This window comes from Arachis stenosperma, chromosome 7, assembly GCF_014773155.1.
Source record: "Arachis stenosperma cultivar V10309 chromosome 7, arast.V10309.gnm1.PFL2, whole genome shotgun sequence".
Lineage (NCBI taxonomy): Eukaryota > Viridiplantae > Streptophyta > Magnoliopsida > Fabales > Fabaceae > Arachis > Arachis stenosperma.
The window spans coordinates 32240065-32384243 of NC_080383.1; the positions used below are offsets into that span (position 1 = coordinate 32240065).

General features: G+C 33.2%; 7 protein-coding genes, 1 non-coding gene and 1 pseudogene across 10 annotated transcripts; 2 read left to right on the top strand and 7 right to left on the bottom strand.

Moving 5' to 3' along the window:
- Nucleotides 1–5068: 5068 nt before the first annotated feature.
- On the bottom strand, nt 5069–10052 carry LOC130940501 (laccase-4-like). Its single transcript, XM_057868640.1, has 6 exons — nt 9842–10052; nt 8049–8200; nt 7710–7954; nt 7488–7616; nt 6112–7035; nt 5069–5590 (listed from the first exon to the last, which is right to left on the bottom strand). The coding sequence occupies exons 1-6, from the start codon at nt 9938–9940 to the stop codon at nt 5460–5462; spliced, it is 1680 nt and encodes a 559-aa protein (XP_057724623.1). The 5' UTR covers nt 9941–10052; the 3' UTR covers nt 5069–5459.
- Nucleotides 10053–18916: 8864 nt separating this feature from the next.
- On the bottom strand, nt 18917–22924 carry LOC130941916 (protein NRT1/ PTR FAMILY 8.2-like). Its single transcript, XM_057870556.1, has 6 exons — nt 22851–22924; nt 22650–22723; nt 22244–22387; nt 21931–22148; nt 20353–20903; nt 18917–20052 (listed from the first exon to the last, which is right to left on the bottom strand). Exons 3-6 carry the CDS (start codon nt 22356–22358, stop codon nt 19224–19226), a joined length of 1713 nt encoding a protein of 570 aa, XP_057726539.1. The 5' UTR covers nt 22359–22387; nt 22650–22723; nt 22851–22924; the 3' UTR covers nt 18917–19223.
- Nucleotides 22925–58451: 35527 nt separating this feature from the next.
- On the top strand, nt 58452–59733 carry LOC130940617 (uncharacterized; annotated as a pseudogene).
- Nucleotides 59734–65474: 5741 nt separating this feature from the next.
- LOC130939669 (serine/threonine-protein phosphatase 7 long form homolog) lies at nt 65475–66466 on the bottom strand. Its single transcript, XM_057867758.1, has 2 exons — nt 66404–66466; nt 65475–66188 (listed from the first exon to the last, which is right to left on the bottom strand). Exons 1-2 carry the CDS (start codon nt 66464–66466, stop codon nt 65475–65477), a joined length of 777 nt encoding a protein of 258 aa, XP_057723741.1.
- An 801-nt stretch (nt 66467–67267) lies between these two features.
- LOC130940318 (uncharacterized) lies at nt 67268–70075 on the top strand. Of its 3 annotated transcripts, none has more exons than XM_057868428.1 (3): nt 67463–67868; nt 69057–69103; nt 69456–70075. In XM_057868428.1, exons 2-3 carry the CDS (start codon nt 69064–69066, stop codon nt 69893–69895), a joined length of 480 nt encoding a protein of 159 aa, XP_057724411.1. In that variant the 5' UTR covers nt 67463–67868; nt 69057–69063; the 3' UTR covers nt 69896–70075. The 3 variants fall into 3 exon arrangements, 2 of the variants coding, with proteins under 2 accessions (XP_057724411.1, XP_057724410.1); XM_057868427.1 differs by having other exon boundaries at nt 67481–67868; nt 68979–69103; XR_009070278.1 differs by lacking the exon at nt 69057–69103 and having other exon boundaries at nt 67268–67868; nt 69456–69693.
- Nucleotides 70076–70776: 701 nt separating this feature from the next.
- On the bottom strand, nt 70777–72958 carry LOC130941900 (protein OCTOPUS-like). Its single transcript, XM_057870538.1, has one exon. It carries the CDS (start codon nt 72865–72867, stop codon nt 71137–71139), a length of 1731 nt encoding a protein of 576 aa, XP_057726521.1. The 5' UTR covers nt 72868–72958; the 3' UTR covers nt 70777–71136.
- Nucleotides 72959–92239: 19281 nt separating this feature from the next.
- LOC130939670 (uncharacterized) lies at nt 92240–93854 on the bottom strand. The gene is made up of 4 exons (XM_057867759.1): nt 93540–93854; nt 93355–93464; nt 92463–92757; nt 92240–92386 (listed from the first exon to the last, which is right to left on the bottom strand). The coding sequence occupies exons 1-4, from the start codon at nt 93852–93854 to the stop codon at nt 92240–92242; spliced, it is 867 nt and encodes a 288-aa protein (XP_057723742.1).
- A 4997-nt stretch (nt 93855–98851) lies between these two features.
- Nucleotides 98852–100072, bottom strand: LOC130939671 (transcriptional corepressor SEUSS-like). The gene has a single exon (XM_057867760.1). It carries the CDS (start codon nt 100070–100072, stop codon nt 98852–98854), a length of 1221 nt encoding a protein of 406 aa, XP_057723743.1.
- Nucleotides 100073–141981: 41909 nt separating this feature from the next.
- LOC130942637 (small nucleolar RNA R71) lies at nt 141982–142085 on the bottom strand. The gene has a single exon (XR_009071202.1). It is a non-coding gene; the product is annotated as a small nucleolar RNA R71 (small nucleolar RNA).
- Nucleotides 142086–144179: the final 2094 nt, after the last annotated feature.

Below are 144179 nucleotides of genomic sequence, written 5' to 3' on the forward strand. Positions count from 1 at the left end.
CCATACAAATGTTATTCTTTTCAGATACATTCTTTCTAGTATCTCTTCTGCCTTTGGATCCTTGACCTTTACAATATTCCCCATCATATTGCAAATGCTTCTTGCTGTTTCTACACTTATAAACTCCTGATGAAGCCCAACTTACACCCACATCTCCATGTAATCATGTTTAACCTCAAAAATGGACTTTTCTTGTGTCCATAGCTGTAGATTGAGTAGTTGTCCTCGTATGCTACATGGCCTTCTTTCAATATTTACATATATCTCCTTTTGATTTTAATACTTACTAGAATTTTATTTTTCTCTACTTCAGATATTGATACCCCCTTTGAGTTTTCTCATATTCCGAACAATGTGTTCTTGATGGTTTTAAAGGCCAGTTCTTTATCACTAATAACCTTACCAACAAGATTGATGTAATTTGCTTTGAACTCTCCTTTCTAAAGAGAAAAATTCTCTTCAAGAGAAATTAGGCCTTGTTAACTATCATTGTTAATATGGACTAAACTAAGAAAAATTTTGATTTTGAGGTCTTATGAATGCAACTATTTTGTTTGGATATATTCACGTATCAAAAAACAGGTGTTCAAACTTAAGTTATTCACAATGAAAATGAAAAGTAGCCAAACATCTAAAAGAAAAAATAAATAAAAACATAGGATGCGTTTGATTTGTATTTTTATTTTCTGTTTTTATTTTTAGTATTTTTTTTTTTTGAAATTTTGTATAAGAAAAAGAGAAAACAGTAAAAACAATAAAATCCTGTTTTCTGTTTTTATTTCGTATTTTCTCTTTTTCTTCACAAAATTCTAAAAATAGAAAATATTAAAAATAAAAACAGAAAATAAAATGCAAACCAAAACACTTATGGTTTTCTTTTGAAAGTGTGTTTAAACATCTGTTGCATTTATTTGGATTGTTAAACCTTTATTCAATTATGAAAAGGATAAAGTATTATTTGATCCCCAACCGTTGGGTCAAATCTTAATTTGGTCCTTAACGTTTTAAATGCTTTATTTCAATCCCAAAAAGTTTTAAACATTCTATTTTAGTTCTAAAAAATTTTAAATGGGTTCAATATTATCCCACTGTTAAATCTAACACAAACAATTAGCATATTTAATAGTCAATAACTTTTGATTTTAGCACATAAGTAACATTAACTCACCAACGATCACCAACGAAAAACTTTTTCTTTGATTTTGAAACGTTAATGGGTGATTGATGAAATTTGGAATTTTTTATACAAGAAGAAAATCGAGAAGAAAAATTTTTATAAGAAGGTTTTGGTTATATTTCTCTAATATAAGGAAGAAGATATGACTTAACAATAACACTGTTAATATTCACATCATTCATTTCGTTAACTATTCGTATAAATTTCACGGTATGACAATATTGAACATATTTAAAATTTTTTGGGACAAAAATAGAATGTTTAAAATATTAAGGACCAAATTAAAACTTAGTTCAAACTTCGAGTATCAAAATAGTACTTTACTCTATCGAAAAATAGAAAAGATCAGAGTTTCTCTTCTAGTTGTTGTTAAATTCATCTTTCTCGCCTCTTTCCTTTTTGTAACCATACTTTGAGGATCATTGCTCAATCATCACTCATTAGTTTTAGCATAATTTTCTCCCTTGTTATTAACGGGTGTAAACAAGGTCGAGTTTTAAAGGAATTTAGTTCAAAGAAAAATTAATTTCGTTTGAGTTAATGTTTGTATTCATTATATTGGGATGCATGTCGTAATACACTCGATTTAATCCCTATAATGGTCCCTGAGATTCACGCAATTACCCAAAATGGTCCTCGAGATATAAAATTATATTCTCCATAGTGGTCTTGTAGATAAAGCTCCAAGCACCATAGTGGTCCCTATGTCATTTTCGGTGCTGAGTCAGCCATCGAAGTGCTTATGTAGTCATCCTTTGCCATGATGGATAGTTCCAACCCTTAGATAATGTGGATTCATTTCAATTTGGACCCAATTTGGTCCCTTCCCAAATTTATAACCCTAATCCCAAAAGTACAGAGCATGTCTTCTGTGTTTTTCATCTACTTCCTTATCTGTTACTTTCTTCTTCACCTTCTTCCTCATCTCTCTCTTTCTTCTTCGATATTGATCTCATCAAAATCAGAGCCAGATAAGGTTGTAAAGAGCTCGTGCAAACTCTTAGAATCCCGCGCTCCTACTCCTCCTATCCTTCCAACCTCATCCTTCTCTTCTTAGATATGTCGAATGCAGTAGCACCGCAACCAACCACGATGTATATTTTAGTTTGTGCTTCACCGCTTCTGTGGATCTGCACTTGAACCTCTCTTCTGTGCTACACTACTACTACTTATTACTACTCTTGGACTCTACATTTACCTGTTCTTACTTGGTATCAATTTATCTATATTATTTTAATTTAAATTTCAACTAGAACAATGTTGTTCAAAACTTGTTCTTAATTAACATTAATTAGCACAATATTTTTACCAAAAATGATGAATGCAACTCTTCTAAGCTACATTTTTTCTCACTCAAAAGCGTTTTAAGCGGATTTAGAGGCTTGAAATCCCAGAATTTGATCAAACAAAGCTTTGAGAACATGGAGAGCTTGGATAAGGTTATTGCTGCAATTATAGTTGGTGGACTCACCAAAGGTACTTTTTTTTGGAGATTTTCGATATTGATAAAAGTTAGAGTCTTTATTGAGGAAGAAGATGAAGAAGAAAGAAAGATATGAGGATGAAAAATGCAAAAAAAGATGCTCTGTACTTTTGGAATTAGGGTTATAAATTGGGAGAAGGACCAAATTAGGTCCAAATTAGAATGAATCCACATCATCGATCTAGCCATTAGGACTGTCCAGCGTGGCAACGGATGGCCACATCAGCACTCCGACGACTGACTTAGCGCTAAAAATGACACAGGAATCACTATGGTACTTGGAGCTTTATCTAGAGGACTATTATTAAAAATTTTAGATCTCAAGAACCATTTTAAGTAATAGCGTGAATTTTAAGGACTATTATAAAGATTTACTCTAATACACTCTAAATCATTCTTCTCCTCTATCTAATTAGTTTTATTTTTTATTATATCGATATCCCTAATTCATGTAATATCAATTCAACGTTGTTTCATTGATTTTAGAAGTTAACATAAATGGTTTCTTGAAAATCAAAATACAAATCCCTTAATTTTTTTCTAATTTTAATGATATATAATATCTAACCATATTTGTTGCAGAATTAAAATTAATATGAATTTTAATAGAGTGTTTCTGAAGTTTTAGATTTGACGTGAAATAAAACGATTTTAAATTTTACGTCATATTATAACTGATTAATGAAATAAGATCGATCTTATTTTAAAAAGAAGATTTTATTTATAGAAAATTAATTAAATTTTATTATTTTTTATACAATTTAATATTAAAATCAAATATTAAAGTGATAAATTTTATAATTTAGTCTCAAATTACTATTTATAATACATGATCTTACAAATATTGATGTGATATTTGTAATACCCAAAGTAAATTGAACTAAAATTGAATATTGAAGATCCTCTAAACTAAAATGGCTGGACTGATACTCCAGGCGTTTAAGTGTTAATTATAGGATAATGATTGGATGAACCCAAATGCAGTTTCAAAATTGTGGGTAAGTATTAATTATAAGATGGACTTTCTGTCTTTTTTTTTTTTTTTTCCCTTGAGAAGGTGTTTTGTTGTGTATACAAAAGAATGCTTATTTTGCAAAGGTAGGCCATATAAACATCCAAGTGAAGACTCTCTTCTCGACAAGTTAGGCCATTTCAACTAATTCAAGCCCAACAAATACAAAAACAACATAAAATATGAAAACGAGATCAATATCTCGTTTTGTACATCTTTATGTCCCTTGATCATTTTACATTAACAATAATGTTGTTGATTTGTATCCTCAGCTATTGCATATAGTTATTGTCATATCTTATCTGTACTAAGTAGGTTAACCTGAAAACATACAATGCTTGAAGATGAAATAACAATAATCCACCTAACTAAGGTGACATCTATAAATCTAATGAGATATAAACCATTAATAATAATAATAATAATAATAATAATAATAATAATAATAATAATAATAATATAAAGAAGATAGAATTTAACAATTGATTTTTAATTAGCCTCTACAAATCCTATTGAATATTTTCTTCAAGTTCTCACGTATGTTTTCTTAATGTAATGTTTATGATATTTAATAAAATTTTCAAGAAATATACATGTATTAATTACTAGAGTAAAGTACTAAATTGATCCCTTATATTTGTGCGTAATTCTGTTTTAGTCCTTAAGATTTAAAGTGTCCTATTTGAATCCAAAAAAGTTTCATTTAGCATCAATTTAGTTCCACAGTGAGGTCAAAGTTAAATAATTAACGAAATATTCTACATAACAATAGTACAAGAATAAAATCGATAATCTAGAGAACAAGTATAAGTTCCAGAGGCACAAAATTAACCGTTGATGCATCAATACATTTATTTATTATTTTTCTTATAATATAAATAAAATATTTTCTATAGAACTAAAGAGAATGATAAATAAATGTATTGATGCATCAACGGTTGATTTTGTACTTCTGGAGTTGATACTTGTTCTTCAGATTATCAATTTTGTCTTCTACGGTTATTATGTAGGACATTTCGTTAATTATTTAATTTTAACCCCACTGAGGGACTAAATTAATACTAAATGAAACTTTTTTAAATTCAAATAGGATACTTTAAACTTTAAGGACCAAAACAGAATTACGTCTAAACATAAGGGCTAATTTAGTACTTTACCCTAATTACTATTTACAATCATGCTTTTTGGGTCCTTTTTGTATTCAAGTGTTAGATATGGAGCCAATATTAACTTATAATATCTTTAATATATTCTAATATGCTCTATTCAATAAATGAAATATGAAGTGTAAAAGATTATCCTCCCATATTTTAAAATTCTTTAGAGTCCGACGAGCATTGTATGTGTAAGAAAAATTATATTTGAACTACATTCTTGTATATATAATTACATTACATGAAATCAAATTAAATCATTCAAGAAGCAGAAATATGAGAAGTACATACAAATCATAGCACAAAAAAATGAATAAATGAAGGGAAAGAAAACAGAGGAAGTAATTAAAAGCATGTTAATTAGTCTTATATATGTTGCTAACTTGCTATTAGCAACTTATGTTTTATCCCTTTGACTCAATAATGCAAGAGAATTATCCTTGATGATTCCCTTTGTACATTTCCCCTTATCCCTCCGCAGGCAAAAGCTTTTTATATCCAGTAAAAATTTATTTATAGTTGTCTTTATATAAAATTAATAGTTAAAAATTGTTATACAACAACTTAATCAAATTTATATGTAGACAACTGTATATAAATTTTCACCGTTATATATAACCACTGCAACTCTTCTTAGCACTTGGGTAGGTTACTTGGAGGAGGAAGTAAAGATTCATTTGGTCCTTTACCATTGTCAACCACAAAGGCCATCTTCAATCCCCATGTTGTATGAACTTCCAAATGACAGTGCATAAACCAAACACCTAACAAAAATAAATAATATAAATAACATCAAATATCTTATATATTAAGAAATTGGTCCAGTAACAGATGCTAGCATAAGAAAATTGGTAATTTTTTAACCAATGATTCAGATTAAATCAAGAGTTTTATGAATTTTTAAATTAGTGAAATTGATAGAAAATTCAGAGTCACAAATAAAATAAAGATGACAATACTTTTAGATGGTGGTTGCATTGGATAAATACTATTTCAAAAAAAAAATACTGTTTCAATTTTTCTCAGTCAACATCAAGTAATTTTTTTAAACAATTTAAATTATAAATCTTAAAGTTTTAATCTCAAATCCAAAATCTTAAATTCTATATCCTAAATTCTGAATTTTTCAAAAACAAAAAATAAAAAAATAATTTTATCATAAAAAACCAATTAATATTGCCTACTCAAAAATTAGTTTTTCTAATGGAAATATTTGACCCGAGAGACAAACCAAGTATCCATTAATTTTTCTAAAAAATAAAAATGAAAAATTGATAGATTTTACCTGGATTATCAGCCCTGAACCTTATAGCGGCCCAGCCACCAGATGGAACACTAACAGTGTTTCTCTCCACAGGATCAACAAGGTTAAACTTTTTAGCATCCCTTTTGGCATTGAAATTCCCCTTTCCACTACCTACAACAAAGAAATTGAATCCATGGAGATGAATAGGATGGTTCTCCGGCGTTATCATTCCGGTATCTTGCAACACTATCTGAACCGTTTCGTTGTAAGCAAGTCTGTACACCCTCGTCCCTCTATCAGTCCTCAAATTCGCCGGCTGTTTCTTGCCCGTGAAGTCATACACCACCGGAGGCTTCGCCGGGAAATCGTCACTGAAGACGCCGCCTATACTAAAGAAATGTGCGTTTAGAAGAGAAATTCTTGGCATAAGAAAGGTTACATTGTTGATGGCAGCAACTACTCTGCTTCCGTTGACGCAAGTGGCGCACGGGTTCACCCCGAGGCTAACGGTGAAGAACAATGAGTGATCAAGCTCCAATGGCACTCTTGCAGGGTATTTCTTGGAGTTCAAGCTTCTTAGCGAGTCGACGAAATTCGTGGCGACTGGTGTGGCATTTTTGGCGGGAAGAGAAGCCAGGGTGGTTATGGTGGAACCTAATGAGCTGCTGTAGTGTAACATCGCAGTGGCGGTTATGTTGTCCACTGCGATTGGAGAGTCCATGAACGGTGATGCTGCTACCATGTACTTGCCGGCCGCTCGATTCGCCTTTAACAGAACGTTTGTGGTTTGGCCAGGTGCTATGACTATGGTGTCTGTCTTCAATGGTTTTGTGTACACGGCGTCCACCTCCACCACCGTGAGTTTGTGCCCTGCAACCTTGAAGAACAGCTCTTCATTCAGTGCAGCATTGATGATTCTTAGTAAGTATGTTCTTCCAGCTTCAACTTGGATCTTGAATCCTCCTATTCACACAACGCATTAATTACTTTTTTTATACAATCAATCATTACATCAAACTTAAATTTACTAATGGCTTGTTTATTGTAATTTATGAATTTTAGTGTATATCTAACATCAATCATGCTACCTATACACAAAAATCATCTACCAAATCAGTCACCATATGAAATATAATGCTAGGTGATCATTATAATTTATTGTGTTTTTGTTATTACTTAATAATCAACTGAATTCCTTTAGTCTAGTGTTCCAATAATATACTTTATCTCATACTTTTAAATTTAATGGTTAACTGATAGTTAAACACAATAAATTCTGATAACTTTTTAACATTTCTCTTAAAGAAAAGTTAAATAACATATATTTATACACAAATGTATAATCATTGATTTGAAGGCTAATTTTTTGTATGCGGTTTTTTTTTTTTTTTCTAACATATGTCAATGTGTTTCACCTTGTGAAGCACAATGCTGAATAGGTCCTGAATGGCCATTTATTGTGTGGGCATCTGAAACATTTGGAGCCAATCCAGATTTCAAAGCTTGGTTAATTACAGCTTCAGTATCTGATTTCCACCATTCACCTGAATCAAATTGAAACATTTTTTAGATTTATATTTGACTATATAACATGGTTTCAAATTAAAGTAGTTTACATGAAGAGGTTAGAAACTAACTCAATACTATAACTTGTTCCATATGAGGTCTTGGAAAAGGGTAAGGAACTCCAAGCTTGGGCAGAATAACAATGGCACCATGGACAGTGGCCCTAAGCCATAAGATATGTGCATGCCACCAAAGGGTACCTCTCTGCCCTGTGAGGGTAAAATTGTAAACATAAACATGGCCTGGTTGAATCGGACACTGGGTTATGTAAGCCGGCCCATCGGCCCAACCAGTCCTCAACTGCCTCACCCCATGCCTATTTAATTTCAATAAATTATTTTTCAAAACAAATTAATTAATAACAATAAAAAAAAAATTGAGAGTAGATTAAATAGTTATGTTAGACCTACCAATGGATGCTAACATTGTATTTGACATGGTTAACAACTTTAACCAAAACAGTGTCCTCTTCCCTAGCATAGATTGTGGGGCCTGGGAATTTCCCATTTATGGTTACTATGGGCTTTGTGGAACACAATCTTGTTGCATTCTTCATCACCACCTGAATAAAATAAAATTAGTGTGATTGCAATTGCTAACTTTGACGAATAAAATGTGTAACTGCAACTACCAAACTCGAAGAGTAGTTTGATGAGTGCCTTGCATTGCTCAAACAATAGTGCTACTTATTAGCAACTTGCTGTTCGATAAAGATATGAATTATCATGTCATATTTTTTAGCGGTTCAAATAGGGGGATCTAACATTTTTTTAATTTATAATAAAGTGATTAACCAGCAAAAAATTCCAATTGGAACGAATTGGAAGAAAGAAAATGTTTTGCATTTCAAGGGGATCTTGGTAGATTTAAAAATTCTGATTGAAGCAACTAATAAAATGTATCGCCAATGAAATTTTAACTAAAAAATATACAGAGAAGAATGAATAATATTACAGAGGATTCACTCCAACTATAAAAGCTCTGTTTTTACCCAAGTTTATGCTTAGAAATATGCAACCCTTGTTTCTGCTTAAATATGTAGAACATTATTAAGCTAGACTAAACACATAGACCCTTGTTTGTTAATTAAAAAAAACGTCCTCGATGCCTATCTAATATCTATGCACCGTAGTTTTGAGAATCGAACTAAATTTATTAGTTCAATCGAATTAATTGAAAATCAATAATTTACATAAAAAATTAGTTGATAACGAACCGATTAAAGAACCAAAAACATCGGTCAAAGAATTGATTAGCGGATCGACCGATACATTTTTTGTAATTAACTGATCTAAAATAATTAAAAAACTTTTTCTAAAAAAATATTTTATATATATATATTATTTTATTATATCTCGTTTAATTCCAATTAAATTTTAATTGAATTTTTATATTTTTAATTCTACCCGTTTAATCAAGCGTTCAATTTTTAAAACATAATGAATGCTATGATGACATTGTGTCTAATTTATTAAAAAAGACAAATAAATAATATTTAATAAATTTTAAATATTTTATTTTTATTTTATACATTTTATTTTTTACTTATAAAAATAAGTTAAATAATTTAGACAGCGTAATAAAGCCACCACCATAGAATTCACCTTAAAACATTTGCTATTCATGACTTTTTACGAGTATTAATGTGAAACATTATTAAAATGCATTTCAAAGGACAACTTATGTGATAATTATGATCTACAGACATATATAACACTTACGTTCTTTGATGCAGCAATAAATACTTTTAGATAAGACATTATTTGCATGGAAAAGTGGTTATAGTTGATAGTATTTATTTGATGGGTAATGCTAAGTAGACAAAAGAAAAAAATAACTATAATTTATTTTATTTAGCATTATTAATTGTTGCAACAATTAATAAATACTAAATAAGACAAGTTAGGACTGTTTTTTGCTGATTTTCTTTAGTTACCAAACATTTCCATTATTTGATAAATAGATTTAGATTATTTTCATCATATGCATGCAATTTTCATTTTCAAGACAGAGCAAGTAATAAAATATTATATTTAAGAGAGCAAAAATGCATGCTATTCTAATTTGAAACATCGTGTATGGTTTCTTCTGTATCTCATATTTTTTCAAGTGTCATGAACTTAACAAACTTGATTCTATATTAATGCTTAATTAACATGACATGATAATTCAGCTGAGAATTAATGTAATGCAATGGACCTACATTGAACTTGTAGTGGCGAACCATGGCTTCAGCCGATAGAGGAAGAAGCATGCAAGCCGCCACGATCAGCGCTATGGTTCGAACCCAGATCACCTCCATGATGATGAAGACCCCTTTCGAAATTAATTTAACAAAAAAAAAGTTATTTAAGATGGCTAGCTAGGTTCTCCTTTGATGACTAGTTAGTAGTTATGCTCTTAGAATGCACAATGCAAAAATGGAGAATGAGGGACAACCTTATAAAGAGAAAAAATCTCAGTTACAATGTCATTTTAAATAGTTGGTTGAATACTAATTTAATACATTCTTATAAGTACAAATAATTAATATATATATATATATATATATATATATATATATATATATATATATATATATATATATATGTGACAAATTGTACACCCAAGATATAGATAACAAAAAGAAGATGGCCAGAAAGTTGTATTGTTTTATTTCTTGTGTATTACACAAAGTAGTTACCCATCAACTAAGTCACTTTTTTGAAGCTAAGATACAGTTGGATTTTGAAATTCTATGTTATGCTTATACTTTTCTATATATTAATTTCCATTTATAATGGACTAGGTGGTCACATCAGATGTTATATATGCTGCTGGGTTTGGTCTAACCATATTGTGTAAAGTACAACAATTCCTAGCTAACGGACTCATATTGGCTTAATGGATATACAGTTTTCTACCTGATTTTTAAGTCAAGGAGATGACATAATATGTTCCTCCCAACGGATTAACAAAGATTTTCTACAAAGTCTTATTGGAATATACTTGTAAGGAAATTGGAACTCATTTATCTTGTTTTGTGATAAATTACTTTTATAACTCAGTTAGAATTCAAATAATTTGTTATTTTAATTTGTAGAACCAGCAGGACGTATTTAAGATTAATTGTGTCAACTATCTTTAACACAAAAAGTAAATTTTCTTATATATACTCTACATTTTGAAAAGTAATTTTCTTAGACTCTTCAAGGGATATGCTAATTTAATTTACTCCTTTCATTATACCTATGTCAAGTTAATAGCTAGAATTTCTAATAAGTAATAATAACATTGACAAATGTTTGTCGTCCCATCAAAATAAAAATAAATATGGCTAGTTAGAGCATGGGTTAGTAATAAGTCATGAATGATCCATATTTCAAAATTCAAAATGAAATAGTTTCATCAACTCTTGTTATAATAATATGTATCGACTCTTGTTGTGGATGGTTTTCTCGAAAATGATATAGGGATATTTTTTTGTGTTGTTGTGTTATTTTATTTTATTGTCTGATTGTTGTATTTGATTGGTTCTATTTGCTCCATTTTAATGTGTTAAGTTCTTTATTTAAAAAAAAACATACATAAAAGCCAAATACCAAAAATAAAAAACAAAACATGCAAAAACGGCCTATGCTGTATTTAAGCATTCTGAAAATTGTGCTTTATCCTTAAAAAGAATAAACAGTCAAAATCAGCGCCAATTTTTGAACACGTGTACAAAAATATCATTTATTTTTATTAACAACAAAAAATACTTTTAAATTTTTAAAAAATGTGACAAAAATATCTAATATTAAATATATATTTTTAAAAATATTTTAAAAATTAAATTTTGATGAATTTTTTATAAATATAAAAAAATAAGATATTTTATTTTTGAGATTTGGTGATGTTACTATAATTAAATTTTTTGTGATTTTTTTGTTAATGACTAAAATTATTTTTAAAATTAAAAAAATATATATAAAAATCAAATTTTTATCCAATTTTTTTATGTACTTTTTAAATAGTTATTTAAATATTTTTACAAAATTTTGAATTAAATGCATAAATAAGTTACTAAATATAAAAATTATTTGTCATTTATAAAAAATTAAAACTCATTTTTATTATTTTTATCTTATTTTATAATATTTTGAGAATATTTTTATCGTTATAAAAAGTGAGAAATATTTTTATCATTAGCGTTTTCAAAAATTAGAAACGATTTTAGTAGTTTACCGCCTTACAAATAATGAGCGGTGCCAAACTCATCTAACATTGTTTCTAAATTAAAAAAAAAATCTCAACTAATGTTTCATTGATTGAAAATAAATAGATAACATAATATTTTTAGCAAATACATATAATATTACATAATCCCTCTTATTCTTATTGGATAGCCAGTTTAACTTTTTAGTACATTTATTAAGAATTCACGTGTTTTACAATTGTTATAAAAAATAAAAAAAAAAGGTTAAAATAACTATCTGAAAAGAATCAACAATGAGAATATATAACATCTATCACATAAACATGGGATCATTATTTGTTCAATGGGATGATTGAAGAGGGTACGAATGAAGAAAATAGTGGAGATGGTGGGTAGGGTGACATGTGAACTGCGACACAATGCAAGAAAGTGCTTAATTGCTTGGGATGTTGATTATGTTAGCCCAACAAATATTTATTGTTGAAGAATGGTTTTCATGAATTGTTGGCAGTGCCAGATTATTATTATTTAATATATTTATGATTAGACCAAACAGAAGTTTCTTTTCTCAAAGCAAAGATTTTGAGGAGTTGGTGGCAGTTCATCTCATTAAACTTTTTTATGTTCATGCTGACCGCTGTTCCATTCATATAATTAATTAATTAATTGCGTATGTGCACATTTTTTTTCTATCCCCTGCCTGCCGCCTTTCTAACTCAACAACTCATCCCTGTTACCTTCTAATCCCCTAACTAAGTTAACAAATGTATATGTACATAAATAAAGAAATAAATAAATAAATAAATAATATTCATGTTAAGTTTTGAAATAATATATGCTATTTTTGAAGCTTCTAATGGAGCTAGTAAAGGTAGAGATCCTAAGAGGTACTACTTGAATTGCATTTTAATTGTGCTCTGCCGTGTTGTACTACGAATATTCAATCTTGATTTTTTTTATTTAAATAAACTAAACAAAAAAAACAAAACAAAAAAATTGTTTAAAAGGAGAGACAGTCTTATTTAAGATTATTCTTAAATTCTTTTTAAGAAAAAGAAAACTCCACTTGATAAAGTTGTAATTTCATTGCCATCTTTGTTATGGTATCTATCATCGTATTTGTATCTCTTATAATCAAACGAAAGTCAACCCACCAATTCCAATATATGATATATTGATATCCCTTATTCTGAACACAAACCGATCAATAAACTCAAATCATATTGGTGATTAGTAACAAGATTAAACGCTTCCATATTGTTAGAATATAATTAGGATCAATTAGCATTATTTAACATATTTGAATATTTATTATAAGATATTACGTCTTTATTATTTTTATTTTTTAGCACTTATAAATACTCTTCTATATTGTATCATTCTACACAACTTAAATACCCACAAACCTTTTTCCTATTACTCTCTCTCTCCTTTCTGACATGATATCCTACTTGAAGATGATAAGTTGATTTTCTTCTGCTGAAAGCACCGTACCTTTCATACTTTTCTTCGGTGCTATTTTTTTTTCTCTTTTTGTCAATACTTTGATACTTTTCTGACCTCACCGATTAGCTCATCCACTACTTACTTACTTTCATGAAGACACCATATGTTTTTCGTCGCCTTCCGATAGTTTGTCATCTCTTCGCACTTTGTCACTTTTCAGCCATTTTTCGGCAGTTCGCCATCTTTTCAACAGTTTTTCGACAGTTGGCCACTCTTGCGGAAGTTCCATCTACATCCTCTTCCGGCAGTTCTGTCTGCGTTCCCTTCTAGCAGTTTTGTTTGTGCTTCCTTCCGGCAGTTTCGTCTGCGTTTTCTTGTGACAATTCTGTCTGCGCTTCCTTGTGGCAGTTCTATCTGCGCTTCCTTCCGTCAGTTCCGTCTGTGCTTTCTTCCGGCAGTTCGTCTGCACTTCCTTCCGGCAGTTCCGTCTGTACCCGTTCTATCAGTTTATATATTTTTTTTCTATTTAGTTATTTCAAATAAATTCCAAACTCAAGTTGCCACTTGAGTTTGAGGGGGGGGTGTTAGAGTATAATTAGGATCAATTAGAATTATTTAACATATCTGAATATTTATTATAGGATATTACGTCTTTATTATTTTGATTTTTTTAGCACTTATAAATACCCTTCTATATTGTATCATTCTACACAACTTAAATACCCACAAACCTTTTTCCTATTGCTCCCTCTCCCCTTTCTAACACATAATTCGTTTCACAAATAAAATTTCGTTGACCCTCATTCCAAGTTAAGAGATAGATATCCTCTCTAAATAGCAAATAAATCTCCTTGAATAATATTATTATTCCCAATCATTCACAAACACTCTATTTACCAACTCTCATTACAATCTCTAATAACGCAAGCAAAATTAATACTATTACCAGAATAACTAGCATCACTTACACTAAAAATACTTATTAGTTCTGCCAAAAGAATAAAAAATAAATACTTATTGGGGAGAGCATGTAATTAAGGAATCATAAATATATAATTGCACAACGAAAATATTTGTTAATAAAAAAATATTAGTTAAAAATTGTCAAAACTTATCCTTTTTTGAAGTAAAAAGAGTTCAACATAATAAGGTGGAGCGAAGAAAACATGTAAAAGTGCATAACGCCAACTTACATCTCAAAGAACCTAACAACCCCTAGTTATCTTCGGCATTGCCATCAATAATCAAGGGGTTCACCTCTGAACCAGTCATCGAAGAAACTAAAGGACCTATTTATAATTTCCACCATACTTGAGGTTTTATTTGTGAAAATTTTGACATTTCTTTCCTGTCAAATTGTCCAAATAACAACAAAGAATCTAATGAACCATTGCTTTTTCTCAGCCTTTCTTGCTGAAGCAGCTGTCCAACTTTCAAAGTGTTGCTTTAGTGAGCCTGGCATCGTCCAACTCCTCCCTAGAGCAAACAGCCAAGCACCCCACACCTGCCAAGAGAGCTCACAACCAATAAACAAATGAAAGATAGACTCTACATACTTATCACATAACACACACATATGATCATTTTCGTCAATAGCACCAAATCTACACAGTCTATCCTTAGTATTCACCCTTCCAACTAATACAAAACAAGCAAACAACTCAATCTTTGGTGGGACGATGCCTTGCCAAATAGCATTAGTGAAGCTATAGCTTGTGATATCTTCCTGGAGAGCTTCTGATTGCAACACCTGCACAAAAGAGTTAATTGAAAAAATATCTTATCTATCAAATTTTCAGACCACTCTATCCTCTCTCTCTCTCTCAAATGTGAGCATAACTGATTGTAAACTCTCATAAAGGTGGTTTACTAGCTCTAGCTCTCATTGGAATAATTCTCTCCTCCATTGGAAACTCCAAATCCACTCTAACCTATCCCAAAACCCACAATCCCCTATAACAGATCCTCTAAGGTTTGAGACCGAGAAAAATCTTAGAAACATATCTTTCAACACCCCATTAGGTAACCAGCTATTCTCCTAAAATTGGGTTGTTTTGCCATTCTCGACCTCCATAGACAAGCCTCCGATCATCTTCTCTCTCACATACGGCTTCCTGATCTGTAATTAGCAAATATCCTTCCATGGACCCCCTATCGTAGGTATAGGCTAGCCACTCAACATCTCAGAAGGAATCATATTATTACAGAAGCAAACAACTTTCTTCCATAGAGGAAAGTCCTCTTTTGAAAACCTCTACCACCACTTAAACAGTAGGGCTTCATTCCGAACCACTGCATCACCAACTCCCAGACCACCTGCATTTTTTGGGGCCATAACCAATTCCCATTTCACTAACGGCATCCCGTACCTCCCATCCTCTTTACTCCACAAGAACCGTCTTTGCAAGAAAATTAACTTCTCCACCACTTCCTTGGGCATCTTATATAAGCTGAGGTAGTAGATAGACAGGCTATTAAGAACGGACTTGATGAGCACCAGCTTTCCCGCCTTATTGAGAGTCTTTACTTTTCACAGACATAGCTTCTCTTATACTTTGTCAATCACTGGCTTCCATGTCTTAACCAACTTTGGATTTGCTCCCAGAGAAATGCCAGGTATCTGACTGGTAATGATGCCTCCTTACAGCCCAATAGCAAACACATCTTTCGCGTCCAACGCTGTTCACAATTAACTGGAATAAAGCTAGACTTCTCAAAGTTAATACTCAACCTGAACATAAACTCAAAACAATGCTACAGCCGTTTGTAGTTTCTAATGGTTTTCTCCTCAGTAGGACAAAACAGGACAGTATCATTCGCAAACTGCAAGTAGGACAACTCAATGTTATCTCACCCTACCAACAGCAAAGAGATACGGCCATTCCTCACCGTCTACCCAATCATTCTGTGGAGAACATCAACCACTAACACGAATAGAAAAGGAGACAGTGGGTCGCCTTGTCTAAGACCCCTTTCCATGTTGAAGGGCTTAGAGGGGTACCCATTATAAGAATCGACATAGAAGCAGAGCAGACACACTTTTTTATCCAGTTTCTCCACCTTAATCCAAACCCCATCTTGTGTAACATAATATCCACAAATCTTCACTTCATCCTATTATAAGCCTTTTGAAAGTCTAGTTTAATAATCGCTGAGCTCTTTCGATCTTTCTTGTCTTTAACCAATGTACAGTTTCATAGGCAATCAAAACATTATCATGTATTTTTCGACTCTTTACAAAAACACTCTGAATTTTTTTAATACATTCTACAACAAATAAATGTTAAATGAAACAAATTTGAGCTTATTATTTTTTGTTTCCTAACATTATTGATTACATAAATTAATTAATATAAGTTAATTAATGAATCACTAATTAAACCAAGATTCCCATGGAGATGCTATTGGTTCCATAAGATAACATTATCAAAGAGGATTCTTTGTGCCAAATAGGATTTTAGGACAGTTAATGTACGTTTATTTAAGATGTTAGCTACTTATTAGATGATTAGATCTTATAATAAAAAGTCTTCACTTCATACATTTTGCATATAGCAAATACAAATTTATTATTTCATCAAATTGATAGATAATTTTGTATATGACAATATTCTACAAGTAATCTTGATACTCCACAGTATAATTTATACTAATATTTTTAAGATTTTAAAATGCTTTTATTTAATTATTATTAATTTAATAAATTATAAATTATTTAGATAATATATTTTAACCCATTTCAGTTAACAAGTAAATTCATGATAAATCATGCAACGAAAATGGTTATTGCATTAGTCTATGATAAACCATAGAACATATATATTTCTAGAGATATTTATTGATATACTCTGATCTTCCGATGGCTATGAATTCTTTTTACAGTGAAAAATGTTGCGCTAACCATGAGAACCCAAAATCAAAGAACTTTCTTTTAACAAAAAAAAAAAACAACCGACAAAAATAATAAAGAATCACTTGAAACAGATCCTCATGGAAATTCAAAACCCAACTACAAGTTCTTTTCCTCCATTGAATCCAAACCAACAATGAAAACTATTTTAAAGCCATGGAAATTGAAAAAAACATTGTTTTGAGTTCTTGTGTGAGTTATGTTTGGGGTTGAAGAAGGAGAAGAAAAAGAAGAAAACGAGGTTGTTTTCGTTCATGTAGAGATGGACAAATTAAATAAGACCTTGTTCAATATTAGCCCTCTAGGTTGGTACTTAACAGTCAACTCATTAAGTTAACGCGATTGGTAATCAAATTTCGTGACCAGGTGATAATGAAAATAGGTTGATACTTAACGGGCAACTCATCAAATTAACATGATTAGTAAGCAAATTTTGTTGCTAGATGACGGTGAAAATGTCAAAGTCGCATTATCTTACGGAAATTAGAATGGGAGACAGAAGTGAAACTTTTTTTAAATAAAAAAGTGACATTGTCGCTAGTAAAAAAGACAAGAATAAAATTAGTCATGCACTCATGATTTTGGTGTCTTTGTACCAATTGGATAACTATGTCTTTTTTAATGCTTATCTTGCTTTTTTTTTTTTTTCTCTTATGAGTAATGTTACGTGTACATACTAAAATCGGTTACTAAAATCAGTTATTAAAATCAATCATCAGTATAAAATATATGTTGAAATATAAATATACATTGAAAATAAATTAAACTATACATATATTTATATATAAATATATTAGTGGTTGATTTTAGTGACTAATTTTAGGGTACAAATAGTATTTTTATTTTTTTATGCTACGTGTACTGTGTACATATTATTTGAACTTGATGTTTAATTATTTGGAGCATGAGTGCGTGTGTGGAGTTATCAGACTAAATTGGAACAAACAAATAGAGCTTATAGAATAATATGTGATTTAATTTTTATAATGCAATTCCTTTTTTTATTATAATAACTGAGGTGATGAGTTTGATGGTTGTTTTCTTAGGAATACAGAATACATATGATATGGAATATCTAAACATATAAATTTTAAATTCTTATAAGATATAAGAATATGTAATATATATAAAATATAAAGTATTTTTTAGATAAATTATAGTAGTATTTTTATATTTTATTAATATTAAAAGATAAATTAAATTTTTAAATTTTAATATTTTTTTTAATTATATAAAAAATTTAAAATATTTATTATTTTAATAAATAATAATATATATTATTTTTAAATTCATTTTAAGAATATATGTTAATACGTATTAGTATTTAGGTGTGTTCAAACGTGTTCAAAAATTTTTTTTATTTTTTATTAAGACACAGTTGAACATAGAAGATATGCGTGTAGAATAAGTATCGGTCAGTATCATATTTAAAATGTGTTTGAGATACGACAACTCAACAAAATATCCGTATTTCACAAATAATCAAATGGCCGCAAGGTATGTTCCACAAATATGTTTACTCCTTTTGAAAAATTAGTACTACAATATCTTGAAACTAGGATGTCACCATGCTTATTAAGAAAAAAAATTAGAACTCAGAGCTGATTTAATTGTTAACTCTTTTTATTTTTTATTTTTCTCATAAATAGCTTCTAACTGCACAAATCACATTGGCGACTTAAGATTCTTAGATTCTATAAAGGGAATAGGCATGCTTATGAGAAAAATATTACATTTAAGGGAAACACAACAATGCTTGTAAGCAACAAAATAATAACAAAAAGGACTTTCCAAATTTTGAAGGATTTGAGGCTTGATCACAGACTATTATTGTAGATAACGATTTTGACCACATTTGATAATGTGTAATACAAAGTGACTTTGTGGCAAGGTGGAGAGTCGTTACAGTGCACTTGTGTTTACGTCAAGTTGATAATGACTAATAAATTGAGATCTAACCGTTCTTAACTATCAACTTCACATGAAGACAACTACACGTGAGTTTCCACCTTGTTGCAAACACCAAATATGCAATGCAATTCGATTGATTTTTCAGCGAAGCGTTCCGACGGATACTTTGTATGTATACATCTGTGATATCAGAAAGAAAGCAATCATGTTCACCACACTCAGCACTGTTAGCATCCAGAAGAAATAATCGAGGCGGCCGAAGTTAGGATTGTCCGGCAGCCATCCAGGACCACCATTCCTAGTGGTGACCTTTGTCACAATGGTTATAAGAAGAGAGCTCACATACTGTCCAAGAGCAACTGTAAGAAGAGAAAGTGCAGAACACATGCTTCTCATTGCGTCCGGCGCCTGCTCATAGAAGAACTCCAACTGTCCAATGAATGTGAAGACCTCGGCGCAACCAATAATGAAATACTGTGGAACCTGCCAAAAGATTGACATAGGGACATGTTCAAGTTTATAATAGTCATGCCTGTAAACCATTCTCAGTCTTATGTATTCCAATGTTGCAGCAGAGACCATTGAGAATATTGATATGAATAGGCCTATTCCCATTCTCTGAAGCTGCGTTAGGCCGTTTTTTCGGCCGGTGAATTTTCTGGCTATTGGCACTATGATCCGGTCGTACACTGGCACCCAGAAGATGACACTGATTGTGTCGAAGATGGAAAGAGACGCCACCGGGATCTCGAAGTTTCCCATGTGAGCATCCATGGTTTGGCCTTGTATCACAAAGTAAGAGCTCATTTGACCATAGACAGTAGCAAATATTATCCCAGTGGCCCATATTGGAAGCAACCTTACTATGGCTTTAAACTCTTCTACTTGTGTTACTGTGCAAAGCTTCCATGGATTTGCTGATTCAGTCATATTTTCTGATTTTCCTAGTACTGCTGCTCTGTCAAAGAATCTGTTACACCACATTTTATTGGGTAAATAATTGTTTGAAGATGAACTGTAATATTGTATGAGATGCATAGCAATAGTTTTGGCATTATGAATTATAAGGTGTATAGGTACAAAGGTGTATATATATGCGCATTTCAATTTTGTACGTGAAAATTGACAATTTGCCTTCCCTAACTTCCCTAACAAAATAGTAGGTGTATTTTAAGAGGAAACTACTATTTCTATCCATAAAAAATTAAAATGTCGACAAATCTACCCATGAAAGACAAAAGACGGTCATTTCTACTCTTGAATGGTTTACCTTAATCCATTGGTGTGGTGGAGCTTGCGGCAACCTTGGATAGCAGACTCATTGTCTGGAATCTCATATAAGAGGGACTCATCATGAGGCACTTCAACATTGTACTTCCTTATGGATGAAACTATCACCTGAAACATTCGAGTGAAGGGGCTGCCAGCCGGCTTCTGATTCCTATACAGCTTTGTACCTAAAAAGAAACTCGCAGCAGCTATCGCCATAGCCACTGCTGGAATTCCAAATCCCCATCCCCAACTTTTATTGTCTTGGATCCAAACTATAAGAGAAGAAGCAACAAGAGCACCAATGTTGATTGAGAAATAGAACCAGTTGAAGAAAGAGCTCTTGTATCCCTTCTCAACTTCATCAGCATCATCGAACTGATCGGCGCCATAGGAAGAAACACAAGGCTTGATCCCACCAGTGCCAAGTGCTATGATGTAAAGAGCAACAAAGAACACTGCACTTTGTCCATTAGTAGCATTGCAATTTCCTTCATGACAGGTTGGTCTTAAGCCAGGAACTGATGCAGATAGTGTTAACAGTGTCATTCCCTGTACAACAAGAAACATATAAGTTCTTTTTGTGTATTTAATTCTTCAATTAAGAACATAGAATTTGATACAAAATTATATAAGTTCTTACACATAATTATTAAGAGGAGTGCTAGGGGGCAGCACTTTTGTTAAATTCTGGCTAGCACTTAACTATTAAAAAGAAATTGAATGATTTTACACCATTAGATGCAATTTCATACCATTAAAAACATCATTGATGGCTAATTGATAGTTAAAAACCACAAAATCTGCTGGCCCCAAAACTTTCTCATTATTCAATGTTTTCTAAGCAGGGGATTATTTTTCTTTTTCCTGACCAAAATTTGAAAACAAATTCGTCCATGCCATTTTTCTTGTTGAACAAGTTTGTCCGGCAATCAGAAAAGAAAATATATATAATATATGTTAATCCTTTTATATATATATATATATATATATATATATATATAGGCCTAGTGTTTTTACAAGAAATTTCTAGCTAATCTTTCTGTAAAAGATCTTTTCTTAACATCAAGTTTGTTGGTACTGGATAAAAAGGATAACTCCAACAATATCTTTGTCCTCAACGTCGCTTAATTTTTTGGAATTAGTCACCTCAACACCCTTCGATGGTTAATTTTAAATCAAATTTTAAAGAGTAAACAGCCAACTAAAGAATTTTAAATCCAAAACTTTAGTCCTCAACAAATTTTTATTTTCTAAAAGTCTTCTAAAAATTGGATAGATTAATTTTAGAGTCGCTTTAAATCAATTTTTTAATATATATATGCTAGACAAATAAATCTCTAAAAAATTTTATTATAAGACAAATAAATTCTAAAAAATGCACTTTAAATCAAATGAGTATTCTTTTAGAACGACATAAGAATTAATTTGTGCAACAAAAATAATTTGTGAGAATTTTTAGAGAATAAAACTTTATTAGATACTAAAATATCAGATCTAAAATTTCTTTAGGACCATTTGGTAGTTATTCTTATTGAAACTTGTACATTTGCCTAAGCAGAAAGCTAGTAATACTCACAATAACATAAATGATTGAGAAACAAAGAATGGTCCAATATCTTCCAAGATAAGCATCAGCCAGGAATGCTCCAATCAATGGAGTGATATAGCATGTTCCACCCCAGTTTGCATTATTCTTGGAAGCAGTAGCACTTTCCTGATTTAGTATATCCTTAAAATAAACCACCAAATTTGAACTCATCCCATAGTAAGCCAGTCTCTCACTACACTCATTTCCTGTGTAATAGAATTGCGTAAGTGTTTTCTAATTAATAATGATGATGATGATGATGATGATGATGATGGAGATAGGAATTACATAATATAGTTACCTAAAATAAAGGGGCATGCTCTCCAGGTACCAGTTTCATTTTTGTTTGCTGGATTTCCTTTGTAATCTACTGTTCCATCTTTTGTGTAAACATCATTATCATTATCCTCAGACATTGTTTTTCAGTTGAGGGGTGATTGATTCCCTAGAAATTGACATGTTCAGCACATTAAATCATGAAACAGAACTTGGTCATTGTTTTGACAAATGCAAGTAAGTAATAAATGTCAACATTTTATGTAGTTGAATATCAAACACTGGATATATCTAAAACGTGCAATTATATTAGAACTAAATAGATTTAATTAAATCTCCAAAAACTAATATATAGTTTGAGAATTTTATAGTACTAATTACTTCAAACAATGTGAAACTTCTAACTCTTACATCCAATTTACAGCCCTTACCTTGGTTAAAATTGTATACTTTGTAGTTTGTACCGTTATTTGCCACAGCTTGAGATAGAGATTTGAGGTGTCACCTAAAAGCAAAGCAAAACAAAACCTGAGCCTATATTCTAAGTTTAACATATGAAAATTGAGAACGAGGAAGAAAAAAAAAAAGAGATGAATATTTGTATGTATGTATGTGAGACAAGCAAAGAGGACCTTGTATTCAACGACAAAGCCTTCGTTGCAAGCTACTTAGGAAGCTGTCCAAACAAGGTGTCAAAACAGCTGCATTACGGAGCAGTTTCTGCTTATCATTATATTGTTATATAGTGAATAATATCCGAACACTAAATTAAACTGTATTATAATAAGTAAAATAGCTTTTTTTTTATCTCCAGTATTTTTTAGCATAATAGGTTAAAGATTAATTCGTTATGAAATTAAATTTTATTTAAAAGTTTGCTGCTAAATTATTATATACAAAATAAAATTTAAACTCCTAATACTTACGTAAGCTGACGATAAAACTAACTATTAAACTAACTAAATTTAATTAAGTAAAATAGTATTTGATGCTTCAATTTCGTTACGTTTATTTTATCCGAAAAAAGGGACATATACAATGATACAATACTAATGACAGGTGTAGAAATTAACAATCAATTTTTATTTGGTTACTGGCGTAGACCTTATAGTGATAATTATTTTGGATGTCTTTAGAAAATATCGTAATGCCTATACTGGATTGGATACTCATATAGATGATCATGATTAATGGGAGATGATTATTAATGACAAAAATGTATATTCCATGAAAAATATAACATGTATATTTCTTTTGTTCCTGTTATTCAAATAAATTATCGATTATTTAGTATTGTCTATATTATATTTTTTTGTTGAAAAATTCTAAGAAATTAGTTAGTCATTTTAAGAGTATCTCTAATGATTATTTTAATTTTAATTTTATTTTAGATTTTATAAAAATATTTATAGAATTATATATTATAAATAATAATTTAAAATTTAAAATAAAAATTACTCTTTTAATATTTAATCTTAATTCATTTAAAATTTTATATTATTTTATCAATACATTTATATAAATGATAAAATTTTATTAATTTTTCACTAAAATAATACTGTATTTCTAAAATAATATCGATTTCATTTCATATATCAACTCTAATACAGATTCTAATTTTAAATCAATTCACTTCTTAAAATTATCAAAAATAATATTCTAAAAGTATTCTATTAAAAATGCTCTAAGAACAACAGCTTTTTATTTTGAAGTTTATGGTTTTTCCTTTTTTTTCAATAATAATAATAAATAATTATTCAAGTTTTTATAAACAATAATTAACCATACGATTTTCGTTTTAACAAATATTTTTGAAAAAAATTGAGAACAAACTTCTCGGGTAAATATATAATTAGACAAAAAAAAATTTTAATTTTTTTTACTAATATTTTTTGTTTATCAACTACTTTATTAGCTGACCGTTGGTTTAAAAAAATTAGTTTTTTTTTGGCCGCAAAAACCAAATTTTTTTTAATCAATCATAATACATGAATACAAAAAATTAAACACCAATTAACCATTTTTTATTTTAAATATTGAGTTAATAATGATATTTTTTAATCTGTGGACTATCAAGTTGTTAATCTCACATATGAAAAAGTTTAATTTGGAGTATAAAAATCAAACATTTTGATTTCTGAAATCGGACCCTCCGATTTCTATTTAAGAAAACACAAATCAGATCCTCTAATTTTAGTATTTCTCACAATTTTAAAAATACAAAAAAAAATTACAATGTTTAAATATATCACTCATTTCACTTCTATAAAGAAAAAAGGATAATTTACATAAATAAAGCAAGTAAAATTACATGAATATAACAATTGGGAATCCATTACATGTGTGTGCAATTATGCATCTATGTAAACCGCTATATAAGGTTTACTCGTTTTCACATAATCCGTCATATCCTGCTGCGGCTTACGTTCAAGCTCTTCTAACACTACACCCTACCGCTGTTTACACACTACTAGAAAACTAGTTATTACAGACGGATATTTCCGACGGATTTTATCCCACTGAAATACAGAGGGATTTTCAGAGGGATTTTTTGTCGGAAAACAAAAAAATAGATTAGCATAAATTACAGACGGAAAATAAAATCCGTCGATAATTCCGTCGGAAAAATTAATTTTTTTCGTGAGAAATGGTTACAGACGGAAAATCCGTCTGTAATTAAATAAACAAAATGATGCGTTTTATTAAATTATTACAGACAGAAAATCCGTCTGTAATTTAAATTTTCCGTCTGTAAATATTGAGATAACACTAATCTTATCTCTATCCACTCGATCCATTTACACTCCACCCATATCAAATCCTCTCTCCGTCACCGAGTTGCTTCTTCTCTCCGTCGCACCAATTTCTTCTGCCGCTGGCGTCACAGATCCCTCTCCATCGTCCCTTGCGTCGTACGCTCCCTCCGCCACCGCATCCAACCCTAACCCCAGAGCTTCATCGCGCCTCCAACCCTAATCCCAGAACTTCGTCGTGCTTCCAACCCCTGCTTCGCCGCTCCCTCCATTGACGCTCCCTTCGTCTCAAAGCCTCCGTCGTGCTCACTCTGTCGTAAGCCTTCAAACGTCGCTCCTTCCTCCATGACTGAAACCCGTAACGCTCTGCTTTTTCTCCTGCGTCGTGGCTTCACCTTCCTCCAAACAAAATTGAAAAACCCTAACCTGGAGGCCTTCCACTGCAAACCTACCGATCCCTAATTTCGTCTCATCATCAGAGGTAAAATAAAATCCCTTTCGCCCATTTCAACCCTTCTCCACCCCCAACAGTCTCTATATCCTCTCTCTAATTCAATTGTACAATTTTATTTCCTCTTTATTCTCTCCCTTTCGATGTTCTGTTTTTATTCTGCTGAGAATTGAAATTGCTGGCTGAATTAGCTTAATTTTAGGTCTTCTAATCACCTTTCAGTTTTATTGTTGTTCCTTATTTTTCGATTATTTTATTGCCGCATATTGAAAATGAGTAGGCGTGGGAGCAGAATAGTCTACGTTAGGAACCTCCCTGGTGATATTCGTGAAAGAGAAGTAGAAGATTTGTTTTCAAAGGTACTTTGCTATTTTCATTCGTGAAAGAGTTTGATTTTTCATTTGCTTAATACTTACCAATAGAAACTACTTTACACCTTGTGATGCCTTTGCTGATTTTTCGTGTCCTTGTTCATTTTAATTTTGGCAGGTTGTTTAAATTTGAGCTCTTGTGGTTTTAGGAATGTTAAAAGCTTTGATGCAAAATTTGGCATATAAAGTTGTTAAATTGCTTGCTGCAGAAAATTCAGCAGATTGGCGCCAACTTGTATGAAATTTTGGGAAAAATATGTACGGTAATTTTTAATGAAATAAGTTGAATAATGAATCTGATGATGATTTTCAGAACTGCATCACACTAACAAAGGAGAATGTCAAAGGCATAATCATGGTAACTTTTACTTTCTATTTGGAATTCATTTTCATTCAAACATATATCAGCTTTTTCTAGTTCACTATTATCCGTTCTCTTCAAACAATTGTTCATTTTTGACCTAATAACTAATAACGGAAATTAATAACTAATAATATTTAACTGCCATATTTTCATATTAAAAAAGGTCTTTATTTTAAATAAATTATATTAATCATATAAAACTATCCTCTTTATCTTTTGAAAACCTTAACAGTAGAATAGTAAAAATTGATTCATTCTTAATCTTACAAGCCACCTTTTTTGCAGTGCATTTATGATTGGAGGTAGGAAACTAATAACCAATGCACATTGTGTGGAACATGATACACAGGTAATTTCCTTAAGGGTCCTATTTTCTCCAGGATGTAGATCCTACAATATAAATTTTATTAATAAATTATATTATGTTCATAGATCTTAGAATTAGTTGCCGAAAGGTTATAAATAGCTGCCAACTTTTTCATTGTTGTGGTTTATTGCAGGTTAAAGTTAAGAGAAGAGGGGAATAATTGAATCTTATTATATATAGCATCAAGAACTGTACCACTAAATATTTTCTGATTAGGTAAGGTAGCTACATTAGTATTTTATGAGGCGAGAGATTGATTATCTTCATCATTTTTTAATCTTTTGTTCAAAATTTTAAAAGAATGTCAAAACAAAATTCTTTATATAACTTTTATGACTTCTGTATCTGGATGTCTATGCAGCCTGATAGAATGTTGCCTTATAGCATGGCCTATAATCATGATGAGGATGATGATGAAGAAGAGGGGGTCACAGAAGATGATGAGGAACACAATTTTCTGCATAATGATGAAAAGAGAAAACAAGAACTTGACAAGTCAATGCAAAAACCTAATATTTTGGTAGCTTTCTTACAGGTTTATGCTAAAGGAATTGCAATGTGAATATTGAATTGAACTCGAACTTGGACTTATCGTTATCCATTTTGAATGACGTTGCTTGTTGCGTGTTGATGGTAATGTTGCTAATGAGAATCAGAGGGATTCTGTGTGTGCTTTTAATGTGAATTTACTATTGTCTTAGGTGTTTCTAACACTTTAAGGATTACAAAAAAGTTTTCTTTCTGCTTAGTTTTTAGCTTAGTGTGGAAATCAGATACTTTTGAAATAAGGGTCTGCTTGGTTGAGTAGGAGGAAAAGGGGAAGTATAGGATGCTGTGATTACATTTCAATTTTTCCTTCTCCGATCTTTGATATGATATATCAAGAAAGTGTAAAGGGATTCTTATTCTGAAATTTATGACGACCGAATTTTTACTAACTCTTCTATGCAGCCACAATGGCTTTGATTGAAAACGTGATTTGGACTTCTGTAAGCAATAGGAGATGGTTCATATTCATTAAATATTAATTTATTTCTATGGAATTTTATTAAATGTTACTAATGGTATCCTTCAGGTAAAAGACGACCATGGCGAGCATTTTTGTGTTTTTGAGTGCTAGTAGTAATTATCAAAGCACAAGCCCATGAATAGCCATAATCAAATCCTTGCATAGCTTCTGGTAATCTTGTATGCAGTTTACATGGTAAATTCCCCTTGCTGCTCTTCCCTCTGTTACTATATTAGTAAGCAAAGATAAGATGCAAAATTAAAGCTTTTATTATTGGCTGCAGGTGAGGAAAGGGCATTCAAAAATTTCCCAGCATTAGTTTATGCCTAACCCTTCTTTTTCCTTTCATTCTTTCGAATCTTGTTATTGACAGCCTTCAGAACTGTAAGGATACACATGCAACGTGCCAAAGATCTGAATATCGGAGTTACTTGAACAGGGGAACCAAACTCCACTCTTGATGAGGTAGAAACAGCGCTATCAGTATTTATTTGTTCTTCTGAATTCAGCAGCATATCTACTACGGAAATATGTATATCTTATGAGCATTTTGGTTCATTAAAATGATAAGGGTATTAATACATGAAGGAGAAAAAGTAATATACTTTAGAAAAATGATAGAATTTTCATTCTTAATAATGAATTATGTTACCTTGATCCAGGGTTGAAGTAACTAGAACACCTCTTTCAGCCTATGATGCCACAGAAATTCTGAAACCTAATGGTATATTCTGAATCCATTCTTGTGTTTTTGATGTTTCCTTTCACTTCAATAAGCACTATATAGAGGAAGAATTATAGAAAAATTTTATCTTGAGATTATGTTTAGGTGATGAACTTAATTCCAGGGAGAGGTGAGAAAGTATTTAAAAAATTGGAATAGTTTCTCTAGTTAAAGAAACAAAGAGAAGAAACAAAGAGAATTTTGAAGGAGGAGTGGTAGCAAATATGGTAAGAAGGGGACAATTGAAGTGATGATCAGATCAATTAAGGATAAAACATACGTCACAATAAAAAGCTTTTTCTGGTCTGTGTCTCTGAATTTATTGACTAATTGCAATGTTAATGATAAGCATTCTCATTTATACTTTAGCTTTCATATTTTTCCTTTCCATTGGTTGGACCATGGTGCACGAATTTGTGATTCGCACAACTAACCAGCAAGTGCACTGGGTCGTCCAAGTAATACCTTACGTGAGTAAGGGTCGATCCCACAGAGATTATTGGCTTGAAGCAATCAATGTTTATTTTATTTGTCTTAGTTAGGATGTCAACAAAATTGTTTGGGCTACTTGAACAATAGAGTTATTTGTTTATAAAGGATTGTGGAATATATTGGAATAATAAAGAGTACTAGCGTTACTTGTTGTGCAGTAATGGAGAATATGTTGGAGTTTTGGAGATGCTTTGTCCTCTGAACTTCAACTCTTCCTTGAGATCCTCTTCTCACACGCAAGGTCTATCCATGGCAAGTTCTATGTAGGGTGTCACCGTTGTCAATGGCTACTTCCCATCCTCGCAGTGAAAGCTAATGCTCACGCACTCTGTCACAGTACGGCCAATCACCGGTTGGTTCCCGCTTCCTACTGGAATAGAATCCCTCTTTTGCGTCTGTCACTAACGCCCAGCAGGTTGCAAGTTTGAAGCACGTCACAGTCATTCAATCCTGGAATCCTACTCGAAATACCACAGACAAGGTTTAGACCTTCCGGATTCTCATGAATGCCGCCATCTATCTAGCTTATACCACGAAGATTCTGTTGGGGAATCTAAGAGATATTCATTCATTCTGATGTAGAACGGAGGTGGTTGTCAGGCACACGTTCATGGATTGAGGAAGGTGATGAGTGTCACGGATCATCACCCTCTTCACAATTAAGTGCGAATAAACATCTTAGATAAGAACAAGCGTGTTTGAATGGAAAACAAAGGAATTGTATTAAATCATCGAGACGCTGCAGAGCTCCTCACCCCCAACAATGGAGTTTAGAGACTCATGCCGTCAAAAGTATGTAATTCAGATCTGAAAAATGTCATGAGGTACAAGATAAGTCTGTAAAAGTTGTTTAAATAGTAAACTAGTAACCTAGGTTTACAGAAAATGAATAAACTAAGATAATTGGTGCAGAAATCCACTTCTGGGGCCCACTTGGTGTGTGCTGGGGCTGAGACTAAAGCTTTCCACGTGTAAAGACCTTTCTTGGCGTTAAACTCCAGGTTATGACGTGTTTTGGGCGTTCAACTCCGGATCATGACGTTTTTCTGGCGTTTAACTCCAGACAGCAGCATGTACTTGGCGTTCAACGCCAAGTTACGTCGTCTATCTTTGCGCAAAGTATGGACTATTATATATTGCTGGAAAGCCCTGGATGTCTACTTTCCAACGCCGTTGAGAGCGCGCCAATTGGACTCCTGTAGCTCCAGAAAATCCATTTCGAGTGCAGGGAGGTCAGGATCCAACAGCATCAGCAGTCCTTTTTCAGCCTAAGTCAGATTTTTGCTCAACTCCCTCAATTTCAGCCAGAAAATACCTGAAATCACAGAAAAATACACACACTCATAGTAAAGTCCAGAAATATGATTTTTGCCTAAAAACTAATATTATTCTACTAAAAACTAACTGAAACATGCTAAAATCTACATGAAATTACTCCCAAAAAGCGTACAAAATATCCGCTCATCACAACACCAAACTTAAACTGTTGCTTGTCCTCAAGCAACTAGATAAATAAAATAGGTTCTAACAGAAATTAAGAAGTAATAATATTTTAGAGTTTTAACATGAAGCTCATATTCTTATTAGATGAGCGGGGCTTATAGCTTTTTATTTCTGAACAGTTTTGGCATCCCCCTGCATCTCCAAATTTTCAGAATAATTGGCATCCTTAGGAACTCAGAATTCAGATAGTATTATTGACTCTCCTAGTGTAGTATGTTGATTCTTGAACACAGTTATTTTATGAGTCTTGGCTGTGGCCCTAAGCACTTTGTTTTCCAGTATTACCACCAGATACATAAATGCCACAGACACATAACTGGGTGAACCTTTTCAGATTGTGACTTAGCTTTGCTAAAGTCCCCAGTTAGTGGTGTCCAGAGCTCTTAAGCACACTCTTTTGCCTTGGATCACGACTTTAACCACTCAGTCTCAAGCTTGTAACTTGGACCTGCATGCCACAAGCACATGGTTAGGGACAGCTTGGTTTAGCCACTTAGGCCTGGATTTTATTTCCTTGGGCCCTCCTATCCATTGATGCTCAAAGCCTTGGATCCTCTTTACCCTTGCCTTTTGGTTTTAAGGGCTGCTTGGCTTTTATTCCTTTTGATTGTAATTTTTTTTTTGAACTGCTTTTTCTTGCTTCAAGAATCAATTTCATGATTTTTCAGATCATCAATAATATTTTTCGTGTTCCTCATCCTTTCAGTAGCCAATATTCATCAAATTCAAGGTACAATTTATGCACTGTTCAAGCATTCATTCAGAGAACAAAAAGTATTGCCACCACATATAATTAATTATAGTCTTTATTACTAAGAACTCATAAATATAAATTACTTCTTTATTCTAAAAAAAATTCTACTACTTTATTTATGCCTGATGATGATGAGAAAAATAAATTATAGCTTAATTAGAAATAAAATCAAAATAGACATACTAATTACTACTACTGCTAAATATAACTTCTAAGGTAAAATCCTATAATAATACTATCACAGAGTTAAAGCTGGAATTAGAACTTAACAACCTGTATTTTGGGAAGTGGATGTTCCTCTAGTCTGTGGGGTGCCTTCAAGGATTAATTTCTGACGCTTCAGCTCCCTTAAGTTCACATCCTTGCTCTTCCTGTTCTCTTAGGTGCCATGATCTTAATGAGTTTTAGCTCAGTGATCATGGCAAATCACACCAAACTTAGAGGTTTGCTTGTCCTCAAGCAAAAGAAAGGAAAGGAGAGGAGTAGATGGAAAGACATTGTCGAAAAAAAATAAGATGAGTTGAAAAAGATATGAGCAGAAATTAAAAATATTTGAAAAAGATTTGGATTGGAAAAAGATTAGTGTTTATGAATTAAGATACATTTGATATTTTTGAAAAAGGGATTTTGGAAATTTGAATTTTTAGAACACTAATTTGAATTTGAAGGATGATATTTTGAAACATGTTTATGCAAGAAATCATGAATTGAAACTTAAAAATTTAGAAAAATTGTAAAGAAAAACGAATTTTACCTCCTCCCCACCATCCTGGCGTTAAACGCCCAGGATGCTAGCAAACTGGCGTTAAACGCCCAGAAGGTGCATCTTTCTGGCGTTTAACGCCCAGAAGATGCTCCTTTCTGGCGTTAAACGCCCAGTGGGAGCTTCTTTTGGGCGTTTAACGCCCAAAGTATTTCTTACTGGCTTTTTCATGCCAGTGAGCTTCCAAATTTCCCTGTAACTCTGTGACTTCAACCAATTGCTATTTCACCTTTTGAAGATACTTGGACTCAAACCTGTAAAGAAATAATTAATTAATTAATACGAATAAAATTAAATTTTTTGATTGGCTGGGTTGCCTCCCAGCAAGCGCTTCTTTAATGTCATTAGCTGGACTGAGTTTTAATCAAGTCTCAGTTTTGAGCATTCTTGCTCAAAATTGCCTTCAAGATAATGTTTGACTCTTTGTCCATTAACAATGAACTTTTTGTTAGAGTCATTATCCTGAAGCTCTATGTATCCATATGGTGATACGTTTGTAATGACATATGGACCTCTCCACCGGGATTTTAATTCCCCAGGGAATAATTTGAGCCTAGAATTGAATAGCAGAATTTTTTGCCCCGGCTCAAAGACTCTGGATGACAATTTCTTATCATACCATCTTTTCGCTTTCTCTTTGTAAATCTTTGCATTTTCGAAAGCATTGAGTCTAAATTCCTCTAGCTCTGATTCGAGACTCTCAGCCATATTGACCTCTCTTACCAGAGAGTCAATTATATCAACACTCATGCAGTCATTTGGGGTGTCTGGATGTTGCATGGCTTTAACAACATTCAGCTTGAACTCTTCCTCATTGACTCTCAAGGTTACTTCCCCTTTTTGGACATCAATGAGGGTTCGGCCAATTGCTAGGAAAGGTCTTCCTAGAATGAGAGTTGCACTCTTGTGCTCCTCCATTTCCAGCACCACAAAGTCAGTAGGAAAGGCAAATGGCCCAACCTTGACTATCATGTCCTCAATCACGCCTGATGGGTATTTAATGGAGCCATCAGCAAGTTGAAGACATATCCTGGTTGGTTTGATTTCTTCAGTTAAACCAAGCTTTCTGATAGTAGATGCAGGCATTAGGTTGATACTTGCTCCAAGATCACATAAAGCTTGCTTGGTGCAAGTGCCCTCTAATGTGCATGGTATCATAAAGCTCCCAGGATCTTTAAGCTTCTCAGGTAAGCTTTTCAGAATGACTGCACTGCATTCTTCAGTGAGGTAAACTTTTTCAGTTTCCCTCCAATCCTTCTTATGACTTAAGATCTCTTTCATGAACTTAGCATAAGAGGGTATTTGCTCAAGTGCTTCTGCAAACGGAATCTTTATTTCAAGAGTCCTGAGGTAGTCTGCAAAGCGGGCAAATTGCTTATCCTGTTCCGCTTGGCGGAGTTTTTGAGGATAAGGCATTTTGGCTTTGTATTCCTCAACCTTAGTTGCTGCAGGTTTTTTACCTACAGAAGTGGGTTGGGAAGCCTTTTTAGAAGGGTTGTTATCAGCACTTGTATGTGACTGATTCCCCACTGGTATTTGAATGCCAGTGGTGGGAGCTGGAGTGGCGTTAGACGCCCCTTCCTTGTTTGTTACTGGCGTTTGAACGCCAGCTTTGTCCCTTTCTGGGCTCGGACTGTCTTCAGGAGGATTTTGAGTATCCACTTGTTCATTTCTTGGTTTCCTGCTGCTTTGAAGTGAGGTATTTAATGTTTTCCCACTTCTTAATTGAACTGCTTGACATTCTTCTGTTATTTGTCTTGACAGTTGTTTTTCTGTCTGCTTTAATTGTACTTCCATGTTCCTGTTAGCCATTCTTGTTTCCTGTAATATTTCCTTGAATTCGGCTAGCTGTTGAGTTAGAAATTCCAATTGCTGATTGAATTCATTAGCCTGATCCACTGGACTGAGTTCTGCAGTTACTGTTTTAGCTTCTTCTTTCATGAAAGATTCATTGCTTAAGTACAGATGTTGATTTCTGGCAACTGTATCAATAAGCTCTTGAGCCTCTTCAATTGTTTTTCTCATATGTATAGATCCACCAGCTGAGTGGTCTAGAGAAATCTGAGCTTTTTCTGTAAGCCCATAGTAGAAGATGTCTAATTGCACCCATTCTGAAAATATTTCAGAGGGGCATTTTCTTAGCATCTCTCTGTATCTCTCCCAAGCATCATAAAGGGATTCATTATCTCCTTGTTTGAAGCCTTGGATGTTTAGCCTTAGCTGTGTCATCCGTTTGGGAGGGAAATGGTGATTCAGGAATTTTTCTGACAGCTGTTTCCATGTTTTTATGCTGTTCTTAGGTTGGTTATTTAACCACCTCTTAGCTTGATCTTTTACAGCAAATGGAAACAGTAATAGTCTGTAGACATCCTGATCTACTTCCTTATCATGTACTGTATCAGCAATTTGCAGAAATTGTGCCAAAAACTCTGTAGGTTCTTCATGTGGAAGACCAGAATACTGGCAGTTTTGCTGCACCATGATAATGAGCTGAGGATTCAGCTCAAAGCTACTAACTCCAATGGAGGGTATACAGATACTACTCCCATATGAAGCAGTAGTGGGGTTAGCATATGACCCCAAAGTCCTCTTGGACTGTTCATTCCCACTTGCTTCCATACTAGATCACAAGGGATAATTTATATGTTGATAATTATTTATTTTATAGTTGTGGAATAAATAAAATAAATAAAAAAAAGAAGGAATATATAAAAATATTTTGAAAATATTTTGTAAAAATAAATATATATATATATATTTTTTTTTAAATCAAAATAAAAATGAAATAAATAAAAGAAAACGAAAATATTTTGAAATTGAAAATTGAATTTTTTAATATAAAATTTTCGAAAAAATTAGTTCAAAGTTAGTTAGAAAATAAAATTTTTGAATTTTGAATTTTATGATGAAAGAGAAAAACACACAAAAGACACAAGACTTAAAATTTTTAGATCTAGTGCTCCTTATTTTCGAAAATTTTTGGAGGGAAAACACCAAGGAACACCAAACTTAAAAATTTTAAGATCAAGACACAAGAAAAACTCAAGAACACCTTGAAGATTCACAAGAACACCAAGAACAAAAGAAAGAACACCAAACTTAAAATTTTTAGAAAATCAAAATAAATTTTCGAAAATTATAAAAAGATTAACAATAAAACACCAAACTTAGAGTTTGGCACAGGATTAAACCAAGAAAAATTATTTTTGAAAAAGATTTTCAAAAGTACTGGTGCTCCCTTATCAAGAATATGACCCTTCTATTCTAGCCAAATGGGCAGCAAATATAACAATTGTTTTGAAAAAGCACAAGAAACACAAGAAAAGACTCAGAACAAGAAAAATTAAAGATCAAACAAGAAAAATAGACAAGAACAACTTGAAGATTAAGGAAAAACAAAGGACACTCACACGAAAAATTCAAAGAAAAATATAAAAGATGCAATTGACACCAAACTTAGAACAAGACACTAGACTCACGAAAAACCAACAGTTAATAAGGAAAAAGTAATATTTTCGAAAAATATTTTTGAAAAGGGAATAAAAGACTCAAATTTAATGACTCTGTAACATCAATACTATATTCCTAATCTAAGAAATAAAATAAGCCTTCAATTGTCCAAACTCAATAATCCCCGGCAACGGCGCCAAAAACTTGGTGCACGAATTTGTGATTCGCACAACTAACCAGCAAGTGCACTGGGTCGTCCAAGTAATACCTTACGTGAGTAAGGGTCGATCCCACAGAGATTATTGGCTTGAAGCAATCAATGTTTATTTTATTTGTCTTAGTTAGGATGTCAACAAAATTGTTTGGGCTACTTGAACAATAGAGTTATTTGTTTATAAAGGATTGTGGAATATATTGGAATAATAAAGAGTACTAGCGTTACTTGTTGTGCAGTAATGGAGAATATGTTGGAGTTTTGGAGATGCTTTGTCCTCTGAACTTCAACTCTTCCTTGAGATCCTCTTCTCACACGCAAGGTCTATCCATGGCAAGCTCTATGTAGGGTGTCACCGTTGTCAATGGCTACTTCCCATCCTCGCAGTGAAAGCTAATGCTCACGCACTCTGTCACAGTACGGCCAATCACCGGTTGGTTCCCGCTTCCTACTGGAATAGAATCCCTCTTTTGCGTCTGTCACTAACGCCCAGCAGGTTGCAAGTTTGAAGCACGTCACAGTCATTCAATCCTGGAATCCTACTCGGAATACCACAGACAAGGTTTAGACCTTCCGGATTCTCATGAATGCCGCCATCTATCTAGCTTATACCACGAAGATTCTGTTGGGGAATCTAAGAGATATTCATTCATTCTGATGTAGAACGGAGGTGGTTGTCAGGCACACGTTCATGGATTGAGGAAGGTGATGAGTGTCACGGATCATCACCCTCTTCACAATTAAGCGCGAATAAACATCTTAGATAAGAACAAGCGTGTTTGAATGGAAAACAAAGGAATTGTATTAAATCATCGAGACGCTGCAGAGCTCCTCACCCCCAACAATGGAGTTTAGAGACTCATGCCGTCAAAAGTATGTAATTCAGATCTGAAAAATGTCATGAGGTACAAGATAAGTCTGTAAAAGTTGTTTAAATAGTAAACTAGTAACCTAGGTTTACAGAAAATGAATAAACTAAGATAATTGGTGCAGAAATCCACTTCTGGGGCCCACTTGGTGTGTGCTGGGGCTGAGACTAAAGCTTTCCACGTGTAAAGACCTTTCTTGGCGTTAAACTCCAGGTTATGACGTGTTTTGGGCGTTCAACTCCGGATCATGACGTTTTTCTGGCGTTTAACTCCAGACAGCAGCATGTACTTGGCGTTCAACGCCAAGTTACGTCGTCTATCTTTGCGCAAAGTATGGACTATTATATATTGCTGGAAAGCCCTAGATGTCTACTTTCCAACGCCGTTGAGAGCGCGCCAATTGGACTCCTGTAGCTCCAGAAAATCCATTTCGAGTGCAGGGAGGTCAGGATCCAACAGCATCAGCAGTCCTTTTTCAGCCTAAGTCAGATTTTTGCTCAACTCCCTCAATTTCAGCCAGAAAATACCTGAAATCACAGAAAAATACACACACTCATAGTAAAGTCCAGAAATATGATTTTTGCCTAAAAACTAATATTATTCTACTAAAAACTAACTGAAACATGCTAAAATCTACATGAAATTACTCCCAAAAAGCGTACAAAATATCCGCTCATCAGACCACATAATATAAATGCTTATTGTTCTTGAGAAGAACATACAGTGGGGTGCATCAGAGCCTTGGTTTATTTGTTTTATTGTTTGGGTATATTGTGTTGTCCATCTTGGTTGAAGTAAATTTTCAAAACAAATTGTGTGAAACTTCTTTCATGGCAGTATATGCTTGTAAGTTCTCGATTAAAATATGATAGGCTGTAGCAAGTGAAGGCAGAACATATGATGCCAAATGAAGGGGTGATGCATTTGCTCGAGCATTTTCTACTCACTTGGCACGGTAATACTAACATTCCTATTATGTTTTGATGGTTTGGTACCATTATTGAAAATTTGGCATCTATTTGCTTATTCTGTACTTGGCTTTTGTTTTCTTCTCTTCAATAAACTAACACATCAATTCAATAGGTTGATGGAGGAGCCTGCTGCATATGGAAAATTAGGCCTAGCCAATTTATTGGAAATGAGGGAAGAGTGCTTGAGAGAGTTCCAGTTTGTTGATGCCTATGGAAGTATAAAACAGAGGTAACTATTCTTTCTTTCTTCATATACCTTGTTTTTTTTTCTTATGAACTTTATATTTTTATTATTTATGTCATTTACTAAGCAGGATGTTCATCTATGTGTTTTTGCTCTCATCTTCCCAAAACTCATGCTAATTCTTTGCATCACCATTTTCATTCCCTTGTTAATACACCAATGCAATGTTTATTATCTTTTCACTGCTAGAAGTTTTTTTTATAAAAATAATACTCTAACACTCTCTCTCTCTTACTTTCTTCTTTTCCATCCCCAATCACAATCTCTTATTCTTTCTTTCCATCTGTAGGAGTTCAATCAAGCTTTCTCAACTTTTACTGACACTGAAACACAATTTTTACTGACACTAACAATTAGTGAAGCTTAAGTTGAATTAAGAAGTCTTCGTTGTCATTAAGTTCTCTATGTGCTAGTCTTATCCACATTTTTGCTTATTCTAGTAGAGGGTTTGCCTTAAAATTTGCTAGTCTTAATTAATCCACTTTTTAATTATTTTATTTTTGTTCTGATCTCTGTTTTTCTCTGTTTTGATTCTTTGGCATAAATTATTCTAGAGGTACCTTTATGAGTGAAGCAAAATTTGTCATGTGTACATTTAATATAGAGAAGTGAAGTTGGCAGTGATAACGGGGCATTAAAGTATACAACCACTATTTGATAATGGTTCAATTGAGAGTTTTCGTTTAGCTCTTCGTATATTTTGGTATTAAAGTATATGATTGTACTTTGTTATGGCAGGTATACTTTATTTTGGATAATGCTACTACTTAGTAAGCTTGCATTCAGCTACTATGAGGTATTATGTCTTCAAATTTTACTACAGTTCCTCTTTTACCCTCCTTTAAGAAGCTCATGGTTATTGCTTTTTAAGAAGAGATGTGATTCTCTATTTACTGATTCTTTTATAGAAAATTGTTCATGCAAAAAGAGACTACTTCTGGAGTGCAAAATGCTTTAAATAATATATGCTTTATTTTTATTCAAGCATTCCAATTCACTCCAATTCCAATTTGGGTTTTGATTCTATTTCAGTTAGGAGATATCAAGATTAACTTTCAATGTGAAGCTTGATGCTGCTGATGCAATTTAGTTATCTATTAATATGTTAGATTATTCTATCTTTAAGTGCTAAGTGTAATTTGTGACATTCATGTAACATTAGGATGGTCATTTTATTTTTTTTAGGTATCTTTTTATTAAGACAGTGAGATATTGGCCAATGATGTTGAAAAATAACATCCAATTTTATTGGTATCATGTAATGAATATTATGTTTATTTATGTGATTTTTGGCTTTCTTTTTTCAATTTACAGTGTTTGATGGAGTAAATTTAGAAAACAAACATAAAGTATTTATTTTGCAATGGAAAAATTAAAAAAAATTCTATTTTATCTTACTGACGGATTTACAGATGGATTTTCTGTCTGTAATCAGAGTGAGATGATTTTCCAAAGTTCAAATTACAGACGGAAAATCTGTCGGAAAATCTGTCTGTAATTACAGACGGAAAATCCGTCTGAAAATCCGTCTATAATTACAGACGAAAAATCCGTCGAAAAATCCGTCTGTAATTACAGACGAAAAATCCGTCTGAAAATCCGTCTGTAATTACAGATGGAAAATCCGTCGGAAAGTTCGTCGCTTGCGGGAAATGGATGGAGAATTTACAGAGGGAAAATCTGTCGGTAAGTGGTAAAAATCCGTCGGTAAGTTTCCAACGGAAAAAAATCCGTCGGTAAATAATTTCCGACGAGGCTTTTACAGAGGGACAAAATCCGTCAGTAATTTCGTCGGTAACCAAAAATCTGTCTGTAATAAAGACTAAATCTGTCTGTAAATCTGTCTGTATTAATCAATTTTCTAGTTGTGACAGTTGACAAAATCTAACCTCTTGAATTTGCTGCTGGTTGTCGTGGTTTATGAACGGATGCAACTAATATATATACCAATTGAACGTGATTGTCATGTAGAGTGATAAGTTTACAATGTCAAACAAAAAAAAATTAACAAAAATTTTAAATATGAAGATGGATTTTTTTTTTTTTGTTAAATTTTGGGTGATAGGATACAATTTTATCATTGTTGTTCTTGTATATCATAGTTATTGTTATTGTTGAATTTAAAGAAATAATAACTTATTAAGTAACGATGAATAAATATTATTATTTGGTTAAAAGTCCAATTATGTATGTGATTATATTTGTTTATTGTGTAGTAATATAGAAACCAAACAAGTCCAAATAACAAGCAAATAAGGTCCAATGATAATTCAGTCCCATGATAAAAAAAATTAGCTCATTCATTTATGGCCTATAGAAGTGGTTTCTATCAAAAGAAGGAAACTTCACTCTTTTCTTAATCAAAAATAAAGCAACCAAATTCATTCTCTCTCTTCTCTTTTTTCTTACGCACGTGAAGAAGTCATAAAAAAAAGAAAAAAATTTATTAGGATTCAAATCAAAGAAAAAATAGTGAATTATTAAATTCAAACAAGTCAAAAGTTAGAGTTAAGAAGTTAAGATCAAATTAAGAGGTAAATCAGAAACAAATCTTTTTAAAGAATCTAATAATCATTTTATTCTAGTTCAAGTTTTTGTAAATGATATTGTATTTAGCTCGGCAAATGAAGTCTTGTGTGTTGATTTTAAAAACTTAATGACTAGTGAATTTGATATGAGTATGATGGGAGAACTCACATTTTTCTTAGAACTCCAAATCAAACAGACTCTTAATGGCATTTTTGTGCACCAAAGTAAATATGTTAAAGAATTGGTAAAGAAATTTGGTTTAGAAAATTCCAAACCAATAAGTACACCAATGTATCCAAACTCAAAACTTGAAAAAAATGAAAATGGCAAAGATGTGGATGAGACAAGGTATAAAAGAATGATCGGTTCTCTTATGTATCTAATCTCTTTTAGACCAAACTTTCTAAGTGTTGAAATTATTCTAGATTCTAATTACATCCAAGAAAATCACATCTTTCAGCTGCCAAGAGAATCATTAGATAGAAGGAGTTTTGGTCTTTGGTATCCTAAATCTGATGAGTTTTGTATAGTGGATTATTCCAATGCAGATTTTGTCAGTGACCAAATTGATAGAAGGAGCACATCAGGAATTTGTTGCTGTCTTGGACAGTCACTAAATGTATGGTCCAACAAGAAACAAGCTACTGTTATATTGTCTAAAGTTGAGGCTGAATACATAATCACTTTTTCTTGTTGTTTTCAATTATTATGACTTAAAATTCAACTTGCAAGTTATAAATTGCAAGTCAATAGTATTCCCTTAATGTGTAATAATAAGTGCAATAAATATTTTTAAAAATTCTGTTCTGTATTCTAGAACCAAACACATTGAAATTAGATTTCACTCTATTAGAGAATATGTGTAAAAACAAACCATTGACATTCAATTTGTAAAATTTGAAGATCAACTTGTTGATGTATTTACAAAATTATTGTCTGAAGACAGATTTTGCAAGTTAAGAACTGCCTTGAGTATTGTTTGTGCTGAATCAATAAATTAATTTGATGATGTTGATGTTGCATTCTGGTTGATTTTGTCTCTTAGGTCGACAGGAGACGAAATAAGACAGACGATGAATCCCTCTAGATTCTCTGGATATAAGACTGAATGTTGATACTTTTGAATTTATTTGGGTCAATATTGAATTTTTAGTGTTCCATTGTGTTTCCTTAAAACCACTGTTGGGTCCAAAAAAATTTATATTCTATGATGTGGGCCTCATTAGATTGTTAATCATAAATTTAAAATTTTTATTTTTGGATTTTCTACCGAATCAAATCAAGTTCAGATTTCACAATTTTTTTTTTACTTGTCTTTTCAACTACTTGCTTGCATACTTTTTAAATCATTTATTTTTTAAACAAACTTTCAAATGTTCTTAAATTATATTTTTATTTTTTCAAAATTAAAGCATTTATAGTAGTTATACCTTGTGAATCGTTCATCTTCTCTTTCAACCTTCATCAATTCTCAAAATTGCATTCATTGCTCTTTCATAAAAATGAGAAAGAAGGTGGGTACACGAAGAGACATTGGCTCTTATCATGCTCTTAGAAACTCTCCACCAAAGGATCAAGCACACACCCACATCCATATATACTCACATTCCTCTTCGCATTTCTCTCTCATTCCAAACACCATGGCTAGGACAAAGACTATCTCTTGTCGTCCATCCAAGGCACTAGCAGAGGCTGGGACATGCAAGGCAAATGTTGGTAAAAGGAAGAAAGCCATGACTAAAGAAGAACTTTCAACGTCTCCATCTTCTCGTTCTTCATCTCGTCTTCAAGGACCTTCTGCACCATCTAGTTGCCCTACCAAAGGTACTCGAAGGCACTTTCTTAATTTTATGAAAGAACCTAAAAATCCTCATCCTATTGGATTCAAATCACATTTCGTTAACTTTTTTCATTCTCACTATGACCCTCTCTATTTTTCATCTAGTATGAACTTTGAATTTTATAGAACTATTATTTCTAAAAGATCTTTGTGTCCAACATATATGCCTGACTTAAAAGCTTTAGCTAAAAAGGGAATAAATTTTATTGAAAACATCATTTATCTGGATTGAAAAAATTTGTTTGAAATTTGAAAACCTGTTTATCCTGATTTAGTTAGAGAATTTTATGCCAATATGTACTATCATGAGGAATCTGTTTACGTTTATGTTAAAGGTCGTGAAATCCATTTAAACAAAGAATCCATTAGTGAAACCCTAGATTATTATGATGTTGGCATCAATGTCTATATCACTGGAAAGTGGGACAATGATCAGGGTATTTCATACAAGGATGTTTTGGCCAACATATGTGAGAACATTTCTCTCATGGATGGTACTCCTAACCACCGTGCCTTAGGTCCTATCAAAGTCCAGTTACATCGCATCATTACTCATATTCTCTTACCTCAAAACGGTTCATATCAACGAGTTACTCTTTGTGACACCTTAGTTCTCTATGCCATTATTAACAAAGTTAAAATTTCTTTTGCATATCTTATGATGCATCATATGTATGATTGCATCAAAAGTGATAAAAGTATTTCACTACTATATTTCATATTTTTTACTTATTTCTTTAAATATTTTGGTGTTGATCTGAACAATGAGGTCTTGAGAGAATAGAATTTTGTCTCTTAAAGATGGTGGTGCAGTCAAATAATCAAAGAAAAAAGGGACTAAAGCTGCTAGATACATTGTTTTGGAAGAAGAAAAGATGAAAGTATCCCTCCTTCTTCAACTGCTGGTACATCAATTTCCAACAAATACTTGGTCAATAAAATTGTGAAAGATGTTCTATAAGAGTTTGTGAACTTGACCAAGAACATTATCAACTCTAGCTAACAAACTAGGAGACTTGCAATTCAAAATGAAAACTCTTTAAGAAAGTTTTAAAACAGAGTTGAAGTACTTCTCAAGTACATTGAATCATTGGAAGATGACCAAATAATGTCTGAGCATGAAGAAGAAGATATATTAGGATCCGAGGATAAATGATCTGATGTCTAGCTCCTTGTCACTGCTGCTTATTTTGGAAATATTTTTTTGCTGATTAAATTATGTTACTTTAATACTTTTCAGTTTATTTTGGATAACTGTAATAATGACTGATAAATTCATATTTTATGATTATTTTTTACTTGAAAAGAGTGAATTTTATCAACTTACTGGTGCACAAAAATTACACTCACACTATGTAATTCCGCACAACTAACCAGCAAGTGCACTGGATCATCCAAGTAATACCTTACGTGTGTAAGGGTCGAATCCCACGGAGATTGTTGGCTTGAAGCAAGCTATGGTTATCTTATTATTCTTAGTCAGGATACCAATAGGATTCTTTAGTTTCAATTGTAAAAAGTGAAAGGGCATAAAATAAGTAATTGTTACTCAATAATGGAGAATATGTTGGAGTTTTGGAGATGCTTTGTCTTCTGAATCCTTGCAACATAATGCTTTCTTACTTTCAAACATGCAAGGCTCCTTCCATGGCAAGCTGTATGTAGGGCGTCACCGTTGTCAATGGCTACTTCCCATCTTCTCAGTGAAAATGGTCCAAATGCTCTATCACAGCACGGCTAATCATCTGTCGGTTCTCGATCATGTCGGAATAGGATCCATTGATCCTTTTGTGTCTGTCACTATGCCCAACACTCGCGAGTTTGAAGTTCGTCACAGTCATCCAATCCCTGAATCCTACTCGGAATACCACAGACAAGGTTTAGAGTTTCCAGATTCTCAAGGATGCTGCCAATGGATTCTAGCTTATACCACGAAGACTCTGATTAAAGAATCCAAGAGATATTCATTCAATTGAAGGTAGAACGGAGGTGGTTGTCAGGCACGCGTTCATAGGTTGAGAATGGTGATGAGTGTCATGGATCATCACCTTTTTCATATTGAAGTGCGACTGAACATCTTAGATAGGAACAAGCGTGTTTGAATAGAAAACAAAAATAATTGCATTAATTCATCGAGACGCTGCAGAGCTCTTCACCCCCGACAATGGAGTTTAGAGACTCATGCCGTCAAAGAGTACAAAGTTCAGATCTAAAATGTCATGAGATGCAAAATAAATCTCTAAAAGTTGTTTAAATACTAAGCTAGTAACCTAGGTTTACAGAAAATGAGTAAACTAAGATGGATAGTGCAGAAATCCACTTATGGGGCCCACTTGGTGTGTGCTGGGGCTGAGACTTGAGCTTCTCATGTGCCTGGGCTGTTTCTGGAGTTAAACATCAGGTTGTAACCTGTTTCTGGTGTTCAACTCCAACTTGTAACCTGTTTCTGGCGTTCAACGCCAGAATGCAACATGGAACTGGCGTTAAACGCCAGTTTACGTCATTTATCTTCGCGCAAAGTATGAACTATTATATATCGCTGGAAAGCCCTGGATGTCTACTTTATAACCCAATTTAGAGCGCGCCAATTGAACTCATGTAGCTCTAAAAAAATCCATTCCGAGTGCAAGGAGGTCAGAATCCAACAGCATCAGCAGTCTTTTTTCAGCCTGAATCAGATTTTTGCTCAGCTCCCTCAATTTCAGCCAGAAAATACCTGAAATCACAGAAAAACACACAAACTCATAGTAAAGTCCAGAAATATGAATTTTGCCTAAAAATTAATAAAAATTTACTAAAAACTAACTAAAACATACTAAAAACTATATGAAATTACCCCCAAAAAGCGTATAAAATATCCGCTCATCACAACACCAAACTTAAACTGTTGCTTGTCCTCGAGCAACTAGATAAATAAAATAGGATAAAAAGAAATCAAAAAGCAATAGTATCTCAGAGTTTTAAGTGAAGCTCAGATTCTAATTAGATGAGCGGGACTAGTAGCTTTTTGCTTCCGAACAGTTTTGGCATCTCACTTTATCCTTTGAAATTCAGAATGATTGGCATCCATAGGAACTCAGAATTCATATAGTATTATTGATTCTCCTAGTTTAGTATGTTGATTCTTGAACACAGTTACTTTATGAGTCTTGGCCGTGGCCCTAAGCACTTTGTTTTCCAGTATTACCACCGGATACATAAATGCCACAGACACATAACTGAGTGAACCTTTTTAGATTGTGACTTAACTTTGCTCAGGTCCCTAATTAGAGGTGTCAAGAGTTCTTAAGCACACTCTTTTGCTTTGGATCATGACTTTAACCACTCAGTCTCAAGCTTTTCACTTGGACCTGCATGCCACAAGCACATGGTTAGGGACAGCTTGATCTAGCCGCTTAGGCCTGGATTTACTTCCTTGGGCCCTCCTATCCATTGATTCTCAAAGCCTTGGATCCTTTTCACCCTTGCCTTTTGGTTTAAAGGGCTATTGGCTTTTTCTACCTCTTTTGCTTTTTTTTTTCACTACTTTTTCTTGCTACAAGAATCCATTTCATGATTTTTCAGATCAGCAATAATATTTCTCTTGTTCATTATTCTTTTAGGAGCCAAAAATTTTAACATTCATAAAATTCAATATAAAAAATATGCACTATTCAGGCATTCATTCAGAAGACAAAAAATATTGCCACCACATATAAATAATTAGAATTTTCCTTATTAAGAACTCGAAAAAAAATATTGCCTCTTTATTCTAAAAATCTACTATTTTATTCATGTTTGATGATGATGAGAAAAATAAATTATAGCTTAATTGGAGATAAAATCAAAATAGATATACTAATTACTACTACTCATATATAATTTCTAAGGTAAATTCCTATAAGAACAACTATCACAAAGTTAAAGCTAAGATTAGGACTCAACAACCTTTATTTTGAGAGGTGGATGCTCCTTTAATCTGTGGGGTGCTTGACCCTTCAAGAGATAGCTTCTGACGCTTCAGTTGCCTCAGTTCGCGCCCTTGCTCCTCTTGTTCCTTAAGCAGTTTGCAAAGCATGCTATTTTGATTTTGCTGTTCTTCCTTTAATTGCTCCATAGCTTCTTGCAACTTGGTGACAGATGCTTCAAGACGCTCCCAGTATTCAATTTGAGGGATTTCCGAGAGAAACTCCTGTGCTCTTCTCTTGATGGGGTCGTCCTGCACCTGTTGTCCTTCCATTGATTTTTTGGTGATTGATCGCTCAACTGAGATATACTCGGTTAATCCCATCTTCACCCCAGCATCTTTACATAGCATAGAGATTAAGCTTGGATAAGCCAATTTGGCATCTTTGGAGTTCTTGTTTGCAATTGTGTAAAGTTCACAAGAAATCAGCTCATGAACTTTCACTTCTTTTCCCAACATAATGCAATGGATCATTACTGCTCTTTTGATGGTGACTTCAGAGCGGTTGCTAGTGGGCAGTATAGAACGCCCAATGAAGTCCAGCCAGCCTCTGGCGACTGGTTTGAGATCTTCTCTCTTGAGTTGATTTGGAACACCCTTTGTGTTGGTTGTCCACTTGGTTTCAGGGAGGCATATGTCCTCTAGAATTTCGTCCAAGCCCTTATGTGTTCTCATTATTCTCCTATTAAAGGAGTTTGGGTCATCTTTCAGCTGAGGTAGCTTGAAGATCTCCCTGATTTTGTCAGGATGAAGGTGAACAATCTTTCCTCTGACCAGAGTTCGATAGTCATAGAAGGCGGCTCCAGCTAATCTCTGCCTGTCTGTTTGCCACAGATTAGTGTAGAATTCTTAAACCATGTTCCTTCCCACCTTTGTCTCAGGATTAGCTAGGATTTCCCAGCTCCTGTTTCGGATTTGCTCTTGGATTTCCGGATATTTGTCTTCTTTCAGATCGAATTTAACTTCCGGGATCACTGACCTTAGACCCATTATTTTGTAGTAATGGTCTGAATGTTCTTTGGTTAAGAACTTCCCTTGATTCCAAAGTGGTTTTAGAATATTCTCTTTCTTGCCTCTTGGAGTGGTTTGTTTTCCTTTAGGAGCCATGATCTTAGTGGGTATGGCTTAGTGATCACGGATAAACACACCAAACTTAGAGGTGTGCTTGTCCTCAAGCATAAGAAAGAAAAAGAGATGGATAGAAGGAGAGCCAATTTTGAATGATGGAAGAGAGAAGGGAGGCCGAATGTGGATTTAAAGGGAGGGAGGGTGGGTTTTCGAAATTTTTGAAAAAGAAAAGATAGAAGATATGATTTGTGAAAGATAAGTATGATAGGAAAAAGATGTAATTTAAAATTGGAAAGTTATGAAAGATATTTGAAAAAGATAAATCTGAATTTTTTTTAAAAAAAAAAAGAGATTTGAGATGAATTTGAAAAGATAATTGAGTTTTGAAAAAAATTTGAAAAGAAGTTGGATGGGATTTGAAAAAGATTTGTGTTTATGAATTAAGATACATTTGATATTTTCGAAAAAGGGTTTGAAAAATTAGGATTAAAATTTTTGGAATTGAAAGATGAGAATTTGTAACATGTTTATGCAAGAAATCATGAATTGAAACATGAAAAATGGAAAAAATTTGAGTTGAAAACGAATTCACCTCCTCCACACAATCCTGGCGTTAAACGCCCAAACACCGCATGTTTTGGGCGTTTAACGTCCATTTGTAGCTTCTCCTGGGCATTTAACACCCAATTGTTGCTTCTGACTGGCGTTAAACGCTAGGAACTCCTTTGTCACTGGGCGTTTTTCTGAACGCCCAGGACGCTGTAAATCTGGCGTTAAACGCCCAGAAGATGCTTCTTTCTGGCGTTTAATGCCCAGAAGATGCTTCTTTCTGGAGTTTAACGCCCAGATGGCTATCTCTACTGGCGTTGAACGCCCAGTAGATGCTTATTTTGGGCGTTCAACGCCCAAAACAGCTCTTACTGGCTTTTTCGCACCAGTGAGCTTCTTTTTGCTGTTTTATCCTTTGAATCCTTCTGTAACTCTGTATCATTCACTGAAATGTATTATCTAATTTAAAATTAAAATTACAAATAAAATAAACTCATGACTGGGTTGCCTCCTAGAAAGTGCTTCTTTATTGTCTTTAGCTGGACTATTACTGAGCTTTAATCAAGTCTCAGTTTTGAGCATTCTTGCTCAAAATTGCTTTCAAGATAATGTTTGACTATCTGTCCATTAACAATGAACTTTTTGTTAGAATCATTATCCTGAAGCTCTACGTAAGCATATGGTGATACACCTGTAATCACATATAGTCCTCTCCACCGAGATTTCAATTTCCCAGGGAATAATCTGAGCCTAGAATTAAACAGAGAAACTTTCTGCGCTGGCTCAAAGACTTTGGATGACAGCTTCTTGTCATGCCATATTTTTGCTTTCTCTTTGTAAATTTTTGCATTTTCGAAAGCATTGAGTCTGAATTCCTCTAGCTCATTTAACTGGAGCAATCGTTTTTCTCTAGTTAACTTGGCATCAAGATTTAGGAATCTGGTTGCTCAGTAGGCCTTATGTTCTAGTTCCACTGGCAAGTGACAGGCTTTTTCATACACAAGCTGGTATGGAGAGGTCCCTATAGGAGTCTTGAATGCTGTTCTGTATGCCCACAGAGCATCATCCAAGCTTCTTGCCCAATCCCTTCTATGGTTAATCACAGTCCATTCCAGGATTCTTTTAAGTTCTCTATTAGAGACTTCAGCTTGCCCATTTGTCTGTGGATGGTATGGAGTGGCCACTCTGTGGCTAACTCCATATTGAACCAAAGCAGAGTAAAGCTGTTTATTGCAGAAATGAGTGCCCCCATCACTGATTAGTACTCTAAAGATACCAAATCTGCTGAAGATGTGTTTCTGGAGGAATTTCAGTACTGTCTTAGTATCATTAGTGGGTGTTGCAATAGCTTCCACCCATTTGGATACATAATCCAATGCCACCAGAATATAAGTGTTTGAATATGATGGTGGGAAAGGCCCCATGAAGTCAATACCCCATATATCAAATAACTCAATCTCCAAGATCTCTTGTTGAGGCATGGCATAACTGTGAGGCAGATTGCCAGATCTTTGGCAACTGTCACAATTAAGAACAAACACTCGGGAGTCTTTATAGAGAGTAGGCCAGTAGAAGCCACATTGGAGAACTCGTGTGGCTGTTCGCTCACTTCCAAAATGTCCTCCATACTGTGATCCATGGTAGTGCCAGAGGATCTTCTATGCTTCTTCTTTAGGCACACATCTACGGATTACTCCGTCTGCACATCTCTTGAAGATATATGGTTCATCCCAAAGATAGTACTTTGCATCTGTGATCAATTTCTTTGATTGCTGCTTACTGTACTCTTTGGGTATGAATCTCACTGCCTTGTAGTTTGCAATGTCTGCAAACCATGGCACTTCTTGGATGGTAAAGAGTTGCTCATCCAAAAAGTTTTTAGAGATCTCAGTAAGAGGGAGGGACGCCCCTTCTACTAGTTCTATTCGGGACAGGTGATCTGCTACTTGGTTCTCTGTCCCTTTTCTGTCTCTTATTTCTATATCAAACTCTTACAGAAGCAACACCCATCTGATAAGTCTGGGTTTTGAATCCTGCTTTGTGAGTAGATATTTAAGAGTAGCATGGTCAGTATACACAATCACTTTTGATCCTACTAAATAAGATCTGAACTTGTCAATGGCGTAAATCACTGCAAGTAACTCTTTTTCTATGGTTGTATAGTTCTTCTGTGCGTCATTTAGAACATGACTGGCATAGTAAATGACGTGCAGAAGCTTGTCATGCCTTTGTCCCAACACTGCACCAATGGCATGGTCACTGGCATCACACATCAGTTCAAATGGTAATGTCCAGTCTGGTGTAGGGATGACTGGTGCTGTGACTAGTTTAGCTTTCAGAGTCTCAAACGCCTGCAGACATTCCTTATCAAAGATAAATGGAGTGTCAGCAGCTAGCAAATTACTCAGAGGTTTGGTGATTTTTGAAAAAATCTTTTATAAACCTCCTATAGAATCCTGCATGCCCCAGAAAGCTTCTGATTGCCTTAACATTGGCAGGTGGTGGTAATTTTTCAATTACCTCTACCTTAGCTTGATCCACCTCTATTTTCTTGTTCGAAATTTTGTGGCCAAGCACAATTCCTTCAGTCACCATAAAGTGGCATTTCTCCCAGTTTAAAACCAGGTTGGTCTCTTGGCACCTCTTTAGAACAAGTGCTAGATGGTCAAGGCAGGAGCTGAATGAGTCTCCAAATACTGAAAAGTCATCCATGAAGACTTCCAGAAATTTTTTCACCATATCAGAGAAAATAGAGAGCATGCACCTTTGAAAGGTTGCAGGTGCATTGCACAGACCAAATGGCATCCTTCTGTATGCAAATACTCTGGATGGACATGTGAATGCTGTTTTCTCTTGATCCTGGGAATCTACTACAATTTGATTATAACCTGAATATCCATCCAGGAAGCAGTAGTATTCATGACCTGCCAGTCTTTCTAGCATCTGGTCTATGAATGGTAAAGGAAAATGATCCTTTCTGGTAGTTGTATTGAGCCTTCTATAATCAATACACATACGCCACCCTATAACTGTTCTTGTAGGAACCAGTTCATTTTTTTCATTATGAACCACTGTCATGCCACCCTTCTTAGGGACGACTTGGACAGGACTTACCCAGGGGCTATCAGAAATAGGATAAATAATCCCAGCTTCTAGTGATTTAGTGACCTCCTTCTGCACCACCTCCTTCATGACTGGATTCAGCCGCCTCTGTGGTTGAACCACTGGATTAGCGTCAACCTCCAACAGGATCTTGTGCATATATCTGGATGGGCTAATGCCCTTAAGATCACTGATGGACCACCCCCAAGAGCTATCTTGTGTGTCCTTAGCACTTGAATTAGTGCATCCTCTTCCTGTGGCTCTAAGGTAGAGCTTATGATTACAGGAAAGGTATCACCTTCTCCCAGAAATGCATATTTCAGGGATGGTGGTAATGGTTTGAGCTCGGGTTTGGGAGGTTTCTCCTTTTTCTGAGGGATTCTCAAAGGTTCTATTATTCTCTCTGGTTCCTCCAGATCAGGCTGAGCATCTTTAAAGATATTCTCTAGCTCTGATTTGAGACTCTCAGTCATATTGACCTCTTTTACTAGGGAGTCAATAATATCAATACTCATGCAGTCGTTTGGGGTGCTGGATGCTGCATAGCTTTGACAACATTCAACTTAAACTCGTCCTCATTGACTCTCAGGGTTACTTCCCCTTTTTAGACGTCAATGAGGGTTCGTCCAGTTGCTAGGAAAGGTCTTCCTAGAATGAGAGTTGCACTCTTGTGCTCCTCCATTTCCATCACCACAAAGTCAGTGGGAAAGGCAAAGGCCCAACCTTGACAATCATGTCTTCAATCACGCCTGATGGGTATTTAATGGAGCCATCAGCAAGTTGGAGACATATCCAGGTTGGTTTGACTTCTTCAGTCAAACCAAGCTTTCTGATAGTAGATATAGGTATTAGGTTGATACTTGCCCCAAGATCACATAGAGCTTGCTTGGTATTAGTACCCTCTAATATGCATGGTATCATAAAGCTTCCGGGATCTTTAAGCTTTTCTGGTAAGCTTTTCAGAATGACTGCACTGCATTCTTCAGTGAGGTAAATTTTTTCAGTTTCTCTCCAATCCTTCTTATGACTTAAGATTTCTTTCATGAACTTAGCATAAGAGGGTATTTGCTCAAGTGCCTCTGTAAACGGAATCTTTATTTCAAGAGTCTTGAGATAGTCTGCAAAGCGGGCAAATTGCTTATCATGTTCTGCTTGGCAAAGTTTCTGAGGATAAGGCATTTTGGCTTGGTATTCCTCAACCTTAGTTGCTGCAGGTTTATTGCCTACAGATGTGGGTTGAGAAGCCTTTTTAGAGGGGTTGCTATCAGCACTTGTATGTGTCTGATCCCCCACTGGCGTTTGAATGCCAGGGGTGAAAGCTGGAGTGGCGTTAGACGCCAACTCCTTACCTGTTTCTGGCGTCTGAATGCCAGAACTGAGCTTCCTTTGGGCGTTCAACACCAACTTCTTGCTTGTTTCTGGCGTTTGAACGCCAAAACTGATCATGGGTTGGGCGTTTAACGCCAGCCCTTCACCCCTTTCTGGCGTTTGAATGCCAGAACTGTTCCTCTCTGGGCTCTTACTGTCCTCAGAGGAATTTTGGGTAGCAGTTTGTTCATTTCTTGGCTTCCTGATGCCTTGAAGTGAGGTATTTAATGTTCTCCCACTTCTTAATTGAACTGCTTGACACTCTTCTGTTATTTGTTTTGATAACTGCTATTCTGTTTGCTTCAACTGCACTTCTATATTCATATTAGTCATTCTTGTTTCTTGCAATATCTCCTTAAATTCGGCTAGCTGTTTTGTTAGAAAATCTAATTGCTGATTGAATTCAGTAACGTGTTCTGCAGGACTGAGTTCATCAGTTACTGTTTTAGCCTCTTCTTTCATGGAAGATTCACTGCTTAGGTACAGATGCTTATTTTTGGCAACTGTATCAATGAGCTCTTGAGCATCTTCAATTGTCTTTCTCATATGTATAGATCCACCAGCTGAGTGGTCTAGAGAAATCTGAGCTTTCTCTGTAAGCCCATAATAGAAGATGTCTAACTACACCCATTCTGAAAATATTTCAGAAGGGCATTTTCTTAGCATCTCTCTGTATCTCTCCCAAGCATCATAAAGAGATTCATTATCTCCTTGTTTAAAGCCTTGGATGTTTAGCCTTAGCTGTGTCATCCATTTTGGAGGGAAGTATTGATTTAGAAATTTTTCTGACAACTGTTTCCATGTCCTTATGCTAGCCTTAGGTTGGTTATTTAACCACCTCTTAGCTTGGTCTTTTACAGCAAATGAAAACAGTAATAATCTGTAGACATTCTGATCTACTTCTTTATCATGTACTGTGTCAACAATTTGTAAAAATTGTGCCAGAAACTCTGTAGGTTCTTCCTGTGGAAGACCGAAATACTGGCAACTTTGCTGCACCATGATAATGAGCTGAGGATTCAACTCAAAGCTACTAACTCCAATGGAGGGTATACAGATACTACTCCCATATGAAGTAGTAGTGGGATTAGCATACGACCCCAGAGTCCTTCTGGATTGTTCACTTCCACTTAGGTCCATGATGGAGAAAGGGAGATGATATGGATTTATTTTATTTATTTTATTATATAAGAAAAATAATTTTCAAAATAATAAAATAAAATAAAAACTAAAAATACAAAAAATAAAAATAAAATTTAAAAAAAATGTATTTTAAAATTTTTTGAAAAAGTGAGGAGAGAGAGAGTGGTTAGGATATTTTTTTGAAAAAGATATAATTTTTTTTTAAAAAATTTAAAAGGATAAGATTTGAAAAAATTTGAAATTGAAATCTGAATTTTTGTAAAAAGTTTCAAAAAAAATTGTTTAAAAATAGTTAGAAAAAAATATTTTTTATTTTTGAATTTTATTATGAAAGAGAAAAACACACAAAAGACACAAGACTTAAAATTTTTAAATCCAATGCTCCTTGTTTTCGAAAATTTTGGAGGGAAAACACCAAGGCACACCAAACTTAAAAATTTTAAGATCAAAACACAAAGAAGACTCAAGAACACCTTGAAGACTTACAAGAACAACAAGAACAAAAGAAAGAACACCAAACTTAAAGTTTGGCACAAGATTTAATCAAAGAAAAATTATTTTTAAAAAAGATTTAAAAAAAAAGATACCAAATTACCAAGAACACAAACTAACGCTCTAGCCAATTGAGCTATAAATGTAACGTGTTTTAAAGATGTATTTTTAATAAATAAAAATATTTTTTTAAAACTAATATTTTGAAAAAGCACAAGAAAAACAAGAAAAGACACAAAACAAGACAAACCAAGGATCAAACAAGAAAAATTGACAAGAATAATTGAAGATCAAGGAAGAACAAAGAACATGCAATTCGAAAATTGAAGGACAAAGAAAAGCATGCAATTGACACCAAACTTAAAATATGAAACAAAACTCAAACAAAAGATTCCAAGAAAAATTAAAAACTGATAAAGAAAAATAATATTTTTGAAAGATTTTTAAAAAAGGAATAATAGAAGATGCAATCCTAGTGATTCTAAACAAAAAGACAAAATTTTCCTAATCTAAGTAACAAGATTCACCGTCAGTTGTTCAAACTCAAATAATCCCCGGCAACGGCGCCAAAAACTTGGTGCACGAAAATTACACTCACACTATGTAATTCCGCACAACTAACCAGCAAGTGCACTGGGTCGTCCAAGTAATATCTTACGTGAGTAAGGGTCGAATCCCACGGAGATTGTTGGCTTGAAGCAAGCTATGGTTATCTTATTATTCTTAGTCAGGATACCAATAGGGTTCGTTAGTTTCAATTGTAAAAAGTGAAAGGGCATAAAATAAGTAATTGTTACTCAATAATGGAGAATATGTTGGAGTTTTGGAGATGCTTTGTCTTCTGAATCCCTGCAACATAATACTTTCTTACTTTCAAACATGCAAGGCTCCTTCCATGGCAAGCTGTATGTAGGGCGTCACCGTTGTCAATGGCTACTTCCCATCCTCTCAGTGAAAATGGTCCAAATGCTCTGTCACAGCACGGCTAATCATCTGTCGGTTCTCGATCATGTCGGAATAGGATCCATTGATCCTTTTGTGTCTGTCACTACGCCCAACACTCGCGAGTTTAAAGTTCGTCACAGTAATCCAATCCCTGAATCCTACTCGGAATACCACAGACAAGGTTTAGACTTTCCAGATTCTCAAGGATGCTACCAATGGATTCTAGCTTATACCACGAAGACTCTGATTAAAGAATCCAAGAGATATTCATTCAATCGAAGGTAAAACGGAGGTGGTTGTCAAGCACACGTTCATAGGTTGAGAATGGTGATGAGTGTCACGGATCATCACCTTCTTCATATTGAAGTGCGAATGAACATCTTAGATAGGAACAAGCGTGTTTGAATAGAAAACAGAAATAATTGCATTAATTCATCGAGACGCTGCAGAGCTCCTCACCCACAACAATGGAGTTTAGAGACTCATGCCATCAAAGAGTACAAAGTTCAGATCTAAAATGTCATGAGATGTAAAATAAATCTCTTAAAGTTGTTTAAATACTAAGCTAGTAACCTTTGTTTATAGAAAATGAGTAAACTAAGATGGATAGTACAAAAATCCACTTCTGGGGCTCACTTGGTATGTGCTGGGGTTGAGACTTGAGCTTCTCACATGCCTGGGCTGTTTCTAGAGTTAAACGTCAGGTTGTAACCTGTTTCTGGCGTTCAACTCTAACTTGTAACCTGTTTCTGGCGTTCAACGCCAGAATGCAACATGGAATTGGTGTTAAACGCCAGTTTACGTCATTTATCTTCGCGCAAAGTATTGACTATTATATATTGCTGGAAAGCCCTGGATGTCTACTTTCCAACCCAATTAAGAGCGCGCCAATTGGACTTTTGCAGCTCCAAAAAATCTATTCCGGGTGCAAGGAGGTCAAAATCCAATAGCATCAGCAGTCCTTTTTCAGCCTGAATCAGATTTTTGCTCAACTCCCTCAATTTCAGCCAGAAAATACTTAAAATCACAGAAAAATACACAAACTCATAGTAAAGTCTAGAAATATGAATTTTTCCTAAAAACTAATAAAAATATACTAAAAACTAACTAAAACATACTAAAAACTATATGAAATTACCCCCAAAAAGCGTATAAAATATCCGCTCATCACTTACCTTGCATTTATTCCTTGAAATTGCATGCTTTTGTGAATTTTTTCATAATTATGCTTAATTATTAAAAACATACTTTTTATGTTTTAAATTGCCAAATTTAATTCACTTTTATCCCATTCGATGCCTTGATATGTTTGTTTGAGTGATTCAAAGGTTAGAAGGCAAGAATGGCTTGGAAGGATGAAGAAAAAGCATGCAAAAATGAAGAATTCATGAAGAAATGAAGATGGGACATTTTTAGGTTGTGCGTATGCATGTCTTATGCGTATGCACGACTCGCAGCACATGATTCACTTAAGTTAACGCATGACTCGCGATTTCAAACCCATTTTGAATCCAATCCAACTCATTTGTGAAACATTTAAAGCAAAAATTCAAAGGAGATCAAGCAAGTAGTGTAGAAGAAGTGTAGAGTAGTTTAATCTGATGCTTTACTCCAACTTCTCTCTAGAATTTAGGTTTTCTTAGTTTAATTTCTCTTTATATTTAGGTTTTGATTTTGTTTTAGTATAGTTTTCTTTACATTTTTATGTTCTAGTATCTTAATTCATTTATTTTTTTTCTTGTTAGTTTCTCTATTTTTAGAAAATTTGATATAAATACTTGTTGAATTCCAATTTTTTTAATGCAATTTGATGTTTTTATATTTAATGATACTTGCTTAAGTTGTTATTATTGCCTTCTTGTATTGGGTAGCTGTAGATTTTATTAATTCTTGCAATTTGTCATGTTTTACTTTTATGCACACCTAGTGTTAGATAAAATATTTGGACTAGTTATAGAGTAGATTTTTCTCTTTGCTTGGAATTGAGAACTTAGGTGTGATCTTGAGTCATTGATGTCCGATATTGATAGGTGATTTAGGGTTGTTAGTTGATTTTATTTCCACTGACGTTATCCTTTCACTAAGTCTAATTAGTGAGTTAGTTAGAATTTGTGGATTAAGATCAATTATGCATATTTGACTTTTTTCCGATGTTTAGGAGATGATAAAGTGGAATTAACTCTTCACAATTGTCATGTTCGTGGTTAATGACAAAGATAGGAACCCTTGACTCTCAGCCTTTTCCAAAATCTTTTTTTGCACTTGAATTTCCTTTTCTTTGCCTTAATTGTTTTAGTTTAATTTCTTGCATGCTTCTTTACTTTTTTGTCATTTAAATTCTTGTTTAATGCTATCAAAATCTAAATCTCTCATAGCCAATGACTTGTACACCCGATTGCAATTTCGTGGAAGAACGACCCGAGATTTAAAACTTCCGACTATTTAATTTGTAACTTTTGACATCTTTTAAACTTTGATATAGTTATTTGTCGGTTTAGGATTATGCTTACAATGAATTCGAATTTTTACCTTGTGAAATTTTAAATCGGTATCTAGCCTTCATCAGCGACTTTGTAGAATTTTAACTTGAACTAATACACTTCTTGATGCCTAACAAACTTTTGTGCAGGAAATACTATCCCTCTTTGATAACAAAAAGGAGAATGAGTTTGAAAAATAAATTGTTAGGATGTTTAATTCATGAACAATTAGTACTGCTGTTTTTAGCATAAATTATTTGAGAATTATTTGATACTAATTGGTTGAGACTGCTGTTTTAAAAATATTAATTGATTGCACCTCTATTTTTTTTAATTAATACTTGATTTATGATTGGTTGATGCTGAATGGTGATTAATAGCTTGTAAAATTTTTTGAAAAACAAGCTATTAGGCTGGTTCAAAAGATATGGCAGGTTGGATTGTTTTAATAATTAATATTACTTGTAAGTATATTTTTTGCATTGAAATTGCTTAAATAATTATCACATGTTGAAGCAAAACTCACATTTAGGGGAGCAAATAGAATGAAAGAAAGAGAGTTCAAATTGAAAATTGAATCAACAAAGGGAAGTTCATTAAACTCTTCTCATTTTTTATTTACAATTCATTTTTTAATGTTCGTCATCGAAGGGGAGATTATTGAGTTTAAAAAATAATAACAAATTAGCTCCATCTACTCATAAACTGCAACAACCAACAGCGGATTCAAGAGACTGGATTTTGTTGAGTGTAAACCGCAAAAGGTGTAAAGATTTATGCTTTAGGAGAGTTTGAACATAAACTGTCGGCAAATATGTAGCGGTTTACATCGATACATAATTGCACATAGATTTTTAATTGTTGTATTCATGTAATTTTAAGATCTATTTGTTTTATTTATGTAAATTGCCTAAGAAAAAATTTAACCCCAATCAACTACTCATATAAAGATATAATCATGTTACGTGTATATTAAAAATTAGATATTAAATCAGTTATTGATATAAATATATGTTACAATATAAAATACATATTAAAAATAAGCTAAACAAAATATATATTTAGAGAAATAGTATAGCGATACATATATAAATACAGAATGACTATATATTCACTTTTGACTTCAAGCTAAGCCTCAAAGTGGTCCCTAAAGTTACACTTGTGCCTCATAGTAGTCCCTGAACTTAATAGTTACTCATATTCATCCCTGAAGTTGCACTTCGGAACTCAGACTCGTCCTTCGGGCACATTCTGCATATCTGGCGCAATCGAAAAGTTCATCTGGACTAGAGGGTGACACGCTGGCGAAGCTAAAACGACATAGTATTAGTGGTGGCACGTAAATGCCATAAAACGACGTCGTTTCACTCTAAAATTTCTTTTGAAGAATCCTCCCTCAAACTTCAGGGACCATTTTGTTTGAACTTTGGAAGGCGAGTGTAATGGTGCGAGGGGGAATAAAAAATCGCAAGATGAGGAAGGAAGACACATTGAAGTTTATTAGCACTGAGGGGTTTCAAATTCTTTGTTTATAAGGAAGCTGCTATGGTTTCACAGACCATACACAGCATGCTTACCTCTCCAGGTTGCTCTTATTTCCATCCTGGTTAATAATTCTTCCATTTGCGTTGTAAAATTAGGGTTCCGCTCATTTCACTCTTCTGATCGTATTGATAGGGAGTTTCGCTGAGAAGCAGCACAGTGAGGTTACCTTCCCTGAGATCAGAACCACCATTCTCGAGAAGATTTGCCAGTATTTTTACTGGCATCTCTAATTTGTGAGGTATTTACTCCTTTTTTGAGAGGCATGTGTTCAAGACTTCATGAAATCTAATGTGAATTCTATTGTATGAGAGGTTTTCGTGAATTTTGTGGTTGTGTATCCGAAGCTACCTATATTCGAAAATTTTGTATATGCTATGGATTTTTAAATCTGTGATCCTTGGTTTTATCGTTGAAAAATGTCAACGCAGGGTTTTGGGGGAGGGGGGATTTATGTTATTAGGGAATTCAAATTATTAACACTCCCTTTACATGACCAGCTAAACTGTGATTTTGTTGTCTTGGTTCTAGTAGGGAATTTAATTTTTTCTTGGTGCCTATCACTGTGTGATCCTTCTGTTAAGTAGGATGGATTCTCGACGAGCAAGGAGGTTTTTATTATGTTTAACTATTTGATTCTATTAAGCGGCCATTTGAGTTTCATTTCTACTTCTTAGGTTTCAGATTAGATTCTTCATGTGTTAAAGTCTGGGGTTTCGCTGAATTCAGTGCTCCACAAAAGAGAGATTTTTTTACATGGTTTTATGTATCATGTGGTTGCACTTTTTATTGTGTGCCCTTCTTTTATCATTTTACTTTCTCTTGTCATCTGTTTCAAATGACAAGAGAAAACTACTGGACAGCTTGAAAATTTGAGATACTACTGAAAAATTGCATTGCTAATTGAGTTGGCCCCTTTTTTCTAACTGATATTTTGGCCTCCTGCCCCCCTTTCTCTACTCTAACGAGCATCATTGTTAGTCTTTCTTATGTGTTGCAATGTAAGCTATACTTTCCTTTAGGAAGTAATTGAAAGCTCTGTAGCTTTGATCCAAAATCTCTTAATTCATGCGATGTTATTTTCATCAAAATAGTTCTATTAACTTGAATAGTGAAAATCTTGCTGTTGTTAGTAGGAAAGAGACAGAGTTTCTTATTGAATCTGAATTAAATTTGGAGCTAATGATGGCTGCCAATTACCTCCATACATGAGCATTTTCTAAGGGCAGTTGCTCTCCATTCTCATTGTAAGCCTTCATTATTCTCTTGAATTTAACAAGTTTATTATCGATAGTGGTTATTTTTGTTGACGTAGCGCTTGTTTTTGGTGTTTTTATATCCACTGTGTCATTCATGCCGATGGAGCTTTCTCGGAAGAGCTGTTTTTACTACCATTGGAGACAGTATCTTTGCAGGAACTATAGTATGTATGTAATATGTGTAATCTAATGGTCATAGGACTCAACTTGAAAAAGTTGCATATGAGTGGCTGTTAGATGCTTAATGTCGATGATGCCATACACTGTGTACATGAACTGATTCAAAGAAAATGTTAATTCAAAGTGAGCATTACTATCTCCAAATAATAGAAAAAAGTGAGCATTACTATCAACAAGCACACCAGCTGCCACCACCCAACCAGCCAACACCCCATCTGCAAGCACATCATCTACAAGTACTCTACCAACAAGCACTAATCCACCTAATCGAATATAAGATGCAACACAGGAACTGTAGACTTGCAAGCATAATGAGATTTGTGCCTAATCCTGGATTCAAGCCACCTAGAACCAAGAATTAATGACTTAGATTATTATGTTTAAGGACAGATGGTGTCTTTGTTTATCTGTTTTGGTGAAGTAATTTACTTTGTATGCTTTCTTAATTAGGATCCTAGTGTTGGAAACTTATGAGGTATATATTTTAACAACTCTAATATACTTGGTGACTATTATTCTGACTCTATAATACCTTCTTTGGATGTATTTTTTACATTATGAATATGAATTATGACTTTCTTGAATTTATCTGTGTCAAATTTTGGATTTTATTTTACCAGATACAATTGACCAAATTGTCTATCCAATTTTAAGAGAAGAACAGCTACTGTAATTAGCAGCATAAATACAAACACCAAAATTTTACCTACTTTTAGAATCCTAGCTTCAGACTCTAATCTTTCAAGTTTCCAAACAATCTTCATCTTCCATTTTTCATTGTCAACTGAAGGGTTTGCTCTACTATCACATGTTATCACATCTTCTTTCAAAATTTTATCTACCCATAGAAACAACCATACCACCTTTTACCTACAGTCTGCACCCAAGAAAGTGAATCAGCCAAGTTTATATCCAGAAATACAGCAAACAACAACCACTTACATTGTAGTTTGGGCAACCAAAGAACGGTCTCTCTGGATTAGAATCCGTCCCTGACCATCGCAAAACTGGTCTCGTCCCGCACCCACACTATTTTGGCAAATGCGAATCTTTGTTTTTGGTCATTCTCCTCATAATGCTTCCAAAATATCGTAGGTTGTTCGAGCTCCCAGTTGCGTTGCTCGTGCTAGCCATTACCGTCTGGCTTTGAAGATGCTGAAGCCAACATAAGAGAATCCAAGGGAAGAGACGAGAAGATAAGAGAGTGGGCACTGCAGACTAATCTTCAAATTTGGGAATTAGGGTTTTTAACTTCAATTTAGGGACCAAATTGAATCAACAAAGTTTACTCATCTACGTCAGCTAGCCTTTAGCTTCGCTAGCGTATCACCCTCTAGTCCAGATCAGCATTCTGGCGGCGTCAGATGGGCAGAATGTGTCGAAAGGATGAGTTTGAGTCCCGGAGTGCAACTTCAAGGACAAATATGGGTAACTATTAAGTTCAGTGACTACTATGAAGCACGAGTGTAACTTTAGAGACCACTTTGAGGCTTAGCTCTCTAACTTCTGTACTCAAACTTTATATACAATATAGTCAAAATACAACCGGATTTAATTCTCACTAAGTAAGGATTGGATATTTCTTACTATTCACAAAAAATGCCATTATTTGGAGTTAAAAACAATCTATATATCTCAAGAAGTGAATGATTTAAAATTTGTTTTGTTATTTATTTTTTGTTTGATCTACGAGATATGTTGTTAAAATAGACAAAAATCAATATTTATTCTTTTCGAATTTACGACTTTTTAAATAAGTATGAGAAGATTATATTATTTAAACTATAATTTGTTGACATATTTACCCTTAATATATATTATGAATCCTTACAGAAAAAATAACATAATATAAATACAAATTAAGATAGATATAAAATTAAGATCAATTAATTGAATTTTAAACTAACATTTAACATATTAAAATCTTAACAATATTAAAGTCCAGTTTAAATAAATAATTTAATTAAATTAAACAATAAATATTTATATTAAAAATAATTTATATGACTATTTATTTCTCTCACGGTCACTAGTCCATTTTATAAGGCGCGTAACATGAGAATAAAGTTGTTTCAATCAATTTGATTCCACCTTTAAATCAATTTAATCAAAAGTGAATATTAAGAAAAACAATTTGTTCGGTAATATCGAAAATCCGTTACTGGGTCATGTGTCGGCTCATTTTTTTTAATATTGGTTAAGATTTGGTGTAATACTTCATTATTGGATATGGTGGTGTTTTGCATGTTTATGGGGCTGACAATTCGCAGGGGGCGAATTGCTTTAACCAAATATTTTTTAAAAATTAAAAGAAGACAATAGAAGGGAGGCGTATTGCTTTTTTGAAAATTTTAAAAAGCAATACAAGGGGGGCGAATTCTATAAGTTTAATATTAAATTCACAATACAAGGGGGGCGGATTGTATAAATTTAATATTAAACTCACAATACAAGGGGGCGAATTGTATTAGTTTAATATTAAAAATATAATACAAGGGGAGCGTATTGACAATACAAGAACGGCGTATTACCAGAACGCATGGGGCGGAATGACATTACGCAGGGGGCGTATTGTTTTTTTTATTAAAAAAATATACCTCGAGTATTATAAAAAGAAGAACGAATTTGTTGAGTGTGAGTGTGGTTATTTCGTTGAGAGAGTAAGAGAAGAAAAATGGAGGAAAGTGTTAGTTTGAAAATATATTATAATGGTCAAATTTTTTCACAAACATCTGAAGGTGTGAGTTTTGTATGTGAAAATCCATATGATCTTGTTATTCCTTTTGGAATAACATACGAGGAATTTAAGCGTATACTTTTTCAGTGTGTTGATAATCAAATATTAAAGAGAATCACAAATATTTTTTATAGACAACCTGTGTTAGTATTTGGGGGTTTTATTCAATTTCAAATAATGTATGTGGTTGACGATACAAGTATGCAAGTGATGTTTTCGATCTACCAACAAACACGGGCACAAGTGTCAGTTATCGAGTTATATGTTGAGTTCGAAGAATTAGTTGAGGTTAATTTACCCGAACCTAACATCGACTGGACGGTTTATAACACTGAAAGTGAAGAGGAATTCGAGGGCACTTATCATATTGTTGGTCCAGTTGAAGATGTCGACGAAGATGATATCATAGTTGAGCCTGACGTTGCAGATGTGACAAATGCACTAACGAGCCAACATCTATCTAGAGAACCTTCTTTTATGCATGCTTTGGATCTAGATGCTATGAATGCACCAGAATTTCCTGAGTTTGTCAATGCAGGTAAGTAGTCTTCTATTTTTATTGTGATTAGTATTATAATAATTATTATTAGCCTTTATTATATTACGCATTACTATTATAGTTATTATTTGTTATTATGATTATTTGTTGTTATTATTATTATTAATTTATTATTATTGTTATCATTATTAGTAATAGTAAGACTTATTTCTTGTTATGGCTGTTGTAGATCCTGTTGTTGTTACGGATGGTGAATTTGTCATCGGCATGGAGTTTAGTTCTAGAGAAACTGTGATTGCAGCAATTAAAGATTATACCATTCGTCGGGGTGTGGATTATCGAGTGTGTGAATCTGAGCCAACCACATTTTATGCTAAGTGTGTACACTATGGAACAAATTGCGATTGGCTTATCAGGGCTAGTCTTATTAAGAGAAAGTTTTGTTGGGTTGCGAATATTTTTGGTGGTTGGGAAGCTTCTTATGAAGCTTTACCGTCGTGGTTTGAAGCAATGGTACAGAAAGATCCATCAGCTGCAGTTGAGATCGAAACTGCACCAGCTTACCTAGGGGATGAGGTGGTCCAGGATATTAGGATACTGACACGAGTGTTTTGGAGCTTTTACCCTTGCATTAGAGCATTTAGGAGCTGCAAACCAATCGTCCAAATAGATGGCACACATCTGTATGGCAAATACAAAGGAGCTCTCTTAGTTGCAGTTTCTCAGGATGGCAATGGCAATATTGTGCCTCTTGCATTTGCCGTTGTTGAGGGTGAGACTTCTGATGCATGGCACTTTTTTCTTACTCATTTGCGCACACATGTGGTGACGCGGGATGGTATTGGGCTTATCTCTGATCGACACGACTCTATTACCTCAGCAATAGCACGTAGTAATGGATCATGGGAGCCTCCGAGAGCTATCCGCATGTTTTGTGTTAGGCACATAGCATCCAACTTCTTAAGGAATTTCAAGGCACCGTATTTACAGAAGTTGATTGTAAATATGGGTACGTAAGTTATAGTTAAATAATGATGTTAGTGTTATGTGGTGATACTTATTTTTTTTCTTTTTTTTCTTTTTACAGGTTATTGTAGGACTGTGCGTGAATTTAATGTGCAGTATGCAAGATTACGTGAGCGTGGTGAGGCTTACACTTAGTGGCTCGATCGGATCCCACGTCAGCAATATGCTTTGGCGTTCGATAATGGATATCGCTGGGGTCATATGACCACAAACCTAGTCGAGTGCATCAATGGGGTATTAAAGGGGGCGCGAAATCTTCCAATTGCATCACTTGTCAAGGCAACTTTTTATAGATTAAATGAGTTGTTCACTAGGAAGAGGGCTGAGGCTGAGGCTCGAACGAATGCGGGACATGTATTCTCTGAATATGCAATCAACAAACTTCAATCAAATCAGCAGGCAGCGGGAAACATCCAAGTTAACTTGTTTGATAGGCAGAATGAGGTCTTTGAGGTGCGCGAGATGCCCAGTGGTTTAGAGTATGCGGTGAATCTCCGTCAACGGCATTGTGATTGTGGTGAGTTTCAGACATATCGAATTCCTTGTCGTCATGTCTTTGCGTGTTGTGCGAACCAACGACTTGATTGGCAACAATATGTTCATGACGTATATAGGATGGAAGAGATAAAGAAGGTGTATAGAGCAAGGTTTAAGCCATTAGGGAATCCAGCAACATGGCCTGTGTATCAAGGACCAAGGCATATACCTAATCCGCACTTAAAGCGAGTATCCAAAGGACGTCCCAAAATAACTCGTTTCTTGAATGAAATGGATATACGTGATATGCGTGGTCCTAGGCGTTGCAGGCTTTGTGGAGGCCAAGGTCACAGTCGAAGTAGATGCCCTCAGCGTCCAGGGTCAAGTGCTAGTGGTGGTGCTCATAATTCTTAGGATTTTTGGCATTTATTTACTTATTGTATTGGATTATGTACTACATTATGAATTAAATTAAACAAAAACTACCATAGCAATCTTACCACAATAGCAATCTTACAACAATAGGTGAACAATAAATATAAAGATTACTTGCTAAATGTCTTTTTCACAAATTTAGTAAATTTTACTGCTTTTTTTTTCACAAATCTAGTAAACGCCTGATGTGAGAAATGGTCCACTTTTGGTATCCGTGAAATTGCGAGCGCCAAAACATCCAGCTGAAATAAAATAAATCTCTAACACTCAGTACCAATATATGTTATATAATATACCTAAACAATAGATAAGCGATAATATGTTAACATATGAAATAATTTTACCTGCACGCAAGCGGAAAACTAGGAAACGATCGCACCGGTGCTAGGAACGGTAACCGTTCCCAAGCCCATATACAAAGCAGTGCCAATGGGCCATCCACCTCCTTGCAATCATAACGTGATGCCCGACATAATGCCCTATACAAATGTGCAAGGCAAGCGGATCCCCAGCTAAAGCCTCTAATGTCAGAAAAATTTTGGAGTAAAGGCAAGAACTTCCAATGGATTGTCATTCCTGACTTGTCGCAAAATAAATTTGTGCCAAACAACAATAATAAATGTATCTTGACGTACATTTGTCTACCAAGTGCGGTGTCCAACTGCATGCGCCGCTTTAGGGTGCGGAGCCATGCAAGCTTGACACCGCTTCCTTTATGATCAGCGGCAGTAGGTACAGTACCAAATTGTGTCATGAATTCATTTTCGAGGCCATTAGTGCTGCTATCTGTAAATCCTGACACCGGCATACCATCTATCGGGAGTCCAAATATCATTGCAACATCCTCTAAGGTTATCGTGCATTCACCGTGTGGAAGATGAAATGTATGAGTCTCTGGACGCCATCGCTCGATTAAGGCATTTATAAGTGCATTGTGCAAAACAAGTCTCCCAATTTGAGATATGTGATAGAATCCACTATCTCGTAACTCGATCTCAACTCGGGGATCATATGAATCTTGGTTCAGATGTCTTGATTCTAAATTTCTTGAACTCTGAAACAAATAAAAAATTATAATTAACAATAGAAACAAAAAAATAAACAAACATAAATAATAATAATAATAATAATAATAATAATAATAATAATAATAATAATAATAATAATAATAATAATAATAATAACAACAATATTAACAATAATACTAAGTACAATAATAACAACAACAATATTAACAATAATACTAAGTACAAACATAAAAATATTTACATATGGTGGACGTTCAAGGTATTCAACAATGTGATCTTCAGGACGCGTAATGTCACGAACCATCTTCTATTTGTATTATTTCTGAAACAAAAAACTATTACATTATTTAAACTATATCTAACATATATCCAATATTTCTCTAATATTAAATAAATAAATAAAGCATATTTAAATAATTTTACATATAATATTTTCGATTCTGTTTGAAATAAACAACATATCCCACTTTAACATTTATTCAACATAAATTTAATAATACATTAAATAAAATATATTCTAAACATAGCATGAAATTTTATATTTTATATTTTTGTAAATAATATATGTAAATAATATATATTAATATATTATATTAAATATGATTAACTTATTGTAAAATATATAAAATATATATTTAAATTTTAACATATCTATGTTCGAATGTATGTATTGTAGTATATGTTTAAGTATTTAAATTTTTCTACAAAAATATATAATATATAAAGAATGTAAGTATCTTAATAATATATTAAGTACTGTTTATAAGTTAAAAATATATTTTAGTATTATCTTAATCTAATTAAGATTGTGATCTTAACTAATACTAGATTCAACACTATTATTACTAACAATGAATTAATGAACCCAAACTAATTTTCAAAAACTAATCTAATTTATTTTTTATTTACACTAATTAAAGTAATTAAACTCACTAAAAACCTTATTACTAAAAAATGTACTTATTTGGTGGTGTTGATGGAGATATAGTTGAAATCAATAAATCTGAAGAAGAAGTTCTAGTATGGGGGAAGGGGTTGTTTTAAGTTATAGATAAAAGAAAAAAGAATTGTTGAGTCACTTTGAGGGGCTGAGTGTGGTGTTCAGGAGAGAGAATAAGATTTGAAAGTGAAAGGAAGAGAGAGAACGTGAGTATGAAGAGAGACCAAGAGAGATGATGAGATTCACAGGTTGAGGAGGACCATAAACACGTGTCATACATGCAATCAATACAAGGGGGGCAGATTGTTGGTGCATTACAAACGGGGCGTATTGCAGATCCGTCAAGACGGCGTCCCCAGTCTCCTGTAAAACTCCGTTATCTTCTATTTTAACGCAAAACACCATCTCTTTTCCAATTATAAAATAAAAAATCCTCATGTGTCTTAAAAAAAAAAAAAACCAGTGAACGAGTTCGTTTCAGTGGTTTCTGGAAACCTAATCCCTCTCATCCATAGACTCACACTCAACATCTCTCTCTCGAACTCACGCGTGCCGGCGTCTCGCCGTGGTTCGCGTGTCGCTGCCTTCCCTTGGCTCGTCGTCGCCGGCGGCAGAAGCAACGCAACCAGCAGCTAGCCCTCGCCATCTTCTTCCTTCGTTGCCCTCCCTGGGCTCGTCCTCGCTCGTCATCTTTTGGCTTCGGGGCCTCTCCGTCGCTTCCTTCTCGCCGGTCTCGTCGCCGAGTCTCCGTGGACCGTGGTGGCTGGTGAGTCCTCTTAACCCCTGTTCTCTCTTTTCCAGTTTCCCCTATTCTAATTGGATCAGTAAAATACATTTTTTCTTTTTCTAAATCCTATGTTTATGTTTTTTGCTTTGAAGGGAGTTAGATTTTGTTATCTATGAGGCTAGGAAATATGGTACAAAGCTGATACTGAATACATATAGGCTGATTTCTAAATTCAACAAATTAGTTGAGTTTATAAATTGTTGCTATTTTGATGGACTGTTCTCTTATATTAGTTGAATTTATGTAAACTCAGCGATATTAGGAGTCCTTGTTTTGAACAAAGAGATTCTAGATGTTTACTCTGCAATCTTTTATATTAATTTTTTAATGGTGAATTACTGATGGTGCTGACTTGGATGTCTAAATCTGAGTCTTGCTCTACCTTTAAAAGGAGAAGCTGTAGTCTTATTTTTGAACAATTTTTTTCCCTTTTAGTCACGTATGGGATATTGCCTCCATTTTGATCGCAAATCACATTCGAAGAAATTTATAAATTTCATGTATGTGAAACATGTCCCCAGGCATCAAAAGACAACAGAAAATATAATGGATAATGACTTGGGATTAAAAAGATCAGAACAGATAAGGTTAATATAGCATATATAACGAGATTTATAAATTAGTTGAATTTATGTTTTGCTATAGTTGATTTTAGTACTGGATTGTTTCAATTAGTTTGTTAATTTTTTCTAGAGTTGTTAATCAAGATGAACACAATGTTGGTTAGGCTCCAAATTTGTCCGATAAAGATATAGATGTTGACTTTGAGATTACCTCTTGGACTTGATTTATCGATTGTGCTATCTTTTGTTCTCTAGTTCATTTAAATTGGAAAAAAAAAATTTACTAGTAACTAGTTTATTATCTATTTTTGTATCATTAGTTATGTCTAAGAATTGATATTTGATTGTTATTAATGTGTTTATAAAGGCATGCATTTTAACTTTTAATTTTAATTTTATTTTTTATAATTTTATATTTTTATTTAAATGTGGCTGGTTCAACTTGTGAACTATTAGTTGAACCAGTAACTGGTGACCCAGTTATATGACCAGTTCAATTCTGATAACTATGCTTAACTTTATAAAGAGTTGCAAACTCCAGTACACAACACATTTGGCAGAGACACGATTAACAGTGTTTCATTCCCGTTTGTCGAAATCTCAGCTTCTAAATGGTTCGGAAGCGATTTCAGGCACAGGAACCCAAAACAGGTAGCTTTTCTAGCAACACAAATTGTATAACTAGATCTCTCATATTCTTGAACCATTTCAATTTCGGTTGACCATTTGTCATAGTATCGAACCTTGCACACAAGTTGTTCGATGAAATGTTTCACACAAGAATCTTAGAGCTTTCTGTTATTTTCTTTTAATTTACAATTACATCACCAATAACTAGAATACATTTAAGACTAGTTAATCTAGTTTGAGCAAATCAATTATTATTTAGTTTTTTAATTTATTATTTGTATGACTTACCCAACCACTTGAATCAGTCTAGAAAGAGCTTTCTTTCATCTATTTATTGAAGTTTGATTGCGTTTCTTTACTGTTTTAAATGCAGGTCTATACTATGCTCAGAACTTCCTAAAGAAAATTGGGTTAGGAAAAGAGAACTATTACTTCTGGAAACAAATCGGTAAGGCTTTGCTTTGCACCTACGCAATTGCAGGCGCAGCGTGGCTATACAACGAGACATCGCCACTAGGGTGGTGGACGCTGAAGCCGCGACCAAAAGAAGAGTGGGAACTAGCTCACTTGTATGAGTACCGACAGTTCCCATACCCTGGAGATGAGGAAGCAATGCAGGAGTTCATTGCAAATGGTGGAATGATTGGAACAACCATTGGTCCTAAAGGGACTATTGAGACTGATAAGGATGCATTAAATTACCAGAAACAGTTACAGGACAAGAAGTTTGAGCAAGAAGCTCTGAAAATGTGGATGAGGATGAGGAATGAGGTCATTGGTGAGCTTCAGGAACAAGGCTTTGATTTAGAATGACTCTAGTAAAACTTGATAATTAGATAATATGAACTTTTTGTGTGGCTGAAGAACACAATGTTGGAAAAACACCTTCATGGTAGTAAATAGATTTTGCATTATTAAAGGATTGCAGTTTTATAATCTCAAAAAATAGACTTGGTATAAGTGTGAAAGGCTAATCATTCTGTTCTTTGATGATGAGTAACGTGTCTTCCCCTGCAATTTACCTTCTTGTATAGGGCATCCTTTTTGTTTATAAGTTCTTTTTTACAATGTTCATGCAGTAGAAATGCAATAGAATAATCAAATGGATAATTGCGGCTTTTGTAAAGCTTTTATCTTTCAAAATAATAATAAGCAAAAACAAAACGAACATTCTAAAATGTGATTAGGAAATACAAATGGTGGGACTCAACCTATAGTTTTTTTATGTGCTGTTGGATTCACCAGTGACTTCTATTCCTGCCCCATACCGTAAAGGTGAATGCTATGGTACCTTAAACATGGTGTCTAACTTACTAAAAAATAAAAAAATAATATTTAATAAATCTTAAATATTTTATTTTTATTTTATATATTTTATTTTTTATTTATAAAAGTAAGTTAGGTAATTTAGGTATAACAATAAAAAGCATCATAGAATTTACCTACCGTAAATGCTGTATAATTGGTAGAGTAAAGAAGAAGCAATTGGTACGCAAATTCATAGTGAAGCAATATTACTAGCCGTGTATGGATGACTTAAACGGTTAAACCAAATAGAAAAAAGGTACACTTGGTTGTTATGAACGTTTTTCTTGAAAGATCGAGTGAATTTATAGTAAAATATTCACTTACTTTTACTCCACTTGCCCCCACTACCCATTATAAATATCAAGTGTTTGATTGAAGGTAAGCAGGATGCACAATTTCATTTATAATTTTACACATCAAAACCAAACATGTCCTAAGTGCTGGATGTTTCCATTAATCTGAATAATTGTGATAAACTTACAAGTTACAGACTTACAGCCTTTTAGCTCATACATCAGCAAGTTATAAACATTATGAAGTGAAATATCATTGCAGTATTTGAGGTATCCTATTACCAGTTCATACAATTTCATACAACAAAATATAACATTTATTTTGTTTCTGTTACCAAAATCATTAGTAAATTTGCAACTAAATCATTGTAATCATTGTAGTTCATCTCTTGACAACAATAATTACATCTATATATTTTTCTACAACCAGATACACATCCAAACAATACAACTTTAGAATACACTTCTGGATATTTGTTGCAAATCCTTGAGGCTACTACTCTTGCCAGACTTGCTTCTTCTATAGCTCTTCAAAGGTGTCAAATAGAACCTTAACAAGCCATTGTCAAGATTATTCGGTGACGGCGAGTGCCGAACACTGCGGTTCCTCTGAACCATAAAATCTTGTCTTCCATTCAACACATTTATGTTCCCTTTAGTCTCGGTACCCCACAAGCTGCTAATCACACCAGCCATGCTACATTGGCTTCTACAACTTACACTATAGCTTCGAGTAAGCTTCTGGCTAACACTCTCACTACCTTGCACATTAAGTTTCACCTTGTCTTCTTCCCTCCTCTGCACGATTGAGCCGAACTTGCTCCACACTCGACGCCACTTGTGGTCCTTCTTGGAACCCTTATGATTGCCAGTGCCAGCCCCATCGACATCATTATTAAGGTCATCATCCTTGGATGCAGAACCCATCACACATTCACCTTTAAAGTCACTCAAGGATTTCACATTTTCATTCCCCAAATCCAAATCTTTCTTCTCACTGATGAGTAACTTGGCACCATAGAACAACTCATTGGTGGCAGGGGATACCTTGGCATTGGATACCATTCTCAATTCATTAACCTCTGCCGTTGATTGTCTCCTACGAGAGCTCGACCTATCGAAACTCCTCCTACCCTTGTAGTAACCCTTGGCCTCAGATGACCCACCGGGAGTAGGAGCAGGACTGGAACCAGCAATGCCGTTCCCTTCAATTAGAACCCTGTCCACTGGGGAAAGCCTCTCACATTGTTTTCCATCCCAAGATGCATCAAACTTCGCTTGCAAATCACTATCCACTGAGATTCGGCCCGTGTCAACCAATAACCTTCTGTAGGCATCTGGAAACTGTGAATTATTATCCACTGAGATTCTACCTTCGTCAACATATAACCTCGAATCGCACGAGAGCCGAGGATAATTATCCAATGACATTCGGCCTGCATCAATAGAGAACCTTGGATCAGTGTCACAAGATCTTCTCCCCGAACAGTATTCTCCGATTTCAGATTGAGTTTCCCTATATTTCCTCCCTTTAGGCTCCTGAACAAACCGCATAACATTAAAATCAACAACACCATTTCCATTTCCATTTCTGTTTCTGTTACCGTTACCGTTACCGCCAAAACTGCGTCGTCTCTTCAACTTGTGCTTCCATTTCCACTTCCTTAGTTTCTCACTGAAGGCAGAAGCAGCTTCCCAGAAACTCTTCAAGTCTCTGGCTCCGTTCTTCTTGTTCCGAATCTCGAGTTCTATGAACTCCTTCATCGTCTTCGTTTCTTCGGGTTTTTCGTTGTCCCTTGGGTCGCAAACCCGAACCGCTTCTTCTCCATTGTGTTCCTCATTTCGTATTTCAAAACCTAAATACTCCGAATCGAGGTAAGTCTTCTGAACCAGCTTCCCCTTGCCGCCATCGACGGTGAAGAGATCCGAGAGTGTGCTCCGGGCGCGGACCTCGCAGGAGCGGCGGCGGGGCTGGAGAGAGGCGGATGTGGAAGTGTGGTGACGGTTGGCGGAGAAGGACTTGGTACGGCGGAGGTGGGGCGGAGGATGGGAATGTGGGGAAGGGGAGGAGGAGGGGGATTGGATTCCTTTGAGGCGTTCGCGGAGGCAGGAGGCGCAGAAGCTATTGACGGGAATGGTAGGGTGACGGTGACAAGAGGAAAGGCGGTGAGGTTTGGAAGTCATGTTTTGAGTGCCAACATGTTATGTTAGAGTTGAATCTTGAAAGGGTATGACTATGGGAGTGAGTGAGAGTGAGCACTGAGAAATGTGTGAATTGAGTGAGCTCCAAGTAGTAGTAGTAGACACTTGATAGAAGTACCAGCTAGCTACTTCAGACACACGGTAGCACCACGTGTGGGGAACAGAAATGTTGGTGCCCCTTTTTTCGCTTTTCGTTTTTTATTTTCCTTTTTCTTTTTTTGGATACTATTCTTAAAACTTAAATTTAGAATATTTATTTATTTTCGTCCTCAAAAAATTTAGGATTAGGCATTTTAATTTTTAATTAAAATTAATTATTCAATTAGTCTTTAATAATTAATTCTATCAGTCACTTAAGTTCTTGATTCCATCAACTCTAACAAAAGACAAAATAGTTCCTAACAATTCTAATAAGAAACAAAATGATCATTGACAACTCTAACAGAGAATAAAATGATCTCTAATCCCTTTGTTCGAAAATAACACTGTTCTTCTTCAATTTTTTTCATATCTCGCATAATTCTAGCATTCATACTCTTCTTCTTCATCTTCACAGTCTTCTTTTTCATCTTTTCCTTCCTCCTCTTCAACTCCAAGATCAAGTCATGGTGTAACTATACGCATGTCGCACCTATCTCAACATGTCATGGACCACACATTTCTTAAATCTCTGTGACTGATATATCCACCTCCTCTGCATTTAATGGACCCCAAGTGCTTCATTCCTTCTTTTCCGGAGTCCAAGTTGGCAGACAGTTTCGACCTCGCATCCAATCAGTATATCGAGCAATGTCGTCGCTGCCGCTCTTATGGAAATTGAAGCGAAAACTGAATATTGATTCGGAGAAGAAGTTGAAGGAAGCGATCGAAGTGGTGGACAATTTGGTCATGGAGATGATAGGTCAGAGGAGGAGGGAGATGGCGACGACGACGACAGGTCTAACAAATCAGACTTGTTATCTAGATTCAATCGGATCCATCGAAGACGACAAGTACTTGAGAGACATAGTCATTAGTTTTCTGAGTATGAATTAGTTGAAAACAAGTTGAGAATTTTTCTTTTTGTAAACATTGAAATTGCAGAGTGTGTATTATGTAGCTTGAAGTTATAGTATTAAATTGTTAGTGTTATGCGAGATATGATGGAAATTGGGAAAGAACAGTATCGTTTCCGAACAGAGGAGGTCGGGGACTATTTTGGCCCCTGTTAGAGTTGGCATGGACTATCTTGTCCTCTGTTAGAGTCGACGGAGCAAAGGACCTAAGTGACTGATAGAGTTAATTATTAGGGACCAATCGAGTAATTAATTTTAGTTGAGGACTAAAGTGTCTGGTCCAAAATTCTTTGAAAACCAAAATGGATAAATGCTAAAGATTCTTTTTTACACGTAGTTTCAAACCATGTCAGAAAAGCCTCATATGAGGCCTTCCAACCACAAAAAATATTATTGAATGCTTTTTACTTAGCCAATCATGCTTCACGATAGCTCATCATGTAATTAAATTTTGTCTAAACATCTGCAATAAAAAATTGCACCTTCAGAGATGTATTAGCTTCCATTAATGGCTTTATTGCTTATGCAATTATGTCTAAGTCCAACTTGTAATAATCTGAGAAATGGTAGATCTTGTGCAGGTGTGGCTATCGTTATAACATCTTATTTGTCAACAATATTTCTTTCGAATCAAACTAGCTCTGATAAGCCAATCATAGTTGTTTTCATATTGTACATATTTGACGTAAAATATCATTAGTTTAGACTCATAGACCCAGTAATGAACTTCTCTATGAATGGTATAGTCTTGATGGCCGGGATCACAATCTCTCTAGAACTGAATTCTATCTCAACAAAAAATTCATCGTATGCAATAACAGGTGGGTTTGCACAAAAGTATAGAAAATATAATCATCATCATCATTATCTTATAGTATAAAAAATATATATCTACCTTGTTAATATCATATTCACATACCAGCTTTTACATACTCAGAAGAAAATTCTGGTGCATTCAAAGTCAGAAAGTCCAAAGCGTGAATAAAAGATGGCTTTCTGAACGGATGTTGTCTTGCAACTGCGTTTGCCACTTCTTCTACATTTGCCTTAATAGTGCAATCAACATCGTCTCCATCTCCGTTTGGATAATCTATTTTATTGTTTCCTTCAAAGTCATCTTCGCTTTTACTATTGTAGCCTTCCCAATTCATATTTTCATCGGCTTCTTCAACTCTACGAGGCAAGTATTCGAACTTAACATATAATTTGATGACGAACTCTTGTAATCGACTTTCGTGATATATTAAAAATATTTCTTCCATCATTGTTTATTCTAACATACTTCATCTTGAAATGTATGAACCCACTAAATACTAATACACGATACCTATACACAACACTAGTCACTCTTTTCAGTATTTAAGTATCTATCATTTCACAAATTATACCTTTTAGTTTCTCAAATAATATTATAAAAAAAATAACAATATCACATAAATTTTTACAGACAAATCTTACGCCTTCAATTATTTGAAATAACATTTGATCATTATAATATATTCTCAAACTAACTCTATCATTTATTATTTTTTTTTCAAAATAAAATAGAAGAACAAAAGAATACAAAAAACCTAGAATAAAAAAGAGAATAAAGGGAGAAACCACAGAATAAAAATAAATCCGCATCGCCTAATTCATTATTTATATCAGCTCAAAATCCAATTTTTTTTATTTTTTCTCACAAATTACTCTCACAATATGTTCACTCCTCTTTTTTTCTATTTTTTTTGTCTTCTTATTATAATGTTTAAATTGTTAGCAATGAATTTTTTATGCCTCTAATATTCTAGTAAAATACATAGTTATATTATAATCACACATCACACTAAGTATCAACAAATATTTAAAGAATGTGCTGAGTTTATTTTCTATTGTACAATTATAAAAATATGAAAAAAAATATAAATATATGGAGTGAATGTGATTTGATGTATGAAATGATGTGAATCATGAAAGAAAGACAAGGATGAAAAGAAAAATTGGAACCTTTTAGAAAATCTTTCTTTTTTTTATTCCGCCTTTATTCTTTAGACTAACTTTTTTAGTTATGAAGATTTAAGATGTGTTATGCACATATGTAAAGAAGAGTAAGTATATTTTATATGGATATAGAGATGATTTTTGTAGAGCCGGCTACACATACAAGTTTTTTTGACTTACAAGTTGCTACACATACGGGCCTTTTAATGCATTATTCAACCGTTTCCTATTTTCAAATAAAGCACTACACTCACCATATATTATGAACAACTCTTCTTCTTCTTCTTCTTCTTCTCCCTCTCCCTCTCCCTCTCCCTCTTCCTCCTCCTCCTCCTCCTCCTCATCATCATCATCATCATCATCTTCTTCTTCTTCTTCTTCGTTTTTTTTTTCGATTTTCATGGTTTCTGAAATCAAGTTTTGAAATCGTTTTGAAGATAATAGAATTTCAGAAATACACCCAAACGATTACAGAAATACACCCAAATAGTTACAGGAATTCACCCAAACGATTATAGAAATACACCAAAAAGATTACAGAAATACACCCAAAAGATTACAAAACTACACCCAAAGGATTTAAGAAATACACCAAAAATTCGTTGAAGTACACCTTATGCATAATTCAGAACTCATTCTCTTTCTCCTTTTCATCTTCTGCTGCTTCTTCTTCAAAAACGATTTCAGAGTTTGATGTCAAAAAATAATGAAAATCGAGAATAACGAAGAAAGAAAACAGAGAGAAAAGCACGTAAATGATGAAGAAAAAGAGAAAGACGAGGAAGAAGAACGTGCAGCAAGAAGAAGAAGGAGAAAGAGAAGGCAAGAAACGAAAGAAAAGGAGAAGAAGAAGAAGAGTAAGAGGAAGAAAAATGTGCAGCAAGAAGAAGAAGAAGAAGGAGAAAGAGAAGGCAAGAAACGAACGAAAAGAAGAAGAAGACGAAGAGGAAGAAGAACGGTTCGAAGCGCGTTTTGAGCGTTAGTTTTAATTGGACTTGTAAGGCTTATAAGCCTTAATCGCTTGTATGCGAAGAATTTCTCTTAAAATTTATAAATCGGAGGTTTAGATTTATTTAAAATACAAAATTTAAGGTTCGATTTGTGGTAAAAAAAAAAAAAGAACTGATTTGTAGGTAGAAATATTTTTTTTTTATTATAAAACAAATCGAAGGATCCGATTAACATATTTAAAATTTTTTTTAATATTAATACACAAATCTAAAGGTTAGGTTTGTATATTTACAAATTTTTAAAATAAAAAAACTAAATCTGACTTTTAAATTTGCATGTTAAAAAAAACTATAAATTTGATTTCAGATTTATAATATTCACACAAAAAAATAAACACTAAATTTTTACATTGTTAAAAAACATTACTAAAATCACAACACTAAAATTAAAATGCGTTTTCTTTATTCCAATATCTACTCTAAGACGACTATGAGATTGAGATGTGACCGAGATTAAATACATTTTTCTGTTTTAAAAGAATAAAAAAAAGAACTTTATGCGAAAAATAATACATTTACTTATTTATTTTTCTTTGTTGATATGTGAGTGATCAACATACTTGCAAAGTAAATTAATTACTAAGACATCAATTTCAAGTAAGAAGTCAAGCACTAGAGAAACTTTTTATTATTCATTAAAAATTATTGTTTTTTTACTACTTTAAAAATGTGATAAAATAACAAAAAGATAAATGATAAAACGAACTTTTTATTTAGCAAATGATTTATATATTTGATTTGAATTTTTATAAAATTATTTAGAATGTATATAACAGAGCCAAAGTAAAATTTGATCTCTAATTTTTTTTATTTTAAACAATTTTTTATTATTCATAAAAAATTATTTGACGTAAAATTACTAAATTTTAAAAATAAAAAGTCTTATATTTTTAATAATATTTGCAAAAGCTTTTGATTATTCATAAAAAATTATTTGACGTAAAATTATTAAATTTTAAAAATAAAAAGTCTTATATTTTTAATAATATTTGCAAAAGTTTTGTATTAAAATTTGATTTCTAAAATATTTTTATAATGATCAAATTTCTCTAAATTTTAAAGTTTAAATTAAAAAATTGATAAAATTAAATAAAAAATAAGAACCTAATTACTTTTAAATTAATATTATGAAACTCATGTATTATAGAAATTACAAATTTAATAATAATTAAATTCTTATTTATTAATTACTTTATAAATTTTTCTTTTAAAAATATTTTTTAAAAATATATTTAATATATTATTATTTTTATTATATTTTTAAATATTTTAAAAATTTATTATTCGTAATTCAAAAGAAATGTGTGCTGGATTTCAAATACTATATTTTGGTAGTTTTCTTACACATAAGATTCCTTACTTAGGTGGACATCATTAGCTCCATGGCTGCCTCGGGTTCTTGTGTTCCTTGAAGAGATGGCCGAATAGATTCAATCAAGAAACCAACAAAATAACATTACAAAACAAAACAAAGAGGCCAACGATGCTGCTAATAATGTCCGCCATATAGAAAAAAGTCACTAAAACATCATTAAACTCTATATTCTACACAGTAGATACGAATGTTAAAAGTAAAACTGTAAAACCCTTTCTCGCGAATTAATGTAAAACGAAACAAAAAAAGTATAAATAAGTCTTTGACATTTTGGTTCATGAACATTTAAATATCAGATATGAATGTTGAAAGTTAAATTGTAAAATTCTTTATCGTGAATTAATGAAAAACAAAATAGAAAAGGATATTAAATATCAGAGGATTTAAAAATATATTTAAATTTTTTAATTTTGTCAAAATTTAAACATATTAATTTTGTAGTTTAATTTGTCCTATTTTAAAAAATTTTTTATGTGCATATCTGTGTATTGGTTAAGTCAATATAATCGAAATTATGTTTGATTTTTTTGTTGGGTCTAATGAACAAAAAAAATTAATTTGTCTAGATTTTGAGAATATTAAAAATTTAAATATCTGAAAAGATTAAAAATTTATTTATTTTTATTTTAAATCGAAAAATGAAGTTGACCCTTGAAGTCAAACGCAAGTCAATCCAACAGAAGAGGCTGGGCTGGCATGGACATGGTAAATCTACGAGGTGGTGCATTTCCCAAGTACCTCTACCACTGCCACTTTTGTAAAGAAAAGATTTTAATTGGGAAGAGAGCGCCAAAAGGGTCCAAGTTAACTGTTTGTTTTTGTAACCGCACGTGCTTCACTCCTTGGAATTCTTCCCTGTTTTAACTTTGGAGATGGCAACTCCAAATCAAGTCGACAACAAAAGAGGAAAAACAATTTAGGGTTTGTATCTAAATAAATAAATGGACAATTTACGTTATTAAATTGTTACACTCTCAATATTACGCAAATGTATTATTTTAAAATCTAATATTACGTAAACTGCTGCTGTCAGCAGCGGTTTACCCTCACACACGCACACACATAATCCGCGGCTGATTATAGCGGTTTATGCACACCTGTAAACCGCTACTACCAGTAGCGGTTTATATAGAATTGTAAAACAACGTATTTGCGTATTGAATTTTGAAACAATGCATTTGCGTAATATTGAGGATGAAACAATTTAATAACGTAAATTGCCCTAAATAAATAATTGAGACTCCAAATTAAGTTGACAACTAAAGAGGAAAAACAATTTAGGGTTTGTATCTAAATAAATAAATAATTGAGACTCCAAATCAAGTTGACAACTAAATGATGGAGCTGACGTGGCATGTTCCAAAGAGTGTTTTTCAATTTAATTATTTTGACTCATTCAATACAATTTATTATTATAACTTAATTATATCAGCTAATTGATTTGATTAGATATTTAAATATTAATATAATTTATTATAATATATATCACTTAATTAATTTTACTACATTAATTATAATTTGTTATATTAGTTAATTAAATTTATTCATTTATAAAGTCTGAAATAAAATAAATAATTTATTTTTTATTCTAATTAAATTCATTAAATTTAATTATACATTATATACGAATTAATAATAATTTATAAATCACTCTAATTTATAATATTCAATAAAATAATTTGTAAATCACTTTATATTATATATGTATTAACAAAATATTATATATGTCTTAATGTGTTAATTAAATATTATATATGCACAAAAAAATAAATGCAAAGATAATTTATATAATATTGATAATATTATATTGGCATGGTGATTTTTTTTGTTTTGATATCATATAGTATTGATAATGATAATATTATTATATAGTATTATATAAACTTTCTAATATTAGTATAGAAAATTAGAAAATTATTCCTTATGGCAATCATTCTTAGTGAAAAAGTGTATCCCTTATATAATATTGATAATTATTCCTTAATTTAAAGTAATTGTATGTTGGTATCTTAAATTTATTTTTCAATAATGACCTAAATAGATAAATCTAATTGAATTGAATGATTATATAAAATATTTTATATTATTAATATACTAAAATTAAATTCATTTTTTGGTACAGAATTTTATAGGTAAATTTTATACAAGATTAAGTTATTTTTTATTTTTTATTTGTTTTGTCTGTGTTACTTTATTTAATTTTAAGTAGCGTCATATTTACAATTACCGCCAGTATGATATTTTATAAAATATGAAAATCAATTTTTTTATAATTTAAATATCAATGTTTGAGTTAATTTTAATTTAACTTTTTTAATTTAACGTTATCTTTCATTTAGATCTTAATTAATTTAAAATACAAAAATATTAATATATTTACTGTCTCTTTAAATAATAATAACTTTAATTTATTTACTGTCTTTTTTTTCTTTTTATATTTTGTTTAGCAAAGATAATATATGGATTAGGATGGAGTTAAAAAATACTCTATGTGATGCATGTTTGGCACTAATAAATTCATATGAAATAGAAGAGAAGAAAATAGAAAGCTAAAAAATACTGAGCTGAATGATGTAAATAGATTCATTGAAGCCAAGTGTTTGTATATTCTTATGTCTCATATCATTTTTCAAAGTTCAAATACATTTTAAATATATGAATTTTAATTATATTTGTTTTTTCCCTCTTGAATAAATACTACAATCTCTTCCTATTTTTACTATAGGTTTGTTTTTTATTTAAAAAAACACACAAAAAAATATAAAAAGAAAAATCAAAGAAATTAAAACTGTTATTATATTTTAAAAAATTAAATACTCTTTTAATTAAATATCTATGTAATTCTTATCTAGATATATAAATTGTATTTTAATATATTGAGTGGTAAATATAAATATATATAATAGATAAGTTAAAATAACGAATAATGAGATATCTATCTATTCTATTTATTCTATTATATAAAAAAATTAGATTTTTGCACTTAATGATAAAATTGACGTGACATGTTCTTAGAATGTTTCCTGATTTATTTCTTTTAATTCATTAAATACAATTCATTATGGTGAATTAATTATATCAACTAATTGAGATATTTAAGTATCACACTATTTAATATTATGTATATCAATTAATTGAATATAATTAATAGAGTATAATTAGGATCAATTAGATCAATTAGCATTATTTAACATTTAACATATCTAAATATTTATTATAGGATATTACGTCTTTATTATTTCGATTCTCTTAGCACCTATAAATACCCTTCTATATTGTATCATTTTACACAACTTGAATACACACACCTTTTCTCTGTTGCTCTCTCTTACCATTTCTAATAATAATAAGTACAGTTTAATTTAGTTAGAAGTTCATTATTTTATAGTCTTCTATAAAATAATCTTTTTATCACTTTGAATATTTTAACTCTTTTTTTCTCTTTACATGTAATTTTGTTGTGCATTAACTTTGTTTATTTAATGATAAAATATATTATGTTAATTCTATCATATAATAGTTTGTTTTTCTCCTATGTATTTTGATTTGTATAGTTACTATTGATCTTACTGTTTTCGATCTTGCTGTTTTCGTTTTCTTGAATTGTTCTTTATTTTTTTATGACTTGATAATTAAAAAAAGAAGAAGCAAAGAACAGAAAAAAAGATAGCCAAAAACAAAGGTTAGAAGCCTAAAGCAGCAACATCATTCCTCAGCATTATTATTATTAATATGAACTTTATTATTTCTTTTCTAACATTCTTTAATACAAGCTTCTTTCTTTTTCTTAATTATTATTAATACTTTTATTCTTTTCTTCTCTAATTATAAATCACCTTATAATAATTTTTTGATCGGATATTTTTTTGGTCTAATAAATTAATTTGTTTTCTCTATTTTTTGTCAAAAATAATTTATATTAGAAAAAAAAAGATAAAAGTAAATTTTAAGATTGAAATTTAAATAAGATGTGCAAAGGATAACTATTGAATTCATTTGGTCGATTTAAACACTTTTTATTATCGTCATTGAAAATTTCAAATACTATTATAAAATTTTAGATATTTTTATTTTATTGTTCTTAAATTATATATTATATCGTGTATTTGAAGAGCTTCATCTTTTTAAAAATAAGTGTGACATTATATACTTTTTTAAATATAATAAATGAATAATAAAGTTGAAGTGAGTAAACAAAATTAATTATATAATAAGATACAAATTTTTAGAATTTCTAGCACAATTAACAAATTTTTAGTTTCAAAATAAATGTTTACTCTATTTTTATCTTTTATTTGATTTTTTATCATTTTTATTTTTTTTAATTAATTATGATTGTAATAATTCATCATAAATTTGTGTTTTGTATAAAAAAATTATCAATCATAAAATACAGAAAACTTAACCAAAAAATTTTAAAAATATTAATTAATCACAAAATAAAAAATTATAAATTGTGCTTTAATTATGTTGTAAAATATAAATTAGGATTATTTAAAATTAGTTTTTTTACCATTAATAATGTTAGTAAAAAATAAAAATTGTATATAATAATTTAATTTTATTATTTATACTACCAACATTATTCTTTAATGTATTATATCCTATTTATTTTTATTCATTGATAATATTTAGTTCTCTATTTTCAATAAAAATTTGAATTGATTAAATAGATTATTTTTCAATTAGTAATATAATTATTATGATATTTACTTTGTTCAGTAATATTTTTTTAATTTATTTAATATGATTAATCATCTATTTTTTATTTTATGCTAATTTAACTAATTAAAGTTAATAAATTTTATTTATTTTAATTTTTACAACTTTTTATTATAATAATGTATTTCTATTAATGTATTAATATAATTTTAATATTTATATATCATTAATAATAATCTCATTTTAAAGTGATGTTTTATTCTCAATATATATATAATATGTCTAATTGTAAAAAATTTACTATTTTTTATACGATTAGATCAGATATATTTATATTCAATTTATTTGATTATTTAATTAAAATTAATTATATTAAAAAATTATATTAAGATTATGATAAACTAATTATATTATTATTAATTAATTATATTAAAAGATTAAGATTATGATAGATTATCATTATTTTTTATTTTTTGATATTAATTCAGATGTTTAGCTTTTTTTATTATTATTTTTTATTCTCTTATTCTATATGTTCATTTCCATAAATCTTGCTAAATTAAATAAAGTACTGTATATTTTTTTTTATTCTTTTTTTATATACACATAAAATTTATTAAATTATTTCTCTTTCATCTAATAATTTTATTTCTCTTCTATTTATATTTCTTTCCTTCTATATTTTATTGGTTCTTATTTTTCTAAATTTTATTTTAATTTATGTATTTGTTCTTACTATACCTAATTTTTTTTATTTATGTGTAATATACATTCTTATATATGTTATAGAAATATGATTTGATTCCATTAACTTGCCAAATTTTTTTGAAAAATCTAAAGCTAAAGCATAAAAATATATTTATAGATATTTTACTTTAATTTTTTAACTAAAAGATATAATATTTTTTGTCATATTTATTGGAATTCTAAGTTAAATATGAATATTAATTTTTGAAATAGAATAAATATATTTTAAATTTTTTGCATCTAAGAATAATATTCTATCAATGTTAGAATTATTTAGATGGATAAGTAATAGTGAATATAGAATTATTTAGGATGGATAGAACTAAGTACATCTTTTTATTAAAAATACGAATTTAGAAATATTATATTCAATTCTCAATAGTCAACCTCTCGAACCATTGTATTTTTAAAAGATTTTTGAAAAAATCAAATAGTTTTAGGTGTATAATTTTTGTAAAATTTAATTAATTTAAGATATTTATGATCGTTGATTAAAAAAGTAAATTGAAATGACAATTTAATATTTTTATACTCTTAAAATATTATTTATTTATTTTTCTAACATTCTTTATCATCCAATGATCACATTAATATAATTTAATTCAATAAAATTATTTATTATTATTTGATTGAATAAAATTTTTATTTTAGCTAAAAATATTAGGATTTCTCAACCTCAAGATTATCCATATTAAGTCATTAAAAAATATAACTAAGAGCATCTCCAACGGGAAGAAAATTGGAGCCCGGTTACTGTTGTGTCAGAGAGAAAGAAGAATTGGAGCGTTGAAGTGGGTTGAAAGTGAGTTCCCTTACTAATTTCAAGAAGAGGGAGTCCCTCTAAATAGGGACGCCAATCAACACTTGCCATTTGGCAAGTTATGTAAAAAATAAATAATTCTATAAAATGTTAATTAATTAAATAGTTATGTTAATTAATTAAATAGTTATATTAAATAATTAAATAAAAAATAATTCAATAATAATGATAATAATTAATTATATGAAATACTGATATTTTTATTTAATTAATAATTTATATTAATTATTTAACAATGCTTATCGTCAATTATAGAGCTTAATTATGTTTTTCTTTGTATTAAGTAATTTTACAATTTAGTGTGATTCCGAATTATATATTGTGTATTATTGTTATATATGAAATTATTTAATATTAATATCTTTTAATAGTGAATTATTTTTAAATTTATAAATGTAATTTATATAATTGAAAAAAATTAATTACATTAATTTAAGTATTTTAATTAATTAATTAAGTGGGACCACAATAAGGATTAAAGTTAGTTCCTCCTGACAGAGAAGAGAGAGATGCTTTGAGTTCTTATTTACAGTTATGACGCAAAAGCTGATGTGGAGTTACTTTTTATGACAGGTAGGCCATAAATAGGAATTGGGATGAGTTTCCTATTGGAGATGGTCTAAGAGCGCGGAAGCGTCTCTTCATTCGAGAGTATGATTGAGATCAGAGAGCTTGGCTCTTGTGGTTCTTTGATCTTCGTCAACCAAAACCTTCTTTATTTTTTTATAGGGCTGAATCACAATTTTATTGTGGGAAAAGAGCTATGAAGGCGAGTTTGATGTATTGGAGACCAAAATTCTAAAGTCATTATTTATATTTGAGTGTGACACTCATTAAACCCTAAAACTCAAATAAAATAGTATTTATGATTTTAATCTCATTTATCTAAATCAAAAGTAATAATGACTTATTTAATTCAACATTTATGACAATAAATGAGATCACTGTTATATAAGTCATTTAATGTGAAATTACTTAATTTACGATTATAATTAATATATGTATTATCCATAAATATATTAAGAAATAATAATTTCCTAACGATCTTCTACTTGGTTATAAATATATATTTTCCTAAGATAACCTCTTATAAATTTTACGCGCAAATCTGAATGTTATTTCTCTTATTACTTTAATAATCTGGTCTATCTCATATATTAGTTATGAAATTACCGAAATTTTTATCACATTAGTGTCATAACAAAACCACGATGATCCCATACTAAAATACTCAACCATATAGATTAAATTTGGATGAGAAAATTCAGAAATTATATGCAAAAATGATCTTATGCATGTCTATTTTTAACTTGAATAAAAATTCTATTTTATTCGGTGACAGACTCAGATGAAACTGCAACAGTAACGTCCGGGCTCATAGCGAAGGCGACTAAGTGATGAGTCTGTGGAAGAAGAAGAGAAGAATTTAACAGACTCACAATGAGAGAGAGAGAGAGAGAGGGAAATTTACCTAGAGAAAAGGGACTCGGCAGGAGATGATGACATAAGCTGTGAACAGTGACGGACCTAGAAAAATTTAGTAATGGGGACAGAAATATAATAAAATTTAGGTATAAATATTTTTTTTTGCTTCCCACGATACTCAACAAGTTAAGGACTAATTTGTCATAAATTTGAATTCCATTTAAGAATCTACAATTGGTCGGCAACGAGTTGCTATACATACGAGACAAAATTCGAACCCTCAATACTTACTTAAGCAGACGACTAAGTTGATCACTTGACCAATCTAAATTAGTTTAGATATATTCAAAATTTAAAATTAGAACTATCTAATACATATTGATAAGAACTAGAAATATACACACAATCATTATTATAATATTTAAAATAATAAAAATATAATTTCATATATATAGTATAATATTTAAAATAACAAAAAAATATTTATAAGGACTTGTTTTTATTTTTAATATGATTAAATATTATTTTTTTATATATATTTTTAAACAATTGTTTTATTTTTCATTATCTCATATTTAATTGTCAAATCTACTTATTATAATTTTTATAGTATAAATAATTTTTTTAACCAAAATAATTACAGTATATTAATACATAAATAATATATTTTTTATCTTAAACAATTTTTAAAAATCACTAATAATTTAAGTTATATTTAATTAGAAAACTAAGTTTTAATTTAATTATTAATTAATTAACTAATATAATATAATTAATTATCACTATTTTTTGAGTGTATTTATTTATTTTTCATACTAAATCAAATTTAACAATATAATTATTATTATGTGTTAAGTTTAACAAAATATTTTTTAACATAAAATATAAAATAACTATTTATATTTTATTTTGAGACAAATATAATATAATAAGTATTAATTTTTTTTAAAAAAATTTGTGGGGGCAAATGCCCCTCTATATTAAACGTGGGTCCGTCCCTGGCTATGAAGAAAGATGGGAGTTGTGAATAGGTAGGCGGCGATGGACTCAGCAACTACATGACGGGAGCTATGCGATTTTTTTTTGTGAAGAAGTCGAGAAGAAGAAGATTTTGGGTAAGGATGACTGAGTTTATCTTGTATGGCTACAGAGTATAGACTGAAGCTATGAATCATCTGTGATGTGAGACAAATCCTAATTTCTAAAAAGTGTTTATATGTATATATTCGGGGCGGGTACATCCTAAACCCGACCATACCCTGTCTTGAGCAAAATCTGCCCCGACTCGAGTCAAGTTATTACCCTTTCCATCCGTGTATGGACGGGTCGGGTACCCGCGTATTCGGAAACTCCTGCCAAGTCTAACCACGTATTGATACTTCATTTATTAAGGGTTTATCGCTAGCCAATAGATTGCTATATACACAAGACGAGATTCTAACTCCTAATAGTTGTTTAAGCGGACGAGTGAGATGATCACTTAACAAACTCAAATTGATTAAGATAAATACTAATTATTTTTAATATTTTAATATTAAAAATTTTGAGAGTTTGATTTTAATTATAATTTTATAAAATATTAATAATAATAATTACTATATATATTATTTAATTTTTTAATATAATTTTTAATATAATTTTATGTATTATCCCGTAAAAGGTACGAAAACATATACTAATTCATAAATAAATAATTGAGACTCCAAATTAAGTCGACAACAAACAGTCCTCATCACTTCTTTCCCGAGTAATAGATAGATATAGAATTTGTTTGGATGAATTGTTAATTAAAAAAAGTTTAAGTGATTTTTTTTATTAATTATATTTAAATATAATAATATAAAATTATTTTTATTTATTATGTTAAAATATTTTTTATGTAAAAATTTTAAAAAAAAGTACATTATAGTGTTTAAAAATATATATTTTTTAGTATTATTTTTACTATAAAAGTTTGCTAAACACTAAATAATAAAGTATAGAGACCATGTTGGAAAAACTCATATTGTGTTGAATACTTCAATTGATTGGGTTACACGACCAACCAATCGATTGAATAAAAAAAAAATCACATTCTAAGCGCAAATCAATCAATTGTGTTATACTTCTAATGGATTGAATTCTGAAAAAAGTCATACCGTCTTATGATATTCAGTCGGTTATATTGTACATCCAATCAATTGAATTGCCAACAAATACAATTTCACAAATGTAACGAGGATAAAATTCTAATTGATTACGATTGTCAAAATATTTATTACGATCAAGAAAAGATCTATTTTGTTGTTTTTTTTTATTTCTAATTGTTAATAAATATGATAGAAGAATAATAAAATAATAATTTATAAAATAGACAATAAATTTTATAATTAAATAATATATAAAGAATTATGTTGTAATTAAATTTAAATAAGAACTATTTAGTAATTATTAAAAAACTTAAAAAATATGTTTTGTTATTAGACTATTTAATGATCAAAACGTTCTAGATCGAATTTTATGTCTCATTAAAAAGATCATATATTTATACATGCAATTTTAAAACATAGGGATGCTTTTGAAAGCACATAAAATGTAAATTTTTACAGTTGATTTGTACTTATAAAAATTAAAAAATTTAATATAACTGGATACTAAATTAACTTCAAAATTTAATTTACATTTATGTCAATTAAAAATTTTCTTTTAATTTTAAAAACTCTTTTACCAATACAATTATTGTTGTTTATGCTTATTAAAACTACTTTTTATTTAATTTATCAAACATAAATATTACAACTTTTATAAAATTATATTTTAAAAGCTAGTTTTTATTAAGTTACTTTTGAAAAGTAGAAATATTATCAAACTAAATCGCAAAGTAGTTTAGATCGATTTTGAAAATAATAATAATAATTTGATCCAAAAGATATAATTTGTTGGGCTAATTTGTTGTTGGGGTTAAATTAGTTTGACTTTATTTTTATATCCAGTTCAAATCATTTCAAACTATTGTGGTTTAGTCACCAAAAAAAAAAAAAAAACTATTGTGGTTTGAATTTAATTAGTTTATTCGATTTTAAAAAAATAAAATTTTATTATTTTATTATTAAAAATAGAAGTAAATTTAAGTTGGTAATATGATAAAATTTACATACACAAATTGTTTACTAAATAATAATATATAAATAAAATAAAAATATATAATAAATTAAATATATTATAAGTAAAATATTAAATTATTGTACAATTTGAATTATATTTGATCAATTTTAAAAGATAAATCCTAAATATGATCTAACAGAAGTAATTTGTTAAAAATAAAATTGATCAAATGCAAATCAATGTGATTTTAATCGGTTTTTAATTTGAATTATATTAAATAAATGATTTTATTTAAATATGAACACACCCTAATAATAAGTAATTGATCACTTTAATTGTTGAAAGGTGGTGGTTGTATTATATGTTTTTAATTGGTCTTGTCTGCTTTGTTATGCCATAATATCTTGAATTTAGTTTTCTTCAAAATTCGGATACATTGAGATTTTCTCTTCTAAAAATTATATTATAATACCTCAAATTTTTTTCCTGATGAAATGTGATAAATATAAAAATATATATTTAAAAAAAATGTATTAAATATTAGGTAAAAATAACAAAACAAACTGAATTCATGCGAATTGATTCGTTGAACTTGTAAAAAAAATGAGATGGACTAGAATTTAAAACTCGCTAAATAAAAAAGCTCGCCAAGCTTACATCACTAAATTTGCGGGTTTTGACAAGGTATGACAAGTCTGTCGGACCAAAGCTTTTTTTTAATAAAAAGTGATTAATGCTATAAAAACTAACTATTATATAATTTTTAGGTTTAATTACTTTATTGGTCCGTATAGTTTACTGAATTTTCAATTAAGCCTCTATATTTTTTTTAATTAAGTTTATATATCATATCAAATTTTATAACTATGTCCCTATACTTTTTTTTTTCTTTTTATTCTTCTTTTAGTTATTGATTTTGTTTATTTTATTTTACACTTTTATATATATTCAAATCATGTAATTTGTTTTTCAAAATAAAAATGATTCTATTAATAAATATTATTTTAAACAATTCTATTAAAATTAAAAATTTAAAAAATAATAAAAAATGATGTTATAATTTGACTTTTTTTAATTTATTTTTAATTATTATTTTTTTAAGATTAACTATAACTATTTTTTTTAAAATGTTAAACGAACTAATCTGCTAACTCACCAATCAACCATAAAGTGAGATAATGGCTAGCATTTTAAATTTATTTTACTTGGCAATCCACTCTAGTTTTGGGACAAGTCTTGATAGGGAGAAACAAACTACCTCCTTTGTCACTTCTAGTATTAAGTAATCTATATTTTTTCTTAGTCTTAAACTTGAGCCAACATCAACTAACTCTCTATTTTTATCTCTAATATTTCTATTTGTTTATAACATTATTAGATTAAATTACAATCATTCTTAAATTGTAGACGGTGATCACACAAAAAAGTTGAAAAATTTCTTTTAAGAAAAAGTTTTCAAAAATCACCTTGTCACAATATAATCAAGAACAAGGTGAGGAGAGAAAGTATACTTACGGTGTGTGTTAATTAATTAGCTCTTCCAAAACACTATATTCATATTTCACTTTATAATAAAACTTTGGAATAACCGCAAATGCTATTTCAAAACTAAGACTAGGCTTGTGGCTATTATTTCGTATTTCTCATATTTCAAAATGTATTTTTCTTTTAGAATGAGTTCGTCGCATCCCTGTCGAATTTTTATAATTTTATAGAGTTTGCTGTATTCTCGGTTAACTTTATCTAAATTCTCCTTAGAATAAACTACCATTTCTATCCATGAAAGTTGAGAACGCTAACAAATCTACCTACGAAAAAAATACCTAATATACCTATCAATAATAACATCCGTGGGACGAAACTAACCAATTGTTATTCCGGCGTTGATTTCATTAGTGATGCTCCCTACGTAGCATATCACGGCGTTACGTGGCCTGGGAAGCTTCATACGTGGCATGCTGAGCTGTTTAACTGTTATAATGAACCCTAAACCCCAAAATTTTTCAAATTCAAAACTTCTCTCATCCCAAACACGAACCCTAGCCTTATATTAACAAAATTCTTCGAAAATATACCAATGTCGAGGCGAAGACTCTTTACTCCACTCTTGAGGCTGAGGCTGAAGTGAAGATGCTCATGAAGTTAGGGAGAATTGAAGCTGAAGTTAATAGACTTAGATTGTGACTTGTGATTATATCAATGGTGGTGGTGTATAACCTTGTGTGCTTTGTGTATTTGATTTTCAGAAGGTTTTAAGTCTAAGTAATTATTAATCTATGATCATGACAAAAATATCCATGCTCGATTCAGAGTCTGACATTTGTGCACATGACAAATCTAAGAAATGTCAAATGTAGTCTTACAAAATATATAACTTACAAAAAATATCCATTACTAATTGGTATTTTTGTTTAGTTTTTATAGTAATCCAAAATAACATGAAAGAGAGGCAAAATAACGTGCTATGTACGTAGTAACTGAGTTACTGAAACATTCAACTTATAAGTATGAGTATCAACTATGATTATGAATCCATACCGAAAACTAAAACATAAGCAAAATAGAGTAAAGTATGTGACATATCCAACAATTATAACATAAACTACAGATCCAATAAAATAACATAATATAAACACGCTTGCTTCATGGATTTGGAGTAGAGTTGCTGCTTCTGCTTGATCCTTCTTTTAAGTGTGTAGTTGTTGACCCTTTTTTTGCTGGTGGATGGAAGACTGGATGCAGCCACCTAGTTGAGCTCGATCCTCTAACTGCGGGAGTTGACATAAAGTCCATGAACCTTGAAGTAGTGCTCTAAGAGGCAGCTTGCATGATTTGAGGTGTCACAAAGTGGGTGTACATGAGAAGTTGGAGGTGATGGACTAACTGATGATGGCACATTTGGTGTTGGTGTCCTGACAATAGTCTGAGCACATGGTGGTTGCTGAGTAGTTGATGGTGGTCTTTTCAGATTCTTCCTCTTCTTGGAGAGTCTTTTTACAGTTGGTGACCTAACTGAAAGAGGCATTACTGGATCAGGAACAGGTTGAGAAACTGGAAGAGTTTCCTGCCACAATTAGTATATATGAGTATCATAATTAAAAATAACTTATAAAATAAAGTTGTAAAAGATATTACTAGACTCACTGTTGGGGAGGGGTTGAGATGCTGCTGCTTCAACATCTTCTAGTGTTTCCTCTCAGAACATCTCCTCCAGTCTTGTTGTCTCTTCTTTATCATCCACAGTAGCCCCACCAGTAGAAGGGTATTGACTTGAAGTTTGTTCTCCAGCACTCCCAGCCATGGTCTCATTCTTCTTGGAACAGCTACGACTATTGTGTCTAGTCTGCAATACAGATGGCATGAAAATAAACATGGACATTCAACATACAAATAATGTAAGAGTGTGAAGTATGGTATACCTTTAGACAATACTTGCAGATGATGGGGCCATATTTTTTGGGAGTCCTATGAAGATCTGGGGTGGGTTCTTTTGGTCTGTCGTTCTTTTTGTCTCTTTTCAACTTTGGTCTCCCAATTTGCTTCTTGTATATTGGGGGTAATATAGGAGGTAGATCAATATGCTGCCAATATTCTTGACTTAGAACAGGGTGGATAACAAACTGGTATTTGCTATTATATGCCCCCATAGAGAGCCAGTTATGTGAATGTTCCTCTGGTTTCCTATTCTGGTATGAAAGGGCAACACATGCATGCCTGCAGGGCAACCCAGTCAGTTGCCAAAATATGCAACTATAAGTCCTCTTTTCAATATCCACCAAAATCTTGTGTGACAAGCACTGTACTTCATATATATGTCCAGGATAATCTCTAGTGGAAAATGACCTCCACTTGTTGCTCTCCCTTTTCTCTTTCTCCAGCCTACTCTGCTACACAGGAGTGATGACTCTGTTACATCCCACCAAGACCTTCTTGTTTCTAGCAATGATGCTCATCATATAACACATCACCTCTTCTAGCATAGTTATAATAGGCTTTTTCTCTCATTTTCTTGATCCTAGAATTGAATGATTCGCAATTGTTGTTCGTGTAATTGTCAGATTTTGGGTATTTGCTAAAATCAGACCTACTCTATTGATTCGGGGGGATCCTGTTCAGATACTCCCAAGTATGGGGATTAATCAGTGTTATCCTATCAATGACAGTAGTGAACTCTTGAGAGGTTGTGGCCATGGCACATCTCCACATTGCCATTTTCAGTTCTGTATCCTCCACTATTTTCTAAAATTTTGCCATATGTGCATAGCACAAAATCTGTGATGTGCTCCTGAAGAATAAGAAGTCACTAATTACCTTATGCATGTTTGATATGAAGTTGAATCTATTGATTGCTGCGTCATCTTGGTCTTCTTGGAGAAGTTCCAGAAACCACTTCCAACTATCCTTGCATTCGCATTCCACAACTGCATATGATATAGGGTATATATGGTTGTTGGCATCGTGGCCGATAGCAGTCAACAACTGTCCAGGATAGTAACCTTTAGAAAAGTACCATCTAACCCTATGAAAGACCGGCAGTCAACCGAAAATCCCTTTTTACAACCTTCTAAACATATGTATATCCTTTTGAATTTATGTCCAGTCCCTTCAACATAATCAATGCTGATCCTTACAATAGAACCAGGGTTGGTCCTTATAACTTCATTGGAATAGTCCCTAAGAAGTGCATAATAAGCTATTTCTGACCCTTCAATTCTTTCTTTTGCCTTTACCATAGCCCTGTATATCTTCCTTTCATTGACTATTACATCATACTCTTTTATGAAAAAGTCTTGTGCCTGCCTTTGGCTCATGTCTGAATGATCACGAATCTTATTCTCAAACTCCTCAACAACCTACTTTGCATCTGCAGATTTATTCTTATTAACTCTGCTGCATGTATGTTCATTGAACATCTTCATTTGAAAGCTTAATGGATACCACTTTTTGTACAGTATATCTACCATGGACAATCGTCATTATAATATATGGCCTTACACCTGGTTGAATCCACTATTGGAAAGAATATGCTTCGGCCTATGTTGATGTTGTACTTCCTAACTACCTTCTTGAAATGTTTTAGATTTTCAAACCCTATGCATAGCTCCAATTTTACTTTCCTAACTGGAGCATCTACATTCGCTTAAGGAAATGATGCTTACTGACTATCTTCATTATCACTTGCAATAGAATCCAACTCTTCCAACTCATAACAGTGCATGCCTGCACATGCCTCCGACATATCTTCACCCTCCACAGGTATAAAAATTGAAGGATGCTTATTTGGATCCTGCTTAAGTACGAAGGTTTTCTCTGATGGAGGAGGCCTCAATGTTGACCGTCTCTTCCTCTTCTTTTGACTCCCACCACCAAGTTCTGGGTTTATATCTAGTTTGGGCTGTGAACTGCTGGGTTGACCTCCTTCACCGGGTGTTTCCTCCTCATTTTGGATGCTATGCTCTTGAGAGTCCGGTTCATTACAAGGCTGTTGGAATGTATTGTATAAAAACCTCAACAAATTCTACATTGCTTTTATCAAGTATGGGAGCAACTGACTCTATAGAAACTGGATTTTGGTGTCTAGTTTCTTCACTTGCAACTGGTATATGTGATGGTTGAGGGTATGGAGGAGTCTTCTCTAATGGTTGCGACGGTATAGAGGGGGTTGATATGTAGGTAAATTGGGTTGGGTGGGTGCATTTGGGGGCTGAATGGTGCTTGGTGGCTCTTGGAAGGTTACTTTTGGTAATTACATTGGTACATTTGGTTGATCACTAGTTACTTCTGGTTGTTGTGTACTTTTTGTGGTAGGTTGGAGATCTTTGTCCAGCACATCATCTTGTGTTTGGCATCCAGTCCAGGCATGCCAGGGTCATTGTCGTGAAAATTACCTCCTTTTATTTCACTTAACTTCAATAGTCTATTTCCCTTCTTCTTTGGGGTTGGGGTTTTCCTAGTACAGTGTTTGGGTCTGTGCTTAACTGGGGTCCTAGTAATAGTTAAAATCTCAACATCTGGTTCAAGATTATTGTTTTCTTCTGTGAACTCAGGAAGGTTAACTGGATACTCAGTGAACACATCGATTCTCCTCCCATTAGCAATGTCTGCTTCATACATGTCACCACATCCATGTCAAGTCTAAAAAACTTCAACCCACCATCCAACTCCTTTCCAGGATCCAGCCAGTAAAACTCGCTCATATCAGTGTACCCTATATCCTTTACTAAGTCATTTATAAAGAACTTATTTAAGGTATCCACATTCACTCGTTCAATCTTCATTTTTTCACCCCCAATGTATGCCAGTTTGCCATCATCACATTTTTCAAATTTTTTTCTATGACTAATAACCAACGTAATGTGGATAATAGCCATCTGTAAATAGACATGCACAGAGAACAAAATCAATTCACAACCACATCATAGCCAATACAAACAAACCCTAATCAAAACCCCATATCCACAACCATGCATCCAAAATCTAAAAATTGATAACAGGGAGATAAAAGATTATTATTTACCTATGGATGACACCACGCACTTTCAATAGGTGAGATGTTCCATACCAACAAGCACCTTATCTTCAATACAGAGATTATCGTCAGTAGCTAACCCACACACAAATGCGACGGAACGTTTTCTTCGAGTGAAGAAGAAGAACAGTTTGCTTCTCCTAGGGCTCTGACCTCTGTTTTGTGAAACGCGCGAACAAATATACGTTTGCTAACTCTTGATTTCTAATTTTTCTTTTTTTAAAAATAATTAACCATCAATTATATTTTAAAACAAAATAAATTACAATATCCACGTATGAAGCCCCCAGGCCACATAATGCTGTGATGTGTGCCACGTAGGGAGCGTCACTAACGGAGTCAACACCGAAATAACATTTGGTTAGTTTCATCCCATGGATGTCATTATTGATGGTACATTAGATAATTTCTTTTTTCCGTGGGTAGATTTGTCAGCAGCTCAACTTTTATGGGTAGAAATGGTAGTTTACTCTTCTCTTTAAAAACTGGCTGAGAACAAAACTCATATTGCTAAGTCATTATCATCGTTTCTAAAAGTACATAAGAGTACATAAAGGTACACAGATAACAAGCACGACTTCTACAACATCGCCAGCATCAATGGCAACCATTATCATGGTCTCCAGAAATACATAGGTACACATGACTAAATTAATTTAACAAGAATTTTTTTCTATTATAAAAAAAATCATTATTTCCAAAAAAATACGACTTATTCCTGTGTATTCTTGTATACTTCTATGTACTTTAAAGACAATGATAATAGTTGCTATTATTTTTTCTCACCCAGTCTAATATTTATGAAACGGCTAGTGAAATTCATCAAGATTGCCAAATCTTACAAAAATAATAAGGTTTGCTGGAAGCGTGATGAAATTAGTTGAAATTCCAAAAAACAAAACGTATTCGGGAATTTAAACCCCGAATAATTTATTTGGCGAAATCTTTTTTTATTTTATTATAAAAAATGAGTTAAGTCTCAAAATGGTCCCTGAAGTTGCACTCGAGTCTCAAAGTAATCCTAAAATTAATAATTACTTAAATTCGTCCCCAAACTTATACTTTGAGACTCATAGTAGTCTCTAAAATAATTTTCGTCCATCCTTATCATCGGAAAGACTGAAACGACATCGTTTTATATTTATACTTAAAAAAATAAATCCTAAACTCCAACTCGACGTCGTTTTGTATTTATATATAAAAAATATAATCCCCATTTATCTTTACCGATTTTCTTCTTCACCCTTTTGTTCTTCTTCTTCTTCAAATTCACAGTAACAACAACAACATCATTATTACAAACAATAATTAAACTATCAAATTTATATTAGTTTATGTAGACATCCGATAATCATGCTCAAGCCAATAATTTGATTCAAATAACAAAAATTTTTATAAATCATAGCAGTTGCAATAATAAATATGCAACAACATCACATCGATCAACAACAAAAATTAAAATATAAGTACCCAAAAAAAGAATAAATGGGGGAAGAAGACGCAGAGCAGATCGGCGGAGCAGAAGGAAGAAGCAGGCCACCAGAGCAGAGGAAAGCAGAAGCACATGCACGAGAGGAGGTGCTACAATGGCCCAAAAATAAATTAACGAAAGGGGGAGACGGCGGCAAGAGAGGTAACGTCCGCAAGAAGTTTGCCTTCTGTAATTCTTTTCATCTTCTATTATCTCTCTCTGTGAATTAACAAATTATTATTTTGTTTCTTTTGAGTTACTTAAACAGTTACAAAATACTGTTTCTTATTGACAGTGATTAGGGAAAGAGAAAGGAAAAAGAAAAGGAAAATTGGGGATGAATTGGGTAAAGAGAAGGGGAGCGTGAAAGAAAAAAAGAGAAAAAAATTAGAAAAGAAAAAAGGAACCGTAGAAAGAAAAGGAGAAAGAAAACTAGGATTGAGGAAGGGGAAGGGGAAGGGAAAGGTAGGGGTAGAAAAAGAGGAAGGAGAATTGAGAGGGGTGGGGAAGGGAAAAGAAAATGTGAAAGGGAAAGGAAGAAGGGAACTGGAAATGGAGAAGGAGAGTGTAGAAAAGGAAGGGAAAGGAAAAGTGAAAAAAGATTGGGGAAGAGGAAAGGAAAAAGGAAATCGAGAGAGGGGAGAGAGTTGTATTTTTTTTAAATATAAAACGACGTCGTTTTATTCCTTTCTAATTCTAAGGATGGACGAAAATTTTTTTAGGGACTATTATGAGTCCCGAATAACAATTTCAGAGACAAAAAAATTATTTTAAGGACTATTATAAATCTTGGAATATAAGTTTGAAGACGAATTTGAGTAATTATTAATTTTAGAGATCACTTTGAGAGATATAAGTTCAGAAACCACTTTGAGACTTAACTCTAAAAAATTTTCTAAAATAAAGGGTTCAATTTATGAATTGAATCAGTTAATTCCAATCTTATTCGAAAAACATACATCTACAAAGTATTCGTTTGAAAATTAATTAATTGGATATGTCAATGTCAACGTGTTAACATTAATAAGCATTAAAAATTTATAAGCATCTTAATCATAACTAATATAAAACTCAACTCTCTAAATCACGATATAATTATTTTAGATAAAATGATAAATAAAAATTTAAACATAAATAAAATTGCTTGATTTATGTAATTCATCGCATCTAATGAAATAAAATTTTATTATTGTTATACTATTTGAGCTAAATTATAACAAAAAATTTGAGACTACAAAAAATATAGCTATATTATTTATTGTTGGAAGAGTATAAAATACTAAATAAAGATACTAAATTTGGATTTTTTTAAAATAAAATAAAAAATTTATTATTTTTCAAAAATCTATTTTATAATTTTAATTTTTTAAATACAATTTTATTTAATATTAAAAAAAATGGTTAATTCAAACTTTTAAGTTTCATAATGAACAATGGCAACTATTATCATCATCTCAAGTGTACATAGAAATACACAAGAATACACAAGAATAATAACTTAAAAATTTGAGTTTGGTGGGTTTTGAAAAAAATTGAAGTGCAGTTTGCTAGGGATAGAGTTCGCCGGCAATTAAGCGAATTCTATAAAAAAAAAACATAGAGTTTGCCGGGTGCGGCAACTCGCCCTGAATAAAAAAAATCGTATTTGAAAAATTAAAGTTAAAAAATAGAATTTTAGAAAATAATAAATTTTTTTATTTTATTTCAATAAAAAATCTTACCAAATTCTATCAATCGATCGATCCATTTAAAAGTCGCATTATTTCAGAGGAATTAAATCCAAAATCAGTTGCACGCCGCTACACCAGTTATGGGAGGGAATTAGGGGGCTGAATCGGAGCATTCTCTTCACCATTCACTGAATTTCGAACCCTAGAATCAACTGAATTATGAATCTGAACAGTGCTTGACGTGGCTAAGGTACCATTGCTAGAAGAACCAATTTGCATACCAGGTGTGTGTCCATTGTTCCTACCACCATTATTCAAATCATGATTCCCGTTTTGATGCTGCTGTTGTTGTTGCTGCAATTGATCTTCACCATGATCACCAATTCTAGGTTTCTTGGGAAATTTGGCCAAGCTTTCGATAGGTCCAATCTTATTCCGTATGCTGAAATCAATCACGTCTTTCATCAAGTTCCCAACTTCTGCTAATTGAAGGCACCTAACATAGCTCTTAGCAAACCCCGAATAATCATCAAGCATTGGAACTTCCAATTTCTTAGCCAATTCTTGTGTTACTGCAACCAACTTATTGCTACTTTCTTGAAACTCCTCAGCAGTAACATTATTGTTGTCATTATTATTGGCTGCGAAATTCTGGAACTTTGATATGGCATCACCAATTTGATTCACATTAGGAACCAAATGGCTTCTGCTAATGAACACTTCGTGGTGCGTCACGCAGAATTCCCAAGAACATATCTTGATGTAAGGGGAGAAGACTATTCGAATGGAACCTTCGTGGACGACGCGAAACTTGTCGAACAAGCTTTCTCTTCTTGCTTTCTTACAGACCAGAACAATGTAGCCAGAAGGGTCTCTGAATTCGCCGGGAATGTCGGTAAAAAGCCTCTCTTCCAATAGTCCACTTTCATATTTCACCTTTAAAAGCCTTGGAAGAACATCAAAACACGCTTCATAGCCATTAACAGGATTCTTCTTGCATATATCACATTTTTTCATACTACCAAGGGAAAAATTGGCTCTGGTTTTTGTTCCTGGATACAAGGAGAAACAGAAGCTCTTCTTACCATTCGGAGCGAAAAGCTCGGCCACAAATCTCTTCCAGAAGATAATGTTGTTGTCGGCCGGCCGGCGCTGCTGGCAATGGACAAATTGTTGCATCTTCTTTGCACAAACTCCGGATTGATAGATTGGAAGAATGTTTCTTTGTTGTTGGAATTGCACTGGAATTTGTGGTACTGGCGGTTGTTGTTGTTGAGGCATACCCCTCAAGCATTGTTGTTGATGGTTCAACATGTTGAAATTTGCAGCAGTAGAAGCTACTTCTTTAGAGGGTTGCATCGAGATTATTTTCTTCTTGTTGCTGATAAAAGAAACAAATTTATAGTGAGAACAATGGGTGATTTGTTTGTGTTCATGTTTTCTGAATTGTATTCTGGGAGAGATCTTTATCTTTTTCTTAATTGGAGTTGATTTAATTTGTATAAAAACATTGTTTTTGGAACTTCCAAAAAGATATGATATATCGGACTGAATAAATTTGCTAGCATTTAGCGGTAATTGCTTTCATCTTTTATTAAAATTTTAATTAAATCAAATTATCTTAAAGTTTTAAAATAACTCTAAAGTCAAATTTATCCAATGTGTTTGTAGTTTTGTTTTAAAAACAATCTAATGATAAGATCAAATATTACGTTATTTTAAATATCAGAAATTAATTTTTGATTTCAGATTTTTTGGGATTTGCTTCCTTTATTTATTTAAATCCTATCAAAATATAAGTTCTCATAAGAATTGATTTAATATCATGTGAAAGATAAAAATTGATTTCATTTATTTTTATAAACCAAACTCAACACTCCCTTTCTTTTTATTCGGTTCAATTTTTTTTTTAATTCAAATCCATCCATCCTGAACACTCTTAAGTCTTAAATTATATGTCATATCATAATTATATTCTGTACGTGCTAGCTTATGTGAGTGTGTCAAACTCTAAAACTAACGAAAAAAAAAAAGATATAATATAAAGAAGGTTAAATTACACGGTTAGTCCCTACACTTTCAGTGAAATTGCAAATTGGTCCTTATAGTTTAAAAATTTGTAATTGGGTCCCTGAAAAAAATTAAAATTTATAATTGGGTCCCTACCGTTCAAACACCGTTTGATTTAACAGAATATTCCTCAGTATATTCGCTATTTTAAGCATGTGAGTTGCACGTGTTTAACAGTAAAGACTAATTTGCAATTTTAGTAAAAATATAGGGACCAACACTATAATTTAACTATTTAAAAATGACAAAAAAATCCCTAACCCATCCCACCCCCTCCTCAGCCTTCTCACTGTCACTTCTCCACTTTCCAAAACAGAGAAAAAATCCCTAACTCATCCCACCCCCTCCCCAGCGTCATGAATTGAAGGAACAACAACAATTCTTTACGCTCATGTCTCCTCTCTTAAGATCACAGCAACAACAACAATCGCACCATCACTCTTCAAAGTCATGGCTAATTCTCTTTTCTTACCTGCTCTTGTGAGGGCTACTTCGGGAACGGCTTCGGTGGAGATTCATTGGTGGTGAACACACGGCAAATAACGTTGCTGTGGGGAGCGGCGCCACCGTGGTAGGGGAACTCCTCCCAGCCGAAGGCTTCTACGACATTGTTGAAGTCAGAGAGGTTTTGGATCGGGAAACTTAACTCCATCGTAAACCTCATTTTGTTGAAATCTGGATCTCCAAGAAGAAGGAGAAGTAGAAGGAGGAGAGTGCTGTAGATGCGTTGGCAAAGTGTGCATGGTTGATGTTGTTTGCTTCCTTTCCAGGGAAGACAACCTCTTGTCTCCCTCTCAAGCTCTCAAAGCTTCTCTTTCTGTTATTCTTACTCAACCTTTCTCTCTGCTTCTGCTTGAAATGTTAGACCTCATATTTTTCTTCAATTTTCTGAATCTGAAATTTTAACTCATAGCAGCAACAAGAAAGAGTGGGGTGGGGGAAAGGAAACGCGTTTTGGGGGTTGGGGGTAGGGGGAGCCAAAAGGAAACGTGAAGGGGGAGGGGAGGGAGAGGGAAAAGGGGAAAGGAAGAGGGGGAAGGGGGGAGAGAGGGAGGGGGACGGCGCCGGCTAAGCTTGGAGGGGGACCCTGCCGGCGCTGCTTCTTCCTCTGTGACTGTCTTTGCTTCTTCTTCTGCTTAAGCCTCTGCTTCTTCTTCTGTTACTGCCTCTGCTTCTATTTTTGTGACTGCTCCAGTTTCTAATTTTGATTTATTTTTTGATTTTATTGTTGTTGTGTGTTGATTTGGTTGTTGGGTTGAATTTCTGATTGTTTGATTTGTTGAAATGTTATTTTTCTGGGATTGTTGTTGTTGAAGCCCTATTGTTGTTGTTAAAAAAGAATAACAGAAAAATTCTAAAGAGAAGAGGAAGAAAAAAAAAGGAGAAAAAGAGGAAGAAGAGGACATTATGGTAAATGTGCATTTTTTTTACGGTAAACGTTATTGAGGATCTAATTACAAATTTTAATTTACTTCAGGGACCTAATTATAAACTTTTAAATTATAGGGACCAATTTGCAATTTCACTAAAAGTGTAGGGACTAATTGTGTAATTTAACCTATAAAGAAAAAAAAAACTTACTATTCTATTGACTTTTGATAGAGATTTCTTTTATTCTTTTGGATGTTTGAAAATTACTTTTCTTAAAATATTGTATTGGCCTCCTTTTTTACAATCATTGTTAATGAAAGATGGAAAAGTTTTTGGTTGATTTGCCTAAGTCATAGTGCTATTAAAGTGACAAGTAGTGCATCACAGTGACAATTTGGTTTCAATGGTTTTATTGATTGATATACTAAACAACCATGAGAATGCATGCGAGTATATCTATATTGAATCAACATAAAACAACTCTGATGATTAGAATTCAAATTCTATCTTTCTATCATTACAATAAAGAAAGATATCGATTTTGACAAGGTCAATTTGCAGTTTCGTTTAAATTAATTTAGCATAAAACACTTCATATATTTTTAAATTTCATTGTTTTCTTTTTAAAAACAAATAGAGATGACGGACAATCTATATCTATCCGACTCAATTGGGACGAATAATTATTCGACCCGTACAAAAATAAATTTTAATTGAGATAAATTTATGTTTAGAAGGAGATGAGATTGAGGTATAGATATATCTATTTAAGTATTCATATTCGTTCAGTGTATATATATATATATATATATATGAGTAAATAGTCAAATTGGTCCCCGAAAGATAGCCCGATCTTCAAACAAGTCCCCGTAAGAAAAAGATAATAAAATTTGTCCCCGAAAAATTTAAAATTGGTAACGTCAGTCCTTCCGTCAGTTGGATGATGACGTGTCACGTTAAGTGCCACGTGGCATATGATGATGTGGAGGGCTAATGCCACGTGTCACAAGATGATTGGTTGACATGTCAGATCGGTGACACCTGGCATGCCACGTGACGTGGCACTTGACATGTAAAAAAGTTATTTATAATCAAAATAGTCCTTGAAAGTTCAGACGTAAGTCATTTTCATCCCTAAAATTTTAAAAATTAATCAAATTAGTCCTTATATAATTTTTTTTATTTTTTCTTGATAATATTAAATTTAAAATATTTTTTGATACTACTAATTTTAATAGAAATGTAATTGACAATCAAAAAATTTGTAATTATATCTTTTCTTCTTAAAAATTTGTTCAATAAAATTATATCTCTCCTTTAATTCTTGTCAAAATCTCTCTTATTCTTTTCTATTATAAAACCTTTTTCTTACATTATGTATGTTAATCTAAATGAAAGTAATAACGTAATGAAAAAAAAAGATGTATAAATTTTTATTAAATTTGTTTAGGTTAACATACATAAATTTTTATTTTGAGCATATAACTTTATTTAGGGTAACAAATACATACATTTCAATTTTGAGTATATATATATATATATATATATATATATATATATATATATATATATATATATATATATTCCAGCAAAATGTAATAATGTAAGAAAAATGTTTTAGAATAGAAAAGAATAAGAGAGATTTTAACAAGAATTAAAGGAGAGAGATAATTTTATTGAACAAATTTTTAAGAAGAAAAGATACAATTACTAATTTTTTTATTGTCAATTACATTTCTATTAAAATTAGTAGTATCAAAAAATATTTTAAATTTAATATTATCAAGAAAAAATAAAAAAATTATATAAGGACTAATTTGATTAATTTTTTAAATTTTAGGGATGAAAATGACTTACGTCTGAACTTTCAAGGACTATTTTGATTATAAATAACTTTTTTACATGTCAAGTGCCACGTGGCATGCCACGTGTCACTGACCTGACACGTGGCATGCCAGGTGTCACCGATCTGACATGTCAACCAATCATCTTGTGACACGTGGCATTAGCCCTCCACATCATCATATGCCACGTGGCACTTAACGTGACACGTCATCATCCAACTGACAGAAGGACTAACGTTACCAATTTTAAATTTTTCGGGGACAAATTTTATTATTTTTTTTTTACGGGGACTTGTTTGAAGATCGGACTATCTTTCGGGGACCAATTTGACTATTTACTCATATATATATATATATATATAAGTTAATAAAAAAATATTAATTTAAAAGGTTACAGGACAGGGCAGGTATATTATTGGTAGGATTAGGGTGAAGTTCTTTTATTATTTTAAGATAATAATGAAAGAGTCTATATAAAATAAAGAGGTAACGACCAAATCAGTACCCGAAAGATTCAAACGCTGACATTTTGGTACCTCACTATTGTTATTGACAAAATGGTCCTTAAAAGATTTTAAAATTTGACAAGCGTACCCACGAGTTCACCGGAGCATATTTCCGGTAAGCACAGTGCTGACATGGCAACTGCGTTTTGATGACATGGCAAATACCCTTCCCCACCCTAATTCTTCTCCTTCTTCTTCCCCCTTCCCAACTCTTCTCCTTCTCCTTCCCCCTTCCCAACGCATTCCCCCCTTCCCCTTCCTGAATGCATTCTCCCCCTCCCCAACCCTAATCCTTCCCTCCCCTTCCCTAATCTTAATCCCCCATCTCCAACGCACTTCCCCCTCCTCAATCCAAAATCACCCTTTCTGAACCCTAATCCCCTTCCTTAACTAATTCTCCACTAAAACCAAGACAAGCTATTACCTTTACCAGAATTAATTAAAAACCAACATGCTGAAAGCATAGCATAACAGAAGAATACTACAGCATCAGAGTAGTTTTGGAAGAAATGGTGGTTGAAGAGAACAACAGCAACAACAACAATGGTGGGTGGGCACCAATAGGGTCTCCAATGAATGTGAATGTGCAGAGCAGAGATGACTCCCATTGGACCAACTTTGAGAGTTCAGTCAACGCTGTCTCCTTTGGCTTTGTGGCCACTACCATCCTCATCTCCATGTTCCTTCTCATGGCCATCTTTGAGAGGTTCCTTAGACCCAACAACTCCGATGAATTCTCCCCCTCTGCTCGCCGGACTTCCACTGATCTTGAGTCCCAAATGGACTTTTGCTTCTTTCATGCCAAAAGTGCTTTCTTTCTTTGGTGTTTTACTGATTTACTCTTTATTACTCTCACATTTTTCTGAGAAATGCTGATTGTTGCAAAGTGCTATTTTTTACTTCAAAAGTCTTGCCTTTTTTTTATTCGGAGTAGCTAAATTTGGGTTTTGGATAATTCATGATAAGGATTCTCTGATAAAAGATGAAGATTTAGTTTCCTAATTCTGGTTGGCGACAACAGTGAAGACGAAGGGGAGAGAGAATTGAGAGTGTGAGACACTGGGTTAGGAAGGAGATTGGAATTCAAAGGGGTAAAAGAAGAGGAGTAGGGTTCAGAAAGGGGGATTTTGGATTGAGGGGGGGGAAGTGCGTTGGAGATGGGGGATTAGGATTAGAGAGGGGGAGGGAAGGATTAGGGTTGGGGAGGGAGAAAATGCATTCAGGAAGGGGAAGGAGGGAGTGCGTTGGGGAGGGAGAAGGAGAAGGAGAAGAATTAGGGTGGGGAAGGGTATTTGCCATGTCATCAAAATCCAGTGGCCATGTCAGCACTGTGCTTGCCGGAAATGTGCTCCGGTGAACTCGTGGGTACGCTTGTCAAATTTTAAAATCTTTTAAGGACCATTTTGTCAATAACAATAGTGAGGTACCAAAATGTCAGCGTTTGAATCTTTCGGGTACTGATTTGGTCATTACCTCTAAAATAAAATAAGATGGGATGAAGTCACAAAGTCACATAGTGCGAAAATTCACTCTTATCTTAACATGGATTTAAATTTTTTAAATTTTAAATTTTACTTTAGAGAATAAAGTGTGATCTTTCATTTTTCGATAATTTTTTTTTTTATATTTTTCTTAGTTTCACCTATGAAATAAATAATAAAAGATCACACTTTACTTTCTAAAATAAAAATTTAAAATTTAAAAGATCTAAAGTTCTTAACATAGATTCTATTATCAATTCTTGTTCTTTTAAAAATTATACTACTTTATAAAAGAAAAAAGGTAGACTTTTAAAATTTACATTTCAGAATTAGATTTTTTTTATTTTTAATTTTGCTTAAATTAATACATCATGAGATAATAAATATAGGAAAAACTACCAAAAATATCCATGAAGTTTACGAACGCTAACAAAAGTACCCATAAATTGTTGGGAATAATACACTACTTTCCCTTGAGAAAATACCTTTCACAGAGAAATAAAATAGACACAATCACAACACAAGAATTTAACGTGGAAACTCCAATTACTGGAGAAAAAAACCACGGCCGTTGCCAAATGACAACCAGAGAATATCACTATGTGAAAATTGTTACAACACATAGACTTCTTTCTCTCTAACACCGGCACCCCAGTACACCCACACTCTCAAAGCAAATATTTAACTACACCTCACAACACTCTCTAATCAAAAGGTATAGAGGAAAAGAAAAGTCAGATACAAACTTTAAGTGTTTCCGACTGGTGCAAAAAAATATGGAGAACTTAGCCTCATATTTATAGCCTAGGCCACCCACTCCATTTGCTATCCTAAGCAACGTGAGACTAATTCAACCAAATTCTAACAATCTCCACCTTGATTGAAATAGTCACACATCTTCAGCTTCCATAGTCAACACCGACAATTCTTTGCTGCCATTATCTATACCGACTATCATAGTTCAGAGAACTATCATACTCCACCATGAAAGTATACACACTTGGAATTAGACAACTCCAAGCATTTTGCCTTGGTACAGATCGAAATCTTGCTGAAAATTCATGGTGCAACTTCCAAATTGGCTTTTCCTGAAAGTTCTTTAGTCATCGACCTAACTCCGCCACACACCTTACATCTCAACGCCAACCAATGCCCGTGTGCAATTGTGGACCCGATTCCCACAACTTATCCTTATCCATGGCAGTGCGGCAATACCATGAGGATACTTCTTATCTTCAACGCCTTGTGCAAACCTGATTGTATCAACACATCCTTGACTTGTATTTGTCACAAGCCAAAATTGATTCTTCCATCAAATTTCTCTATTTCAAGCTTCACATCACTTGAATATCCTAACATTGTTGCAACCGTATAATAGAATAGTATAACTCAACTGTAGACCGTGCACTAGGAAGGGTCCCCAGGAAAGAGAGGTGGGTCACAATGGACACACACCAAGTCTTTTCTTAGCCAGAATCTTTCCAAACTGCACTCTCACAGTGTCACACTGCCTTCCAGCAACAATAACAACAACCAAAGATCAACCTGAAGCTACATGACAAAATTCTTTTCTAATGTAGAAGGTCAGACTAGGCTACAACCACAGAGCATACTAAGAATAAATCCCACCGAACCGAAGCTCTGATACCACTTGTTGGGAATAATACACCATTTCCCCTTGAGAAAATACCTTTCACAGAGAAATAAAATAGACACAATCACAACACAAGAATTTAACGTGAAAACTCCAATTACTGGAGAAAAAAACCACGGCCATTGCCAAATGACAACCAGAGAATATCACTATGTGAAAATTGTTACAACACATAGACTTCTTTCTCTCTAACACCGGCACCCCAGTACACCGACACTCTCAAAGCAAATATTTAACTACACCTCACAACACTCCCTAATCAAAAGGTATAGAGGAAAAGAAAAGTCAGATACAAGCTTTAAGTGTTTCCGACTGGTGCAAAAAAAATAGAGAACTTAGCCTCATATTTATAGCCTAAGCCACCCACTCCATTTGCTATCCTAAACAATGTGGGACTAATTCAACCAAATTCTAACATAAATTAAGGAAATTAATGATGTACCCATGGAAGATGAGTTCCATATGAGAAAAGTATCCAAATCCCAATTTTTTGTTTATTTTTTTAATAAAATTCCTAAACTATCTCCACCCTCAACCTCAACTCACTTTTTAAATCTTCCATAACTCAACATGCACCTTTAAAACTTGCCATGGAGTCCAAAACTACTCCTACAACAGATGAAATGGACCTTTTATGGTGAAAATTTTGGATAATAACGCAACAGAGAATTGCAGCGTCGAGATTAACAAAAGAATCAATCAATACCGATGAAAAATCAGAGAAAGAATCATAAAGGAACAGTTTTTAATCGTTTCATTTGTTTTTTCCTTTTTTTCTTAATTTGAGGGCTTTCTTTGTGTGAAGGGATTGGTGAAAAAATGGAAAAGAGCTCACCATACTAAATTTATCTGCTAGGAATCAGTCGAAGTCCTCTACCACCATCACCACCATTGATTTTGGCCTAGTTTATTATAGGAGTAGTTTTAGACTCCATGACAAAGGTTTTAAAGGTACAAGTTGAGTTATGAAAAGTTGAAAAAGTGAGTTGAGGTTGAGAGTGAGGGTAGTTTGAAAATTTTAGTAAAAAATTAACAAAAAAATTAGGGTTTAGATACTTTTGTCATACAAAATTCACCTTCCATAGGTACATCATTAATTTCCTTAGTTTATAGATACTTTTAATTTATGGATACTTTTGTCAGCGTTCGTAAATTTCATGGATACTTTTGGTAGTTTTTCATAAATATATATTCTTTGTCATTCATTTTTGAATAAAATATTAGCCTATAAATATTAATTCTTCTCATGAACTATATTAGCCTATAAAATTTATTAAGTCAAACCAACAATTCAATTATTGATGCAATTTTGGTATTTTCTAAAAGGAATAAACCAGCGTCAAAAAGATGTTGAAACTAATGAAATGAATTTTAAAAAAATGAATTCTTAATAGATATTGAAGGATTCTAAAGAGTTATGGTTATGATTTTTTTTTTTATACTTATTATGGTTATGATTTATATTATATTTTCTTCAAGCATTCATAATATTTTAAAAATATGGGAATTTTTGGATTGCATTTAAAAGAGAGATTGATGCTGAAAAATAAAAATATAAATTAAATTAAATTTCTGTATTGAATTTAGTATAAAATATATAGCACTAAATTATATCTCAGTGTCTAATTTGATTTAAGAATTAAGATAAATACAAATATCGAAATAGATAAAATTACTTAAATATCTCTTTTACTTTGTATGGTTTTCTTTTTTATGATATTTTTCGGTGGCAGAGACAAAAATGTTACATTGTTTCAATGACTATAAATTGAACCGAGACATTTTATCATGGTCACTTTAATCCTTTCTTTCTATTGTACCTTTATTTTCCATCTTTGTATTTTTCTGTAAAAGAAAACCGCTTTCTATTGTTAATTATTTGTTTTAATTTTTTTTCTTTGTCTTTGGTAATTTATTTGTATTTTCGAAAATAATTTTTTGTTTCTTAATGCTTCAGATTTGCAAGAAATCTTCTGCCTTCCTTCCTCTGTTGATATATAGTCAAGTTGTGGGGTTGTCATTATGATGAATTTCAGAAGATATTCAGGAATAATGAAAAAAAATCTTATTTGGAATATATCAGAACACTATATGACCATCTCAGTTAGAAGAACTAGCTGAGAACGATTCTCTAACAACGAGGATCGGAGAAAAGGGTGTGGGGCTTCATTGGAGGGAGAGGGATGTAGGCGGAGGTGGAGGCTACAAATGTGGTAGTTTCAGTGCCGAAATTTGTGCTACACTTGATGTCAATGGTGGTTGTGGTGGTGGTTCTGGAGGTGAAGTTGGATGATCGAAGGTCATTGGTAAGATCATCTTGTCATGGCGAAGATGCTGGTGGTGGCGGTGGGATGCAGGAGAAGGAGGCATCGTTTAAAAAGAAAAAAGGATATGTGAATTAAACTTTGAATTTGAAAAGTTGGATAAAAGTATTTTTGAAAATAAATGTTATTAAAGTTTTAGTTTTAGTTTTTAAAATTTTTAATTTTTTATAGAGGTACTACAGGAACATAAATTTTATGTTTTAAGACTGAAAAGTTAATTTCAATCTTTAAATCTCAGTCTCCGTCCCTCCTACCAAAAATATTGCTTTAGTATTTTAAAATTTATTTTATTAATATCAGAACTTTCAGATACACGAGTAATTTATTCTATTAAAAAAAAAATGAAAAAATTGTTTACTTTAGTTGCTATTTTGATGGAAGTTTCTATTCTTTCAATATTTGGTTTTTAAATCTAGAGTAATTACTCAAATTAGTTTTTAAAAATTTTAAAATTGGATATTTTAGTTCCAAAAATAAATTAATACACAGATTAATCCCTAAGGTTTTATTCTGGCAGACAAATTAGTTTCCAGTTCATTTTTCGGCGGAATAATTATCCAGATTAGTCTCCAAAGATTTTAAAAATGGACATTTTAGTCTTCAAGAAAAACTAATATACAAATCAATCCCAGCGTTTTTCTCTATTAGACATAATAGTCCTCCGTCCAAAAATAAAATAAAATAAAATAAAATAATAATTATTATTATTAATTGCATAATAATATTGCACTATATCTTTTGTATTTTTTGGACCAAAATAATGATAAATTTATTCATTAAATTTATATATATATATATATATATATATATATATTCAATAATAATAATAATAATAATAATAATAATAATAATAATAATAATAATAATAAAATTATTAGAGATTATTTTACAAGAAATTCAAAATTAAAACTATTTGATATTTTTGTATTTAATGTAATCAAAAGATGTCCTATGTAAAAAAATGTTTGTATTAAAAAATATGTATTAAAAGAAAAGATTATATATATATATAGTCACTCAATAATAATAATAATAATAAAATTATTAGAGATTATTTTATAAAAAAATCAAGATTAAAACCATTTGATATTTTTGTATTTAATATAATCAAAAGATGTACTATTTTAAAAAATATGTTTGCATTAAAAAAATATGTATTTAATATAAATCCAAATTAAAATCTTTTCTTTTAATACATATTTTTTAATACAAACATATATATTTTTTATATAAGACATCTTTTGATTATATTAAATACAAAAATATTAAATAATTTTATCCTTGAATTTCTTGTAAAATAATCTCTAATAATTTTATATATATATATATATATATATATATATATATATATATATATAAGAATTTAATGAATAAATTTATCATTATTTTTGTCCAAAACATACAAAAATATAGTACAATATTATTGTGCAATTAATAATAATTATTTTATTTTATTTTATTTTTGGACGGAGGACTATTATGTCTAATAGAAAAAAACGTTGGGAATTGATTTGTACATTAGTTTTTTTTGGACTAAAATGTCCATTTTTAAAATTTTTGGGAACTGATCTAGGTAATTACTCCGCCGGAAAATAAACTGAAGACTAATTTATCTGTCAGAGTAAAACTTTAGGAATTGATATGTGTATTAATTTTTTCTGAAAACTAAAATGTCCGATTCTAAAATACTTGGGGATTGATTTAGTTAATTACTCTTAAATTTAATAGCTGATTTTGGACCATTACTATTAACTTGATACTCTTTATTACTACTAAACATACATAACAGAGAAAATAGTAATTAAGTTTGTTTTCTTAATTCATGATGCTATATATTACAGAGTAAGGGGTATCACCATAGCAATTTGGTTATAATGATTTCATTTTTTTATATAAAAATATCTAACTTGTATTTAAATAGATATTGTGATCTAATCTCTTGATCTTGTGATCTAATCTAAAAGATCATAAAACTGTAAGTAAAGAAATGCTTTCAAAACTTGAACTTAATTCGTTCTCTTTTAAGTCTTTAGTTTACTTGTGTTTACGCCACCCAAGCAAATTTCATCACCATAATAAATAATGGTAGAAATATATTGATATATACAACACAAAGTAATTCTGAACGGAACGAAACTCTATATTTACATCTATCAATATCATATTTAAAGAAAAAAATGATATATATATCATCTTTGTGTATATAACATATTACTTGTATTAAAACTAATTGATAAAAAAGGATAATTTTTTTTTTGTTTAGGCCCCAATTAAGTTTTGTCCCAATGCAAAAATATAGAGATAGAAATAAAAAAATAAAGACAAAAATATATTTAGAAGTAGAAATAGAGGCAAAAATATAAAATTATTGCTTTTTCTATTCAAATTATATATATATATATATATATATATATATATATATATATATATATATATATATTTGTCTTCCTCAAAAGTAAGAATAAAAAATATAATATATTAGAGAGAAATATATTTAATAAAATTTATTCCCACTTTATCAAATTTTGTTATTCTAAAATTAACTGTTATTGTTTGTCTTAATTTAATTTTTTTTTGAAAAATATATATAAAAAGTTTGGTAGAAATAGTTTTTTCTAGATAATAGATTTTGAAATTTTTAATTGAATTTTTAACTTTTAGTTTCATCTAGACGTACAAATGCATATATATTTCATGAGAAAAATAATATTTTTATATTTCTTTGCATTTCTTTTTAAAAATTATATTATTTTTTTAAATCAATGATATTGTTATCCAATTATCATATATCTATATCGATATTAGATAAATAATTTTTTAAAAATACTATATATACACTAAAATTAATCATTAAAATCAGTCATCATGTATTTATATATAAATATGTATATTATTTAACTATTTTAATATATATATTTTGTATTTAAATATTATTTTATACTAATAATTGTTTTTTTAGTAGTTAATTTTAATATAAACCTAATATAGTTGATAATTTTTTAATAAAACCCTACCAATCTAAAAATAAAAGAAGAAAATACATGAATCTGATCATTTATTTATTTTTTTATAATTGACTTTCTACAATAAAAATATGAATGAACTAATATATTAAGCAAGTAACTCAGTTTTAATTAGAGGAAATAGATTTTTTAACTTTTTTTAATTGTTATTATAAAGTGTGATCTCTTAACATAAATTTTTTAAATAAGATTAAAAAAATATATAAAAAATATATTAAATAATAAAAAAATACATGACAAAATAATTAAAAAAATAATTGAAAAGATCTATTCCTATTAATTAGATTAAAATACTATTAAATTATATGTTGAATTGCAATTACAGGAAAAAGAGAAAATTAATTTTAAAATTTCTCCATTAATTAGAAGACGTATTGATTCAATTCATCCTAGTGAATTACTGAAATTATAAATTAGTATATCTATCCGTTCCTATATGGGATAATATACAAAAATATATAAAAAGTTTTTAAATATTTCAAATGAAACAATATAGTGAGATAATTAATATATATTACTTTATGAAAGAAGAAGGGTAGACTTCCGAAATTTACATTTCAGAATTAGGATTTTTTTACTTTTAATATCACTTAAATTAATATATCATGAGATAATTAATATACGTTCTTTGTCGTTCATTTTTGAATAAGATATTATTAATTCTTCTTATGAACTAGCCTATAAAATTTATTAATTCAAACCAACGATTTCAAATTATTGATGCAATTTTAATATTTTTTAAGAGGAACAAATTACAGTATCAAAAGATTTTGAAACTAATAAAATGAATTTTGAAAGAATAAAATATTAATAAATATTGAAAAATTCTGAAGAGTTATAGTTGTGATTTATATTATATTTTTTTCAAGCATTCATAACATTTTAAAAATTATGAAAATTTTTGGATGCATTTAAAAAAGAAATTGTGATTGAAAATAGAGATTAAAAAATAAAAACTAAATTAAGTCTTTATATTATTTTTAGTATAAAATGTATAAGACTAAATTATGTTTTAGTATTTTATTTAATTTAAGATAAATATAAAAGTTAAAATAAATAAAATTATTTGAATATCCTTTAATTTGGTATGGTCTTCTTCCTATAATATTTGGCAGTGGAAGAGGTAAAAATATTACATTGTTCCAACGACTATAAGCTAAGCCGACATATTTCATCATAGTTGCTTTAACCCTTTCTTTTTATTATGTCTTTACTCTCTATCTTCGTATTTTTCTGGAGAAGCAAACTGTTCCCTATTGTTAATTACTTGTTTTAATTTTTTTCCTTTGTTTTTGGTAATTTATTTGTGTTTTTAGGGATAGTTTTATGTTTTTTAATACTTTATATTTGCAAAAAATCTTCCATCTTCTCTCCTCTTTTAATGTGTAGTCAAATTGTGTGGTTATCATTATCATGGATTCCAGAAGATATTTATTGGTAATAAAAAAAATATTTGGAGTATGTTAGAATACTGTGCGACTATTTTAGTTAGAAGAATTAGCTAAGAACGATCCTCTACCAAAATTTGTACTGCAAATGATGTCAGCAGTGGTTATTGTTGGAAACTCAACACAGATTTAAATCAAGAATTTGTCTAACAACAGAAATACTAAAAATAATTTTTTCACAACTTGTACAATTAAATGGGCAATATAAAAAATATTCCAAACAACAAATATAATGACAGAAATTAAATAATCAGACATAAAAATTTTAATGTAAAAAAATCTCTAAAAAGAGAGACAAAAAATTCACGGGATTTAGTTCAGAAAAAGCTTCCACTATCAGAATAATGGGTACATAAACAGTCTTTCTAGTGACACTAGGGCATCTCAACAATCAACAAAATTTATCACAAAAACTGGTAGAATCAACATAAACCCTCCACAAAAGTGGGTATCTCAAATCAGACAAAAGAGAAGGCAATACAACAAATAAGTTATATCCTAATGTTCATCTCTACACCAGAAACAACATACTAAAATTTCATAAGAAATGGAACAAATTTACCAAGTCAATGTGATCAAGATAGCCATGCTCTTTTCCCCCAAATTTTTCCTTCTCCCTCGACGCCGTTTTTCCTTTTTATTCAAAATGAAGCTTCGTACTTCCTGTCTCTCTCTCTCGTGGCTTATAGCCATTCTTTCTTTTCTTTTCTTTTCTTTTTTAAATATGTGGGCCCCACTTAATTGGGAACCCACCAACAAATCTCCCCCACCAACTCAAGTGGGGACAGGCTGCTCCACTAAATCCGTCTTCTCTTTGCAGGAATCAAACTTCACTGCAGGTAAACTCTTAGTCATCATATCTGAACCATTATCATTAGTATGGATCTTCTCAAGTGCATATGATTTCATCTCAAGCGCTTGACGTATCCAATGATACCTCACCTCTATGTGCTTCGATCGGGAATGAAACGTTGGATTCTTGCTGAGATGGATAGCACTCTGACTGTCACAAAATAACACAAATTTCTCTTGATTGATGCCTAATTCTTGTAGGAATTTTTCATCCACAAGAGTTTCTTAGAAGGTTCAACAACAACAATGTATTCTGCCTCTATAGTAGACAAAGTAACACATTTCTGAAGTTGAGATTGCTACGACACAGCTCCCCCTGCAAAAGTCATCATATATCTAGAAGTAGACTTCTTTGAATCAAGATCCCTAGCCATATTTGCATCTGTGTAACCATTCAACACAGGTTGGCCACTCTCAAAGCATAAACAAACTCTGGAAGTACCATTAAGGTATCTGAGAATCCACTTCACTGCTTGCCAGTGTTCCTTGCTAGGATTAGAGAGAAATCGACTAACAACTCCAACGGCATGAGCAATATCCGGCCTGGTGCAAACCATAGCATATATCAAACTGCCAACTGCAGATGCATATGGAATCTTCTTCATTTCCGCTTTCTCTTTCTCACTTGTAGGACATTGCTATGAACTCAGCTTGAAATGACTAGCAAGTGGAGTACTAACAGGTTTAGAATTACTCATGCTAAACCTCTCTAAAACCTTCTCAATGTACTTCTGCTGCGACAACCACAGTTTCCCATTCTTCCTATCACGAGTGATACTCATGCCAAGGATTTTCTTTGCAGGACCCAAATTCTTCATAGCAAAGGATCTGTTCAAGTCTTTCTTAAGACTTTCAATCTTCTTTGTGTCATGACCAACAATCAACATGTCATCAACATAAAGCAAGAGAATTATAAAATCACCATCAGAGAATTTCTTAACATATACACAATGATCAGAAGAAGTCTTACTGTACCCATGACCTTCCATGAAGGAATCAAACTTCGTGTACCACAGCTTTGGCGCTTGCTTCAGCCCATATAAGCTCTTCTTCAACTTTCATACAAGGTGCTCTTTTTCTTTAACCTCGAAACCCTCTGGTTGTTCCATATAAATTTCTTTATCTATGTCACCGTGAAGGAATACAGTCTTCACATCAAGCTGCTCAACCTCTAAATTCAAACTAGCCGCCAATCCAAGTACAACTCGAATAGAGGACATCTTCACAACTGGAGAGAAAATCTCCTCAAAATCAATACCTTTCTTTTGCTCAAAGCCTTTCACAACCAATCGAGCTTTGTACCTTGGTCGTGAGACATTTTCATATGCTTTCAACTTGAACACCCATTTATTCTTGAATGCTCTCTTACCCTTCGGTAACTTCACCAATTCAAAAGTATAATTCTCATGCAAGGATTTCATTTTTTTTTGCATGGCCTTCAATCAATCTTCCTTATGCTCATCAGATATAGCTTCCTGGTAGCTCTCTGGCTCCCCAGTCTCAGTGTTCATCACATACTCATGAGGAGAGTATTTCTGAGAAGGATGACGCTCTCTAGTAGATCGTCTCAATTTAGGCTCAACTGGTAGTTCAGGTGGAACTTCAACATCTGGCACCTCAGGTTGAGGTGTAGGTTCATCATGCAAATCATCACCAATATTATCAACTTGTACATCTCCCCCATCAACAGAAGGTCTAGTGGAAGGACCAGGTTCATCATCAACAGAATGTTTAACAGTTACTATTGGTTTATCTGTCTTCTCAAGATCTTCAATAGTTTGGTCTTCAAGAAAAATCACATCTTGGCTTCTAATTATCTTCTTGCTCACCGGATCCCATAATCTGTAACCAAAGTCTTCGTGACTATAAGCCATGAAGATACACTGCTTTGACTTCCCATCAAGTTTAGACCTTTCATCTCTTGGAATGTGAACAAAAGTTCTGCAGCCGAACACTCGCAAGTGACTATAGGAGACATCTTTCCCTCTCCAAACTTTCTCTGGAACATCACCATTTATTGGAATAGAAGGAGAAAGGTTGATCAAATCTACTGTAATCCTCATCGCTTCACCCCAAAAGGATTTAGGCAACTTTGCATGAGAGAGCATACACCTGACTCTATCATTGATAGTGCGATTCATTCTCTCTGCAACTCCATTATGTTGAGGAGTCTTAGGAACCGTCTTCTCAAGCTTGATCCCATGTCCTTTACAATACTCTTCAAACGGACCCCTGTATACACCACCATTATCTGCTCGAACACATTTCAATTTCCTTCCTGTTTCTCTTTCAACACTTGCATGAAAGTGTTTGAAGATACCGAGCACCTGGTCTTTAGATTTCAAAACAAAAGCCCACACTTTTTGAGAATAATCATCAATAAAAGTAACAAAATATGATGCACCACCTAGTGTCTTAGCATCCATAGTGCAAACATCAGTATGAACTAAACCTAGAACATGTGATCTCCTATGAGGTCCAGAATTATGAAATGATACTCTAGCATGCTTTCCAACAAAACAATGAGTGCAAGTATTTAAAGTTGTACCTTTCACTGGAAGTGAGTGCTTCTTGGCCAAGACGCTTAGTCATTTCTCGCTCAAGTGACCAAGACGTATATGCCACAAATCAGAAGAGGAATCATCAGCTATATTCACATCTTCTTTGCACAACTTTGCTTGCAACCGGTAGAGAGTAGTGAGACTATTGTCTTCTCTAGCAACAATGAGAGCTCCTTTGGTAACCTTGCCTTTTCCACTACCAAAGGAAGTGCAATACCCCTCTTGATCCAATGCCTTCATTGAAATGAGATTGAACCGCATATCCAGCGCATGCCTAACATTCTTCAACTGCAACTTGCATCCCATGTTGGTTTCAAGCCACATATCATCCATACCAATGATATCACACACTCCTTTATCTCCCAATTTGATCTTGCCAAAATTTCTAGCAGTATAGGAAGTGAAAAATTCACGCCTCGGAGTGACATGACATGAGGCACCAGAGTCCATAATCCAAGTGGAATCATCACAGACAAGATTCACATAATTTTTATCATATGTGATAAGAACATCTTCATAAACAATAGCAGCAGTTTCTTTATCACTATCTTTACCTTTGTCTTCGTTTCTTCCCCTTGATTGTTCTCTTTTCAAGAACCTACAATACCTCTTGATATGCCCCAACTTGCCACAATAGTGACAAATGAACTCTTTTCTTGGCTTGTACTTTCCTCTTGACTTGCTTCAACTCTCTGACCTGTCAGAACTGTGAGGTTTTCTACTTTGATTCTCCCCCGTGACTTTAAAACAAGTGCTTCTGACTGGGAGGAGGCATTAGTCAAACCTCGCTCTCTTCTTCTGGTTTCTTCATTCAACATGCTCTCTTTAACCATTGCTAACGTCAACTTTCTTTTTGGAGCTGAGTTAGTCAGTGTCACAACCAGAACTTCCTAACTATTAGGCAAAGAGCTCAACAACAACAAGGCTTGCAACTCATCATTCAAAGTGATTTCATTATTTGTCAGTTGGTTCACCGTTTCTTAAAAGATGCTCAAGTGCTCCGGCATTGATTTACCTTCAGCATACTTCATATAGACAAGCTTCCTAATCAAGAATGCTTTGTTTTGCACATTCTTCCTCTCATATAACTCCTTCAATTTCTTCTATATCTTCTCTGCATTCATTTCAGTGTCAACATGTGGATACACGCTAAGATCAAGCCATTGCCTAATCAAAGCAACTGCCTTCCGATTCAGCTTCTTCCATTCAGCATCGGATTTAGTACCTTTGGATTTATCTCCCTCCACAGGATCATACAAGTCCTTGCCATACAACATATCTTCCATGAGGATCTTCCAAATTGAATAATTTTGGGAATTCAATTCGACCATATTTGGTCCATGAGTATTTTCCTCCACTTAATCAATACAGAAACAAACAACCAAAGCTCTAGATACCACTTTGTTGGGAAAACTCAACACAGATTTAAATCAAGAACCTGTCTAATAGCGGAAGCACCAAAAATAATTTTCTCACAACTTGTGCAATTAAATGGGAAATACCAAAGATACTCCAAGCAACAAATATAATGGCAGAAATTAAATAATCAGACACCAGAATTTTAACGTGGAAAAACCCCCCAAAAAGAGGGACAAAAAACCCACAGGACCTAGTCCAGAAAAATCTTCCACTATCAAAATAATGGGTACACAAATAGTCTTCCTAGTGACACTAGGACATCTCAACAATCAACAAAATACATCACCAAAACTGGTGGAATCAACATAAACCTCTACAAAAGTGGGTATCTCAAATCAGGCAAAAGAGAAGGCAATACAATAAATAAGTTATATCCTAATATTCACTCTACACCAGGAACAACATACTAAAATTTCATAAGAAATGGAGCAAGTTTACCAAGTCAATGTGATCAAAATAGCCATGCTCTTTTTCCCCAAATTTTTCCTTCTCCCTCGACGCCGTTTTGCCTTTTCATTCAAAATGAAGCTTCGTGATTCCTCTCTCTCTCTCTCTCTCTCTCTCTCTCTCTCTCTCTCTCTCTCTCTCTCTCTCTCTCTCTCTCTCTCTCTCTCCTTATAGCCCTTCTTTCTTTTTTTTTAAATATGTGGGCCCCACTTAGTTGGGGACCCACCAACAGTTATGATGGTGGCTATGAAGGCGAAGCTGGATTACTAGATGTCATTGATGAGATCGTCCCCACGATAATGGTGGTGGTGGTGGTGAGGATGTAAGTTGCAAGGGAAGAAAGCATAGTTTGGAAGAAAAATGAAATGTGTGATTAGACTTGGAATTTGAAAAGTTGAATGAAGGTATTTTTAAAAATAAATGTTATTAAAATTTTATTTTTTGTCTTCAGAGATTTCAATTCCTTGTGTTTCCACTTTCCGAAAGTTTTAAAGGAACTAAAATTTTGTGTCTCATGACTGAAATTTTAATTCTAATCTCTGACTACCAAATATAATACTAAATTTTAGTCTCTCTACTTTATTATTTCAAATCTATTTTATTAATATCAAGAGTTTTAGACATATGAATTGTTTGCTCTACTAAAAAAAGGAGAATAAAAATAGTATTTACCATAATTGTTATTTTGATGGACCTTTTTATCCTTTTAATATTTGATTTTTAAATTTAATTGTTAATCCTAGACCATTGCTCTTAACTTGATCCTCTTATGATTACTAAACATATATAATAGAAAAATAGTAGTTAAATCTATTCTCTTAATTGAGTTAATTCATGATACTATATATTTCAAAAAAAAAAAAAAAGTGTATCATCATAGCAATTTAGTCATAACGATTTTATTTTTTATATAAAAATATCTAACCTGTATTTAAATAGATGTTCTTTACCATTGACTAGTTCTCCTGGTCTTGTGGTCTAATCTGAAAAGATCACAGAACTGTAAGTAAAAAAATGCTCCCAGAACTTGAACTTAAATCGTTTATTTTGAAGTCCTTAGTTCACCTCTGCTTATGTCATTCAAGCAAAACTTCATCGTCATAGTAAATAATAATAAAAATGCATTGATATAACACAAAGCAGGTCATAAATGAGAGTGAAATTCTATATTTATAGCTATAAATATCAAATTTTTAGAAATAAATGTTATATTTTTTGTGTATATTTTCTTGTACATATTATTTGTATCAAAAGTGATTGATAAAAAAAGGATAAATTTTTGTCATCTAAACCCCATTTAAATTCTGTTCTAATGCAAAATAAAGAGACAAAAGTGAAGATAAAAATGTGTTTAGAAACATAAATAAAAACAAAAATATAAAAATGGTCGCTTTTTTATTCAAATGTTATATATATATATATATATATATATATATATATATATATATATATATATATATATATAAATTTGTCTTCTTCAAAAGTAAGAATAAAAAATATAATGTATTAAAAAAATATATTTAATAAAAAAATTTTCACTTTATTCTTATTCAGATTTTATTATTCTAAAATTAATTTTATTATTATTTTTAATTTAATTTTTCTTTAAAAATATATAAAAAAATTTGTAAAAATGTTATTTTTTGTTAATAAAAAAGATAATAGGCTTTGAAATTTTCAATTAGATATTTAACTTTTATTAGTCTCATCTAAACCTACAAATACATATATACCTCATGAGAAAGTTTAATATTTTTATATTTCTTTGTATTTCTTTCCAAAAACTATATCTTTTTTAAATTAGTGATACTATTATCCAACTATCATATATTTATATTGATATTGGGTAAATAATTTTTCAAAAATATTATGGGTATACTAAAATTAATTATCAAAATCTAACATGGTTGATAATTTTTTAATAGAACCTGATACATGAATCTGATAATATATTTATTTTCTTATAATTGACTTTCTACAATGAAAATATGAATGTGAACAAGGAACTTGATATTAATTAGAGAAAACAGATTCTTTCAATTTTTTTTAATTTTTAATTGTTGTTGTAAAGTGTGATATCTCAACATACATTATTTAAGTAGGATTAAGAAAAAAATATGTGAAAAAAGATATTAAATAAAAAAAAGTTATATTTGACAAAATAATAAAAAAAATTAAAAAAATCTATTCCTATTAATTGGATTGAATTACAATTAATTTATATATTAAATTGCAATTAAAGAGGAAAGAGGAAATTGGTTTTAATATTTGTCCATGAGAAGGCATCTTGGTTTAATTCAACCAAGTCAACTAATTAAACTATAAACTAAGATATCTATCTGTCTTTTATATGGAATAATATAAAAAAATATATAATTTTTTTAATATTTTACACAAAATTAATATAGTAGTCATTACAATAAAAAATTCATAAAATTAATTAAATCTAATAGTTAATTTGATTTTAATATTAAAAATAATAAGTAAACATTTTATTTGCTTTATTTAAGGCCATCTTAAAAATTGGCTGTGCGAGAACTTTGAAAAAATCTCAACCAGCAGTTTTCTTAAGCAAAATTATGTGTTATATGATATGATTTGATTTTGGCAAAGAATCGACAAGTTACTCAAGTTATGTGTGAGACAGATTCTAGTGAAGTTTTCTTTTCAGTGAATAATTGAAAAACACCTTATTTATACGAATTTGGATTTAATAAAAAAAGTGTTTAAGCTGAAACTTTAGTAAGGTTGGTGTGTTAGGTTCAATTTCATTTTAAGGGACACAAATAAGTCGTTAGATTAGTTAACTAAATATGGAGTCCTAAGAACTGTACAGCCAGTTTGTTTGGTGAATTATTGCTTGCACCGGCTCAATTGAGGAGAAGGATACACCTTGTTCTTTCTGCATTGGTGTCTAGCTTGAGGGAGTGCCACGTGTGGATGAGGTATGATGACGTGGCATATGTTAGTTGTAATATTCACCGGTGAAGGGGGGAGTGGTTAATGGGTGGAGTTTTAATTTGGCCCCCTTGGGGGTTGGTTTGTAAATGCCAGAAAATGTCGGAGTGGAGCTGAAACCAATTTTTTGGTGGGATGGCGAAGTTGTTTGGTCCAGTTGGGGCCAATATTCTGTTAAAAATTATAGGCTTCATTTTTTGGATTCCGAAAAAGAATAATTTACAAGTGAACGGAAAAAAAATTTGTAGGAGGAATTGAATTTCATAAATTTGTTTACAACGTTAATAATGATGTCTGACCAAACAAAATAAAATTTACAACCAAGCACCTAATTTCGAATGGACAATAAATGGTTATATATAGGCGCCTGGAGTTCATATTCGAACAGTTCAGTCTGAAGGATAGGTGAGATGGAGGAGAATATGCAACGCTTCTTGTTCATTGCCGTTACAAAAGGGCATAAGCCCAGTGTGTACACGAGTTGGGAGGAGGCGAACCAGCAAGTTATAGATTTTACATTCCCTGAGTTTCACGATTCAATAGCTTTGAACGCGCATGCTCATGCTTCAAAGCGAGGTGTCGTCCATTTGTGCTGAGAAAGGTGGTAGTGGTAAAACTGGTGGAGTCAGGCCGGATGGAGGTGGCGAAAAGAAATTGGCTATCACCGGCGGAGGACATCCTTACCGGCCAATTGTTTCATGTAAGACTTGTGAAATGGTATTCGGTTTTCAATAATTAGTGTATTTATGAAGCTGTGCTTTGCAGTAATGGAATGGAATTTTATTCGATTTGGAGTTTTGTTAGTGCTATTTATTCTGGTCATTTTATGTCCAATTTTTAATGTTTTTAGGTTTGAAATTTTATTTATTTATGCGATTTTTGTTGTTCCATGACTGTGCAAAAGGGCTTCCTATAATTTCAGCCGAGGAACTTAACGCAGATTTCGCAGTTGTGAGCAGCATAGAGGAGTGGTTGCTGAAAGTTTGCCTAGAGGCAGAGATCCCTTGCCCCTGTTTCTTTAAGGTGAAACAATTTGTCGGAGAGCAAGGTCCGTTCTTTGGCTTCACAGTTGTTATTCCTGGGCATCCATTTGAGATAGAGCTATTTGTCATTGGTCGTTTCTCGATGGTTGAAAAAGCTGCGAGAGAAGACGTTGCTTATGAGATGCTATGCGTGTTGCTTGATGTAACTGGAAAAGAGATTCAGGATTATAACTACAGAAAGGTGAAGCTTCTTGGTGACTCAAATAACGCGCTTCGGGCCGGGGTAGGTCAATTGGAAGAATCTTACGAAAAGCTAAAGGCTAGTTACGATTCCCTTGTAAAACGCCATGTGGAAGGAGAAAGAGTTTGATTTGTGTTTTCTGAATGTGTCATTAGTGTTTGGTTATGTTGTAATTTTTCAGTTATTGTTGTTTCTTGTGTCCTTTACTTTGGTGATTAAAGCGCAAAGTAGTATGTAATGTATTTTAGTTTGTTGTTGAATGGCAAGGTTTAGTAGATAATGTCTGAAAATTTGTGATAATTACTGATGATGTTATGATTAACGGCATTACTTTATAATACAACGAAGTACGAGTCGTGTTGAATCCCATTTGTGTTACCCTGAATTTTTATTGTCGTTATTGTGCAGTGGTTGTTTTAAATGTTGGCAAAGATATCCCTTCAGGAGAAGAAGATTACGCTTACTTTGGTTTTTGTCTTTTTATGTGGACTGGCTTGGACTGTACGACTGTACCTGTGGTTACACAACGTACAGAAGAAAATTTTTTGCGGGGTTGCTTTTGGAATGCATGTTTTGTATGTGGTTAGATGTCGTAAACAGAGGATGAGGATAAATGGATTAACGGGTTAAAGTACTAAAATGACGTTTGAATAATTATACTTTGCTGAGTTAACGATAGTTAGGCTGGAATAACAATTTGATATTATGCGTAAACTGAATATTAGATTAATTAATACAATACAATATATGTTAAAAAGTAAACAAATGAAGACAGTGAAAAGTAAGCCTACTTCAATGCAGGTAACACATGGTGGTAGGTGGTGGTTTAAGCTTAAGAGGAGCCTACTTCCTAACCAGAGCTAAGTAAATGACCAAGATGGTAACGAAGATAAATAGAATACACGGGTAGGAAATTTGTTGCCACTACATTTTGTTGGATCGGTTGTTTTGATGGACAACTGGGTGGTTGTCTACATGTTCTTTCGGACGATGACCCTGTATGCCTTCCCTCAAGGGGAGTATTTGGTCAACAATCGGTGATGGGTTATGCCGAATTGTTGGTGGTTGATTTTGATGCAGTAGAGGACCATTGTGGATGAGCTGATTCTGTAATCGTCCGGCACAGAAGAAATGTTCGAACGCCATACGAGCTTCATCGTAGGTGTCGTAAGACTTATGGAGGTTGCCGCTAAATTCGTTAACTTGGCTATGATAGGCCAGCCAGGAACTATAAATACCAAGGAACTATAATTCAGATGACATTCCATTCTAAATTCATGTTAGAAATACGCTATTAGTTCGATAAAAAGCCAAAAAGAATTTATCGTTCGTATAGTTATGGTGATAAAATAATTAAAAATGTTATAAAATTTTGAATGAATTAAGGCTAAAGTATTGGAAGTAGAAGGACAAATTTCAACTAAAATTTTAAATGAGTACTTATAATATATGATTTCACGAATATTGTTGTAGAACTCAAAATAAAATTGGACTTAGAACTAGTACTAGAGATGTAATTGTTACTTTTTTAGATTTAAATTAACTGTCTAAGTAATTATAATTTTTTAATATGATTTATTTTTATAGTTTAACATCTACAAATTATAACTTGTTTTTTAGTTTTTTACTGTTATTGATAAAAAAATTAAGTCAATTTAGTAAAAAAAATTATTAAGCCAAAGATATAATTTTATTTTAAAGTTTGGATGATATAATTTGTGATTTAATAGCGTTTAATGAAAATTTTTTTATTAAAATCAAGACGAAAACAAACCATGATTTAAGAGTTGGGACAATTGATCAAGGTTTTGGGGTGTAACTAAAACATGTTGTTTAGTTAAAGAAATTTTTTTTAACTATCGAATTATCTGGTACGGAAATTTTACAGGCAAAGTGTAAATAACAGAACATTAAATCGACATGTGAACCCAACTCATGGGAGGTTGATGAAGACTATCAACTCGTAGTCCGTGCGACAGTGAATGCAGGGGATATGAGCAGCCCCTCCGAAAGCATGGACGGAGTTTCGCTCTACTGCCTGTCTGCGATAGTCATAAAGAAGACCTATGTGGCCCCTGGTGGAGCACCTCGGCGAGGCACACACTGTATGTTGTTCTTCTATATGGGGCATTTGGACTTCACCCGGCCACGACATTGTCAGAATCGAAAAGAACCTTACGTTACAATCGGCGAGTAAACCAGCCGCATCAAGCTCGTGATACAGTTCGATCCCTTTCCCTTTTCCCTCGTTGTCGTCCCTGCGAAGGAGCAACGTCATTGAGAGTGCGTATTTGGTTGTTTCATGGCCTCTACTTGATGCACTATTCAGCATTTGGAAGCCAATGTCATGGTTGCATCTCATGAAGATTTCCCGAAGCGCCTCTCGAAACAGAAGCTTTGGATGGCCAGTGCCCATGCACCGGTCAAAGAATCTTCTTGCCTCCGAGTCGCGGCTTGATGAGCGGATAATTTATACGCTTTTTGGCATTGTTCTTAGGTAGTTTTTAATAGGATATAGTTACTTTTAGGGATGTTTTCATTAGTTTTTATGCTAAATTCACATTTCTGGACTTTACTATGAGTTTGTGTATTTTTTTGTGATTTCAGGTATTTTCTGACTGAAATTGAGGGACCTGAGCAAAACTCTGATAAAAGGCTGACAAAGGACTGCTGATGCTGTTGGATTCTGACCTCCCTGCACTCGAAATGGATTTTCTGGAGCTACAAAACTCCAAATGGTGCTCTCTCAACGACGTTAGAAAGTAGACATCTAGATCTTTCTAGTAATATACAATAGTCCATCTTTATTCAGGATTAGACGATGCAAACTGGCGCTCAACGCCAGTTCTACGCTGCATTCTGGAGTCAAACGCCAGAAACACGTCATGAACCAGAGTTGAACGCCAAAAACACGTTACAACTTGGCGTTCAACTCCAAAAGAAGCCTCTGCACGTGTAAAGTTCAAGCTCAGCCCAAGCACACACCAAGTGGACCCCGGAAGTGGATTTCTGTATCAATTACTTACTTTTGTAAACCCTAGTAGCTAGTCTTATATAAATAGGACATTTTATTATTGTATTAAAAATCCTGGATCCTGGATTGTATTTTTGATCCTGTGATCACGTTTTGGAGGCTGGCCATTCGGCCATGCATGAACCTTCATCACTTATGTATTTTCAATGGTGGAGTTTCTACACACCATAGATTAAGGGTGTGGAGCTCTACTGTACCTTGAGTTTTAATACAATTACTACTATCTTTTATTCAAATTCAATCTTATTTCTGTTCTAAGATACTACTCGTACTTCAATCTGATGGATGTGATGATCCATGACACTCATCATCATCCGTCCCTATGAACGCGTGCCTGACAACCACTTCCGTTCTACAAGCGAAAGCTAGAGTGTGTATCTCTTGGATTCCTGATGCACGACGCATGGTTGCCCTCGCCTGACAACCGAGCCTTCCATTCCGTGAGATCAGAGTCTTCGTGGTATAAGCTAGAATTGATGGCGACATTCATGAGAATCTGGAAAGTCTAAACCTTGTCTGTGGTATTCCGAGTAGGATTTCAGGATTGAATGACTGTGACGAGCTTCAAACTCGCGATTGTTGGGCGTTATGACAAACGCAAAAGAATCAAGGGATTCTATTCTGACATGATCAAGAATCAACAGATGATTAGCGTGCTGTGACAGAGCATTTGGACATTTTTCACTGAGAGGATGTGATGAGCGGATAATTTATACGCTTTTTGGCATTATTTTTAGTATGATTTTAGTATGATCTAGTTAGTTTTTAGTATATTTTTATTAGTTTTTAGTTAAAATTCACTTTTCTGGACTTTACTATGAGTTTGTGTGTTTTTCTGTGATTTCAGGTATTTTCTGGCTGAAATTGAGGGCCCTGAGCAAAAATCTGATTCAGAGACTGAAAAGGACTGCAGATGCTGTTGGATTCTGACCTCCCTACACTCAAAGTGGATTTTCTGGAGCTACAGAAGCCCAATTGGCGCGCTCTCAACGGCATTGGAAAGTAGACATCCTGGGCTTTCCAGCAATGTATAATAGTCCATACTTTGCCCGAGATTTGATGGCCCAAACCGGCATGGCAAATCAGCCTCAGAATTTCCAGCGTTTAACGCTGGAACTGGCATAAAACTTGGAGTTAAACGCCCAAACTGGCATGAAAGCTGGCGTTTAACTCCAGAAAAGGTCTCTACACGAAAATGCTTCATTGCTCAGCCCAAGCACACACTAAGTGGACCCAGAAGTGGATTTTTACGTCATTTACTCATTTTTGTACACCCTAGGTTACTAGCTTACTATTAATAGGATCTTTTGACATTGTATCTGCACCTCATGACATTTTACACGTTTCTTTGTGTACATTCCACGGCATGAGTCTCTAAACCCCATGGTTAGGGGTGAGGAGCTCTGCTGTGTCTTGATGGATTAATGCAATTACTACTGTTTCTTACTCAATCATGCTTGCTTCCATTCTAAGATATCACTTGTTCTTAACCCGGATGAATGTGATGATCCGTGACACTCATCATATTCTCAACCATGAACGTGTGCCTGACAACCACCTCCGTTCTACCTTAGATTGAGTAGATATCTCTTGGATTCCTTAACCAGAATCTTCGTGGTATAAGCTAGAACTGATGGCGGCATTCAAGAGAATCCGGAAGGTCTAAACCTTGTCTGTGGTATTCTGAGTAGGATTCAATGACTGAATGACTGTGACGAGCTTCAAACTCCTGAAGGCGGGGCGTTAGTGACAGACGCAAAAGAATCACTGGATTCTATTCCGGCCTGATTGAGAACCGACAGATGGATAGCCGTGCCGTGACAGGGTGCATTGAACATTTCCAATGAGAGGATGGGAGGTAGCCACTGACAACGGTGAAACCCTACATACAGCTTGCCATGGAAGGAGCCTTGCGTGTTTGAAGAAGAAGACAGTAGGAAAGCAGAGATTCAGAAGATGGAGCATCTCCAAAACCTCAACCTATTCTCCATTACTGCAAAACAAGTATTTATTTCATGTTCCTTTGCTTTTCACAATCAATCCTGATAATTTCTGATATCCTGACTAAGATTTACAAGATAACCATAGCTTGCTTCAAGCCGACAATCTCCGTGGGGTCGACCCTTACTCACGTAAGGTATTACTTGGACGACCCAGTGCACTTGCTGGTTAGTTGTGCGGGATTGCAAAAGTGTGATTGCAATTTCGTGCACCAAGTTTTTGGCGCCGTTGCCGGGGATTGTTCGAGTTTGGACAACTGACGGCTTATCTTGTTGCTTAGATTAGGACTGTTTTATTTTTGTTGGTTTAGAGTCTTTTAGTTGAGTCTAGTTTCATATTTTAAGTTTGGTGTCAATTGCATGCTTTTGTTTTTCTTCTAATTTTTGAATTTTGCATGTCCTTAGTCCCTTTTTGATCCATAAAAGTTTTAAGTTTGGTGTCCTCTTTGTGTTTTTCCTTAAAAAATTTTCGAAAAAATTGTGTTTGATTTTCTAAAATTTTAAGTTTGGTGTCATTTTGCTGTTTTTCTCTTTCCTCTTTTCAAAAATCAAATCTGTTTCATAAAAATTTTTCAATCATATCTTTCTAATTGATAATCTCAAAATCTTTTTGATTAACTAATTGATCCAGTTTTCAATCTGCTTTGATCTTATTTTCTTTTAATTTTCAAATTTTTATTTTATTTTCCTTTTATTTTATTTTATTTTATTTTTTTTATTTTTTTCGGTTAATTCAAAAAAAAAAAAAAACAAAATCTATCTATTTGCAATCCATATCAGTTCCCTTTATCCACTATGGACCTAAGTGGAATTGATCAGTCCAGAAGGACTCTGGGGTCATATGCTAACCCCATTACAGCTGCATATGGGAGTAGCATCTGTACACCTCCCATCAAAGCAAGCAGCTTTGAGCTAAACCCTCAACTCATTATCATAGTGCAGCAAAATTGCCAGTATTCCGGTCTTCCTCAAGAAGAGCCTACTGAGTTTCTGGTACAGTTCTTACAAATTGCTGACACAGTATATGATAAAGAGGTGGATCAGGATGTCTACAGACTATTACTGTTTCCATTTGCTGTAAAAGATCAAGCTAAAAGGTGGTTGAATAACCAACCTACAGCAAGCATAAAGACATGGAAACAGTTATCAGACAAATTCCTGAATCACTTTTACCCTCCAAAGAGGATGACACAGCTAAGGCTGGACATCCAAGGCTTTAAACAAGAGGATAATGAATCCCTTTATGATGCTTGGGAGAGGTATAGAGGTATGCTAAGAAAATGCCCCTCTGAAATATTTTCAGAGTGGATACAGTTAGACATCTTCTACTATGGGCTTACAGAAAAAGCTCAGATGTCCTTAGACCACTCAGCTGGTGGATCTATACACATGAGGAAGACAATTGAAGAGGCTCAAGAGCTTATAGACACTGTTGCTAGAAACCAATATTTGTACTCTAGCAATGAGTTCTCTCCAAAAGAGGAAATCATGACAGTAGTCACTGACCCTAATCCTCAAGAACAGATGATTGAGCTTAATCAACAATTGCTCCTGATGACAGAACAGTTAGCAGAATTCAAAGAGATGCTCCATGAAACTAAAGTTGCTAACAAGAACATAGAACTGCAGTTGAGTCAAGCAAAACAGCAAATATCTAAACAGATAACAGAGGAATGTCAAGCAGTTCAACTGAGGAGTGGTAAGACACTGAATAACACTGCTCAAAAGAGCAAAAAACCAAATAAGGAACAATTGACAGAGGACAACCAAACCACTGTTCAAAATCCCTCTGAGGACAGTAAGAGCCCAGAGAGGAATGCTATTGGCGTTCAAACGCCAGAAGGGGAAGGAAAGCTGGCGTTAAACGCCCGTTCCTTACCCAGTTCTGGCGTTCAAACGCCAGAAAAGGGAGAAAAGTTGGCGTTTAACGCCCAATCTTCACCCATTCCTGGCGTTCAGACGCCAAGGGAGGATCAGACACCTGAGAGTGCTGACAGTAATCCCTTTAAAAAGGCTCCTTTAACCACTTCTGCAAGGAATAAACCTGCAGCATCTAAGGTTGAAGAATATCAAGCCAAGATGCCTTATCCTCAGAAACTCCGCAAAGCGGAACAGGATAAGCAATTTGCCCGCTTTGCAGACTATTTAAGGACTCTTGAAATAAATATTCCGTTTGCAGAGGCACTTGAGCAAATACCTTCTTATGCTAAGTTCATGAAAGAGATCCTAAGTCATAAGAAGGATTGGAGAGAAACTGAAAAGGTGTTTCTCACTGAAGAATGCAGTGCAGTCATTCTGAAAAGTTTACCAGAAAAGCTTCAAGATCCAGGAAGCTTTATGATACCATGCACATTAGAAGGTGCCTGCACCAAGACAGCCCTATGTGATCTTGAAGCAAGCATCAATCTAATACCTGCATCCACTATCAGAAAGCTTGGGTTGACTGGAGAAGTCAAACCAACCCGGATATGCCTCCAACTTGCTGATGGCTCCATTAAACATCCATCAGGCATAATAGAGGATATGATTGTTAAGGTTGGGCCATTTGTCTTTCCAACTGACTTTGTGGTGCTGGAAATAGAGGAGCACAAAAGTGCAACTCTCATTCTAGGAAGACCTTTCCTAGCAACTGGACGAACTCTCATTGATGTACACAAAGGGGAAGTAACCCTGAGAGTCAATGAGGATGAGTTCAAGTTGAATGCTGTAAAAGCTATGCAGCATCCAGACACACCAAATGACTGCATGGGCACTGACATTATTGACTCTCTGGTAGAAGAGATCAATATGACTGAAAGCCTAGAATCAGAGCTTGAAGACATCTTCAAGGATGTTCAACCTGATCAAGAAGAACCACAGGAAACAAAGGAATTTTCGAAAATTCCTCAGGAGGAGGATAAGCCTCCCAAACCTGAACTCAAACAACTACCACCATCCTTGAAGTATGCATTTCTGGGAGAGGGTGAAACTTTTCCAGTGATTATAAGCTCTGCTTTAAATCCACAGGAAGAGGAAGCATTGATTCAAGTGCTAAGGACACACAAGACAGCTCTTGGGTGGTCCATAAGTGATCTTAAGGGCATCAGCCCAGCTAGATGCATGCACAAGATCCTGTTGGAGGATAATGCCAAACCAGTGGTCCAACCACAAAGGAGGCTAAATCCAGCCATGAAGGAGGTGGTGCAGAAAGAGGTCACTAAATTACTAGAGACTGGGATTATTTATCCTATTTCTGATAGCCCCTGGGTGAGCCCTGTCCAAGTTGTCCCCAAAAAGGGAGGCATGACAGTGGTTCATAATGAAAAAAATGAACTGGTTCCTACAAGAACAGTCACAGGGTGGCGTATGTGTATTGACTACAGAAGGCTCAATACAGCCACCAGAAAGGATCATTTTTCTTTACCATTCATAGACCAAATGCTAGAAAGACTAGCTGGTCATGATTACTACTGCTTTTTGGATGGCTATTCAGGTTACAACCAAATTGCAGTGGATCCTCAGGACCAAGAGAAAACAGCATTTACTTGCCCTTCTGGCGTGTTTGCCTACAGGAGGATGCCTTTTGGTCTGTGTAATGCTCCTGCAACCTTTCAAAGATGCATGTTATCCATCTTCTCTGATATGGTGGAGAAATTCCTGGAAGTCTTCATGGATGACTTCTCAGTGTATGGAGACTCATTCAGCTCCTGTCTTAACCACCTATCACTTGTCCTGAAAAGGTGCCAAGAGACTAACCTGGTTTTAAACTGGGAGAAATGTCACTTTATGGTGACTGAAGGAATTGTCCTTGGGCACAAAATTTCAAGCAGGGGAATAGAGGTGGATAAGGCAAAGGTAGAGGTAATTGAAAAGTTACCACCACCTGCCAATGTTAAGGCAATCAGAAGCTTTCTGGGGCATGCAGGATTTTACAGAAGGTTCATAAAGGATTTTTCAAAAATTGCAAAACCTTTGAGTAACCTGCTAGCTGCTGACACACCATTTGTGTTTGACACACAGTGTCAGCAGGCGTTCGAGACCCTGAAAGCTAAGCTGGTCACAGCACCAGTCATCTCTGCACCAGATTGGACATTGCCATTTGAATTAATGTGTGATGCCAGTAACCATGCCATTGGTGCAGTGTTGGGACAGAGGCATAACAAGCTTCTGCACGTCATTTATTATGCCAGCCGTGTTTTAAATGACGCACAGAAGAATTACACAACCACAGAAAAGGAGTTACTTGCAGTGGTCTATGCCATTGACAAGTTTAGATCCTATCTAGTGGGATCCAAAGTGATTGTGTACACTGACCATGCTGCTCTTAAATACTTACTCACAAAGCAGGATTCAAAACCCAGGCTAATAAGATGGGTGTTGCTTCTGCAAGAGTTTGATATAGAAATAAGAGACAGAAAAGGGACAGAGAACCAGGTAGCTGATCATCTGTCCCGAATAGAACCAGTAGCTGGGGCGTCCCTCCCTTCTACTGAGATCTCTGAGACTTTCCCAGATGAGCAACTCTTTGCCATTCAGGAAGCTCCATGGTTTGCAGATATTGCAAACTATAAAGCTGTGAGGTTCATACCCCAGGAGTATAGCAGAGTGCAAAGAAAGAAATTAATTTCAGATGCCAAGTACTACCTATGGGATGAGCCATATCTCTTTAAGAGATGTGCAGACGGAATGATCCGTAGATGTGTACCCAGAGAAGAAGCACAAAGGATCCTATGGCATTGCCATGGATCAGAGTATGGAGGATATTTTGGAAGTGAGCGAACATCCATTAAAGTCCTCCAATGTGGCTTCTACTGGCCTACTCTCTATAAAGATTCCCGAGAGTTTGTGCGTAACTGTGACAGTTGCCAAAGAGCTGGTAACTTGCCTCACGGATATGCCATGCCTCAACAAGGGATATTAGAGATAGAATTGTTTGATGTATGGGGAATTGACTTCATGGGTCCATTTCCACCATCATACTCAAACACTTACATTCTGGTGGCAGTGGACTATGTATCTAAGTGGGTAGAAGCAATTGCTACACCCACTAATGATACCAAGACCGTGCTAAAATTCCTCCAGAAACACATCTTCAGCAGGTTTGGGGTTCCCAGAGTACTAATCAGTGACGGGGGCACTCATTTCTGCAATAGACAGCTATACTCTGCTATGGTCAGATATGGAATTAGCCACAAGGTAGCAACTCCGTATCATCCACAGACAAATGGGCAAGCTGAAGTCTCTAACAGAGAGCTAAAAAGAATCCTAGAACGGACTGTGATAGCCCGAAGAAAGGATTGGGCAAAGAGCTTGGATGATGCTCTGTGGGCATACAGGACAGCATTCAAGACTCCTATAGGAACCTCTCCATACCAACTGGTGTATGGAAAGGCCTGTCATCTGCCCGTGGAATTGGAACATAAAGCCTACTGGGCAACCAGATTCCTAAACATGGATGCTCAGTTAGCTGGTGAAAAAAGATTGCTCCAGCTAAATGAGCTAGAGGAGTTCAGGCTCAATGCCTTTGAAAATGCAAAAATTTATAAGGAAAAGGCAAAGAAGTGGCATGACAAGAAGTTGTCAACCAGAATCTTTGAGCCAGGACAAAAAGTTCTGCTCTTCAACTCCAGGCTCCGATTGTTTCCAGGAAAACTTAAATCCCAGTGGAGGGGTCCGTATGTGATTACAGAAGTGTCACCATATGGATATGTTGAGCTTCAGGATATTGATTCTGACAAGAAGTTCATTGTTAATGGACAGAGAATCAAGCATTATCTTGAAGGCAACTTTGAGCAGGAATGCTCAAAACTGAGACTTGAGTAATTCTCAGTAAAAGTCCAGCTAAAGACAGTAAAGAAGCGCTTGCTGGGAGGCAACCCAGTCATTAGCAGGTTATATGTTTTGTTTTTACAAAGGCAAGTATTAAAAATGAAGGAATTCACAGAGTTACAGAAGGATTCAACACAAAAAGCAGAGAAAAAGAGCTTACTGGCGAAAAAACGCCAGTAAGGGGCATTTTGGGCGTTAAACGCCAGAATGGGCACCATTCTGGGCGTTTAACGCCAGTAAAGGTGCCATTTTGGGCGTTAAACACCAGAATGGGCACCATTCTGGGCGTTTAACGCCAGGTGTGCAGCATCCTGGGCATTTAGAAAAACGCCCAGTGATAAAGGAGTTCTGGCGTTTAACGCCAGCCAGGGCACCTGGCTGGGCGTTAAACGCCCAAAAGGGGCAACAAATGGGCGTTAAACGCCAGAATGGGTGCCATTCTGGGCGTTTAACGCCAGAAAGGTGGGGGGACCACAATTTTGTTTTCAAATCAAATTTTTTCAAACTTTCCTTTTCTTACCCATACCTTTCTACATAAACCCATCTCAACCTTTCATCATTCACTTTAAAATCCTCACAAATCAAAATCATTCTTCAAATCCCTCTCAAATCAATCCCAAATCTTATTCAAAAACTCACCCTTTTCTCAAATTCTCTCCATATCTTCTCAAATCTCTTTTCAATTTTTCGAAATCTCCTTCCCCCCCTTATAAAAACAAGTTCGGCCTCCTCATTCCCCCACACCATTCGAATTTGCTCTTCTTCTCTCTCTTCTATCCTTTCTTTTGCTTGAGGACAAGCAAACCTCTAAGTTTGGTGTGCTTTTCCGTGATCACTAAGCCAAGATTCATCAAGATCATGGCTCCTAAGGGAAAACAAACCAATTTAAGAGGAAAGAAAGAGAATAATCCAAAGAATCTTTGGAATCAAGAGAAGTTCTTAACTAAAGAACATGAAGACCATTATCACAAAATAATGGGTCTGAGGTCAGTAATCCCAGAAGTTAAATTTGATCTGAAAGAAGATGAATATCCGGGGATCCAAGAGTAAATTCGAAACAGAGGATGGGAAGTTCTAACCAATCCTGAGATAAAGGTTGGAAGGAATATGGTTCAGGAATTCTACTCAAATCTGTGGCTAACAGATAAGCAGAGAATGACTGGAACTGCTTACCATACCTACAGAACCATGGTCAGAGGGAAAGTTATGTACTTCCATCTGGACAAAATAAGAGAGATCTTCAAGTTACCTCAACTGCAAGATGATCCTGAATCCTTTAATAGGAGAATGGTGAGAGTAGATAAAGGGTTTGATCAAGTTCTAGAGGACATATGCCTCCCTGGAACTAAGTGGATAACCAATTCAAAGGGTGTCCCAAACCAACTCAAGAGGGGAGACCTCAAACCAATTGCAAGAGGTTGGCTAGACTTCATTGGGCGTTCCATACTGCCCACTAGCAACCGTTCTGAGGTCACCATCAAGAGAGCAGTGATGATTCATTACATCATGCTTGGAAAAGAAGTGGAGGTTCATCATGTGATTGCTTGTGAGATCTACACAATTGCAAATAAGAATTCCACTGAAGCCAAATTGGCTTACCCAAGCTTGATTTCCTTGCTCTGTAAAGAGGCTGGGGTAAAGATGGGAGTAGATGAATTCATACCCATTGAACATCCAATCACCAAGAAGTCAATGGAAGGACAAATGCAAGACAACTCTATCAAGAGGAGGGCGCAGGAGTTCCTCCCTGAATTCCCTGAAATTGGCTACTGGGCCAGCCTAGAAGCATCTATCAACAAGTTGCAAGAGACTATGAAGCAACTTAAGGAAGAACAGCAGAATCAGAACTGCATGCTTTGCAAATTGCTGAAGGAACAAGAGAAGCAGGGGCGTGAACTCCAAGAATGGAAACGCCAAAAGCTCTCCTCTCAAGCTGAGGGAGCATCCACTTCTTAAAATCAAGGTTGTTGAGTCCTAACTCTGTGAAAACCTCTATCATTGGGAGCCTATTTAAATTTTCTATTTTCTTTTTTTTTCTATTTTTAGTTTCATTTTATATCTATTTTTGAGTCTTGTTCTTAATTCATAATTAATAAAATTTAAAGTTTATGCCTTAAAGCCATGAATGTCCTATGAATCCATCACCTCTCTTAAATGAAAAATGCTTTAATCACAAAAGAACAAGAAGTACAGGATTTCAAAATTTATCCTTGAAACTAGCTTAATTAGTTTGATGTGGTGACAATACTTTCTGTTTTCTGAATGTATGCTTGAACAGTGCATATGTCTTTTGAGTTTGTTATTCATGAATGTTAAAATTGTTGGCTCTTGAAAGAATGATGAAAAAAGAGACATGTTATTGAGGATCTGAAAAATCATAAGAATGATTCTTGGAGCAAGAAAAAGCAGTGAATACAAAAAAAAATATTTTCGAAAAAAAAAGAAAGAAAAAGAAAGAAATAAAAGTTGTGATCCAAGGCAAAAAGAGTGTGCTTAAGAACCCTGGACACCTCTAATTGGAGACTCTAGCAAAGCTGAGTCACAATCTGAAAAGGTTCACCCAATTATGTGTCTGTGGCATGTATGTATCCGGTGGTAATACTGGAAGACAGAGTGCTTTGGGCCACAGCCAAGACTCATAAAGTAGCTGTGTTCAAGAATCATCACACTTAACTAGGAGAATCAATAACACTATCTGGATTCTGAGTTCCTAAAGAAGCCAATCATTCTGAATTTCAAAGGATAAAGTGAGATGCCAAAACTGCTCGGAGGCAAAAAGCTACTAGTCCCGCTCATCTAATTTGGAGCTAAGTTTCATTGATAATTTGGAGTCTATAGTATATTCTCTTCTTTTTATCTTATTTGATTTTCAGTTGCTTGAGGACAAGCAACAATTTAAGTTTGGTGTTGTGATGAGCGGATAATTTATACGCTTTTTGGCATTGTTTTTAGTATGATTTTAGTATGATCTAGTTAGTTTTTAGTATATTTTTATTAGTTTTTAGTTAAAATTCACTTTTCTGGACTTTACTATGAGTTTGTGTGTTTTTCTGTGATTTCAGGTATTTTCTGGCTGAAATTGAGGGCCCTGAGCAAAAATCTGATTCAGAGACTGAAAAGGACTGCAGATGCTGTTGGATTCTGACCTCCCTGCACTCGAAGTGGATTTTCTGGAGCTACAGAAGCCCAATTGGCGCGCTCTCAACGGCATTGGAAAGTAGACATCCTGGGCTTTCCAGCAATGTATAATAGTTCATACTTTGCTCGAGATTTGATGGCCCAAACCGGCATGGCAAATCAGCCTCAGAATTTCCAGCGTTTAACGCTGGAACTGGCATAAAACTTGGAGTTAAACGCCCAAACTGGCATGAAAGCTCGCGTTTAACTCCAGAAAAGGTCTCTACACGAAAATGCTTCATTGCTCAGCCCAAGCACACACTAAGTGGACCCAGAAGTGGATTTTTACGTCATTTACTCATTTCTGTACACTCTAGGTTACTAGCTTACTATTAATAGGATCTTTTGACATTGTATCTGCACCTCATGACATTTTACACGTTTCTTTGTGTACATTCCACGGCATGAGTCTCTAAACCCCATGGTTAGGGGTGAGGAGCTCTGCTGTGTCTTGATGGATTAATGCAATTACTACTGTTTCTTACTCAATCATGCTTGCTTCCATTCTAAGATATCACTTGTTCTTAACCCGGATGAATGTGATGATCCGTGACACTCATCATATTCTCAACCATGAACGTGTGCCTGACAACCACCTCCGTTCTACCTTAGATTGAGTAGATATCTCTTGGATTCCTTAACCAGAATCTTCGTGGTATAAGCTAGAACTGATGGCGGCATTCAAGAGAATCCGGAAGGTCTAAACCTTGTCTGTGGTATTCTGAGTAGGATTCAATGACTGAATGACTGTGACGAGCTTCAAACTCCTGAAGGCGGGGCGTTAGTGACAGACGCAAAAGAATCACTGGATTCTATTCCGGCCTGATTGAGAACCGACAGATGGATAGCCGTGCCGTGACAGGGTGCGTTGAACATTTCCAATGAGAGGATGGGAGGTAGCCACTGACAACGGTGAAACCCTACATACAGCTTGCCATGGAAGGAGCCTTGCGTGTTTGAAGAAGAAGACAGTAGGAAAGCAGAGATTTAGAAGATGGAGCATCTCCAAAACCTCAACCTATTCTCCATTACTGCAAAACAAGTATTTATTTCATGTTCCTTTGCTTTTCACAATCAATCCTGATAATTTCTGATATCCTGACTAAGATTTACAAGATAACCATAGCTTGCTTCAAGCCAACAATCTCCGTGGGATCGACCCTTACTCACGTAAGGTATTACTTGGACGACCCAGTGCACTTGCTGGTTAGTTGTGCGGGATTGCAAAATTGTGATTGCAATTTCGTGCACCAGGATGGGATGTAGCCATTGACAATGGTGATGCCCTACATACAGCTTGTCATGGAAAGGAGTAAAAAGGATTAGATGAAGGTAGTAGGAAAGCAGAGATTCAGAAGAAGCACATCATCTTTATACGCCTATATGAAATTCCCATCGATGATCTACATAAGTATTTCTATCTTTATTTTTTGTTTATTTATTATTATTATTCGAAAACTCCATAACCATTTATTATCTGACTGACTGAGATTTACAAGATGACCATAGCTTGCTTCATACCAACAATCTCTGTGGGATCGAACCTTACTCACGTAAGGTCTATTACTTGGACGACCCAGTGCACTTGCTGGTTAGTTGTGTGAGGTTGTGAAGAAAGTGCTAAGTTAGTAAATGCGCACACCAAGTTGAATGCCATTATAAGAGATCAGAATTTCGTGCACCAAGTTTTTGGCGCCGTTGCCGGGGATTCTTCGAGTTTGGACAACTAACGGTTCATCTTGTTGCTCAGATTAGGTAATTTTCTTTTTATTTTCTTTTCAAAATGTTTTCAAAAAAATAAATATTTTTCAAAATGTTCTCACCTGTTTTCGAAAATTTTTCAAAATTTTTAGGAATGAATTCTAGAGTTTCGTGAAGCATGTTGAAATCTGGATGGCTGTAAAGCCATGTCTAATTCTTTTGGACTGAGGCTTCCAAACCATCAGCATAGAGGCAAGTTAATTGAAATATCAGCTGTTGTATGCCTGATTTATATCCTAAAGCTGGCTGGCTATTAAGCCATGTTCAACCCTTGGATTGGAGCTTTAGGCCAACATTGAAAGATTCCTGGAATTCTTATTAAAAATTTTTGAATTTCTCATTTTCTTTTTCCTATATGTTTTTCAAAAAAAATAAAAGAAAATACAAAAAAATAATAAAATCATAAAATAAAAAAATATTTTGTGTTTCTTGTTTGAGTCTTGAGTCAATTTATAAGTTTGGTGTCAATTGCATATTCATCTTGTTCTTGCAATTTTCGAAAATTTATGCATTCATAGTGTTCTTCATGATCTTCAAGTTGTTCTTGGTAAGTCTTCTTGTTTGATCTTGATGTTTTCTTGTTTTGTGTCTTTTATTGTTTTTCATGTGCATCTTTGCATTCATATTGTCTAAGCATTAAAGATTTCTAAGTTTGGTGTCTTGCATGTTTTCTTTGCATAAAAAATTTTTTAAAAATATATTTTTGATGTTCATCATGATCTTCAAAGTGTTTTTGGTGTTCATCTTGACATTCATAGTGTTCTTGCATGCATCATGAGTTTTGATTCATAATGTTCATGTTGTGAGTCATTTTTGTTGTTTTCCTCTCTCATCATTAAAAATTCAAAAAAATAAAAAATATCTTTTCTTTATTTCTCTCAAAATTTTGAAAATTTGAGTTGACTTAGTCAAAAATTTTTAAAATTAGTTAAGTTCTTATAAGTCAAGTCAAATTTTCAATTTTAAAAATCTTATCTTTTCAAAATCTTTTTCAAAAATCAAATCTCTTTTACTTTTATCTTATGATTTTCGAAATTTTAAAACTATTTTTCAAAATCTTTTTCTTATTTTATTTCATATTTTCGAAACTTAACTAACAAGTAATGTGATTGATTCAAAAATTTGAAGTTTGTTACTTTATTGTTAAGAAAGGTTCAATCTTTAAATTCTAGAATCATATCTTTTAGTTTCTTGTTAGTCAAGTAATTAATTTTAATTTTAAAAATTAAATCTTTTCCAACCATATCTTTTTAATCATATCTTTTTATCATATCTTTTTAAATTTTATTTTTTCAAAATTTGATTTCAAAATATCTTCTTATCTTCTTACCCTTTCAAATTTGATTTTCAAATCTTTTTCAAACTAACCAATTAATTGTTGTTTATTTTTTATCTTTTTCAAAACCACCTAACAACTTTTCTCTCTCCAATTTTCAAAAATACCTCCCTTTTTTTCAAAAAAAAAAATTCTTTTTAATTAATTAATTGTTTTAAGATTTAATTTTAATTCTATTTCCCCTTTAATTTTCGAAAATCATTAACTCCTTTTCAAAAATTATTTTCGAAAACTTCTCTCTCATCTTATTCTATTTATTCATTCATTTACTAACACTTCTCTTAATCTCAAATCACTGCCCCTATCCTCACCCTTGTGTTTGGATTATTCATTCTTCTTCACTCTTATTCCCTTTCTTCTTCTACTAACATAAAGGAATCTCTATACTGTGACATAGAGGATTCCTATACTTTTTTTGTTCTCTTCTCTTTCATATGAGCAGGAACAAGAAAAAGGTATTCTTGTTGAAGCTGATCCTGAACCTGAAAGGACTCTGAAGAGAAAACTAAGAGAAGCTAAATTACAACAATCCAGAGATAACCTTACTGAAATTTTCGAACAAGAAAAGGATATGGCAGCCGAACCCAACAACAACAATGCAAGGAGGATGCTTGGTGATTATACTACACCTACTTCCAAGTTTGATGAAAGAAGCATCTCAATTCCTGCCATTGGAGCAAACAATTTTGAGCTGAAACCTCAAGTAGTTGCTCTAATGCAATAAAACTGCAAGTTTTATGGACTTCCATCAGAAGATCCCTACCAGTTTTTAACTGAGTTCTTGTAGATCTATGTGACTGTTAAGACTAATGGAGTAGATCCTGAAGTCTACAGGCTCATGCTTTTCCCTTTTACTGTAAGAGACAGAGCTAGAACATGGTTGGACTCACAACCTAAAGATAGCCTGTACTCTTGGGATAAGCTGGTCACGGCCTTCTTGGTTAAATTCTTTCCTCCTCAAAAGCTGAGCAAGCTTAGAGTGGATGTTCAGACCTTCAAGCAAAAAGATGGTGAATCCCTCTATGAAGCTTGGGAAAGATACAAGCAGATGACCAAAAAGTGTCCTTCTGACATGTTTTCAGAATGGACCATGATAGATATATTCTATTATGGTCTGTCTGAGTTCTCTGAGATGTCACTGGACCACTCTGCAGGTGGATCCATTCACTTAAAGAAAATGCCTGCAGAAGCTTAGGAACTTATTGAAATGGTTGCAAATAACCAATTTATGTACACTTCTGAGATGAATTCCGTGAATAATAGGACGCCTAAGAGGAAGGGAGTTCTTGAAATTGATGCTCTGAATGCCATATTGGCTCAGAATAAAATGTTGACTCAGCAAGTCAACATGATTTTTCAAAGTCTGAATGGATGGCAAAATGCATCCAACAGTACTAAAGAGGCATCTTCTGAAGAAGAAGCTTATGATCCTGAAAACCCTGCAATGGCAGAGGTAAATTACATGGGTGAACCTTATGGAAACACCTATAATTCTTCATGGAGAAATCATCCAAATTTCTCATGGAAAGATCAACAAAAGACTCAACAAGGCTTTAATAATGGTGGAAGAAATAGGTTTAGCAATGGCAAGCCTTTTCCATCATCTTCTTAGCAACAGACAGAGAATTCTGAGCAAAGCACCTCTAACTTGGCAAATATAGTCTCTGATCTGTCTAAGGCCACTTTAAGCTTCATGAGTGAAATAAGGTCCTCCATTAGAAATTTGGAGGCACAAGTGGGCCAGCTGAGTAAGAAAGTCACTGAAACTCCTCCTAGTACTCTCCCAAGCAATATTGAAGAAAATCCAAAAAGAGAGTGCAAGGCCATTGATATAATCAATATGGCCGAACCTAGAGAGGAAGGAGAGGACGTGAATTCCAATGAGGAAGACTTCATGGGACGTCTCTCAAGCAAGAAGGAGTTCTCTACTGAGGACCCAAGGGAATCTGAGGCTCATATAGAGACCATAGAGATCCCATTAAACCTCCTTCTGCCATTTATGAGCTCTGAAAACTATTCTTCCTCTGAAGAGGAAGAAGATGTAAGCGGAGAGCAAGTTGCTCAATATCTAGGAGCCATCATGAAGCTAAATGCCAAGTTGTTTGGTAATGAGACTTGGGAAGGTGAACCTCCCTTGCTCATTAGTGAACTAGATACCTGGGTTTAGCAAACTCTACCTCAAAAGAGACAAGATCCTGGCAAATTCGTAATACCCTGCACCATAGGCACCATGACCTTTGAAAAAGCTCTGTGTTACCTAGGGTCAGGTATAAATCTTATGCCACTCTCTGTAATGGAGAAGCTGGGGATCATTGAGGTACAACCTGCCATATTCTCATTACAAATGACAGACAAGTCAGTAAGACAAGCTTATGGATTGGTAGAGGACGTGTTAGTAAAGATTAAAAGGCCTTTACATCCGTGCTGATTTCATAATCTTAGGCACTAGGAAGGAGGAGGATGAATGCATCATCCTTGGAAGACCTTTCCTAGCCACAGCAGGAGCTGTGATAGATGTTAACAGAGGAGAATTAGTCCTTCAATTGAATGGGGACTACCTTGTGTTTAGGACTCAAGGGTGTTCTTCTGTATACATGGAGAGGAAGCATGAAAAGCTTCTCTTAGTACAGAGTCAAACAAAGCCCCCACAATCAAGCTCTAAGTTTGGTGTTGGGAGGCCACAGCCAAACTCTAAGTTTGGTGTTGAATCCACACATCCAAACTCTAAGTTTGGTGTTGGGAGTCTACAACATTGACCTGATCACCTGTGTGGCTCCAAGAGAGCCCACTGTCAAGCTATTGACATTAAAGAAGTGCTTATTGGGAGGCAACCCGATTTTTATTTATCTAATTTTATTTTTCTTTTATTGTTCTTTAATGTTTTATTAGGTTCATGATCATGTGGAGTCACGAAAAAAATACTAAAATTAAAAACAGGATCAAAAATAGCAGAAGAAAAATCACACCCTGGAGGAAGGACTCACTGGCGTTCAAACGCCAATAAGGAGCATCTGGCTGGTGTTCAACGCCAGAACAGAGCATGGATCTGGCGTTGAACGCTAGAAACAAGCAGCATCCCGGCGTTTAAACGCCAGGAATATACCCTGAGGAAAGTTGGCGCTGAACGCCAGAAACAAGCATGGAATTGGCGTTCAACGCCAGAAACAT

What these genes read in the sequence shown, in the direction of transcription:
- LOC130940501 (XM_057868640.1), bottom strand. Translation starts at nt 9,940, where the DNA reads ATGGAGGTGATCTGGGTTCGAACCATAGCGCTGATCGTGGCGGCTTGC. An exon ending in TTCGCCACTACAAGTTCAAT is followed by an intron (nt 8,201 to 9,841) that starts GTAGGTCCATTG and finishes TATTTTATTCAG; the next exon opens with GTGGTGATGAAGAATGCAAC. An exon ending in TACAATGTTAGCATCCATTG is followed by an intron (nt 7,955 to 8,048) that starts GTAGGTCTAACA and finishes GAAATTAAATAG; the next exon opens with GCATGGGGTGAGGCAGTTGA.
- LOC130941916 (XM_057870556.1), bottom strand. Translation starts at nt 22,358, where the DNA reads ATGTCTGAGGATAATGATAATGATGTTTACACAAAAGATGGAACAGTA. An exon ending in AGCATGCCCCTTTATTTTAG is followed by an intron (nt 22,149 to 22,243) that starts GTAACTATATTA and finishes TCTATTACACAG; the next exon opens with GAAATGAGTGTAGTGAGAGA. An exon ending in CACCACACCAATGGATTAAG is followed by an intron (nt 20,053 to 20,352) that starts GTAAACCATTCA and finishes GTGGTGTAACAG; the next exon opens with ATTCTTTGACAGAGCAGCAG.
- LOC130939669 (XM_057867758.1), bottom strand. Translation starts at nt 66,466, where the DNA reads ATGGTTCGTGACATTACGCGTCCTGAAGATCACATTGTTGAATACCTT. An exon ending in ACCTTGAACGTCCACCATAT is followed by an intron (nt 66,189 to 66,403) that starts GTAAATATTTTT and finishes TATTTGTTTCAG; the next exon opens with AGTTCAAGAAATTTAGAATC.
- LOC130940318 (XM_057868428.1), top strand. Translation starts at nt 69,064, where the DNA reads ATGGTTCGGAAGCGATTTCAGGCACAGGAACCCAAAACAG. An exon ending in GGCACAGGAACCCAAAACAG is followed by an intron (nt 69,104 to 69,455) that starts GTAGCTTTTCTA and finishes TTTTAAATGCAG; the next exon opens with GTCTATACTATGCTCAGAAC.
- LOC130941900 (XM_057870538.1), bottom strand. Translation starts at nt 72,867, where the DNA reads ATGACTTCCAAACCTCACCGCCTTTCCTCTTGTCACCGTCACCCTACC.
- LOC130939670 (XM_057867759.1), bottom strand. Translation starts at nt 93,854, where the DNA reads ATGAGCCAAAGGCAGGCACAAGACTTTTTCATAAAAGAGTATGATGTA. An exon ending in TAGATGGTACTTTTCTAAAG is followed by an intron (nt 93,465 to 93,539) that starts GTTACTATCCTG and finishes TATCATATGCAG; the next exon opens with TTGTGGAATGCGAATGCAAG. An exon ending in TCTGCAAGTATTGTCTAAAG is followed by an intron (nt 92,387 to 92,462) that starts GTATACCATACT and finishes TCTGTATTGCAG; the next exon opens with ACTAGACACAATAGTCGTAG.
- LOC130939671 (XM_057867760.1), bottom strand. Translation starts at nt 100,072, where the DNA reads ATGCAACCCTCTAAAGAAGTAGCTTCTACTGCTGCAAATTTCAACATG.